The 121,896-nt window shown below is 41.1% G+C and overlaps 8 protein-coding genes, 1 long non-coding RNA gene and 4 other non-coding genes across 33 annotated transcripts; 5 read left to right on the plus strand and 8 right to left on the minus strand.

The window, feature by feature from the left end:
* Nucleotides 1-15,746: 15,746 nt before the first annotated feature.
* Nucleotides 15,747-19,386, minus strand: tmem275a (transmembrane protein 275a). Of its 2 annotated transcripts, none has more exons than XM_080293050.1 (2): nt 18,781-19,386; nt 15,747-18,144 (listed from the first exon to the last, which is right to left on the minus strand). In XM_080293050.1, the coding sequence occupies exon 2, from the start codon at nt 17,975-17,977 to the stop codon at nt 17,357-17,359; it is 621 nt and encodes a 206-aa protein (XP_080149176.1). In that variant the 5' UTR covers nt 17,978-18,144; nt 18,781-19,386; the 3' UTR covers nt 15,747-17,356. The 2 variants fall into 2 exon arrangements, with proteins under 2 accessions (XP_080149176.1, XP_026005646.1); XM_026149861.2 differs by having other exon boundaries at nt 15,747-18,015; nt 18,781-19,383.
* Nucleotides 19,387-20,899: 1,513 nt separating this feature from the next.
* Nucleotides 20,900-26,949, minus strand: kncn (kinocilin). The gene is made up of 5 exons (XM_026148951.2): nt 26,203-26,949; nt 24,095-24,163; nt 23,927-23,998; nt 22,435-22,528; nt 20,900-21,212 (listed from the first exon to the last, which is right to left on the minus strand). The coding sequence occupies exons 1-5, from the start codon at nt 26,348-26,350 to the stop codon at nt 21,143-21,145; spliced, it is 453 nt and encodes a 150-aa protein (XP_026004736.1). The 5' UTR covers nt 26,351-26,949; the 3' UTR covers nt 20,900-21,142.
* Nucleotides 26,950-30,682: 3,733 nt separating this feature from the next.
* Nucleotides 30,683-30,754, minus strand: trnag-ucc (transfer RNA glycine (anticodon UCC)). Its single transcript has one exon. It is a non-coding gene; the product is annotated as a tRNA-Gly (tRNA).
* A 286-nt stretch (nt 30,755-31,040) lies between these two features.
* Nucleotides 31,041-31,114, minus strand: trnai-aau (transfer RNA isoleucine (anticodon AAU)). Its single transcript has one exon. It is a non-coding gene; the product is annotated as a tRNA-Ile (tRNA).
* A 338-nt stretch (nt 31,115-31,452) lies between these two features.
* On the plus strand, nt 31,453-31,524 carry trnaw-cca (transfer RNA tryptophan (anticodon CCA)). Its single transcript has one exon. It is a non-coding gene; the product is annotated as a tRNA-Trp (tRNA).
* A 284-nt stretch (nt 31,525-31,808) lies between these two features.
* On the minus strand, nt 31,809-31,880 carry trnap-agg (transfer RNA proline (anticodon AGG)). The gene has a single exon. It is a non-coding gene; the product is annotated as a tRNA-Pro (tRNA).
* A 1,679-nt stretch (nt 31,881-33,559) lies between these two features.
* gigyf2 (GRB10 interacting GYF protein 2) lies at nt 33,560-54,071 on the plus strand. 13 transcript variants are annotated; one of them, XM_026148944.2, is made up of 29 exons: nt 33,560-33,667; nt 35,503-35,554; nt 35,701-35,866; nt 36,057-36,152; nt 36,341-36,449; nt 39,683-39,788; nt 39,891-39,931; nt 40,030-40,062; nt 40,208-40,384; nt 40,815-41,026; nt 41,173-41,323; nt 42,105-42,344; nt 42,440-42,612; nt 44,092-44,248; nt 44,351-44,517; nt 44,879-44,973; nt 45,735-45,863; nt 45,972-46,102; nt 46,189-46,289; nt 46,455-46,595; nt 47,310-47,468; nt 47,552-47,800; nt 47,884-48,006; nt 49,032-49,271; nt 50,179-50,384; nt 50,536-50,687; nt 50,789-50,991; nt 52,986-53,127; nt 53,212-54,071. In XM_026148944.2, exons 2-29 carry the CDS (start codon nt 35,517-35,519, stop codon nt 53,277-53,279), a joined length of 4,005 nt encoding a protein of 1,334 aa, XP_026004729.2. In that variant the 5' UTR covers nt 33,560-33,667; nt 35,503-35,516; the 3' UTR covers nt 53,280-54,071. The 13 variants fall into 13 exon arrangements, with proteins under 13 accessions (XP_026004729.2, XP_080149177.1, XP_080149181.1 ...); XM_080293051.1 differs by having other exon boundaries at nt 44,351-44,516; nt 44,875-44,973; XM_080293055.1 differs by having other exon boundaries at nt 44,351-44,516; nt 44,875-44,973; nt 50,789-50,986; nt 52,984-53,127.
* A 375-nt stretch (nt 54,072-54,446) lies between these two features.
* LOC145421986 (uncharacterized) lies at nt 54,447-59,346 on the minus strand. Of its 2 annotated transcripts, XR_013903349.1 has the most exons (4): nt 59,208-59,346; nt 56,310-56,428; nt 56,090-56,156; nt 54,447-54,584 (listed from the first exon to the last, which is right to left on the minus strand). It is a non-coding gene; the product is annotated as an uncharacterized LOC145421986 (long non-coding RNA). The 2 variants fall into 2 exon arrangements; XR_013903348.1 differs by lacking the exon at nt 54,447-54,584 and having other exon boundaries at nt 55,468-56,156.
* Nucleotides 58,195-66,971, plus strand: snorc (secondary ossification center associated regulator of chondrocyte maturation). Its single transcript, XM_026150743.2, has 3 exons — nt 58,195-58,437; nt 65,627-65,785; nt 65,927-66,971. Exons 1-3 carry the CDS (start codon nt 58,359-58,361, stop codon nt 66,034-66,036), a joined length of 348 nt encoding a protein of 115 aa, XP_026006528.2. The 5' UTR covers nt 58,195-58,358; the 3' UTR covers nt 66,037-66,971.
* A 4,272-nt stretch (nt 66,972-71,243) lies between these two features.
* On the plus strand, nt 71,244-75,981 carry LOC113010888 (G-protein coupled receptor 55). The gene is made up of 3 exons (XM_026150154.2): nt 71,244-71,373; nt 72,421-73,183; nt 73,898-75,981. The coding sequence occupies exons 1-3, from the start codon at nt 71,369-71,371 to the stop codon at nt 74,120-74,122; spliced, it is 993 nt and encodes a 330-aa protein (XP_026005939.1). The 5' UTR covers nt 71,244-71,368; the 3' UTR covers nt 74,123-75,981.
* A 443-nt stretch (nt 75,982-76,424) lies between these two features.
* Nucleotides 76,425-83,007, minus strand: itm2cb (integral membrane protein 2Cb). Of its 3 annotated transcripts, none has more exons than XM_080293063.1 (7): nt 82,881-83,007; nt 81,100-81,370; nt 79,134-79,271; nt 78,828-79,016; nt 78,621-78,731; nt 78,312-78,462; nt 76,425-77,614 (listed from the first exon to the last, which is right to left on the minus strand). In XM_080293063.1, the coding sequence occupies exons 2-7, from the start codon at nt 81,184-81,186 to the stop codon at nt 77,523-77,525; spliced, it is 768 nt and encodes a 255-aa protein (XP_080149189.1). In that variant the 5' UTR covers nt 81,187-81,370; nt 82,881-83,007; the 3' UTR covers nt 76,425-77,522. The 3 variants fall into 3 exon arrangements, with proteins under 3 accessions (XP_080149189.1, XP_026006344.1, XP_080149188.1); XM_026150559.2 differs by having other exon boundaries at nt 78,828-79,019; nt 82,881-83,002; XM_080293062.1 differs by lacking the exon at nt 82,881-83,007 and having other exon boundaries at nt 78,828-79,019; nt 81,100-81,629.
* Nucleotides 83,008-83,177: 170 nt separating this feature from the next.
* Nucleotides 83,178-84,712, plus strand: hes6 (hes family bHLH transcription factor 6). Its single transcript, XM_026150558.2, has 4 exons — nt 83,178-83,267; nt 83,342-83,428; nt 83,531-83,612; nt 83,935-84,712. Exons 1-4 carry the CDS (start codon nt 83,193-83,195, stop codon nt 84,348-84,350), a joined length of 660 nt encoding a protein of 219 aa, XP_026006343.2. The 5' UTR covers nt 83,178-83,192; the 3' UTR covers nt 84,351-84,712.
* Nucleotides 84,713-86,730: 2,018 nt separating this feature from the next.
* per2 (period circadian clock 2) lies at nt 86,731-121,567 on the minus strand. Of its 5 annotated transcripts, XM_026148677.2 has the most exons (24): nt 121,387-121,567; nt 113,898-114,463; nt 104,317-104,409; nt 103,970-104,124; nt 103,358-103,479; nt 103,036-103,237; nt 102,020-102,071; nt 101,352-101,494; nt 100,792-100,870; nt 100,583-100,689; nt 100,334-100,487; nt 100,074-100,188; nt 99,698-99,838; nt 98,982-99,072; nt 98,668-98,848; nt 96,879-97,003; nt 96,488-96,694; nt 94,945-95,208; nt 93,499-94,391; nt 93,077-93,193; nt 90,990-91,185; nt 90,103-90,229; nt 88,703-88,853; nt 86,731-88,616 (listed from the first exon to the last, which is right to left on the minus strand). In XM_026148677.2, exons 2-24 carry the CDS (start codon nt 114,344-114,346, stop codon nt 88,467-88,469), a joined length of 4,314 nt encoding a protein of 1,437 aa, XP_026004462.2. In that variant the 5' UTR covers nt 114,347-114,463; nt 121,387-121,567; the 3' UTR covers nt 86,731-88,466. The 5 variants fall into 5 exon arrangements, with proteins under 5 accessions (XP_026004462.2, XP_026004464.2, XP_026004463.2 ...); XM_026148679.2 differs by lacking the exon at nt 96,488-96,694; XM_026148678.2 differs by lacking the exon at nt 93,077-93,193.
* Nucleotides 121,568-121,896: the final 329 nt, after the last annotated feature.

Consider the following 121,896-nt stretch of genomic DNA (forward strand, 5'->3'; position numbering starts at 1 on the left):
TAGCACCGCAGAAATGTACAAACAACTGGCTGAGGACTTGTTTCATTTCCACTGACCTGTTAGCAGAGCTTCCATGTGTTGTATGACTCCAAAGAGAAAAGGGCCACACACACAGCTGGGTCATTGTTCTGAATGGAGGGGGCCCAGAGTGTGCAAAGCCTCTTTGGTAGCGTATGGCCATAAGCCTCTTTGACTGTACTCTCTGCACTGGCAGACTGTGAACCAGGTGGAGTACAAGCATCACTGTAACACCATAAACTGCAGGTTTAAACCCTGCAGAAAAAGTTCAGTACACATTCCAGCACAGGCTCAATATACTGTTTTATTTTAAGTTTTATTGTTAAGCTGTGCATGAGAAGCTAATGCACATCCCCAATGATGACATGAAAGGTGATGGGGATTATCTCAGTGAGGAAATTGGACAGGTGCTCTTCCCCTAGCCTGACTTGCTGAGCACACTGCTCTCCCAATTGGCCAATTCCATCCTGTTTTGCTCTGCAGATCATACGGGTTCCCAGTAGAGTCAGCCATGCCAGAAAAGAACATAATCCTCATGCAATGAGCTGCTCTGCAATCACTTTGTTCTTATTATTAGGGTTTCTTTGCACCAACAACGACAATGAAGCTCTGGCAAGCTGAAATGTGCTGGTACATCAAGTCACGTTGTAATGTTTTAGCTTATGGTCTATGACAGGAGCCACGGACGTAGGGGAGAAATGACAGCGGCCATTCATCGCATGCTTCTGTGAATGCAGTGTCTCTTTACGGCTTCTTGATTAAGCTGATCTCACCATCATGCTGGCTGTGTCACATGGCTTGCCATATGCCAATCACCGGGTAAGTGACACGGACACCGGGCACAGTAATCCTGGCAGCCCTCAAAGCCCTTTGAGCTCAGCTGAGAGGGAAAGTGCTCAGCCCCAAGTTATGTGAGAGGCACACACAAGGTTAAGAAAATGTTGAGGGGGATTTATCTACACATTCGGTAAATCGCCTATACACTCTGTTTCAAAGTCACAGTTTAAATCTCATCCATAACTTAACTTTGATTTTTTTTTTATTATAACCCAATGATTGCATTGATTGCACTGGTTAGATTTTCTCTTGATTAGTATTTATATTTTCAGGCTTTTTAGTTTAGCTATCTAGGCTCTGCAGCTCTGCACAGGGTTCCAGTTTACATTCAGTGCTTTGTTCATCCTGCCCCTCCTGTGTCTTGACAACTCCTTTTCATGTGTCTTGTATTTTGTGAATTCCTGTTTTATTTTGTTAGTCTTTGTCTTACGTGCGTTTCTTTAGTTCTGCTTCCCATGTCTTGTCTTCCTTGATTCTTGCCAGCTGTTTCTCAACCTGTTTCCCATGCTTGTTATCCCATATGCGTCTGCATCTCTCTTGGGTTTTTTTTTGTCACGTCCTCCCTCATCTCTGTTAGTGTACTCGCAGTCAGTGTGTTTTTCTTGGGTTTCAGTCCATTTTGTTTAATCCGTGAGCTGCCAGCAAATGAAGCTGAGGGATTTTTCGAATTAGTCCTGTTTTTAGGTCCTAACCTGCCTGCTGCATGACAAAGCATCACATCAGTTGTTTATGATGTATTCAACATTTTTTGGAGCATTGGGGAGAGCAGTTGTTTCCATTCATGTTGCCCTGCTTTCATTTGTGTGGCTCTCTACACATGCGAACAGGTACAATAGGAAGCCAGTGAAGGTTCAGCCTTTCATGAGCCCTACCATCTAGACTGAGATGATGCAATGGAAAAATCATCCATCCTCTTATCAATGAAATGTCACGTGGGTTTGAAATATCCACGTGGAGGATGCTTGAAATTTTAGGGGATCACTGAGCAGCTTCCATTAAAAAAAATAAGAATGTTGCCGCCTCTTCCTGCCTGTGAATACAATACTTACTTGGGTCGTTTCAGACGGAAATGATTGTTTACTTCAAGGGTTTTCTGGGAAAGGTAATTGCTTACTGTGTGCGTACTGTTTACTTTGTTGTGTAATCAGAAGCAGGTAAAACTGCAATTCTTATTTACCGAAGCTTTTATGTAAACGTCTTTATCCTAGCATTTGTGCTTTATATCATATTGAACACTTCATTTCAAATTATATATTTAATAATCAGTGTTGGGAAGGTTACTTTTAAAATATATCCCACCACAGATTACAGAATACATGGACCAAAATGTAGTTTGTAACATATTCTGTTAAGTTACTCAATGAGAGTAACGTATTCTAAATACTCTGGATTACTTGATATATTGTCATGCTTTTTACAACATGAATGTACTATTGCTGCATGATTTATTACCATTACTGAAGGTTACTCCCTACTGAGCTAGCATTGTTAGCTGAGGTCAGTTCATAGACTGCAGACTTGATGGATAGCTTTAACAACCTGCTCGCTGCAAATAATCATGTGCAGTTCTGAAAGATTTACCAACTAGATTTTTAAATCTTAACATAATATGAGTAACAGTAGGGTGGACATTAGGTAATGCTGCACTTTTTGCAGTGATCTTGTACAGAAAACTATTTCTGTATCAGTAATATGTCTTCTTTCTGTCTCCTTTCAGAAAGCACATGATCATTTGCAGCTAGCAGGTTGTAACGCAGCCTTCAGTAATAGTAATAAATCACACAGCAATAGTACATTTAAAATACTGAAGTGGGACATAACCCAGGTAGCTACCACAACTAAAACAAGATAGTTGCAGCAGGGAAATGTTTTTTGTTTTGTTTTTTTAGAAAGAACTCACTTTCAGATGTTTCTTTAGGTTGGAGGTGGAGTCTTTTGACGCTATGTGTATTCCATTACTCCCCAACACTGTCAACAATGTAATTCATTATTATCGTTGTTATATTATGTCCTTAAACTCCCTGAAAAGCCTTCAGTTGATCCAAAGTACTGCAGCAAGAATACTGACAGGGACTATAAAGAGAGAGGATATTTCACCTCTTTTGGCTTCTCTTCATCGGCTCCCTGTTAAATCCAGAATCAAATTCAAAATCCTGCTCCTCACACGTCTTGTATAATCAGGCCCCATCTTATCTTAATGACTTTATAGTATCGTATCACCCCATTAGAGCTCCTCCCTCTCAGACTGTGGGCTTACTTGTGGTTACTAGAATATTTAAAAGTGGAATGATTGTTGGGGTTTTCCTGTGTTTTACATTTATTATTGTGGGGTCTTTACCTTACAATATAAAGCACCTCGAGGCAAAACAATTTTCCTGAGCAGTCAGTGAGGTATGTTGCCTTCATTCTACATTGCAAAAATGAATTCATAAGTAAAGACAAATCCAAAAAGAAAGCATTAGCTTAGACGGGGAAACATGATCACACACAAGAACAATTGGTGATAAGAGACAGGTGGGAAGTCACACACAGGTGAAAGCCATGAATATCAGGTTAAGATAATCAATGAATACAAAGGCCAATAGTAAAAAGAACTTGAAATGAGAGAAAATAGCTTTTAATGTAAAACAGGAAGTAATCAAAAGACAGCTAACTATAGTGTAGTGGTTTACAGATTCGTCTAACAAGTCAAGGATCCCATTTTGATAGAAAACAGAAAAAAGAGAATGATTTAAATCCTAGAATGTCAAGCACTTGCACAGAGAAAAATGTTGATGTTTGTTGGTTGGAACCAAACCAGCAAAGATTAAGAATGTGCTGTTGTTTGCTAACAAATTAGCAAGTATGAGCGCTAAAGGGGCAGAAAGAGGGACCATGGCAGAAATTGAGCATATGCAGCATGAAAAAGCTGCTCATTCTGTAATTAAATGTAAATATAACACTAAACCCTATTCTAAACCCATTGCTCTGAGTCAGTCCTAGCTAACAATAACATTTGAATGCCTATCCTGTAAGACATAAGGTATAGTCTACCACAGCGGTCCCCAACCCCCGGGCCTCGGACCGGTACCGGTCCGTGAGTCGTTTGGTGCCGGGCCGCGAGAGTTGAGGCTCAGGTGTGAAATGTATGGTTTTCAGGGTTTTTATCGGTTTTCAGCGTTATTTTGTTATCGTTTTTGTCGTTAACTTGGTTTTCCTGGGTCTTTTCACGTGTGTTATGAATAAATATTCTTTTTTTCGGTACTGGTACTAGTTTTATTTTGTTGTATTTATCCGCGACACCTTAAAGGCCGGTCCGTGAAAATATTGTCGGGCATAAACCGGTCCGTGGCGCAAAAAAGGTTGGGGACCGCTGGTCTACCAGGTCATCCTCTCATTTGAAGCTGGCTTTCTCGTGCTGATACATTTTTAACAGTACAAACTTGGGAGGCAAAAGTCCGCCACCTCCATTGTCCTAACAGCGTCAGACTTCTAAGTAAGCACTATGTGCACATGCTGAAAGCAGCCTGAATTCATGAGTCAGCTGTGATGATGCCATGAGTCAGGGCAAATGAAGGAAACAGCTGCTTCCCTGTGTCACCCGACTGTTCTTTTTCCCCCACTGTGCAGCAGAAAATTTGACAACCATCTATTGCTCTTGTGAAGCTGTAAGCACTTGAGGTCTGCACTGACTTCATTCACACATGGAAAACCACAAGCTGCATTATTTACAAGACAACTGTTTTTTTCAGTTCTGAAATATGTGCAGGACAAATGCAAGATCAGAATGTTGTTTCCTTGCACAATGTGCAAACAGAATAAATCAACAATAAAATAAAGTGCTATGAGGATATGAGATACAGACACAAAATTAAATATGAGGCATCAAGGAAGATAAATTCATGAAGACAGAAAAAAAGTGGAGTGCTGGGTTTGAACTCTGATGACAGTAGTTTTTTGGGTTTTTTTGGTTCATTGTTTGGACACCTTATAGTGACTGGTTTCTAATTTCATGGGATTTCTTCATCCCTTCATTCCCGCATCTTATACACGTGCTTGTGAATCACAGGTAATCGGAAGAGAGAGGGAAGTTGCTTTGTTTGTTTGTTTTACGTGACTATCTACCACTATCTTGCACTGAAAGCAAATTTGAACAGGGACAGCATTGATTTCACTGCCTGCTGTTCAGGTTTGAACATATTAACTATCAAGGTCATTTCTCCTTCTACTTCATGTTATTTGTGCTCCATTGTGATTGTGGTATTAAAATCTATGCAAAAAAAAAAGTGTCGTTCCAATTTGTGCTTCCTTTTAAGATTCATAACTCTGCACTAACAAAACAACCAGTGTGAGCAAAACATTAGCAAAGCAGTCGCTCTAATTGTGTCTGGATACAAAACTTAATATATTCGGGTAAAAAACATTTGGTAACTGAGAATTTTGGCAGCCAATGATTTTAGCTAGAGTCTAATATTAACTACTAATATGCTCACGGTGACTATGTTATTATCTTGGGCAGATATTGTACTCATAAACCAGTAGCATATGAGGGCAATCAGTGCAGGCAGTGCTTGTCCAAAGAAAACTAAAAATAGTTATCAATTAAAAGAACTCTAGTTAAAGCAATCTCTTTCCTTGTATGTCCAACAGAATTGTCATTAAGCTTCTCATGGTTTTGTGTCCATTCTTTTAATTGCTGCCATCTTTTTGTCACAGTTGCCTTTTGTCTCTGAAAGCAAGCTTAACTCCACTTCCTCTGAAATCTGTAGTTTGCATTGTTTTTAAGGTGTGTCTGAGTCCTGTTGATGAGGTCTGAATCTGGGTAAGCTGAAAAGCCAGCAACTTTGCAATATTAGCAAGTAAACAATGCGTGTGTTATTTTTCTTCTACAAGTTAATTTTCCATTTACTAGTCATCTTAGCCAGCATGTGTGTAGAGGAGTTTTTGTAAGTTCTTTAGCACATTAGTGAGGAAAACCTTGATGATGAAGGAGGACACCAAATCCTAGCATGTGCGGCTTAATGAAACAGGCAAGTTGCACCAGACTGGACCAACAATTTCAGGTTACAATTTATGACCCCTGTAATCTCGTTGACTAGCAACTTGTAAGTCTCACAGTAATTCATATTCTTCTTTATCATCTATTTTAACTCAAAAAGGGATGATAATCTACGAAATAAACATTATGTTGTATTTGCTAAGATACTGGTGATTACCGTTATATAATGATTTCTGTCTCAAGGCTTTTATAGGACGTGCTTAATCTTATTTCGTGCATTAAAAATATTTTTCAGATTTGCCAATTTTTAATGCAGCTGTTCACAATGGCCACATAATTTCACTGGACAATTTTTTTTTTCAACCAAACTCGATTTTTCGCATTCAGATAAAGGGAGCTGACCAATCAGATCACTGCATTTGGCAACAAGCGCACTAATAACTCAAAAAGCTTAACTGGAATTGTACATATGATAATAAAAACAATCTTATTTAACCTCAGACACGCAGCTACACGCTGCTGCACGTCAGTTGGCTCTCTAAAATGACAAAAAGAGCTCAAACTGACCCCGAAATATGTATGTGTGGTTGTGATACTGCTACAACTCGCCGAACCCAGAATATCCATATCTCCCTTTTCTTGTTTAGAAACATGGCGACCAGCACCTCATGGCTTAATGTTGACTTCATTTTTCCCCCACAGTTTTTCAGGATGAATTTGCTGCATAAACGCAACACATTCGGTGTAAATATATTTTTCACGTTATGTTTGCATCCAGAAAATTCTTAATTTAATGTTGTTTTATTCACAAAGTGTTCAGTGTGTAACAGCCTTTTAGAGCAGATCTTTTGAATTGTTTAATCAGGACAAACAGGTGTAAATAATGGCTATTTAATTAGGGTATGCATCATTCATGTTTCTGTGTTTTCATTGTGGCTCAATGACAAGGCTTCATTGAATTACCTGAATTGAACAGTCATTGTTAACGTGATTAGTGACACCTGTGCTTCCCTCGATAAATGCCTCAAAATATCTGCTATAAGGTCTTTCATAGTCACTGCCATTGAGCACCTGTCCACCAGGTGCATGGTCACCTGACACATTTATCTTATCACCTGTTCCAGTTTTCTAATAATCCACACCTGCTTCTCATTATCGCATCAGTCCATTAATGGACCAGCTGCTTTCCTCTTACCCACGTTTGAACCTGAACTTGATCCGTTCTCAGCATGTTGTTGTTTATCATTGTCATTCTGTCTTATTTCTTTTTCGTCTCTAAGTTCAAGGCTGGAGCTGGACTTCTTTTCAGTATGCGTTAGATGTCTTGTCCTGCAATGTCCTGGACACGTCAGCTGTCCATCATAGGTTGTTTTGGATGACAGATTTAAAGGTGACTCACCAGCAGCTTACTTAATGATGTGGCAGATGTAAGGTTGCTTTGTAGCTGTAGGTTGTTTCACTGCAGTGCCCTGCATGTTCTGTGACTCCCCTTGTTTTAAAAGAAAGCTTGCAGAGAGCACATATGTAATAGATTGTAGCAGAGGTGGGACCAAGTCATTGTTTTGCAAGTCTCAAGTAAGTCTCAAGTCTTTATCCTCAAGTCTCAAGTCAAGTCTCAAGTAATGTCAGGCAAGTCCGAGTCGAGTCTCAAGTCACTGGTGTAAAAGTCCGAGTCAAGTCACAAGTCTTAAACTTTGAATTTCAAGTCCTTTCGAGTCTTTAAAAAACCCCGAAAAAAAGCATGTTGCAGTTATGCTAAATGTAAATATTAGACCATGTAATTTTTAAATCTGTGTTTTTCTCAACACATGACAAAATAGTGAACTTAGAAAATATACACAAATTGTGAAATTGCACCTCTTTAAAATGCAGCTCAATTAAACCTAGCTCCAAGAATAATTTTCACCGACAGTTCTGAGATAAGCTGCATGTTATTCTTGGATGCGGTTGTAGGACCGGCTTTAAAATCGCATGACAAAAATATCATACACATTAAAAAAAACTGTATCACCAACGTAGCCTGGACAACATTTGCTAGTTAGATGAAGTCAGCTATCTCATCTTAGCATATTTATATGCATATTTATAATCATACGGTTCTTGGAGTGAGTGCATACACTCATGAAGTTTAGTAACTTCAGGTCACTGCAACAAGCCCAGGTACAGTTTACCGCCGGATGGGTGCAGGACCTTGAAATGCACCGTGTAGAACGAAAGACCATCGTACGTATCATAAGTTTACCAGTCTCACAAATTGTCGTCATAAATACACATTCGTTAACCGTTTATTAATAGGACCTTTGAGCTCAACGGTAATTAATTAGCAGTGGAAATAATTTCTGGTAGCATCACAGAAATGTAGCAGTGACAATAATATTGTATGCTGTAATCGTACTGGGCAATTAGTGATACAAAAAACCTGTTTTATCCTGTGAATAAAAGTATATGTTTTTGTCAATGTACCATAATAACAGAAGCGAAACGCAATATTGTGTCAGGACAATTCACTATTTATGCACAATAAATAAAGGAGCATAGCGCGACAATTTCTGTTCAGCGCCAGACTTGCTTGTAACCTATATCACCAATTATGTTATGAAAATGACGTATTAACTACTAAAAAACACTGACCTTCGTGTAAATGCTTGGAGCAGACTAACCTGTGAGCTGGAGTGTTCTAGGACGTTATATTTGATCTTTGAATGGCTGCAATCCAGTCGCCTCTTTGTTACTTCGGAAACATGGCTCGACGTAATCCGATAACAACCGATCTCTTTACCCGTCGGCTTCCCGTGGCTGTCATGCGACCGGCTATTGCAGTTAATAATACAACAGCTTCTTGACATTTTTGTGTTTCTTTTTATCGCTGTATAACTGATTTTAATTGAAAGCCTGCGTGCGCTTGTACCGCTTGACCGCTTGCCACGAGTTCCCAGAATCCTTTGCGGTTCTACCCGTGAATGACGTCACATTTTCAATCTCTATATAATATGCATGTTAAATTTTATATTTGGGGTAAAATATCAAGTCTTTTCAAGTAAACCGGTTCAAGTCCAATTCAAGTCCCAAGTCATTGGTGTAAAAGTCCAAGTCAAGTCACAAGTCTTAGAACATTTTTTCAAGTCAAGTCTAAAGTCATAAAATTAATGACTCGAGTCTGACTCGAGTCCAAGTCATGTGACTCGAGTCCACACCTCTGGATTGTAGTGCACACAGATACACACCACAAGCTGACCAAGGAGTTACAGCTATGGGGGGAGGGGAGGAGATTATGTTTTATTATACATGCCATCACTAGCTGTAATCCACTTTAACAGGGCTTTGCTTGCTGACATGCTTTAGATAGGGCACACAACTGAAAGACAGAAACTATCCACTCAAAGTCATGCCTAAAATTAACATTGTTAACTTGTTAAACTTTAGCCCATGCGTCAGTTATGACCACACAAAAATGACCATGTGGATTTTGAAGCTGAATCATCAACAGTGTAACTATGGGAATGAACAAACGAGAAGTAAAACAGTTTAACAGAAGCAGAAAAACCTCTCTTTCTCCAACCACTTACTCTCTGTCCTTTTAATCAGCCAGTGACTAATCTTACTGACTTTTTATTACAATGATAATAATGATAAGGGGTTGAACTCCCAAAGTTGGAATCTTAGGTACATCTTAGGCCTCTGCAGGGTTCTTGTCTATATCAGATGTTGAGATGTTATACAACTAACTAGCAGTGAGCTAAAAGGACACATTCTTTGGATTTATCCACTTGTATCACCTTATAAAAGCATCATATTGTGTTTGATTTCATGACAGTAGCATTTTATTTATATTAGCAAACGCTGAATTATGCATGACACATACTGATCGCTTCACATTGCTTAGCAACCACCTAACCATGGGGTAACATGGCCTGTTTTTTAACTTTCATGCATCTATAACACCTTATAACTTCTATAGTTTTAATTTCAGAGCAAAAACATCTCATTTATGGATGAAAAAAATGTAATGTACATTTCTATCAGCCACTTAGTTACAATATGAACCACATCTTTTCTCAGCAGTGTAGGAACTGGGCATGCAGTATTCGTACTAATATATCAGTGTTTCAGAGTGTCAGGAGGGTTTTGCATAATTATGGGAAATATGTGACGAGATCAGCATAATCGCTGTCAACAGACTCATGTTTTAATAGTTTAAAAATACCTGTTTATGCTATTTTCATTAAGTCCCTGGAGAAATGAACCAAGACTGCATAACTTCACACATCTCAGTGGCTACGTAACTGGCTTTGAAAACAACTGTGATCTTGTGAAGCTGACATGTGAATTCTGTTGAAGTAACTATGGTTGACATTAGTTTACCGTTCCCACTTACAGTCAATATTCATAGTCTGTTCGCAGTGTTATACTATCAGTATCACGCTCTTGGTAATCAGTTGCTTTGTCAACAGTCAGTTCCAATAAAACAGAACAGCATTTTTTGGAAGGACAGAGTGGTCGCGTGAGCAAAGGAAGCCACGTAAATCATATTTACTTTTACAAACTTGCCAAGTAAAGATCCAAATGAGGCCAAGTACCTGGTAAAAGACTGTAATTAAATTAAAACTGAGAACACACTGATGCCTCAAATATTTGCTTTAAAGTGGCCGGCCACCAGCTGCTTGGTTGGAACAAGTAGATGCACAAACCTTAGTCTGGGTTGTGAGGGTATCTCAACAAGATCTTGTGATAGATCCAGAGGAACAACCGAATGGAGGGAGGGCAGTAGGGACAATACTGAGGCTGTCCCCTGTAGGCCTCATACCAGATAAAGATCTGATTATTCCCTCCTTTTGGCTGGCTTTGCAGAGCGGACAGACAGTGGACTCTGTATTTTTTTTTCTCTGTTGAGCAGTGTGGACTCTCCTCCAGCCAGTGCCCAGCAATTTAAGGGAAGCTGTTGTTTTGGAGAGCCACTGTGGGAAAGTCATTAAAGTGTAAAGCATCTCTCTTTTATTTCTTTCTAAAGGAGTCCTGGAAGAGGCTTCCACTAAGGCGGTGGATGTTAATGAGTGCTGACACAGATCGGCCACCCCCACAGTGCCGTGTGTGCCGATAGCCGCTGCCATGGCAAACGGATTCTCTGCAAGAAAAACCAGCCTGCCGGACGCTCACTGAAAATGGCTTCAACTCCTCCACAGGTGGCCAGTGTCTACATATACCAGCAAGCTACTAAATCAGGCCTTTTGTTCCTTCAGGAAAGTGTCTTTGACTCGCTGAGGTGGTGGTTGTTGGTCAGTACTGTGCCATGTGCTCCAAAGATCAGCTTGTCAGTATTTATTTACAGATGATCAAGAGAATATCTGATACCCAAAATATGACTCTAATTTATAATTTAAACAAGGATGATTCCCCCCCCCCCTCCCCCAAACAAAAAGTGTCCTCTCACTAATCATGTCATCATTATTTCATGCAATATATAATTAAGTGGCACAGTAGACATTGCACAGGTAATCAGAAAAATACCTCTCATCCTTTCTCCGGTGAAATGACCCTCATTAACAAAGCATTACAAAGCCACAAAACAGACCTAACAACATGCTGCGATCAATGTACAAGTAGCAGTTTGCACTGACTCTAAGGCCAGAAGATTGCCTGTACTGCAGAAAGCCATGAGGGCAGTTCCCTTTTATGCAACCTTAACTGCTGCGTATAAAACAATAAGATGTGGCAAACACTGAAAAAATAAGCTGACATCAGTCTAATGTTGATTTCTGGAGTTTGACAGTGACACTCAAATGTAGAGCAGAGAAACCGGTCTAAAGCAGTCTGCTGGGGAGAGTGGTGTTTTTCATCGTCTGCATTTCTTTTAAAAAGAGGGGCCTCTGCTGGAAACAAGCGGTACCACATGTTGTTTACCAGCCATTTTTTTTGCACCCCAGGACATCCCAATACAGTATTCACTTGGCCCATTCTGTTCTGTAACCAGAGCATGTTAGCTGTCTCATTAAACATAATCCTTAAATACAGACTGTATTCTCACGTGACACCGGGGGTGCAGTGCTCGCAGAGCTCTAGACAGCACGTGAATATCACCACAGTGTGTTATTTGGACTTGCATGACCCATGAGTTGAATATTTGCAGAGTAATCAGCCTTAAATATCAGCATGCACACACAGCACTGTTCTATTTTCAGTTTGTCTATTGATCTGCTTGGTTAAACAGTCGATCGCAGGCTAAAGGATAACATTCACAGAACAGTTCAAAGACCCATACCGGAGGTAAAGAGACACTGTCCAAGCTGTGTGCATACCTTGGACAGTGAGTGTGTGAATGGGTGGATGATTGTGTATAGTGTAAAGCGCTTTGGGGTCCTTAGGACCAAGTAAAGCGCTATACAAATACAGACCATTTACCATTTTACCATAGCAGCCAAGCATTACTGAAGCAAGTGAAAGCAGCATTGATTGGCTTTGTTAATGGCTGGATATAGGAGAGAATGATTGATTTGACTGCTTCTGCACTGATGCTTTTCACGCGCGTTCTGCTCATCACTAGAGTTGCTGTGCTTTGTTTTGTTCTTCTTCCCAGTACTGCGCCGTGCTCCTACTACTGTGTACGTTTCCTTTTTGCCAGGGCCCACGTAGATTTGTGAAAAGCCAGGTTATGTAACAGCCCCGGCCACTTGAATATGCTGCCATTTACTGAGGGGTGAATGGAGGAGTTAAGAACAGCAATGGAGCCATTGTCAGGGTCATTGGTATGCAGAACACTGCGGCATTACTATTAGGACCCTCGTCAGTTTTGATGAAAATCTGCTGTATCTTTGCCCCCTGATCTGTGAGGCGCTTTCTTCTCCGTGTCGCCCTCGGACTATTCCTGTTGGAGACCAACTGAAACAGCCAGGCAGTCACGAGGCCCGCCCATACAACGCACTTGGAGAACCAAAACAACCTTATCCTATCAGCACCGAGAATAAAGTCAACTTTGATATGTTTTCACGTTAAATCACATGCTGAAAGGTACTCAGTGCACAATCTTCAGTAAACACTTGACTTGCAAGGTTGCACAAGGCCTGAAGTATTTTCTCAAGTGGACTAACTGAACCTTTGAAGGTGGCCAGCAGCAAAAGTCATCATTTTCTCCTGCATTAAACCTGATTGCTTTATATTCTGAAAGAGCAGTCTGTGATATCATTATTGACATGGAGAATAATAAGAATTCAACATGCATTTTCATCCTTATGAAAATAACCACCCTCCTGGTTCATTTTAGTCTAAACACAAGGGTTCACCCAGCTCCTCCATCTTCCCTCTCCTCCCTCCCTGTCTGTCTTTTGGAAGCGGAGCGAACTGGGTTAGGGTTATATAACCGATGTCTGTTCTCATAGATCCTCAGCAGCTCGTCTTCCCCTAATCTTTTCAGCTTGATTACACCCTCCTTTCCCTCTCCTCTGCCGACTCATTCAACTGAGAGCCTTCCCATGCACAAGCACATCCACGCGGGAGCGCACGAGCAGTGCATCAGGATCCGCCACGCTCCGGTTTGGAGCGGATGGGACGCTTGTGTTTTGCAGGTGTGAGCACGAGTGTGTGCAAAAGCTGTTTTGTCGCTGTGCCACATCTTGTCATGATGAGGAAGAAGACGAAGGCTTCGTCTGAGGTCAGCTGTGTATGCTCAGCAGTCCTGCCTCGTTTTAGCATCACTAACAATCAGTATTGGTCTGGTTGATGTTTGTGAGGGGAAACAGTTAAATTTTTACTGTGCACGCTTAATATCTGACATACCAACACACAGCGGAGCTGAAAGAAAGCAGCTGGCAATGGATGTGTTCTCACAGTTTATCACAGTGGAAACAAAGCAATGTTTCACAATGTGTCAACATTTACTACCACTTGTTTACTGTGTGCCTCTGCTTCTATGAATGTTCTTTCACTTCAGCTTTCTGACAGACTTTAGACATACTGCTTTATTCTGATAAAGCAAAAGTCAGCAGTCACAAGGTACACATGCAGGATGGAAAAAAAGAAGAAGAAAGAAATCCAGGTCACAGGCTGAAGGCGGTGTGTCTGCTAAGGGTGTTTATCATTACCCCTAATCTGGTACGAAGCACTGATGCAAAATCTGTCCAAGAATTATATCTTGATTTCAGCAATAAGGAAGACTTCCTTCTTGTACTGTGGAGCTGTAAAACCACTATCTGGCTGGTGATGAAAACCCCAAACGAAAATGATCCACTTTTTATAGCCTCCCCATATTACAGTGGACATTGACTATGTTGAGGAAATCACGGCTTTAATCACTATAAAAATGACTTTAAAAGCAGTCTGTGTGGACACAGGTGACTTCAAGGGTCAAAGGGCGATATCCATTTGTTTTTTTCATGGCATGTAAGCTGAACTAGTGCAGTTAACGTGACCGTCCCATTCCTGAACTTTGCCCCCACAGGCCATAAAAATGTGAATATTTCTACTCAGCCTGCAGCTTTGCCACAAACCCATTCACCTTCAAAAGGTGGTAAATCTTCCAGCCTTCAGGTGGATAAAGGTTTAACGTGTTATACAAGTCTCTTCACTCCAGGCCAAGAGGCAGAAGATGCTGGGAACATGTTTGACAGAGGTCCGAGGGAAATGTTTGGGACAACATAAACCTGGAGTGGTTTTCATGTTTTTGCAATATACCAACTGTTCTGCCGCAGGTTTAATCACAGAATCCCATTATACGCAGTCGATGCATGACTGACACGACGTCTTGGCCGAAGTCCTCGTCTGGTTCATCCAGTAACTGTGACCAGCCTCAACCAAGCATCTGCTGCTTCAAACTCTTTCCAGCACTTTACTTCACTGTCACTGTAAACGTATGTGTCGGTGCATCATTCGAAATGCATTTATTAGAAAACCAAAGTATAATGAGATTTTTTTTATTTTTGCTACATACTAATGCCTCAAAATCTCTTTAGGGTTTCATTAGTGGTGCTGACAACCCAAGACTCACTGTATCAGGAATTTAGCAGAGGTATTGAGTCGCTTTTGGAGTCTGAGGAAAACATCCTGGGTCTATTTTGTCATCTGTGAGCTTCCACGGAAAGTAGAGCACCCCAGATTTGTGCCTTGATCATCCTGTATGTACAAAACGGGAGTGGGGGCAAGCGATGGTCTGCTACCCTGATTAGAGGTGATTATCAGGTGAGATTGCCAAAAACAGTTTCTTGTCACATTTTCATACTCTTTCTAGGAATATGATGGAGACTGCAGACATTTGTGACAGCTTCCTCTACTGATCTTTGAATGCCAGTAATTTTTATGTGGATTCAAATTCACTTAAATATAACCCACTATAAGACTGGTTAGTGTGATTTCCACAGGAGAGGCTTGTTATGAGCGACTGACATCTCTTGGCTTGTTGTAAAATGACAGCCGCTTTTCCGTAACCTCACTGAAACGCACACATGTGGTTGTAGCGACCTCCAGTGGTAGCAGCTTTGAGCGCATACGCAAACACTTAGCAGAAGAGCCAGATGGACCTCATATGGAGTTCTTCACTCAAGGCCATCTTGATCTAATGTGTTCGGGTAGATGCAACATTTCTGGTTCTTCACAGCAGATTTTCAGCCAGGCTGCCTGACTGAAACACTCAGTTATTCAATCAATTAGTCAACTGACAGAATTTAACCACAAAAAAAGGTAAATAACGCAAAAGCTTGCAGATTTGACCCCCTGTTCTTTACCAGCGTAATTTGGGTGTCTTCAGGCTTTGCACTGCTGCTGGGAAAAATAAAACAAGCAAGGAAACTGGGGTGGACACTCACCTCTATTTTCAAATGTGCCATAAACTTTAAAAAAAAACCCCAATTGTTATAATTACTATATTAACAGTAATGCAGGTCATTTTTAGTGGAAGAAGACTACACAAGAAATATAAACTTGAAAAGTATTTTTTACAGAAAGAGCCTTTTTATTTATGCCTTTTAAAGAAATCACATTGGGTTAGGGTCCTTTAAATTAGAGTCTTGACAAAAATATTCTATCCTTTACATGTTTTTTTTGTTTCACATTTTCTATAGGTGCTACACAATTTAAAACACACAGACAACATTAATCATTCACATCAGGGTGTTTGCATTCCCGTAACCCATTTTCTGAGCATGCAAAATTAAGCTTGACACTCTAATTTAGCATCAGAGGCGAACTCTGAAGGAACACCAACTGGCTTTTTTTTAAAAATGTCAAACAGTGTCTGTTTGTCTGTATGTATGCAACTGCTACCTCATACAGACTTCTGAGCACATCCTGCATGCATTTATAACACAAAAAAACACAAAATCACTGAGTCTTTCTTATCAATGCTGAATAGAAATCTGGAGCCAAACAAAGGCTTTCCGCAGAAAACTGCTGTTGTGCACTTTTTTATAGCCCTCATTAGTTTGATCCTGATATCTCAGTCTAAGGCAACTTTTCCTTTCAAAGGAAATCAGGGGTTGAATGTCTACTAGGCAGATTTAAACTGACATGAAGCCATCACAGTGACGGGGAACAGATGCATTTTATATAATTGGAATATCTAAACTTCTTGGCTTTCCAGTGCTGTCAATGTTAGGTCCATAGGAGGAAAACATCTCCTGTGAAATTCCTTTGTTCACATTTAGAAAAGATGCTCTTATAGCACTCTAAAAAAGTAATGAAATGCACGCTGAGTAAGAGGAGAAAGAAATCCTTGCTCCGACTGCATTAGGAACTACCGAGTAAAGCTCTGATCAACATGACCTTAAACTGATGGGGTTGCCTTCGATTAAAAGTTTAACATGTTATAAACCGCCAGATGAAAAGAGAGAAACATAATATTCACAGCATTGATGATGGTATTCGTTACATCAAACTACAGAAATAATGACTTCGAACGACACTGTATATAGTTACACCTGTATACATTGCAATTGGCTATTGTGTGGTGCAATCCCTTTGCATTTCAAGGGAATATTGCTTTGGCACATGTATGACCTATAATAGCTTACACCCCCAAAACAAGCTGAGCACTGAGCATGGCACACAAAATGCCAAATGTCATTAAATGCGTTTCCGTCCAGTTTAGCTACTGACCTTTCACGTGTAAAGTTTTCAGAAGAAATAAATAATCAGATGTTTAGTCTTTTTTGTTAGTTAGCCCTCTAAAGTCACTGCTGAGAGTTGAGGTTTCCATTAATCAGAACAAGAGTGAAAAAGAGTGTTTAAGGTTTCAGACTCTTTGACTTCTTCATGAAATCAGTTCATAATGCCCCACGTTAAAAACAAAGACCTGTAAGAAAACGACACAAGAGAGGTAGGAATTTGAATTCCGAAACCTTTGATCCACAAATACTTGCATGCTATTTACCAGTTGGCACGGCAAGAAAGTAAATAAATGAATAAATAAAAGTGTAACTTTTGACACCTTTTCACAACTAGAAATATGGCAGTACGTAAACTAGAGAATACAATCACACCCAGCAGCCCCTCTGCCCAGAAGGATATTTACACTACTAGCATAGACTAAGAGTTTCTGCCCTGCTAGATGACCACTTCTTCACGTGGTAGGTTGAGCTTCACCTCCCCTCCTGCTGCTGCGGAGGTTGAGTAGACTGCGGTGGCAGAAACACAAGACGGGCCGTTTGTCTCCATGGTGAAGAGCTTGCAAGGTCCCGGCAGGGCTGCATCAGCATCAGGAGCCTCTTTTTCTGAGCTGGATGCCTGGGATGATGCAGGGGAGGATGTGGGGCTCAGCTGCACAGCTGTAGTGTCCTGCAGCGTGTGCTCGCTGGTCTCTATTTCAAACGCTGCCCCGCCAGCCTGCCCGCCGTGTCCCATCAAGCCAGCCCCTCTGCCCCCAACCTTGGACCTTCGTGAGCTGTGTGGAGGCGGGAGTCGACTGCACACGCAACACGCTCCGAAAAAGGAAAAGGCCACCAGCAGCAGGATAGGTCCGATGATGATTGGGGGGTTGGCAGAAGGCATCAGTGTGCTGAAGGCGAATGCTCCCACCAGGGTGATGTTGAGTCCAGCCAGCATGATGCATAGGCCACAAGCACAGCAGAGTGCCGGAGAGGGCAGGCCATGAGGGCGAGACTTCCTTTTCTTCTGGGGCTCCTTTTTAGGCACAGGGGTGCCGGTGTTTCTATCAGCGATGACCATGGTTTCCCCTCCAGGCTCTCTGGCTTTCTATCTTCTATCTTTTTGTAGATACACAAAATAAAGGAAAATAAGCTTTTTTAAGTCATTACAATGGCACTGGTGTGCACATGTAGAAAAGCTCTGTCAATCAGTGAGCTTTGATCTGTCACCTCATTGCGCTGCTACACCTACAGAATACAGACATGAGAACAGATTGTAAAAAGTTGAGTGAGCAGCACTCAGGTAGTGGTCATCTATTGGTGACACCTGCATAACATGTGAAGACAGCTGGCCACTGAAATCTTCCTAAATCAATTACACTGTTTAAAAAAACAAAAAAGGATCTAAACAGCACCTGTACAACAGCCGCATGGACGGGCAATTCACTCTAGATGGCCTAAAATAAGCTCCGTAAAAAAAAAGGGAAGCATGAGCCCATTAAGAAAAATCCTCAGTGGTACTTAATAACATGTCTTTAAGATGGCATCTCTATTTATTTTCTCTTAAACTGTGTACAGTCACCGTGCAGCTGCTTCATTCATGCCACCCAAGCCACTAGAGGAAAGGCTGTGAGTGTTTAGTTGCAATCAAATGAGCCCTTTCATTCCAGCATGCACCCATTCAAGAGCAGACAGGAGACCTAAGCAGAGGGGATGTGTGAAAAATATATTTTTGTAAATATGTGTCTGTAAATGTGTGATATATCGCAGTTGGCACGTTTATAAAACGGGTTTTGCTTGAGAGGCGTTTAAATGCGCCTTTACTTCCACTGATGTTGCATTTCTGCAAAAATTAAACCATGAAAGAAGGGGCGAGACACTCACCCTTTAGGTTGATGCACTGAAGGTCTTTCCATTGTTTGATCAGCAGATTTTCACCGCGGTTACCGGTCTTCTAATTAAGGGGCGAAATAACTGAGACGCTGAAAGGGCGAATCAGCACCAAACGAACGATTTTCATCCTGTTCTCGTGGCTTCACAGTCCTGAGGGCACAAGTCATGAAAGCCCTTCAATCACTGGCTCAAGCAAACACGCACAGACACACATACACGCGCACACACGATTCAAGGCGACCGACAAGATAAAATCCGAGAGTGGAAAAAAAGAAGAAGAAGAAACAGGCAGAAGATCACTTAGGTGAAATGGCATTTCTTAGGAGCAGACACACCGCGCGCTGCTGCTCCAGATGTGGACCGAGCAGCACGTAACACCTGACAGGTCAGCCCGAACCGGAAATGGTGTTCCAGACATCTCTGTCTGTGTGAAGCTGTCATATTTTCATTCATTCATATCTGAACTGAGCATATTCCCTCCGTCGCCGGACCGCTGGATGCGAAGCTCGTTCCCGAGCCACCCCTGTGTGCGCGAGCGAGTGTGCAAGTGGAGGAGGGAGTGATGAAGGTGAAAGCTGTTGCTCTCTGCCTTCAGCCCACACCGCAATGTTGCTGATTCTTGAAAAAGGCAAAGGATTTTAATTTATTCCACAGCTCTCTCGAATATAAAAATGTTTTATCTAAAATTATTATTTATTTATGCTGTGTATTATTTTATAATATAATTCAATATGAATATTTTTCTGTTAAAATATTTATTTATTTAATATTATAATTTAATAGAATAGAATTTAATATTATAATTTAATAGAAAAATAGAAAAAATATTATATTCATTCATTTTGTATTATTTTATGTAGCTATTTATTATTTTACTATAATTCAATAAGAATATTTTTCTATTAAAATATTTATTTATTTGTTTATCTATTATTTTATATTATAATTTAATAGGCAAAAATATTGTATTTCTTTACGTGACTATTTGTTATTGTATATTATTTATATGAATATTTTCTATTAAAATATTTACTTGTTTATTCATTTTGATCTTTTTTTGATCATGTAGCTCATGATGATGATAATGATCCAGTGTCTACATTGTTGGCTATCAGCTAAATTAACTGGTAATAAATCGAGGATAGCTATTATTAGACCAACTTTTGGCTTGCTGTGGTAAAAGATGAGTCATCAAAACTCAAAAGGGTCACGACCTTTGCAGTAAGTCAGCTAGTTTGCAGCTACTGAATCTATACATGACCGCAAAAGTGTGTTAGTAACAAAACAGTCCTTTAAATGTTTTAAAAGGGTTTAAACCTTCTTGTTGCCACCCAGGTTATTTACTTATCTTGTAAAATATGGACTATATTTGTATATGCAGTTCATTACGTGCTCCTCCACTGTCTAACTCCCAGACACAGGGGGATTGTGGTGTTGTGATTTGAGGTTTGACAATCAAGCTGCACCGCAGACTCCTCGGGGCTCCTGTTGTGCACAGCTCATGAACACAGCTCGGCATTATTCAGCCTCACAGCACGTTACACTTTTTTTGTTGCGCTTTCTGCCGGTGCTGTCCTGAATATCAATGTATTACGTTTCACTGCGGAGGGGGTGGGTGGGTCGCAGGTCACTGTGTGCACGCCATGGATGTTGCCACGTGTGTGTATGTGCATTCATTTATTTGTGTGTGTGCTACTCATGGAAATCACATGCAGGGGAATTGAATAATATCCAAAACCCATCATCGCTTAATGACTGTCATAATTTTATAATTGGTGGCATAGAGCATTGTACCATGATTAGAGGAGCTGCACAGGAGTTGGACTATTGGGCCTAATTTGCTTCACTCAGTGTCAGGATGTAAAATAGAAAAAAAACTCCACTAATGATCACAATCTCTGGATGTTTATTAGATGACATGCTGTTTATATATATATATATATATATATATATATATATATATATATATATATATATATATATATATATATATATATATATATATATATATATATATATATATCTATATATATATCTATATATATATATATATATATATATATATCTATATATCTATATATATATATATATATCTATATATATATATATATATATATATATATATATATATAATGAGGTGATCTCAGCTAACATGATGAGCTGATATCACATATGAACAGGAAAACGAGATTTATAAAGATCTACACAGCAGAGAGATTTACACAGCAGTACTTTTTTGTACTAAGTGTGAAGGAAGATCAATACAGAAAAATTAAACTTCTTCTGCAGAAGTTGCAACCTTCTGCATCCGGCTTCCTTCACATGGAGCGGCCAGTCTTGCTACGTGATGACCTCATGGCAGATCTTGATCTGAAGGCTTTAGTTTCCGTCTCGATAAGACATCCGGCATGTCCGCAGAAGTCCTGCAAAAGACAGACGGATCAGTCATGAGGGAGGCTTGCGTTGTGTTCGCTGAACTAAAACCTTTTCCTTGATATAACTGAGATTTTAGATGATCTGCACTACGTAATTCCTCATCTGTTAAATAACTGAGCCAAACAGTGCATCAGTGTGTTATCTGGTTTGTTTTTCTTGTTTAAATGAGACTATAGTGCTGAAGTGTGACTTCAGTTGTCTGTCTTTCAAGATGCTACACATTGAAAAGTACTCTCTTTCACAAATGTCAGTGAAGACCTGAAAAACTGCTTCGTTTTGAAGGTCAGTGCAGACTCTGCTGTCTGTTTGTTGTCACACAGGACAGCGCATGAAATGCATGATGACATGATTGAAATATATGTGGTAGCGCCATTGCCATAGTAACAAAATTAAAAGTGAGTGACTTTGAAAAGGAGGTGATACTTGGTAATGTTCACTTTCAAAAGCCCCCCATTCTCCTCTAAATTGCTTGTAGTCAGCCAACAAAAAGCCCCACGTCATTATGTAAGGCGTTTTGTTGATTCTTTTCTTGACAGTTTGGCTATGGTTTAAAAAAAAATGTCTTTAACTCTCAGAAATAATAAAGGTAACCCTTACCTGTCTGGATAAACCTAGTTAGAAAGTCATTCAAATGGAAAAGTAGAGACTGAAGTGCTGAAAGGAAGTCAACATTCTCTAAGTAGCGCATGTCATCAGTGAGACTGTCACATAGTAACATTTCAGTGTTTTTTCTCGATCTTACTTTAACACCTTAGTGTTTATATTATAATTTTTAAAAATAGCAAACAGTTAATTAATATAAGGCATAAAGAGCAACAAGAACTACCAATCGGGCGACACAGCAGATCTGTACATATCAAGATTCTGAGTAAAGCCCACGATAGTACTGCATGTGAGATATACTGCACTACTATGGAGCTGCTGGCTTGTGTATTATCACAGCTCTCAAAGGTTTTTGTAGTTTTTCCAAGATCCATTCATGCCCAGATTAGATTCTTATAAGTCTATCAACATGCTGACTAGTTTCTGCAAAATGTGATTCATACTGCAAAGCTTAGGAAATTAAAAGTACTCTTATATCCAGGAAACATAGCATTACAGTCACAGGAACTATATTACAGATAAGGTATATTGAAATGCCTTTCTGCTGTACTGTGGTACCATTCACATCCCTATTTTGATCATGTATAATTATCAAAGGAGACAGACCCCTCATCCGGGTTGGCTTCAGCTATTGTTCCAGCCTCCACAAAGGTTCCCATACGACTCTTAGACCGTTCCAGATTAATCTGACTGTGAGTCCCTGGCAAGACAACAAGAGAGCATGGAAGCATTAAGTGTAACAGTACATGTTTAACTAGCATGTGAAACAATGAGCACTAGATCATACTGAGAAGGGTTATACAGAGGGGAAAACACTTATTTGGATTGTATAGTCACATATATGTATATAACATGGGCCTTAACAATTAAGGCAGATAGTTTTAAATGAACGCTTAGCTTAAACTAAAAAGATAATAACAGATACAGGTGTGGTTAAAAGTTTACATACAATCATTCATTCCTCATGGGCATGAATATCATGGTAGTTTGGGCTTTTAATGATTTCTTTGAATTGTTCTTTTTCCAGATTGGAATGATTGTACAGCGTACATGTACTTTTCCGTCGAGCTTGAAGTTGACGATTTTGGACCCGGGGCTTCTTTCTTGGTCACCACTCTCTCAGTCCATGTTCTCGTAACACTCACTTCACTGAACAGTAACACTGGTGTTCCAGCAGTTTCCAGTTCCAATGTTGACACATCCGAATAACTTGCATTTATGAAAATTGCTTGAACTGATTATGTTGGAATCTGTGGTTGTCTAGAAATCACTCCAAGAGACCTTTTCAACTTGTGTAAATCTACAATTCTCCTTCTTAGATCTTCACGGAGTCCTTTGGACTTTGGAGTGAGTGCTATCAAACAAAAAAATTTTAAGCTGGCAAAGATGATCGTGATCGCGATGACTACTGAGAAGTAAACGGACCTTGGCCTTGTCAAGTTAAAAGACAGTGCGCATGTAAACCTATGATCATAAGCGTAGGTATAAGCAGCTCATCTAAGTGCAAGAATATAGCTTCAGAGAGGGAATTTTAGGACGGGAATGCAGGCACTCCTGAATATTTCTGTGATTTTGACCTTCACATATGATTTCAATAAGTTTTAATATGCAACATTTAACTCAAACTGATAAAACGAAACAAAAACACATAATTTGCAAATGTTTCACTCAGTCTGGTAATAGTTTCCATGTTTGAAGTCAGCATGTCAAAAACATGAACCTACTTTCACTGGAGCACAAACATGCACAGATGCACAGTTGGCTGCACAGCGCAAAAACTGTATGCAGACAAATGTTTCCCCTGGCTCATATTTGTTAACAATTAAGTGAAAAAAAAGCAGTTAGGAAAGAAGGAAATTATATTATTTTTTTTAAGCGCACTCAGTGAGACATTAGACAGATGGCTGAAGCGCTCTCTCTGATAACAGCCTGAGCACAACATCTGCCTCGCTGCTGTCAACTGCAGTGTTTCTACAGGTGTCTGAGTTTTTATCAAACAAATAAGGCGCATAGACTCAATGCAGATCAGTATCAAGTGCCTTTGAGTGTTATACGATAGCATTATTAACTCACTGGCTCGCTCCTTCATTTCACCCACCTTCTCGTCTCAGTGTCTCAACTGGCTGATCAGGAGCAGGATTGGCAGGCGCGGGGTGCACTCTGAAGTTCGCTGAGGATTTTAGCCAAAATGCCTTTTATTGTTATCGTGAACACACTTACAAATAATAGCATCGAAAAATATACAGGTATATATCAAACTGCTTACCAAAGGATGGAAGGATGTGGTTGACGTTCAGCCAAGCTTTTATGAAGGGGTAGATTGCTATTAGCAGGCCTGGAAAGCATAACAGTCCAATAAATTTATTAATTAAGGCCTGGCTTTACTCTAGTTCCCTTATGGTTGAAAAGCAGCAGATTTACTGCAGTGTTAGTGCAGATAACTGTCACCACGAGAGAGGAAAGCATTTGGTGCTGCAGATGCAATGAGAAGCCTCATTAAAAATGGGCATAAATTGTAATAGTGTATTAAAAAATACAAATTCAATCACCTGCATGGACTAATTCACACCAATCAGTGTAATTTATTTTGTTCAGTTGTTTGAAATGCAATCTCACTGCCTCCTGCTCCCGTGAGCCTTAACGGCTCATAAAAATAACAGTTTTTAATAGAAGTTTCCATACTTGGAGACTTTGCGGAGAAACAATAAGGCTGTTTGATGAAATATCTATTCCCAAACTGAAATCCACTCGACAAAGCCTTCAGATTATTCTCAGTGCAGCAGCTACAGTGTGCGATGTTTCGTTCAGTTCGACTCAAAGTACAAAGTAATATCTGAACCGCTGGGCTCGTGTGCCTCTCTGTGGCACTGTGCTTCAATTCAAACGTTATTGATTTCCCTCTATAAGCCAGAAGATCTGGCATTACACCCCCGGCAAGTCCTGAGGGTGGCTGTGATGCATGTTTGTGCTTAAAATGTCATGAAACTGCGGAAGGAGTAAAAACAATCTGCTGAGAACACTCTGTTCATACTCATTAGTCAGCCTATGTGTTGGAGGCAGCATCGCAGCACACAAGCCCCAAAACACATAATTAGATGCTACTCAGCTGCACAAATGCTGCCAAAGCGAATGTTTCTGTCAAGCGGCTGTGCGCAGTGTTGATTTGTCAGATTCTTAGTGCACATTACAAAGTCAAATTAGTTACTGAAAGATGATCAACTCATCAGAGAGGATGTTTTTTGCATTAACTATGCATGCACTCTGATGCCATCGTCCTGTGATTGAAAACCCTGCCCTTTTGCTCCTTCTCTCCAGGAAACTGGTAAAGACACTCCTTTATCTTGGCAGCCCAGTTCCTCTGGCTATCAGCTGGCTCCAGTTACAGCGCTGTATCAAATGAATGAGGGATGGAAAACTGACACTGACCGCTGATCTTTCACCTGAGTTTTTGACATTTCATTTAAAATAGATATTCCAGCGAGATATAAATGTGCGCTCCCTCACTTTTTTGGCCTTCTTGAATTGGATTTTTAGTGAATTAACAAATTAACTCACTCACAAAGAAATGCACTGTGTAATAATCTCTCCGGTGACGCACCATAATGTTTAGATACAACTATTACCTAAAACCTTCTGTTTAACCTCTTAATATACAACGTATCACTGGTAAACCCTCCGGGGCCAGGGTTGAATTTTATTTTAGCTACATGCTACATGTTAAATCAGAAAAGTGTCTGAAATGTTGCATTTTAAATTTTGGCACTACAGTTTTTCTTTTAACGGCTTTTCCCACTTGAGCCTCTTGGCCAATATATCGATTGGACTCTACCCCTAACACCACATGGGTCACCAGATGACCAGGTGGCTGTTAAAAGGTTAAAAAAAATGTGAAAGCCACAGAAATAGAGCATAATAAAATACACTGTGTGGTAATAGCAGAAGTTTTAGCATCAAAAACTGCTTAAAGTACCTGAAGTAAAACTACTAATTTTGCAAAACCTTAGCCAATATTATTGTATTAATAATGTGTATTAATATGTATCAAATGATGTGTATAATATGTTATTCTGGGGGGCACAGAGAAGGCCAAACATATCATATGGGCTCTCTCAAAAGTGTGTAGTTGGACATCACACGGACTTTGTACTCAGTTATAAATTTCTTGCATGAACCTCTGTTGTATGAAAGTTCAGGGCTGCAGTGCATGAGAGACAACAGATCTGTCATGACCTCCTGAAAAATGTCATAAGTTAAAAGTTACACACAGCAATAGCAAAAAGCAGGTTTAATAAACAAATGTAATCCAAATATCCAGAATCGGCTTATTACCCTCCCTATAACTGCATCACCTATAAAATCTTAAGACACACTCACCGAGGCCCCCCGCTCCCAGGAAGATACCTCCGACTGCATCAGCATCGCATTCCCTGGATACCCCAATGATGATGCAGCCCGCCACAATGCTGAGCAGGGCTGAGCCTACCCGTAGCCCGTGGTACTCTCCGGTGCTGACAGGGTTCATTCAGCACGTGGATGCTCCCCGCCTGCTCCCCCCACCACATGCACTGTGGAGCCCCGACACTGTGCTCTGCTTTAACTTGGGCCCTCAACTTTAATGTCCCCGAGCCTCACCCCGCTTCGTCTTTCACTCTCAATGATGCAGAAACACTTTCTCTAGTTAAGCCTCAGTCACTATATTCTGTTTCTTAAGATACCTCATGCATCTTTAAAGATAGAGCTCTGGTTTCCATTGACATAGAAAATTAGAAAACTAGTGGCTCTGACTCTTTTGACTGTGAAACCCATGCTACAAATCTGATCATAGTCCTCCGGCATCAAGTATCAGGGCTGCAGCAAATACCCTAATTGCAATTCTCAAACTGTTAACAAGTCTTGTAGAGTTGCAATATGCTGAAACTTAAAGGCGAGGTATGGCAGCATGACTACAAAGGCAGCACAGAGGAAACTGTGACAGAGAGACAGTTAGATTACGCTACTTTTCTGATTTGCCTGTGAGCTTGAAGGGAATGTGTAATGAAAGGTTCAGAGAGTTCTCCATGTGGTGGGGGCCTGAAGCCATCCACAAAGGCATGCAGTTGCCATAGGAATAGCATATCCATGGCAACGGGGGAGGAAGGGTGGGTAGGGGGTTAGAAGGATTAACACCGGTGAGTAGGGTAACAAATGAGCATACTGGGTGGAAGAGAAACTGTGACACATTTACTGTTAAGAAAGTAAACTCCATCTTTTCTGGATGATTGCATGTATTTTTAATCAATGCTGGTAATGCGGGTCCTATGTGTGTGTGTGTGTGTGTGTGTGTTAGTGACACAGCAATTAATGGCTGACAATAATGACTCTTGACAGCCTTTGTGGCATGTCAACCTTTAAAATCAAGCTAACTTGCAAGGGGCTGCAAATCCCCAGGAGTGAACCAGCCTTCCAAAGAGATTTATCAAGTCCTTTGGGGTCATCCGTCCCCCAGCAGACCAGAACATAAAAATGCCACATTACACCAGAGACTCATGAAACATCCCCATCATGGTGTCGCAGAAAGTGAAGGAGCAGTTCTGAAGGACAGAGATGTAGTTTCTGCTCAAGGTATTTGTTTTTTCTTGCTGTCCCCCAGCAGAAAGAGAAGCACTAGAAGTCCTGAACCTCCTGATGTTTACAGATTCTGATGGGCTAACAAACTGAATAATAATACAGAGTCCTGTATACATCTGATCATTCATTAGGGAAAATAACCACAATTGTCCATGTATTTCTTTTCTGATTATACAATTCACAGAGAGGTTGGAGTCAACTGAGCTCTTAGAGGGTGCAAGGCCATACACTATGGACAGTGCTGGGGAGTAACGGAATACATGTACCACCGTTACGTATTTAAAATACAAAATATGAGTAACTGTATTCCGTTACAGTTACAGTTTAAAAAGGTGGTGTTCAGAATACAGTTACTTTGTTGAAATAAAGGGATTACATGGTGGTCTTTTCCTGTTTCATATGTCAGGCTATGCCCTCGCTATTTTTTGTAATTCCATGCTGGCAGTGTTGGGAAGGTTACTTTTAAAATGTATTCCATTACAGAATACAGAATACATGCCCTAAAATGTATTCTGTAACGTATTCCGTTACGTTACTCAATGAGAGTAACGTATTCTGAATACTTTTGATTACTTAACATATTATCATGCATTTTACAACTACGTGAATGTACTATTGTTGTGTGATTTATTACTATTACTGAAGGTCCGCGGCTCCGAACTAGTAAAGGGACCTCTGACTAATACAGTTCCATGTCGGGCTCGTAGCCGAAAAATTGTTTTACTTTGTTGTGTGGGTCAACTCTGCTTGCGAGAGACAGAGAGAGGCATTGAAAGGCTGCTCCAACGGAACTTATTGTTTCAGAGGAAAACACCAACAAAGCAAGTTTTAATAGCTTACTTACAACTGGGCTTGTCAGGCACTCTTCTTGGCTGCAGTGGTTATTATTATATACAATTTTCCAGCTCCCGTTTTTGCTCGATGACAACTTGTACTTTTCGACTCTCCTTTTTCTCCCTCCCTCGCTCACAGACACATAACCAGTCCATTCTCCCTGCAGCACGGACTACACTGCCCATGAAGCTACATTCTGCATTCTGCCTATTAGCTTAGCACAACAACAACAACAACAAAAAAGCGCTCTCTCACCCAGGAAACACGCAGAGCGTCGCCCTGTAACCACGGCAACCGTAATGCTGCCGCCTGGAACAACAGAACGTAGCTGTCAAACAAAACCGAAACAGTCCTGACCCGCCACAATATGAAACAGGAAAGTACCGCCGTGTAATCCACAAAGTAACTGTATTCTAAATACCACCTTTTTAAACGGTACCTGTAACAGAATACAGTTACTCATATTTTGTATTTTAAATACTTAACGGCGGTACATGTATTCCGTTACTCCCCAACACTGCATGCTGGTGGAAACCCAAACAAAACACGCATTAAGAGGCTCAAATGCCAGGCACTCTTTTTGGCTGCAGTGGTTATTATTATATTTACATGCTTCCAGCTCCCGTTTCTGCTCGTTGACAGCTTGTACTTTTCCACTCTCCTTTTTCTCCCTCCCTCAGGCTCACAGACACATAACGGGTATGGCAGTCCATTGCGGGTGACCGTGGCTCAGGGGGTTGGGAAGCGTATCTGTAACCGGAAGGTCGCCAGTTCGATCACCGGGCTCTCTGTCCTAGTCGTTGTGTCCTTGGGCAAGACACTTTACCCTACCGCCTACTGGTGTTGGCCAGAGGGGCCGATGACGTGATATGGCAGCCTCGCTTCTGTCAGTCTGCCCCAAGCTACAACCATAGCTTGCCTCCACCAGTGTGTGAGAGTGAATGAATAGTGGCATTGTAAAGCGCTCTGGGTGCCTTGAAAAGCGCTATATAAATCCAATCCATCGTTCTACACTGCCCATGAGGCTACATTCTTTAAGGCGATGCCTGTAACACTCTGCCTGTTGCCTTCATATTAAATCATTTTAAAAAATATTTCTTCACGTCATTATGAGACACGAGATTGAGACACAGGCATTTGAGCCTCTTAATGTGTGTTTTGTTTGGGTTTCCACCAGCATGCAGTGTTGGGGAGTAACGGAATACATGTACCGCCGTTACGTATTTAAAATACATAATATGAGTAACTGTATTCTGTTACAGGTACCGTTTAAAAAGGTGGTATTTAGAATACAGTTACTTTGTGGATTACACGGCGGTACTTTCCTGTTTCATATTGTGGCGGGTCAGGACTGTTTCGGTTTTGTTTGACAGCTACATTCTGTAGTTCCAGGCGGCAGCGTTGCGGTTGCCATGGTTACAGGGTGACGCTCTCGCTCTGCGTGTTTCCTGGGTGAGAGAGCGCGTTATGTTATGTGTCTGTGAGCGCGAGGAGGGAGAAAAAGGAGAGTCGAAAAGTACAAGTTGTCATCGAGCAAAAACGGGAGCTGGAAACATGTAAATATAATAATAACCACTGCAGCCAAGAAGAGTGCCTGACGAGCCCATTTGTAAGTAAGCTATTAAAACTCGACTGTACGCTGTGTTCCTGTTTTCCTCCGAAACAATAAGTTCCGCTGGAGCAGCCTTTCAACTCCTCTCTCTGTCTCTTGCTAGCAAAGTTGACCGTATTAGCCAGAGGTGTCTTTACTACGGTTCTGAGCCTCGGAATAATTTTCTATATGAGATCGTTGCAAAAAGCGCAGCCTTACCTATTGTCCACCCTACTGTTACTCATTTTATATTAAGATTTAAAAATGTAGTTGGTATTGGTATGGCGAGTAACCTTCAGTAATAGTAATAAATCACGCAGCAATAGTACATTCATGTAGTTGTAAAGAAGCATGATAATATATTAAGTAATCCAAAGTATTCAGAATATGTCACTCTCATTGAGTAACGTAACGGAATACGTTACAAAATACATTTTGGGGCATGTATTCTGTAGTGGAATACATTTTAAAAGTAACCTTCCCAACACTGACCATGAACAATGTTGCCCTTTTATCTATCACAGGGCTAACACAGGGAGACAGATAAACCATTCATGGTCATATTGACACGTCAGCTAACCTAACCCATGCACTGTGGGAGGAAACCGGAGTAAATCCACACAAGCTTTCACACAAGAGAGCATGCAAACTCCACACAGAAAGGAACAGCCAGCTAGATGAGTCACACCCAGACTGTCATATGTGTTATATGAATGTTAACATATGCACATGCAGTAACAACATTACGATAACAGTTTCAACTACTGTATTTTTATGGATTTGGAAGAAATTTATTTTTTAAAAAAAAGAAAGAAAATAGCCTGCGTTGGCCGGGAATCGAACCCGGGTCAACTGCTTGGAAGGCAGCTATGCTAACCACTATACCACCAACGCCTCCTTAGAGGAAGGCTACTCAAATTCACTTCAATCCATATCGATTTATATGAACTATATGTATGTTTATATTTTATATGTACTGCATATTATGGCTTTTCGTAGTCTGTCTACAAATATTTGCCGTTCTAGAAGTGTCTATATTTGGCCATAACATGGGGCTATTTTATTCTATTTTTTCGCCGAACCAAATACATCCATACTGCTGACACGGCTTGTTTTCACACCGTAATAAAATCGAGCAGCAAAATAATTTTCCCAAAGAAGGGAGAAAAAAACGCAAATGTGGCCCGTACGGGGATCGAACCCGCGACCTTGGCGTTATTAGCACCACGCTCTAACCAACTGAGCTAACCGGCCACTTACCAAGGATACAGTGGTACACTATATATACTATATACAAATGACTAATGGCTGGGCCCACAATACAATACCAGTGTGGACAGCCAGCCCCAAGGTTTTTACTGTCTTACTTAAAAACAGGCCTTCTGATTAGGACTTATTACGGAAGAGGATTAGGGCCACTGGAAAAAAAAGTGGGCACTCTTTCTTTTCCAGAATTCTGAGATTAAAGTCAGAATTTTCACATTTCGACGTTTTTCATAAAATATCACTTAGTGACACAAGCTAAAGACCATATGTAGCCACAGCACAGCATGCCCACCTTTATGATAGGCATATACAAGGCTTTTGCCACAGACCTCGTGGCGCAACGGTAGCGCGTCTGACTCCAGATCAGAAGGTTGCGTGTTCAAATCACGTCGGGGTCAAACATTTTTTTGTTCCACAGTAAAACGCACGCTTAAATTGTAATTTTCTGTCTTACAAGTTGCTACTTACCGCGTTTGCACGCGTGGTAAATATGAATACAGTTTTTTTTTATCGACATTAGATTGAGTGCTGCAGCGGTGAAGATTCTCACTCTGAAGAAGCTTTGTCTTATAATCCTAAATATCATCGCATTTGCATTTAATTACGTATCTGCGAAAGCGATATTGGCAACGTTAACAAGGAGAATTATTAATAGCAATTCAAAATAACAAAGTAAAACGGTGGGCTCGTCCGGGATTTGAACCCGGGACCTCTCGCACCCTAAGCGAGAATCATACCCCTAGACCAACGAGCCAGCTCGAAATGCAACATCGTCGTAATCCAACAAAACCAACAACAGGTCCTGAGCTCACAATTAGTAGTAGTTTAAAAATTACAAATCTTTATGTTACGTGTAACTGCAGTTGTTTTTGTTAGCTATAGATCTCTACATGAGTTGGTAAAAATAAAGCAAACAAACAAATAACAAACTGTCGTTATTGTTCGGCCGACTGGCTAGTAAAAATGGATACAGAAAGTGTAATGCTAGGGCCACGGGAGGATTCATCTCAATACAGATAAGTAAGGCTCATTAAAAAGTGTTTACCAGTCCGACTAACTTTACCTGATTTATTTTACCTCGAAGTTTGCCCGGGGGCTTGGCTTTTGCAAGCAGCTGGCTCATACTCTTACATAAACTTTATAATTACTCAGCACCACATGCATTTCGGGTCTTGGGGTGGAGAAATCCGTGCATTGAATCCAAAAAGGAAAATCACATACCTAAATCCACCATGCTATTTTGCCCTGCAGGGTCGACAGCGCCAATATTAACACTCACTGGTCTCACTTGGCTAAGCACTAGCCTGCATTAACCAGTGACCAGGCCTACTGGTATAACCTGTTAGTTAAGCATTATGTAAGAGTGACACATCAATGCTGAACTGAATGTAAGTGAACTGAATTGTTTATTGTCTAAGGAGTCTTGGATACCATATTCAGCCTTACACTGTAAAATGTGGTAGTTCTCAAAGCTGACCAAAAAAAGGAACCTTGTCTGGCTGTGTCACCTTTGTCATGACTGTGTTACAACTCTGAGTTGGAGGACCACAAAGCAAATTTGGCCTTTACTGAACCCCTCATTTCACTCTCTCTAGCTCTCTGTTTAGAGTGTCAACTCCAAATTTTTGAGAAGTACCTTTTTATACATGGGGATACAATTAAACACAAGTTACCTCAAGCAGCCAACAATAATAACATATTTTAACACAGCTGTATATAGCAAGATGTGCCTTCTCTCTTATTGTGCTTTAGTGGTGCCTTTCCAAAAACAAAACAATGAAAAGTTTGTTTGTTTTGTTGTGTTAACTAATTATTGTGGAAGGTAACACAAGCAGGTATTTAATAGGCATTAAAATGTTTGATTATATTCAGTGCTGCCATCTTCGATTGCTAAATTGGTTTATCTGCTTCTCTGACTTTCGAAATCAGATAAAAATTCCAACTGCGAACTCGGAAAAACTCGAAATTTCTGACTAACTAACCGACCTAACGTGTCGGTAGTGATATCAGTAATACTGGGCCTGTACTTACTTAATATGGGATCATATCAAAAACAGCGCTATTTTCCTATCATTCTACAAATTAATAAAGAAAACAGAAATCAAAATGTTAAGGGCTGTTTTAATGGCATTTATAGTATTCCAGTACAGTTGTATTTATTTATGGCAGTAGTCTATACAATTATTGCTGTACAGTGAGCCATTTATACATGTTTCGTATATGGTGTTACATATGCAAAGTTTGCATTATACTGAGTTTACTGGCTTATTGCGGAGAGGCCCGTGTCACGTCCTTTTCTCAAGGTTTTTAAGGGATAAATACAAAGTTCACTTTATTTAAAATTAACATTATGAGCCAGAACATTACCACAGGCTGCTACTGTGTGTAGCAGTCAGCAAATCTGTCCTCGGCATTCGGGTTTATATATCTGCTGTCATGTGACCTGCGCTCAGCCATCTTGTGGAAAACGAAGAGAGAGAGAGAGCCCAGAGAGAGCCACACAGCTCGTATACAAACCTTGTGCTGTCAGAACAAGCGGAGGTAAGACAGCCAAAGTTTGACACACTAGCGAGGAAAAAATCATTCGCGTTAGGTAGCCGCCACGTCAGGGGGGCAAATTGCGAGGATCTGGGGCGCTTGGGGTTGTTGGTTCTACCACCATGTTTACTTGGCCTTGCAGCACCGGGCCCCAGTGCCTCCGTGTGCGGGCCGTTTTGACAAGGAAAGGTAGTCGTCGATCCAGGCTGCTCGGGAGGCCGCGTGGAGCTAGTTGGCTAACCCGTTAGCATGCTAGCTATAAGCATTGGTGATTGGATGGGAGGGGGGGATTAACTTATTCCGGAGCAGTGTTACACAGTTTATGTGAATTATAAGCTTTACCTACTCTCTTGTGATAAACTAAAACAGTGTCAGTACACGCGTCTGCCTTTACTTGTCACACATATACGATAGCTAGGTTGGGATTAAACGTTGCTGGCTAATTAGTTAGCTAGCACGCTGGGATAACCACCGTTGGCCATCGTCTTTCTGGATAGCAAAAAATACTCTGCACCAGGCAGTAAAGCGCTTCTTTAACTACAATTCTGCCGCCACCTTTCCGCACGTCTATAACCCCACTATGAGCATTTAACAGTCGCAAAACATGCTGGATAATGACAGTCACGAATGTGCAGTGAATGCTTTAAATATCCACGTTAGGTGTTTACAGGACTTGCTAGTTTGCTGCGTTGGCTAACGCAGTGCTGGCAGCTGAGGGTGATTTGCTGAACCTTCCTCAGTGACCATCACAGCGAGCATTGCAAAGCCAGCTTTAACATTATTCAGCAACATTAACTTCACTTAGTACGTAATCAAGGCTGGAGGTTGACTACTGTAGTTTTGTTAGGAGTTAAACGATGGACTCGGTGACTTTCCCGAAAACTTTACAGGAGTTTAACGCTCACTCGTATTTTGTACCATTTAAGCTGCTTAACAAAATTGTAACGGTACATTGACTTCATAAAACTGATAAGTTATATTGCTGTGTACAGATTACGCGTTAATAATTTCAAACACGCCGTATCGTTATATAAAGCCGGCCAATCAAAGGTCTAGCTTTAAAGTGTGCCTAAACTCACAGAAGAGACACCACAAATATCGCAAGCCCCCCTCCGGTTGCTGTATTTATTGCTGTAACTACCAACTTACACGTGGCTTATTCAGGCTTCCATATGGTCAAGGCTATTGTAAGTCTGCTGTCGCCTTTTGTGCCTGATGTTTGAGGAAGGCCTGTGCCTTAGATCTGTGCTTCCAGGTTAAGGGTGAAGGGAACGTCTTGGTAGTAGGGACACTAGCATAAACAAACAACTAATGATGCTGGCATAACATGATTATTTTGGGGAGAGTTGTTTTTGCTGAAAGAAAGTCCATCTCAGTCGTCAATTACAGGTGTCTGCCACAGCCTCCTTGCGGGCTGAGAGATGTCCTAAAATAGCTTTAGCACATTGAAATTGTACACTGGTTGTGTGCTTGTGGGATGGGCTACATAGCCTGAGGAGTTGAAATGCATTAAAGCCAGGGACAAACCCCTAATGTGTTTGACATGCCTGAGTTTTAGTTTTCAAGATTTTCAGCAATTAAAGTAAAAACTGTATATACAGGTGCAGACCAGTACTGCAGTTCCCCTGTCTGTTTATGCCACATGCAATTTTGGAATACCCATTTATATTTCCAAGTCAAGACATGCACACATCCAATTTTGAATGGATGCAGTAACACTTATAAGCAGTATTAGGCTGCATGACTGTCTATGTGTTCTTTTTTGCTGTTGTTTTTTTGGGGGGCGGGGATGGCAGATGTTTGGCACTAATCCTTTACCTCCATTTCCACATTTGCAGAACTTCAAGGGAGAATGGCCGAAACCCAGACACTTAACTTTGGACCAGAATGGTAATTGAACTGGCGTGATTTAATAATTGGTGTGGATGAAGTGATTTTTAGGTTGTGAAACTGGTTTTCTCGTTCATGTTGAGACCTGTTGCTTGATTGATGTTTCTCTGTCCGTTATGTTTTTACTGCTTTGTCTCTGTCTGCAGGCTGCGTGCCCTGTCTGGAGGAGGAGGCAGCAGTGGTGGTGGTGGTGGTGGAAGCAGCAATGCTATTGCCTCTCCACCCCTCTCACCTGCATTGCCAAAGTATAAACTTGCAGAATATCGCTACGGGAGAGAAGAAATGTTAGCACTTTATGTAAAGGATAACAAGGTGGGTACGTCCGTAACGTCAGCGTTAGATGTTGACGCAAGATCGTAGCCATTGGGATTTTCATACAAAGTGTGTGACTGCCAAGATTGAATTTCATCCCCCATATTTTGTTGTGCTATAATAGTCTTTGAAAATTGAATGAAATGTATCTTAATTGTGAAAACTCGTACTGTGCGTTTGTGTTGTCCAGATCCCTATAGACCTACACGATAAGGAGTTTCTGCCCATATTGCAAGAGGAGCCCCTGCCACCTCTGGCACTCGTGTCTTTTACAGAGGAGGAACAGGTATCAACCAGATCAGAACAATGACATTAATGTCAAGCTGGCGTGAGGCCAATTGCAATATTATTATTTTAATGGCATATGCATTGTATTTACTAATTTAGCTTTATAATACAGAGCGGATACAAAGACAAGAGCTCAGACTTGGCTTCCCCTCCGTTTGCTCCCCTCCCTTCTGTTTGTATTTGCAGAGAAATTTTTCCATGTCTGTAAACAGTGCAGCTGTACTTCGGCTCACAGGGCGTGGAGGTGGGCTGATAGCAGGGGCACCAAGAGGCCGAAGTACTTCAAGGGGTAGAGGTAAGAATGTATCTAAGCTCATGAATACATGAGTAAGTTGTGTTTCCTTTTATAATTTCAAGGAGAAGTAATATGTTGGATCTAATCTCTAGACAGACAGGTTTAATTCTTTGTTGGAGAAATGAGGCTGTGTTCTTCCAACAAGAGTGTTTTGAGCTACCACTGCTTTGTTACCAAATGCAGTGGTCTAGGGCTGCTCAATTAATCGAATTTTAATCACGATTACGATCTGGGCTTTCAACGATCATTAAAAATGACTGAGCCGATTATTAGCCCCTCCCTAATTTATCCGCGACACCTTAAAGGCCGGTCCGTGAAAATATTGTCGGGCATAAACCGGTCCGTGGCGCAAAAAAGGTTGGAGACTGCTGATTAAGAGGACCCGAGGGAAGCTCGGAAAGCTAAGCAGAAGTTATTTGGAGAGGAGAGTGACTGCCGTTGGTTGAAAAGAGAGTTTAAAAAAAAAAAAACTTCAGTGGTGTTGCACACTATTTTATATTATTTTTTTAAAGTCATTGTTAACCCTTTAAAGCCGGTCAGAGCAGCACGCTCCGTTTTGCGTAACTATTTTTAAATCCCTGTAGAACCTGAACCGTGTAAGCTAGCGCAATAATTTGTTTTGCATATGAAACCGGAGGAGTTGTACTTACATCTGATGCCATCAGCTTGTCCTCGGTCACGGTTTCGTTCCACATATAGCTTTGCAAAAATTGCATAAAAAGCGCTTGCAGGAACAAAAACATAATATTCCAGAAACACGCTTTGCCGTTCCTATCAGCTGTTCGTAACACTTCCCACAGTGAAATGATGCACCTGCTGTTTTCTTTGCAAATTTGCATCATAGGATTGTTTTTTGTTTTTCCTGCAGTATATAAAAATTGCTGTATCTCCAAAATAAAACTATGAAGACACTCAAAATAAATTTCCTGTGGTGGGAAACTATTTTTTGCAACTTTATTGTATTTAAAGTTTTGAGGGATAAACCTCTTAAATTTCTCCAAGTAGAAATATATGTAAACAAAACAAAAGCGATTTTCAATTTTTTTGTAGTTTATTGCACTTTTTTGCAATTTATGTAATTACTATGGACTTAATGCATACATATTATTAAAATATGGGCTATAACAGTTGTATTGATGTATAGCAACTTGAAATGCTCCCACAAATGGCACTACAGCATGTAAAAAAAATAATATAAGCTCTGGTGGACTTGGTTCTATAGTAGGTCTTAAAGGGTTAAATAAATATCGTCAAATAATCGTGATCTCAATTTCAGTGAAAATAATCGTGATTATCATTTTTGCCATAATCGAGCAGCCCTACAGTGGTCTGATTGGTCAGATCGGTTTATTTGGAGCTGAAAAACTGAGCTTGGTTCAAAAAATAAATCCTGCAAATTTGTCCAGGGAAGTTAAAGGCCTTTAGATGCCAGTCCAGAAGCTCCCACACGTTTAATCAGTGAATCAGTATAGAAATGTTTTGTCACAAGATAAAAGTGATCCCTCTTGACAACTTTTTATTTGATTTCCCTCTATAAAATAAAGGAAGTAACAGAACCAAGTGCCCCCACAGTATAACAGACACATCTGTGTGTAGTTGATGTGTGTATGCAGTTTCAGGAAAGTCATGACAACTGGATACAGTTAAAGTGCCTTTAAAACAGCCTGGCAGTGTGTCCAGAGTTTGAGACAGTATAGTGTAATACTAGTATCCCGTAGGTGATGTGCTTACTCAGCAAAATGTTGCCTCGCACTGATGTGCCCTAAAGGTGGAAGATTGTCTCTGAAAGCAGACGGACGTTTGTTTAGGCGTAGTCACGATGCAGATCTATTAAAAAAATGAGTATTTTCTCACACCAGAGTAAAATAAATTACTGTTAGTCAGCCTTGGAGCAAAGGATATACATTCTGCCAGCATAAAGTGTTCATCTGTGAATCCCAGATTATTCCAAAGGAAATTTGTAAAATTTCCTGGTGTAAACCGTTGACTGGAGAGGTGGGTGTTGCTGGTAATTCTCAGCTTTCCATCTACATGGCTTTTCACAAAATCAGTCTACCTCTTCTTTCGCTCATCATTCTTGGAAATTGTAAATAATAAGATGAGGCATTTACATAATGATGGCATGGCTTGCTTGCAAACTGTAGGCTGCAATAAGGATCGGTGTAATATTTCAAGATTCTTGCATGCTAATGCACTCCAGTAAAGTTGCAGTGTTAGACAGAGGTCATGTTAAGTGTGTGGCAACAGTATGTCACTATGATTTCACATTGACCTTTGACTTAGTTCAAAGACGTAACCTTTTATCTGTAATAATTTTCTAAAATATAACGTGTTAAGAAACAAACGTCTTTTATAGAAACTGCTATGTTACCAGCTACCAGAGTTTGGTCTTGAAATTCAGATTATTTATTTACATATTTTTTTTAAACAATTTAAGGCCCTGATGTCTGGACTGTTGATCTTTTGCTGTCGACATGTTCAGTTTTACATACACAGTGTGGGCGAGGTTAAATATTAATCATAAATAGCTATTAATATTCATAAACAAAAGAACTGTTTTTACTGGCATTGGTCATGTCAGGTATACTTTTCCTGAACTAATACTTTAAAGTTTGATCAAGAGGTCACGCTATAGCTATATAGATAGGCAGTTTAATTATAAATAGAAAGTTAGTCAGTGACACAAAAAAGTCTGAAAGTAAGTTATTGTTCTTCACTAGAAGCAGTCAGTGCGCCCCAGGGTGGCTGTGGCTACAATGTAGCTTGCCATCACCAGTGTGTGAATGGGTGGATGACTGGTTGTGTAAAGCGCTTTGGGGTCCGTAGGGACTAGTAAAGCGCTATACAAATACAGGCCATTTACTATGGCAGTAAAACATTGCAGAATACTTCATCAGCCAAACTGATTTGTCCTTGTTCAAGGGTGTTGTCTGTGAGTCATGAGAGAAAAGATTCAATTAAAAATCTCAGGAGCTGCTTTCTTGTACACCTCTGGATAAAAATGTGAATGGAGAGTACACCATCATGATTCAGCAGATTTGGGTTTATGGACCATGGTAGAACTCCTGCTGATGAATATAATGCTGAATGCAAATAATTTGCAAGAGGAGTTGCTGGAGTATCTTAGCGGCATTTGTTCCTTTATAACCGTGTTAAATATCCCAACCAAAGGAAAGCCTGTGGAATATGATTATGAGCAACTGAATCTCATTAGTGTTTGTGATTGTTTTCAGGTCGGGGCAGAGGAGATGGAGGGTTTTACCAAAGAAGTTTTGACGATGTGGAAGGTTTTGGTCGTGGAGTAAGGGAGATGCATCGCTCCCAAAGCTGGGAAGAAAGGTATTAAAATGTTCATCTTTTTCTGTCAAAGCTTGACGTTTTTTTTCTTCCTTTTGGCATAACAGTCATAACTTTATATAATGACTTTCTTTCTATCAATAGGGGAGATAGAAGGTTTGAAAAACCAGGTCGAAAAGACCCAGGTTGGTGTCACATTTTGCTCCTCAAATAATCAATATGTGGTGATCTTTTGGGGCGAATGAACTTAGCTTATCTATTTGTTGCTTTGTTTTTGTGACAGATGCTGCTCCAGGACATTTTCAGATCAATCACAGTAAGTGTGTTTATGCAAGTTGAACTTTTGACCAATAGGAAGTTGAGATTTTTGAAGAATGTCGATGAGGCATGAGTTTGGTAACACAAATTATGATCTCATTGTCAATATAATCGTTATTTACCTTTCACTCCATCGTTTTCAGTGCGAGGTAATTATGAGGACGGTGGAGCAGGACTCCCGAGGAAGCACGACTTCACGCGTTCAGAAAGTGAGAACTGGCGTACTTCTCGTGATGATCAGAATGGTGAGGATGATGAGGGGGGTTGGCGCCCGGCAGGTTCTCGGCGGGACAATGACCGGTGGTGCCCCCCAAGCCCAGGTGGGCACTGCACAGTCCACGTTACCGATACATTTATCAGAGATAAATGTATTTGTGGTGACTGCCACTGCCTGTTTGAGAAAAAAGTTTTTTGTTTCACAGCCAAACTGCTGGTTGGTTTTTGGTATTCATGATAGCGCACAAAGTTGAATTCAGTTGAATTCTCCAGCTCCACCTCTTTCTGTATCATGGGCGTTTTGTTAGCTTGGCTGTCAGTAATTTACTGCTTCTATAAAGTACCAGCCAACAAAGCGTGCTAAGAGTGAGATGAGTGATTCTTCACCATTGATTCTTTATTTTAAACTGCATTTCACTTGCACAGGCAAATGTATTACTGCTGAACATCTGCATGAAGTTAAAGTATATCATGAGTAAAATGGTTTTCTCATTATTTTCCAATGTTTTTTTTGTATTTATTTTGTCTCTCCAGATGGGCCTCGGTCAGCAGGGTGGCGGGAACACCCAGACCAGCGTCGCCGTTTCCCATTTGATGCAAGAGAAGACGAGCGTGGCTACAGGAGGCCAAGGTCAGGCAGTGGCAGCCTTGAAGATGAGAGGGACAGCCTGCCAGAGTGGTGTCTGGAGGATGCAGACGAGGAGGCGGGCACCTTTGACTCATCGGGGGCATTTCTCTCACTCAAGGTGATTTCAGGCAGAAACCATTATACTGATAAATGGAAAGACTTGACTATCCTGAACTGGCTTCAAAACGCTGATGGCTTTAAGGGATATGTGTGCCAAATTTTCAAAAGTGTTTTTTTTTTTTTTTTCTTTTCCCTTCATAATAGCAGAAAGCCTCCAAGGAGCCGATCTTGGAAGAGGCAGAGATTGAATTCAAACCCTTGGAAGTGTGTGAAGAGGGCCTGGAGGACGAAGACTGCCAACCCAAGGAGACCAAAGAGACAGAAACCGAGGCCAAAAGAGAAGCTGACCGAAAAGGTCAGTCACGGTTTTTACATAGAAGTACATCTAAATAGACTGTAAGACTCACAGTTTTGTAAGCACTTTGGAAATGAAAGTCTTTTTTATGAAGCGCACAAAAAGACTGGGCTGTTTCACTTTTGGGAAATGGCATTCCCCGAAGCCAAGCTCAGCCTTCAGGGTGATGGCGGTCTCTTACTGTATGAACTTCAATGTACAGAAGGGGGGAAAAAAAATCTCTTATAGTTCGAACATTTTGTCTGCAGTTTCCAGAACCAGATTTTAGTGTGAGTGCTGCAGTATGACCAGTAACATAAGATTCCAGAAAAATACTTGTCATCAGTCAGATTTCAGTGATTTATAAGGTCTTGCAGTATGAGCCTAGCATTAGTGGACGAGCATGTTGACTGGAAACTGGTTGAGATGTACTAATGCAAAAATTTCATATACATCCCAGCAGTTGCTTAGATTAATATACTTTCAGTCAAAGTATTGTCTGTAAGGAGAAATTGTGGGAGTCTTTCAGCCACAGTCTCAAGGACACTAAAAAACACAATGGATTGCGCTGCAGATGCTGGCCTGTTTTGTGCTTCAACCATTTTTCTAAAATAAAATGATGGCTGTTTAAAGGCGTGATTCAAACATGACAAAAGAATGTGGAAAATTATGTGGATGTGATACAATATCAACTAATCACTGTTGACACAACGCACACATTTTAATACACATTTTTTAATATTACAAAACCTAATTATTATTTATGACAATTTCATATTGTGATTTGTAATTTTTACTTTAGAGTTGGCTAGAGTACCAGAGGAGGCCCCACCTGTTCCTCCAACTGTCTCAGAGCCCCATTCTCCTGCTCAGTCTTTGTCCCCAAACCTGCCTAGCAGGACAGAAGACCCTGAGAGGCCAGCTGAGCGACAGCCACCCCTGGAACTCCCCCCAGAGCCCTGCAAAGTCCCTGTGCATGTCCCCATGTCTAATAGCATACTGGAATCTCTTCCTATGACCCACATTTCTACCACCCTTACAGGTGGGACTTTTATGCAGTTTCACTGTAAATATTACTTATTTTTTCTGCATGTGCCAAAAATACAAACATTTTGTTTTTTGTTTTTTTCCATACAGAAGTTTCTGCTCCATCACCTACTCTCCATATACCACAGCAAAAGCCCATAGAGGTTTCTGTGCCAATGAACAATCCTTTACCATTTCCTTCAAATATAATGTCACCTTTTGGCAGGCCCAACACTGTGTCACATGACACTGATGAAGACGAGGGATTAAAACACTTTGAACAGGTAATTATGTAAACTTTTATCATGAAGGTGTGTCAGCAGGACTGTGGTCATCAACCAGAAATCCACAGTCATGAGATCAGTTATAATCTTGTTGCTAAAGGAGAAACTATATCAAGAATATTATAATACCAGACATTTGACTAATTTCATTAACCCTCTGGGGTCTATGGACGCGCCGGTGCGTCAAATTCACATAACCAATTTAAGACGACGCAGCAACCCAAAGTCTCCATTTCAACTTGGGTCAAAAGTGTGGACTTCAAACTATATACCAGTTTTTAAATTGTGTCGATGGGCCACGTAGAACCAGAGTTATGAAGAGTTTTTTTCTGAACAAAACAGTGGTGTTTACGGCAGGAAGAAACGGTAAAAACAGCGTTTTCTAAGGACAGCGCTACCAAACACGCTCCGCTTGTGAGTGAAAAAAGAAAAATCACCCCTTCCCTATTGGTGTTAAAGCGTACCATGCTAGTCAATCAAAAAAAAAAAGATATGGTAACATGTGGCACTTGGTTATTTAGGAAGAGAGGGAAGTTTTAGGAGTGTCACTGGCAAGAGAAAGCGGGTGAGCGAAAGAAAGAGACAGAGCAAGTTTTCATATGTGAGACATTAGTGACGTTAATAGTGTTTGGAGGCTATAGTTAGTGTGTTGTGTAGTCATTGTTTTGTTTTGTGTGTCAGTTATACTGCTAAATGTCACAGTTGATCCAAAGAAGCCACAAATGGCAGATTCCAGTGTAAATGCTGTCTCCACATGGAAGAGAGGACTGATACCCCTCCTGTTGTCAGACCTGCAGGGTTTAGGCCTGTGGAATTCTGTCTTATAGTGGATAGAAACTTTGGAGTTGCATAAATAATTTGCGTGCCTTCTTATTTGATGTTGCACACCTGATTGTTCTGTAAATAGTTTTAAATGGTTATAAGATAAGATAAGATAACCTTTATTAGTCCCACACGTGGGAAATTTGTTATATAAAAAACACCTGAGACCTTGGCTGCATTTTTAGGTAAATAGTACCATATAACTTTGTCGTTTGCAGAACTTGTGCATAATTTTTAGAAATTTGCCATTTCTATTTGCATTTCAAGTTATGAAAATGATTCGTTAAGCATATTTGTGGTTTGTACAGTAAAAAATAACTTTTTTCTATTCAGATAATTAATTTTTTTGTCTTGATTTAGATCAATTGTACTAATATAGTATGTCAAAATATTGATACCAAACAATGCAAGATAAAAGGTTTTTGAAGGCGAAATATAGGTAAAATCAAAAGTAATCAAAAACGGCCAATTATTCCCTGGACCCAAGAGGGATAATGATCAGGTTTTTAAAAGCAACTCTTTGCTCAGAAAGAAGCTGTTATGTTTTGGGTTTTTTTTAATCATCTGAGACAAGGCAGTCTTTTGTGTCAGTTTTGATTTGGCTTAGGAGTAATTTTAATGCCTTTCTTTAAAAAAAACAAAAAAAATCCTTTCCAGGAGGCGGAAAAGATGGTAGCGTACCTACAGGACAGTGGGGTGGATGATGACAGACTTGCAGCAAAGACTTCAGAGAAGCCCAAGCCTGCAGGCCTGCCCCTGACCCATGAAGCTGCTCTCAAGTGGTTTTACAAAGACCCCCAGGGGGAGATACAGGGTAAGCCTGGACTTCATCTGGTCAGAGTGTAGCTTAGATTGTAGTTTTGTCTTAAAAAACAGACTCCTGAATGTTTTCTGCTGTCTTTTTGTGCTCCTTTAGGTCCATTCAGTAACCATGAGATGACAGAGTGGTTTCAGGCTGGGTACTTCACAATGAACCTTTTGGTCAAAAGAGGGTGTGATGAAGTATTTCAGCCTCTGGGAGAGATCGTGAAGATCTGGGGCAGGGTACCATTTACTCCAGGTTCTGCACCTCCACCTCTACAGGTAAGGATCCTGCAAAGTGTTCTCCATTTGATTCTTAAATGTGGAGGGACTGTTTTTCAAATCAGAAGTAGAATCAGTACTACCTTTTATCCTGTAGGTGGTGTAGTAGTCCCTTTTTAAAATAGAAGGGTGTGTATAGAAACGCAAGGAAACCTCCTTGTATTATCTTTTAAAGCACAATATAACATGAACTCTTTTCGCCTCTCACCTAGTGAGAGGCAACAGTTCAAGCCTCCCTGTGATGCTGAATTAGATGGGCAGCTAGAAAGAGAGATCGGAAGCTTTTTAATGCTTTGCTTTTTCTCCAACTTGATTTAAAAACATGATTTTTATTGTAATTCTTTTTTCTTATGTTTTGAAGGGAGATGGGGATCAAGAGAGGTTGAAGAGGCACCAGGAGCTCACTGCTCTTAACCTTTACCAGTTACAGCAGTTCCAATATCAATACCTCCTCAGGTATGCCAGGCTCAGATTTAACACTACATCAGCAAATTCACACAGCTCACTTTGAAGCAACAAATTGGCAAATTGGTTTACATATGAAGTATTACTGCCCAAGACCTGCAGACAGACTGTGGTGTGTAAAACTGGTAGAGTTCCCGTTTAAGTTGAGACATTATTGCTTATTTATTCTTGCTTTCTGTGCAACAATAACTTATTTCGATTAAAAATACTAGTTTTATTGACTCAACACTTCATCAAACATTGAGTTGGTTTAAAAAAAAGTTCCACTTTAGCTAGTGAGGACAAGAAGATTTATGGCTGCAGTGAAGGACATGAGAGGGTGTGGTGTGACAGAAGAGGATGCTAAAGATAGGGTCAGATGATCTGCTGCGGCGACCCCTAAAGGGAGCAGCTGAAAGAAGAAGCAGCTGGTCCAATATTGATTTGACACAATGCATAAATATCAGCATCTGACTTTGTTGAATGTCATCTTATTTATCAATAACTGCCTTGCTTGATGGAACTGTGAACTGTCCACATTATTTGTGGTTTTATTTACCAAAAAAAGGTTTATGGAATGCTTTTAATGCCAAGAGAAACAGGAGCTCCCAGACAAAACCTGCAACACAGCAGGGAGAACAGGCAAACTCCACATGAAAGGGTTGAAAGTGTTCAAACCCATGCTGCTTTTGCTTTGATTCCACACTACGAAACCCCCAGCCACTATACTGCTTTTTTTCCTAATCACTATCTACCCATCTTCCTCCATTTAGGCAGCAGTATGCTCAGGCCCTGGCCCAGCAGAAAGCTGCAGCTCTTAGCTCAGCTCCTCTTCAGCAGCAGCAGCAGCACCAACAGCAGATCAACCTGCTTCAACAGCAATACCAGGCTCTTAAGATAAGGTTGATAGCATCATTATTATCATAAGTATTTCAGTGTTTAAAAATGTTACCTCTAGAGACATCAAGGGAAACTGAATCCATTAATGTGTTTGCTTTATATTACTGTAGAGCATCTGAGAGCCTCCTACCTCCTGTTACCCGATCTCTGTCTGTACAAGACTCTGGTTCTGTGTGGGAAATGCAGAACCCGTCTACTCAGGCTTCCTGCACAACTAACCTCCAACAAGCTTCTCAGAGCAGTGAGTTTCTTACTTTAGTATCTTGAAGTGATGGAAATGTGTTTTTGTGGCAAGTGTAATGTATAAAATTGAATCATTTTCAACAGCGTGGGATAGCAGCAGTGTATGGGATTTACCCATAGACTCCATGGCACAGGCTCCAACTATTGAGCAGATGCAACAGTTTGAGAAGGCAAAGAATGCAAAGGTGATTAAAAATCTTGGTCTACGAGTGTTTTACAGTGTCTCTACTAACCTCTAAAGATCTCAGAAGTTTGGAATACAGCAATAGAAGTCTGAAATGTCCGACTATTATTTTGAGATCACGTTTCTGTGAACAATGCCTTAAGTTCATTATTTTCCTTTCTGTCAGCTGGAGCTTGAGAGGCGTGAGGCAGAAATGAGAGCTAAAAGGGAGGAAGAGGAAAGGAAACGGTTGGAGGATGCCCTGAGAGCTCGACAGGAGGAGGAACGGAAACGTTTGGAAGAAGAGGAGCTTGCACGGCAGAAACAGGTGGAACGCTTTCATAGAAGCACTTAAAAATGGAATGAGTACATGTCTTAGTGGCACTGGGCAAAAGACAATCTTTGAGGTTTTCTTATTCACACAGTGTAAGAGGGGGCAGACTCTTCTGCACCTCCGGCCTCTCATTTCTGTCTTTTAAATAAATTCTAACCAATGAAGGGAGTCTTAGGTCAGTACTGTAAAGAGTGAAAAATTCACATGGGCAGCAAAATTCAATGTTAAAGTGGGTTGAGCAGACTTTTTACCCATGAAGCTAGAAATGCGGAATTGACTTTTACTGTATAGAGGGAAAGACGTTTTCCCTCTAGATTTCTGCCTGTTGAAGCTGTAAAGTAGAACCCATTTCCTGATCGTTTTTTTGTAGTAGAGACAAAAAACAAAACAAAGGGCAGTATTGATGTATCAGGTGCTTTATACAGATACAGTATGTCAGAGTTGCATTGTAACGTAAAAAAGGTGGCACCAGCTAGTTTGTAAGCAGTGTCGCTTGGAATTTGCTAAGCATTCATTGCTTAGCAAATTCTTAGTAATATTGTTTACAGACTAGCTGTAATCAGGCTTTATTCATGTTGCGTTCCAATGACAACAACCACTGGGTAGTCAAAAAAAAAGATATCAGTTGGGTTTTTATGTTTTGGAGTCACCCTTTGATTTGTTCATTTGGTGTGAGGCTTGAACTGACACAACATTGTGAATTTTAAGGAGGAGGCACTAAGACGGCAAAGGGAACAGGAAGAAGCACATCGGAGACAAAAGGAGGAAGAGGAAAGAATGGCACAGGAGGAAGCTCTTCGAAGATTAGAAGAACGGCGGAGGGAAGAGGAGGAGAGAAAGAAGCGAGAAGAGTTCCTACGCAAACAGGTAAGGGTACAAAATCGTGTCTAATAATTCCTCTTCTTGAACCCAGCACTGAGCTTATTGAGTTTTTGTATCTGCTTCACCAGGAAGAGGAGCGCAGAAAGCAGGAGGAACTGGAAGCATTGCGGAGGCGTGAGGAAGAGAAGCGAGCAGAGGAAGAGGTGGCAGCTGCTGCAGTGGCAGCTGCCCTGGCCCAACAACAGGAAGAGCAAAAGAGGAGAGACCAGGAGGCCCAAAGACAGCAGGAGCTGCAGAGACAGAGACAACAGCAACAAGAGGCCCTCAGGAGGCTGCAACAACAGCAGCAGCAACAGCAGCAGCTTGCACAAATGAAGGTATAAACATAACCCTTATTTATTAAAAATACAGAGTACGAGATGACTTTAAAGTTTACAAAATGCCTTATCCTGGTCCACAGCTTCCATCCTCATCAAAGTGGGGCCAGCAGTCACCAAACACTATAAACCAGACTCAGAATGCCCTGTCATTGGCTGAGATCCAGAAATTGGAGGAAGAGAGAGAACGACAGGCGCGGGACGAGGTAAGAAGAGTGGACCAGTTTAATTTTCAGTGAACTGCTGCTGTTATGTGCTTTTCAAAAGTGTAACCTGTCTGTATACACTATATTAATTTTTTCATACACTGAATTGCCAAAAGTATTCACTCACCCATCCAAATCATTGAATTAACATGTTCCAGTCATTTCTATGGCCTCAGGTGTATAAAATCAGGCACCTAGGCATCACCAAGTGCAAGGCAAAGCATCAGATGTAGTGGTGTAAAGCATGCTGTCACTGGACTAGAGCAGTGGAGATGTGTTCTCTGGAGTGATGAATCCCGCTTCTCCATCTTTCAATCTGATGGATGAGTCTGGGTTTGGTGGTTGCTATGAGAACGATGCTTATCTGACTACATTGTGCCAAGTGTAAAATTAGTGGAGGGGGATTATGGTGTGGGGTTGTTTTTCAGGGTTGGGCTTGGCCACTTAGTTGCAGTGAAAGGAACTTTGAATGCTTCAGCATACCAAGACATTTTGGGCAACTTCATGCTTGCAACTTTGTGAGAACACTTTGTGGATGACCCCTTCCTGTTCCGACAAGACCTTCCACCAGTGCAAAAAGTAAAGGTCCATAAAGACATGGATAAGCAACTTTGGCGTCGAAGAACTTCACTGGCCTGCACAGAATTCTGACCTCAACCCAAGAGAGAACACCTTTGGGATGAATTCGAGCAGAGTTTGCAAGCCAGGCCCTCTCATCCAACAAGCCAGTCTGACATCACCAATGCTCTTCCGAAAAAAAAAATGGTGCAAAATTCCCATAAACACTGCTAAACTTGTGGAATATCTTGCCAGAAGAGTTGAAGCTGTTTTACCTACAAAGGGTGGGCCAACATCATATCAAACCATATGAATTAAGAATGGGACATCGCTCAAGTTTGTACGTGTGTGAATACTTTTAGCAATAATGGTCTGTCATCAGTACTTTGTTTCTTGTTATTGAGATGCTGTTTCTATATATGTGTGTATGTGTTTATATGTATATTAATACTGTGTTCACTTCACAGCATCGACGTCAGCAGCAAGAGATCCTTAAGCTACAGCAACAGCAGGCCCTGCAGCAGGCTCAGCAGCCTCATGCCAAGTTGTCAGGTTGGGGTAACATGGCCAAACAGCCAGTTGCCACCAAGTCTTTGCTGGAGATTCAGAGGGAGGAAGCCCAGCAGATGAAACAGCGGAAGGAGCAGCAGCAACAGCAGCAACAACATCCTATTGTTGCCCCACAAACGCGCACTCAAAACAGAACTGTATGTGACACAAACAATAACAAAAGATATTGTTGACTGAAACAGAATAAGAGCTTCGTAGAAAAGCAGAGCTGTTTATGAGTCGTTAGTGGAGTCAGCATTTTAAGGCAGAATATCATTAATAACATCCAAAATATTGACAAATGAAATTTTCGTTTAAATCCCAGGAGGAGTTCACAAAATTGTGATTTGATTGTTTTTTTTGTTTTTAAATTAGTGATTTTACAAATCTGCTGTTTTATGCCTCTGCACGAGCAACAGCTGTTTCTTCAGATTTGGCACAGATGTTTACTTGAAACCAGAGATGAACTGATTAAAAATTGATGGTCGGTTTAAGCAACAGCTGAAGAATTCAGAAGCCAGTCGGGTGAAACTTTAATTCGTTCTTTTGACTAATGTGTTCAATCATCTGTGGCATCATTATGATCTGCAGAAACACTTTCCTGGCTGTAATGTAGAATGTCTTTCTTTGTCCCTCCCTCCCTCCCTATTCGAGGCACTTTAACCACAAGGCAGTAATTGTTGTTCTTCTGGTTTTACGTTTCACTTCTGCTAAAAGGAATTCCAGCAACTACACCAGTTATGATGAATCGGCAAATCCGCAGATTTTCAGAATCAGCAGATCTTCGCATAATCTGTTTGTTTTCTTACTTTGTAACCAAATATTTGCAACTCATCCTTGTTCTGACTTTAAAGTTGTGAAGTTTTACACTTTTATTTCTTAAGAAATCAATCTGTTTGGGTTCTTGAACTGATAGATGGACAAAACTATCACATCAGTCAATTTCTTTGGAAACTTTAAGTTGTCTTTTACCATTTTTAGGCATTTTATATACCAACTAATGTACTGATATCTCATGAATGTAATGGGCCAATTAACCTGAGACGTGTCTGGCTCTCTTCACAGACTTCTCTGAGTAACTCTGTGTGGGGGTCTGTTAACACCAGCAGCAGCAGCAGTAACTGGAGCTCAGACTCCAGCAGCATCTGGGGTGACACCCACAACTCAAATATGGGTTTCTGGGATGAGGCTGTGAAAGAAGTTGTCCAGCAACCTCAACAGACCCGAAAAGGCAACGCGCAGAAGAACAATAAAGGCAACGCCAACCTCAGGTATTTATTTAGAGTGACAAAACTTTACAAACCCTCTTAGTCACGGGCTGTGATGAATAGCATGATTTGCAGCGTGAGGGATATGATGAGTAACACGCAGATCTTAGTGACTTACTTTGTCTTCCTCTTTCATTTGTTTGTGCACATGAAGTAACTCTTTGAGTGGGCGAGCCAATAAGAAGGTGGAGGAGGAGGAGAAGCTGCTAAAGTTGTTTCAAGGTGTCAACAAGAGTCAACAGGACACGTTCATGCAATGGTGTGAGCAGACTCTGCACACCCTCAACACGGCCAACAACCTGGATGGTGAGTCTTTAAATATGATTTACTAAGTCATCCCACCAGGAACTATTAATGGGCCCTTTCTGGAAGCCAAACACAAATATTCTCCTCCTCCTCTCTGCCAGTTCCTACGTTTGCATCTTTCCTCAAAGAAGTGGACTCTCCGTACGAGGTGCACGACTACATCAGGGCCTACCTGGGGGACACTCCCGAGGCCAAGGACTTTGCCAAGCAGTTCCTAGAACGTCGTGCCAAACAGAACGCTAACCAACAGAAACAGGCACCACAGAAACAACAGCAAGCCCTCAAGCAGCAGCAGCAGCAGCAGGTGAGCAGGACTTACAAGAACAAGGGTTGTTACACCAATTGTCACTTCCTTATATGACTTGTAATGAGGTGAAAGTGATGTTTCACTTCACTATGTGGCTTTTCTGGCTGTATGCAAAAACTAAAACTGTTGCATCACCCTTTAGATGACCCCAGAAAGATGCCATCTATAACAATGTTTTTTTTTTTAATCAGCTAATTTATAAATCTTAAGTCATAGCAAGTGCCGACATGGCACTTCTTTTTTCTTTCTTTTTTTAGCCTGCTCTTTTTAAATAATAGAAAAAGAGATTGTCGAAAAGGTGAATTTTATCACTACATCAATGTTATGAAGGATTAATCCATGTTGCTTTTACTAAAACATGAAGGCCACCTTTCGTCTATGTTGTCTGTAGTCAGAGCAGCACTGCACCTTTTGTTTGTATAAAACCTGACACGCGAATGAAAATCATTTTTGTTTATTGGAAGAATAATCTGAGTGTAGTGGTTTCTTTGAACTGTAAACACAGTGGGCACTCTCACATTGTTTTCCACCACATTACCACAAATGAGGGAGGCAGAATATTAGGAACACTTTTAAATGCAATGCAGTCCAGAACACCAACACCTCCCAATGTCACATCAATATTGCGCATTAATAGTGTTGTTTACAATGGCACTAAAAACTCAGTGTCATAATTTTGTAAAAGTGGAATTTATGTCAAAGTGCTTGATCATATTAACAGGTTTGGTTCTTCTACCATCAGGGTTGGGCTGATTTTAGTAAGTTGAGTTTTTTATTAAAATGTAAAATACAATTTAGTTTATCAAATAGCCAAAACATCAGAGAATTCAGTTAAATATGTGAAGCCTTGACTGTATGATCATGCTTACATACAGTCACTCCTCCAAAGCAAACTCCCATTAATTGAAAAGTTTGATAGCTCATATTTATATAAAAAATATATATATTTGTGGATTAAAGTGGACTGAGTGTAGTATATCATAGTTTTACTTTTAAGATGTTATTTTTGAGCATCCAGGATTTTAATCATACTATAATCTGTAAAATTACACTTATGAAGCTCATGCAACACTATGTTGTGGTGACAGATGTGTTACTTTGACACCTTTGTCTGTTTAACACACCTTTGAGCTGGCCTCTTTCTAAGTAGTGAAGAAAAGTGGGGCATCCATTCAGTGAACACATGTCTTTTGGCTATATTTAGAAAATGCAAGGCTTTCAGTGAACTTTTTAAAGCTAACTGAACAATCATCAGGTGTCTGGCTTGTCCCAGCTGTGCAGTCAGATTGTCTGTCGGTAATGTTGCTTTCAATTTTCTTGATATTTATTTATAATCACATCTGTCAACCCTGGATATTTATTATTTGGTGATTTGTATATATTGTGCTATTCCTTATATCTTAACATATTGTATTGTTAAATAGTCTAGTGTGTTTTTGTTAATGTTACTGTACTGGAGCAACTGTAACCTACATAATTTCCTTAGGGATTAATAAAGTATGCTGATTCTGATGATAAAAGTAGTTGGGGTAGAATTACAGGAGTAGTTTGTTCCTTGATCAGAAGGTGGCGCTGATGGAAACAATTATATGTAACAAAGGGCAAACTGAGCTGTACATGACACCATTACACCTTCCGTCACCCAAGTTTATTGTTTCAATTACAGTAGGTTGCATCAGTAGCCTCGTGTGTTTAATGTCTTCAGGTGGAAACTTTGACATGAGGAAAAAAATAAATAAAAGGTGCATTTTTTTTTTTTTTTTTTTTTTAGGCTCTGCTATTTAGCACCTCAGTTCGTTTGTGACAGTTTTAACGCTGTCACTGGTGGCAGTTCCTATTATTTCACACTTCATTTCCCTCCACAGTGAATTCGAAGCATTAATGTTAGCTCTGGTTTCATCATTATGTTCAGCGATATCTAGTGGGACTGCGTTGAGCCTTTTCTCTGAGAGCTGAGCCGTCTTTTAAGTGCAAGTTTCTCTCTTTCCAAGGATTCTGTCTGGGGTGGAACAGGATCTTCATCAGTTTACCAGTCCAACCATACGAGTGGGCAGCAGCAGCGCTTTGAGACAGTCACCTCAGGGAAGAAGAAAAAGAAGCAGAAGATGGTCCGGGCAGACCCCAGCCTACTAGGTTAGGACAAACATCCATCTGAAAAATGATTACTTTTTTTTATGTTTCATGTGCTAATTGAGTTGTTTCTTTTTACATTTTCAGGTTTTTCTGTGAATGCGTCATCTGAGAGATTGAATATGGGAGAGATTGAAACTTTGGAGGACTTTTAAGGGACTGCAGCCAAGCAAACCCCCCCACCCCCACTGACTGTATCCAATTTGAACAGCAGCTGCTTTACCCAAACCCCCAACTGCTTCCTCGACTTTCACCCTTTATTTTTCTGTTTCCCTTTTATCAGGAGTACACTGGCCATTGAGGCAGAGCGTATTTTTCTGGTGCAAATGGACCTTTGATCTAAAAGTTTAACCCTAAAGAGAAACAGACTGGAGCAAACAGTCGAGGGATACCCCCAACCAAGTGAGCAAGGAAGTCAAACTAATGGAGAGTCTGCTGATTTGCTGACATCTCTTCAGCTGCTTCATCCAAAATTAACAAATTTAAAATTTGGCCTAAACTGTATCTCATTGTTTTGTTTTGTTTTCTATATATATTTTGAAGTGTGGATACATGAATGGGGTAGCTTGGGAAAGATTGGAGATTATATCCATTGTTTTTTGTTTTTATTTATTGAGTTCCCCCCTACACTTTAGTTCCCCACCCCCCTTCCTCCCCTCCTCCCTCTTTTTGGCTGGGTGTTCATGGATAATGACAGCAAAGTAGAGCCCAAGGATTCGTGCCCACTTATGTCCTGTTTTAAGGACAAGTTCAAAAGTTCCAAGTAGTTATCTATTTCTTGTAAAATACTAGGCTGTTTAAAGAATAAACTTTCAATTCTGCATCTGTATTATAATATATGAAAATGATCTGCTGGAGTCATACTTTTTTATTGCAGTATGAAATAATAAAACAGTCTGTGTGGGCTGTTCACACCTGTGTCTGAACCATTCAGAAAAACTGCAAAATATGTGTGTAACTGATTTTTTACGATTAACCCGGTCACACTGCAGGAAACCACATTTTAGACATCCTGTTCGTGAAAAGCTCGAAATGTGTGCATGGAAATTTCATCAGTGCCAGGTGATTAAGAGGGTCTATTAATGAAATTAAATTTAGGAACCATGGGACAAGTTAATTATCTATGCATTTAGCCATGTAGACAAGGCCAAGATGACCTGCTGGTGTTTAAGTATAAGAAGGGAGAAGAAAGATGACTACGCGCCAGAGAGAGAAAATAACAGCTGAGGCTGTAGCATACACTGACTTGCCACAGTGTTTGGTACAGTTGTTCAACTGTTCATTAATACAATCACATATACCACATGGACAAGGTCAAGATGATGGGGAATTAGTGTGACTTGCACAACTGTGAACATGACACGATTGTTGATGCAGACAGGCCGGTCTAAGTATTTCAGAAACTACTGATCATCTGGGATTTTCCCATACATCCATCTCTGGGATTAACTGGGAATGATCTGAAAAAGACAAAAGAAAGCGTGACTTCGGTAACTCAAACAACCAAGAAGAGCATGCACAAAATAACCTTGAAGGAGATGGGCTACAGGTTGGATGTTTCGAGCAGCAGAAGACCACACCAGGTGGCGTTACAAAAGCAGATATGAAGATATGAGGCTCTCAAATCTGCAGCAACTGTGTGATGCTGTCATATGAGGAATGTTTCCAGCACCTTGTTGAATCTACTAATCTAACTGAAGACAGTTCTGAAAGCAGATGGGAGTTCAACCCAGTACCAGTAAGGTTTAGCTAATAAAGAGTCCATTTAATGTATTTTGCGTGCAGTAAACCAGACTTTTGCTCCTTTATTTCTTTCAATTTTTTCCCACATAAGCAGTTTGTTTTGTTTTTTTAAATCAAAACTAACACTTAAGCCTCGAAAGTACAGTATCAAAAACAGCTTACTGATATTGAGGAAGTAAAACTGCATTTTCCCACAGTGCTGGCGCTAGTGTTAGTTACATGGTCAAGTCATATTTTTAAATCCACAAAGGGGAAATTAAAAATTCTCCCATAAACAACAAAACATTTTTTAGCACGTGCTCTGGAGAATCAACATGTGATGAGGAATGGGCTTCCCAAGAATGACTTATCAAAACACCACCGACTTATAGTGATCAGCCACAACACTAAAACTATGGCTGAAAAGAATAACAATCATCTTGTTCCAATGAAATGTTTTGCAGAAGTTACTTTGGCTGTGAATCTCTCGGCTACATATTACCACAGACCAAGATACACCTAAAGCACCTGCCACAACACAAAAACTGCACAAGAGACTTGACAAACAACCCAAGGTGTTGAACTGTCTTTACCTCCCCAGACTCAAGTTAGGTGCTCTGGTACAAGTTCAATCAAAATCAAAATTTATTTATATAGCACATATTAAAACAACAATGTTGACCACAGTGCTTCACAGTCAGTACTGTTCACAACATACATGATGTCCCACAAGCCCCAAAGGATCTGCTACCAAAACCTTGTTCAAGACACCACAGGACAGCCCTAGAGAGTTTTATTTTTCTGTTCGCAAGGAGATGACTAAGATTTTAACATAAACACAAAATCTTTGAACATAAACATTTTTAAAGTTAATGTAAGTGTAAGTTTGCAGACAGGAAATACCGGAAAACTTGCAGTCAGCTCCAGCTTCCTCACGAGCAGCTGCAATGTTGAAGGGGAACTCTTTTGTTAATGGGCCTAAAATCTAGTTTACAAGCGACACAGGCTAAACACTCCAGTGACAAGAGCTTATTTAGGTAATGCAAATGCTGAGCGCCAGACTTCCCATGCTGTGAGCTTTGCTACACCTACATGGCCCTGATACCCAGCCTAGAAGCAGTTCCGCATACTTTCACCACAAGATTGGTGAACCTGAAGTCAGAATTACTGAGAGCACTGATGATAGGAAAGAAGCTGATTGGACAGTGATTGGAAGATACATCCCAATGTCAGCCATTAGTACCAGATAATAATCTGTGGTCGAACCAGTGGAAATGTAGGCCGGTTCTCAAATGACACTCAGGAGCCTGCTGGTGAGAAAGAGGAAAATGACCCCATCAGTACAGTTTGGGTTGTTAAACTGGTTCTGTTCTGAAAATGTGAAAATAGTTCCCTTGGTAATACTTAATAATTTAAGCACTTAGCATCTAATATTTAATTCAACGGTATTAAATGAGATATACCTGCTGACGATGTCATCATAGTTTGTGCTTTCTATGATAATCTGATTTTGTAGTTCCCAGAGGAAGCACCTGTCAGGTTTGCATCCAGCCAGAAACTGATCTGTGTTGTGAAAAAGCCCCTAAAACGACAGAGATGTGCAGTGATTAGGCTTGTTGTGTTGTTCTCAGTGACAAAATCAAATCAATCTTCAAAAGGGTAAATAGGAACTGAAATGTCCTCATGCTACGTTGCCAGATTGTTGGCTACACCCATGAGTCATGGTCAGAAATTTATATGTGCTCATCATTGCCATGCGTGTCAAGATAATTTTGGCCTTTTCTTGATTTCTTTGAACTATTCTTTTTCCAGGGCAGAATGATTGGACAACATACATCTTTAGTGACTTTACAAAACAAGAATCGGGTGGGCAAGTTTGAATTTGTTTTGTATTTTCTCTAATCCTCACAGAGTCAAAGTATATATACAGGCTTAAATATATCTTCTGCTTGTGCTGTGTTAGTGTCTGCATATCATTGGATGATGGTAATCTTCCTGCCCCTGGCTATCATGAGTCTTGGTGAGACGGGTTTCCATGCCAACAGCGCCCTTGTAGCCTCTGGCGCCAACAGTAGCGCAAGTCCTTGGGTGTGATTGTGGTCCGCATCTTCGTGCCCGGAGTAGATTATGGTTTCACCTGAAGACGGTCTGGTCTGGCCGCTTCCGATCCATCGGGTCTCACATAGTCTGAGAACCTTGATGCTGTATCTTCTCATCTCATTGGCCACCTGCGCTGACTTCCCACTTTCGTTCAGGGTTCTGATGTTACAGGTCCCTATCCTGGTCTTGGCATTGGTCGTAAGAAGACTTGTCGGCGAGCTTGCTTTCACCGGCACGCATCATGGGCCCCACTGAAGAGGAGTCTTCCTGTCCAGGCAGTTGTCGGGATGTACTTGTTGTTGCAGTTTCTGTAGCATGGCTTTTTTTTAGAGGATGGGCTTGCTAGCCCCACACCCAACCCTCCTCTTTTCTCATCCTGGATTTGGGACCAGGCAATGGCGGAGTTGGCTCTTATATATATATATTCTCTCAAATCTTTTAAGAAGTGTGCTGAAGGTTCTACAAAATCTCTTAACTTGACAAGGCCAAGGCGTATTTACAGAAATTGAGCTATTTGGCTACAATGACCAGAGGTGGGTTTGGAGGGGTAAAGGTGAGGCTTTCAAATATAATAACACTTTACCAGCTCTCCAGCATGGTGGTGATGCTCTGGGGTTGTTTCGCTGCCAGTTGTATTGGTATATTGCACAAAGTGGATGAAATAATAAAAGAGGACTACCTCCATATTCTTCACCTTCACCTCAAACCAACAGCTAGACGGGTGTTGGGGCTTCCAACAGGACAATGATCCCTAATACACATGAAAACTGTTTTTTGTAAATGATAGAGCAGACCACAAGTAAACCGACAGAAATAAAAAAATGACCTCACTGGTAGGTCGCCTAAGCAATTCCTGCAGCAGGTGACTTAACAGGAACGGAATAAAAATATCACTGGGCCATCCGCCTGAGCGTACATGTAGAAGCTGGTATTTTATGAAGAGTCCGCCAACTCTTTGAAAGTGCCAGTTTGCTGAAGCACCCCTTTAAAATACTGTCCACATATTTGAAGCAGTATCAACAAAGATACTGTCTTTAGATTTTCTCAGTACGTAGTTTATCACTGACATCCTCCAGTTTGCAGTCAGATATTTCCTTTAAGAATTGAATGTCCAATAGAGGCCTGCGTGATGTGACCAGGCCCGAATGTTTACCTCTCACCCCAACTATGTGACTGGAGTTGTGGAGTGGGTGGGCCCCCGTGATGATGTGTTCACAAGGTCCACACTGTCCAGAAAATCCTGTGCACACCTAGTTCCACCCACCATCCCTCTCTCTCCTGCTTGCTTTCCCCTCACCTTTCTCCCTTCTGTGCTCCCCCGTACTCTTCTCCTGCTCCCCTCACAGACTCAGCTATTCGTTAAGAGACTCTGCTTGAGGAGTTTTTGGAGACGCTCGTCGCTTGCAGCCGCCATGGTTCATAACAGCAGCAGCATCTGCAGAGTTGCCCTGCTGGTACTCTTCAGCCTCCTGGTAGCCTTCGTCCATGCAGGTAAAACCTCTAGTTCTGAGTAACATATATATATATATGTATGTATATTTGTGGAATACATTTGTGGAATACACAATAAAGATCACCTGGTTGCACAGAAGTTAATGGAGGTGGAAATGTTTCAGAACGAAACATGCAAAACCGCAAAGAAAGCATCAGCCTGTCGCATTTTAAATGTGGGCAAATTAATTTCTTACATTTTTTTAAGTAGGTCGAGGTGATTTCTTTACAGACACTGAGATAATTTCATAATCTCCATAAAGAAGAAAGTATTTTCTTTTATTATAGCTGAGCTTTTCTTATATATGAGTACATTTTTAGGGTTTTTAGACAATGTTGCCTGCGTTTCTCACAGCTCTCAAACAAAAAACTTTGTGTATTCATGTCATTTTTCCCACAAAGGCACACTGAGGGCCTGATGTGTGTGTCGGCGGCTTGATGTAAATGATGCAGTTGTGAGAACTGAGAGAGCTGTGAAAGCTGCTCTTTGACGAACAGGATGACTCAGTTGCTTTGCCTGATGTTCGTATGAAACTCAAACCCGCCGCCCTCTCACTCGAGCTAAGCTGAAGTGATTCAGCGTAGTGCTGGTTTGGATTTTGGTACCTCTGGAGTGCATTTTATGTGCGTGAAGAGAATTTAGAGATGGTAAGAAGAACATTTCACACAAAAACTGTTGGTTTTCTGAATAAGGGCTATTTTGGATTGACAATCTGAAATAGCCCTTGACAGATTGCCACATCACTGCTCTTTCTTTCACTTTCTCTTACCTCTGCCAGTGTTTCCTTGGAATATATCTCAGATTCACTCGAGAAAACCTCGGGAGACTGTAGACTGGCTCTCAGGCCTAGAGGTCAGAGTAGCAGTCAAGAGGGCAATGGGGCAACAAGGTCCTCCCTGTCTTGTATGGGAAAGAGGCAAAGAAAAATGTGTGACCTGTCACCGATTACACAACACCTACATATATTGTGAAAGACAAGTCTGCAGGAGTTATGACTTGCCTACAGCTTTTTACATTTTGTGGGCTGTTCTAACTTTGGAGGGTGCAGTTGCAAGGTGAAAGCATGTCTTCTATGCCTGCCAACACTGACGAATGAATGCTTTGTTGGATCACAGAGCAAAAAAAAAACTCCCGCCAGGAGAAGTGCTAATAAGGCCAAGTCGTCATGGCTACAGGTTGCATCTCTGCTGACTTCATATATAAATTTGCAGTGGCACGACTGCATTGTCATACAGCAGTGTCGTCAATTGTTGTCACAAGTCTTGACCACAACATCATCCAAGATGAGCGTGACAGGCAGCTTCATTGGTTGACTCAGCATAGGAAACACACAGAGAAATGTCAAATAAGAAGTTTAAGCAAAAACAGTGTGATAATTACTCACATACACTCAGTGTTAAAAATCGTAGCCTTGACAGTGGTGTAGTTGTGTAATGTGAAAATGGAAAACAAAGTCTCTTCAGGCTGTCCTTGTTTCAGAGTAAAATCCAAAACACACACCAATTGTTTTTCAAATATTTTACTGTGGAAAATGTGTCCACCTACTGTGGTATTTTAAGATGGCGAAGCGAGGGCACACAACACCACCGGTGTCATGTCTGGGCTGCATTACTTGTGGTTTTCGATGCTCTGCCAGGTTGCTTTACACATGCATTCGTCTGCGTGCTTTGTCACCTGTCTGACTTGTGTGAAATCCTGAGCAAGGAGGCCAGGGGCCCCAACAAATGGGCCTCTGTGCTTTTTAGTGTCTGAAATCAGCCCTGCCCACAGCCTGCCAAACGCGTAGCGAGTCTGTGCTATATAAGAAGAAAGGCTAACGTCTGGAGTTGTGTATCTTTAAAAAGAGAGAAACAAGCAAAGATTTTTTTCCACCCTGAAAAACGCGATGTACACATATGCACGCAGTGAGCGCTACTACTGTGAGCAGGAAACTGCACGTAAATGACAGATGCAGCAAATATGTTACAAATTAAAATTCATATATGTAATTTCATTTGATTTGTTAGAAGGTTCAAAAAACAAAATATCTTTTCCTGGTTCACACTTCACATGGTTAAATCGGACAGACAAAACTGTCATTTTATATATATAGCACACATGTTAACACAACTCAAGGCCGCTGTTGCTGTTTGTTGCTCTGAATGCTCTGTGGGCTTAAAATGAAAATAACTTCTTTCTAAAACTCATTTTTATTTTTAGAAATGAAAACTCCTCATAGCACTGGTGCGTGCTGCTACTTTCAGAAAACAGTGCGAACTTGCTCTAACAAAAAGGTGAACAACAAATAAGATGTCCAACGTCAGAACTGTTTCACAGGCACTTCATTATATATATATCAAAATGAACTGTGCTGGTTTTTTAATGGGAGTAGTACAAACTGTGCCATGATGTGCCATTGCAAAATGCAGCTCTGTGAGACTCTGTAGGTATACCTTAAAAATCATAAATGCTTTATAATGAATTATTCCATTAACTATGAACTAATTATGCACTCGTGTATTGCAGTTTAACAGCTAAATGTTGTGCATGAATGGTTACAATATCAAAAACTCTAATAATATAAATCCAAACTTGACTAATTATCACAATAACAATCACCACGTTAATAGAGATTATAATCCATTTATAAGAAAACCATTGGAGTGGTCATGTGAAAGAACTGTGAGTCCAAACATGCTGAGGCACAGACAGTAGATAATATTTTTTTTCTCTAGTGGCTCCCTGACTAGATTCAAACCCTACCTCATGGAAACAAACCCAACGGAAAACATGTTATTATTTTTTTAACCTTCTTATTAAATCATTCTGTCCAGAAGGTGCAGCCTTTCACACATAGAGAATATTTAATAAACAAGTTTGTTTGACATCCAGTGCCCAGCCACTGGCTGGCTAGAGCCTGTCCGGTTGTTACTGGTTGCAGCCTGCTGCCCTGCGTGACCGCACAAGCTGCCTTTTGTGCCCTCGGCTGAAGGCCTCATTGATGCCTGAGCTGGCCACAGGCCCGGGCCTCCAAACCTTCAGCCAGCTACAGGACAGGAAGCTGCACACAACTCTGAGTCAATACTGACATCAGGCTGCGTATCAGAATTTCAGAGATACTGCCGCTAACAAGACATGATATGATGTGCACTAGTTTCAGTAATTTTGTCGTGTTTTCCCTTCTGTTAGCAACTAAATAAGGTGCATTTGAGCCTGAAATAAGGATGAAGGAGCTTCCTGAGGGCATCAAAGGCCACAAAGTAAATATGTAGGGTCAAATAGCTGAGTGTAAATATGTTTGCATTACGGTTTTTTGGTATGCGCAGAGTTGAGGACAGAATAATTGAATCTGTGAGGGTCTGAATGGGTGGGCTTGTCTACATCGAGCTTATTTTTTAAGCAGAGATGATGATCAGTTTTTCCCCCTCTAACTTCTAAAAAACATCTGTACAGCTGTTCGATTGCCAAAGCTGTTACCAAGCCGTTAAAGTGGTTTAAACTCTCCAAGTGAGCATTTCCTAAACTCTAAAAATTGGTTAGGAAACACAAAAAATTAAGTCCAGAGAGACATCGTGTTTTTCTGGCTACTGCAGCAGTGTGAAAAGTCTCAGGGTGACTACATGCTCAGAGCAGAGGAATGCCAGACAAAGAAGATTTGGGATGGAAGGAGAAGAGACGACTGAAGTTGAGAGCAGAGTCGGCAAATCACTTCATCTCCTACAGGATGTTTGTTTGTTTGTTCTGTTTAAGATTGGCTGAACCCTTTTGGGGGAAAAGAAACATGTTGAGAGACTCTACCTGGACCTCAAACGGATAAAATGTTCATCTTCTACAAAGAGATCTTTATACCCAGACCTGAGCTGTTAACCCAGTGAGACAAGAGAGACGCTGTTGGAGTCCTTACAGAAAGCCCCATGCATGCAGTTTTGCATCCCAACTAACACAAAGACAAGCAGGTCCGTTAGCAAACCTGGCGCCTCGTCAGTGAAAGACTCCATCCATCCATCTTCATCCGCTTTATCCGAGGCCGGGTCGCGGGGGCAGCAGCCTAAGCAAAGAGGCCCAGACCTCCCTCTCCCCAGCCACCTCCTCCAGCTTATCCGGGGGAATACCAAGGCGTTCCCAGGCCAGCCGAGAGATATAATCTCTCCAGCGTGTCCTGGGTCTGCCCCGGGGCCTCCTCCCGGTGGGACATGCCTGGAACACCTCACCCAGGAGGCGCCCAGGGGGCATCCTTGTCAGATGCCCGAACCACCTCAGCTGGCTCCTTTCGATGTGGAGCAGCAGCTGCTCTACTCTGAGCCCCTCCCGGATGGCCGAACGTCTCACCCTATCTCTAAGGGAGAGGCCAGCCACCCTTCAGAGGAAGCTCATTTCTGCCGCTTGTATCCGCGATCTCGTTCTTTCGGTCACTACCCACAGCTCGTGGCCATAGGTGAGGGTAGGGACGTAGATCGACCGGTAAATTGAGAGCTTCGCTTTTACACTCAGCTCCCTCTTCACCACGACGGACCGGTGCAGCGTCCGCATTACTGCAGCTGCAGCCCCAATCCGTCTGTCGATCTCCGGCTCCCTTCTCCCATCACTCGCGAACAAGACCCCAAGATACTTGAACTCCTCCACTTGGGGCAGGAACTATTCCCCGACCCGGAGTGGGCACTCCACCCTTTTCCGGCTGAGAACCATGGCCTCAGATTTGGAGGTGCTGATCCTCATTCCTGCTGCTTCACACTCGGCTGCGAACCGTTCCAGTGCGAGCTGGAAGCCCTCACCCGATGAAGCCAACAGAACCACATCATCCGCAAAAATCAGAGATGAGATTCTGAGGCCACCAAAGCGAAAGCCCTCCGCCACTTGGCTGCGCCTAGAAATCCTGTCCATAAAAATTATGAACAGAACCGGAGACAAAGGGCAGCCCTGGCGGAGCCCATCACCCACCGGGAACGAGTCCGACTTATTGCCGGCAATGCGAACCAAGCTCTTACAACGGTTGTATAGGGATCGAATGGCCCGTAGCAATGGGCCAGACACCCCATACTCCCGCAACACCTCCCACAGGACACCCCGAGGGACACGGTCGAATGCCTTCTCCAAGTCCACAAAACACATGTAGACTGGTTGGGCAAACTCCCATGCACCCTCAAGTATCCTGGAGAGGATAAAGAGCTGGTCCAGTGTTCCGCGACCAGGACGAAAACCGCATTGTTCTTCCTGTATCCGAGGTTCGACTAGCGGACGAACTCTCCTTTCCAGCACCCTGGCATAGACTTTCCCAGGGAGGCTGAGGAGTGTGATCCCCCTGTAGTTGGAACACACCCTCCGGTCCCCCTTCTTAAAGATGGGAACCACCACCCCGGTCTGCCAGTCCACAGGTACTGCCCCTGATCTCCACGCAACATTGCAGAGGCGTGTCAACCAGGACAGCCCTACAACGTCCAGAGCCTTCAGGAACTCGGGGCGGACCTCATCAACACCAGGGGCTCTACCACCAAGGAGTTGTTTAACTGCCTCAGTGACCTCGCCCCCGGAAATTGGCGGGTCATTCCCCTCATCCCCAGACTCTGCTTCCTCCTCGGAAGACGTGTCAGTGGGATTAAGGAGGTCCTCGAAGTATTCCTTCCACCGCCTGACAATTTTCTCAGTCGACGTCAGCAGCGCTCCGCCAGCACTATACACAGTGCAGGTAGAGCACCGCTTTCCCCTCCTGAGACACCTGACGGTTTGCCAGAATCTCTTTGAGGCAGTCCGAAAGTCTTTTTCCATGGCCTCTCCGAACTCCTCCCACACCCGAGTTTTTGCTTCAGCCACTGCCCGAGCCGCATTCCGCTTGGCCTGTCGATATCTGTCGGCTGCCTCCGGAGTCGCACAGGCTAACCAAGCCCGATAGGACTCCTTCTTCAGCCTGGTGGCTCTCTTCACCTCTGGTGTCCACCATTTGGTTCGGGGATTACCACCACGGCAGGCACCAACCACCTTGCAGCAGCTTCGGCAATGGAGACGCTGAACATGGTCCATTCGGACTCAATGTCCCCAGTCTCCCTCGGAATGCTGTTGAAGCTCTGCCGGAGGTGTGCGTTGAAGAGCTCGCGGACTGGGGCCTCTGCTAGACGTTCCCAGCACACCCTCACTAGGCGTTGTAGTGCCACGTGCACTTATGGACACTCTTATGTTCGAACAGGGTGTTCGCTATGGCCAAACTGTGATTAGCACAGAAGTCCAATAACAAAGCACCGCTCGGGTTCAGATCAGGGAGGCCGTTCCTCCCAATCACGCCCCTCCAGGTCTCGCTGTCGTTACCCACGTGAGCATTGAAGTCTCCCAGCAGGACAACAGAGTCTCCAGGTGGAGCACCTTCCAGCACCCCCCCCCCCCCCCCCCCCCCCCCAAGGGACTCTAAGAAGGCTGGGTACTCCGAACTGCCACTCGGCGCATAAGCGCAGATGACAGTCAGGACCCGTTCCCTGACCCTAAGGCGCAGGGAACAAACCCTCTCGTCCACCGGGAAAAACCCCAACGTACCGGCAGCAAGCCGAGGAGATATTAGAATACCCACCCCAGCCCGCCGCCTCTCACCAGGGGCAACTCCAGACTGAGACAGAGTCCAGCCCCTCTCCAGGAGACTGGTTCCAGAGCCCAAGCCATGCGTAGAGGTGAGCCCGACTATATCTAGCCGGTACCTCTCAACCTCACGCACTAACTCAGGCTCCTTCCCCACCAGAGAGGTGACATTCCATGTCCCCATTGCCAGTCTTGGCAGCCGGGGGTCAGTCCGCCAGGGCCTCCGCTCCTGGCCGCCACCCGGCACACAATGCACCCGACCCCTATGGCGCCTCCTGCGGGTGGTGGGCCTGCGGGAGGATGGGCCCATGTCTCCTCTTCGGGCTGTGCCCGGCTGGGCCCCATGGACTAAGGCCCGGCCACAGACGCTCGCCCTCGGGCACCCTCCCCGGGCCTGGCTCCAGGGCGGGGCCCCGGTAACCCTATTTGCCATGGGAGACCCTACCAGGGGGCAAAAGCCCCCAGACAACATAGCCCCTGGGATCCCTGGGACACACAAACCCCTCCACCACGATAAGGTAGCGATTCAAGGAGGAGCAGTGAAAGACTTCAGTAAGAAAACATGCAATCATAGCTGATGCAGCACATCAGCCATGTCTTTTCTTTTTTTTTTTTTAAATAAAAGCTATCCTTGTTGTCCTTTTTCTGCAGACACTGTTTTAGACACTGCCCCAGCAACTAGGGACAACCAAGACACCGTGTCTGGAGATGAGCCACCCAGCGACACCACCCCCAAAACCCACTACTTAACAGACCATCCCTCCACCATCGACTATGATGATGCCACAGAAGTTTTCAACGAAGAGGAAGGTAAAGTTGTCCCATTTTTGACTGATCAACATGCACACAACCACCAAATAAATTTTCTTTCCTAATTGTGTGTGTGTATATATATATATATATATATATATATATACATATAAATAAATAAATATATATGCCTGTGTGCAGGGGCCATGGGGCCAGGGGCCATCACAGCCATAGTTATAGCAGTCTTCCTGGGAGCATCTGTCCTCCTCGCTCTCATCGTCATCACACTCAGGAAGTTCACCGCCTCCTAGAGGAAACACATATGGTTTATGTGTGTGTGTGTGTGTGTGTGTGTGTGTGTGTGTGTGTGTGTGTGTGTGTGTGTGCGTGCGTGTGTGTGTGTGTGTGTGTGTTGGTAAACCATGACTGTTTGTGTGCCTGTGTTTCTCTGTTGCTTCTCAGTTCCATCTTTGAACTCCAGGCTCGACCTTTGTGTAAAACGTGTCTTTTGCTTTGCTGAAAATTGTGGCAGGGTCCTTAACTGACTATTTGCAGGTTTCCTAAATACTCAAATTGTTGCTCAAACACGTCCACTTGTTGCTGAAGGAACCATCTTAGAAACTGGCTGGCTCTTCCAGTGCAATGCTGTAGCACATTTGTCACTTGTGGGTTGTTGTTTTTTTTTTTAAACATGTTGTTTTCCAGTCATTTCAATGTTTCGCCTTTCTTCAATACATGATTTTGCTTCTATGTTAGCAGGAAGTGTTTGTGGTTATGTTTGTCTGCGTCTTACTTTTCCAATCAGTGAGAAATATATTTGAATTTTTTTTAGCCGTACATGGAAGGTTTTTATTGGTCTTTCTCAGTAATTGTACCTGAGTAATTTTCAAAAATATTTCCAAGGTGTCACCGTGCAAAAGTTTTCAAGTTTGTATTAAACCATTAACAAACATTTGTAGAGTCAAATTAAGAATAGAACATCTTTAAAAGGGGCTTTTTCAATGAAAGTAAACAGACGTGTTGTTTGTACCTGCAGAGCAAATATGCAGTTAGTGCTTGGATGAATGTGCCTTTTGTCTTTGCATGTTTGTGTGGGGTTTTTTGTCTCTCTTTTTTTGCAGGAGGAAAATTAGTATAGTATATTATGAGATATTTTTCTGTACAACCCAGAGTCCTCAGTCATACAGCTGGATGCTGCCATTTTATCATCAAGTCAAAAATTATTAAATCATATTTTAATAGTTTAGTGTGTGTGTGTGATTGCACATGATTACTGAATTAACTGTAATTTTTTTTCTTTTAGACATTATACATTTTCGTGTACAGTTACAGACTGTATATAAAAGATGCGCATTTGGGTTTGAAAATTGAAGCCAATTCATTTGGGCTTTAAAGCTGTTTTCTTTATATTGGCCAACAGGGCGCCATGTATCTGATTGCTAAGATGAAGTCAAATTATTTGGGTTTATAAGGAAGGGACCCCACTGGTCCCTCTGTGTTTGACTTCAGTAAACACTTTCCTGATCGGTTTGTACTTAGCTTTTGCTCATATTTACCAAAACATTCACTTTGTAAATTATGGTACCATTTAGATATATAAGCATGATGAAACATGGTATAATCCGTGGCACCTTGTGACTAAAAAGTCATAAGTACCATATGGGCAAGCAATGTCCTTCAGTTCTTATTCACTGCTTGCTCATCACATTTAGTTTCAAAAACTAAACAAGGCAACTGGAAAAAACCTCCTTGCTCAATGCTTTTCATAAAACCAGACAGTGACTCACATCAGAAATTATTCAATTTTAACTTTTACTATAGAACTAATACTGTTATTTCTTCTTAATTCAGAATATTAATTTTAAAATGTGATATGTGTCTTTAGTAGTTAGTAGTCATCCTGTACTATAGTATATCGTCTTTCACTTCTGATGTTTAAAAAAAAAATCGGGTCAGATGAACAAATAATAAACAAATAATAAATGAATTAAGACACACATCATGTCTTAATTTATTTAAACTAAACAAAGCCAAAATTCAGAGGTACTTTGTGAAAAAATCAATACTGAGTTAACAGAGTAAGTAGATAACAGGTGCTGCAACTCAAATACACTTTCAAACTGATCAAATTAACTCATCAGCTGGTGTGTGCTAACTCAGTGACAAGAATTAAGGACATTTTAGGAAGCAATGATTTTAGGAAAACAGCTGTTGCTTTCCATCAATCTTGAAAGATTTATGAGGCCATTTTCAAACAATTTGAAATTCACCTTTCCAAGGAGAAAACATTAAAGACAGTTGCCAGTCTTCCTCACAGTGGACACCCTGGCAAATTCACCCAAGCCCAGACCGTGCAGTGCTCAGAGAAACTGCAAAAAACTACATGCCTCAGTTAGCATGTTAAATGTTAAAAAGTCCATTAAAGCAGAATCAGTGAAAGACTGAAGAAGCGTTGCCTGTTTAGACGGGATGCCAAGAGAACCTTTCTCTAAAAAGAACATGGCAGCACAGTTCAGAACAGCATGGCAACGTTGCAAACTCAGCATATCAGCAGAAACAGTTCATACCAGCTATGAAGCACGGCAGTGGAGGGGTGATGATTTGGGTTTATATTGTAGCCACAGGCACCTGTAGCCACTGAGTCCTCAATGAACTCCTCTGTGTACCAAAGTATTCTGGAATCAAACGTGTGGCTATATTTCCAACATCTAAGGCTTGGATGAAACTGGACCAGGCAACAAAGCAAATATCCTGAGGAGAAAAGAAAGAAAAGATTCACGGAGTTGTAATAAGCCCAGTCAAAGTCCCAACCTCAACTCAAATGAAATGATGAGGCGAGGCTTTTAGAGCGCGTAAACAAATGCCCACAAACCTCAACGAACTGAAGCAAGACTAAAGAAGAGTGGGCCAAAATTTCTCCACAACAATGTGAGAGGCTAAGAAAGTCATACTGAAAACACCTACTTCAGGTTATTGCTTCCAAAGGTGATTCTTGAAGCTACTGAATCAGGGGGCGTACTTAGTTTTTCCCACACCGTATCTGCATTCTATCTTAGCTTGTGTTGAATAAAGACACGGTGTAGTATGTTATCCGCTGTTGTTCATTTGTGGTTGTATTTTCTTAAGAACTTGGCAATGACCGGATGACTTTTTATGTCCTGAAAACATTAGAACTGGAAGAGGGCATACTTTTTTCACATGACTGCATACAAAGAAACACATTTACAGAAACAAAAAAGTGTCATATGCTTTCCCCAAAAGTGAAAGCATTTTTTTTCCCCAGTTTAAAACTGAAAGCACAATTCGATCTCTTCTCACGTACTTGAATTTAACTATATTTCTCTGGTGACTGATGACGGTAACTTCGAGCTGTGAAGTGTAGCTGTGGGCACATTCTCACACTTTAAATTCAGTTAAGTCATCTCAGTACATGAAACCAGGAAACTCTTAAACATAATCACAGTCTAAATCTGCTTCTGCAGCTTCTCACAGACTTAAAAGGAAAAGGGCTTTGAAAGCAGTGTTCAGAAATTTTCTTTCACATAGGACAACTCATAGCGGTACGTTTACTAATAACAGCACTACTACTGAAATCACAGTATTGGAGGCATCTTGCTTTATTAATAGTGACTGCTGAGAGACTGTAAACAAACTAGTTGTTGACCTAAAAAAAAGAAAAACCATGCAGGGAAGTCACATGGACAAGGCCTGGTCTTTATATTCAGCATTAAAGTATTATATTTAATTTTGATCAAATGTTACATCTTATATTATATAAATCTACATTCACATTATATTCATATCTCTTACGATTCATGCAAATCAATTTGTAAATAATGATGGAAATTCCAGTTTGAGGAAACAAACCGCAAGAGAATGAAAAAAACTTGTGGTATTAGGCAAGATTTTTTATCAATAACAGTTTCCTCAGCTTGATTCATTTTCAGCAGCCTGTGTCTACATCTGATATGTGTTCTACCTTGTAGCGTATCCTTTGCTAAGACTGCAGAACTTAAGATGGTAAAGTTGGTCTGCTGGTCACTAGGTTGGCTTACCACTTTGGTTCAACTTAAAATTTCTCAACAGCTGTTGGATTTCTCCAGTGTGTCCTACTAGCTCACTGCTACTATTTTAGTGAAATATATCAAACAACGAGGATGGATTTCTTTAAAAAGCCACAGATGTTCAGATTTTACTAAGGATAAATAACAATAACACTTCATCTTGACGTCAAGAAATTTGTGACTTCTCTCACGATCCGACTAGGAAATCTTTCACTTGTTGAGCAAATGTGCAAGTACTACAATATTTACCATATTAGGTTTTAATTTTTAGGCGATAAATATTATGTCCCCTAGCCACACAAGGGCTGGTCTGGAGTAGGGATAAATGGAGAGGGTTGCATTAGAAAGGACGCCCGTCATAAAATCCTTGCCAAATCAAACATGCAGATCAAGACTAAAACAATAAATACCAAGAAGGCCACACATTTTAGTTAGGTTCTGGCAACAAAACCATTTATTTTGATTTAGGGAAAGGTCACACTTTGGGTTCTGGTCACAGGCAGGATAAAAGGTGGATGTAGCTGACATGATGCCACCCATTGGTTTCTTAAGTCCCATTTTGAGCAACATTGCCATCTTGGTTGCAACCCCCCCTCCCCCCAGATGTGATGAGGAAAGGGTGGGTCTGACTGAAACCGTCTCTCCCTGGGTCATGACTTGTTATTCGCAAGTGGTTAGCTAATGACTTTGCAGTTTCATATCACTGACAATCCTCCATTTTAAAACTAGGAATGACCAAGATTTTCAAATGAAACTTCATCTTCTATTCAGTATGACCCAAAATGAGTGACTGAGATCATAATAGTCATGTGCCCATGTTTTTATACTGTCTAAATTTTTTATATAACCTTTCAAGAGCTTTAACCAAGCCTTCAGGAGCATATCTGAACCAATAACAGGTACCTCTTGTTATCTCTCACAGCGTAAACCAACCCAAACCTAAAACTGAAAGTATTACAAGACAAAATAAACTTTTCTGATTTAAAGCACCAAAGCCACACTTCTTAAAGTAGCTACTGGCATAGATTAGCTCATAATGCAAATTAGCTAGTAGTCTGTGTTGCGTAATTCTAACCTTAAAGGCACATTTACCTTAAATTGCAATGTGGTGCAGTGGATTTGTAATATCATAGGCCAGTCATGTAGCCTTACAGGCCTACAACTACTCAAATCAAACATCAACATGTAACGGCTAAGTCACAGCACGTAGATTTTATCTTTTGTCCAACCCAGTCAAAGTAAAAAAAAAAAAAGAAAGTCCATTATGATAGAGAGGGGTAAGCAGCCTATCAGGATAACGCCCACAGTCATTTTAGGAAAATATCTTGCCACTTAAACATAAACATAATCATCGTGAGTGCTGCTGCTAGTTTCTTCAGATGTTTACACAAAAATAGAGTTCCAGCAGACGTGCAGGGCAGGTTCATGTTACTTTGATTTTAAACAGCTATAATGCATATTTGAACACATGCATGATGTGTGGCACAGTCAGGAAGTGGTGATGAAACAACAAAGGTTTGAAAAGGAGAAGTGCGTCTGGCACCGCGCAGACAGTCAGACACACTGAAACTTGACTGGCATGAGGTAAGAACACAACTAGATTTCACATTTTCCACTACATGTTAGCTGGTCGCAAAAGAACGCCAGGTTAGATGTTAAAAGTGCTGCAGTTACATGTAGATGATGAGTCAAACGTGAGGAACTTAAATTACAAGACATATTTCATTTATTTATCTATTTTTAAATTTTATTTACTTATTTACTTCTAATTAATGCTTACGTTAAAAGTCAGGTTTCATTGTATATATAATGTGCTTTTTTTATCTTCATGCAAATTATTTTGATCTGAGTGCAAAGGGCCTTCAGCTTGCTCGCTGTAAGGAGGGACTCTGCAGCCAGCGACACGTAGTACACGCAGTCAAAACCTGCCTGTTTTTTTACATTAGGTTTATTTCAGTCGAGTGTCAACTCGATGCACAGACACTCATGTCAGAGATGTATTTGGGATTTTCCTGTAAAACCATGGCTTCACTCAAAATAGAACAGGTGTCAGGTTTGTCCATCACAACCTGACACCAACGCAATGAAGAGTAGAACATGTGACGAACCACCTGTTCATTTGTTTTCAACTGATATTAAATCAGTAAACACTCCGAGGTAAATGGGAATATTGTTAGTGTCCAAACAAATAACCTCAAATAGAGAACCACTTAACTGTGCTGTCGCAGATTGCAAAACTAATACAATAACAGAAAGTCATTTCCTTTGAAATCTTGATCATAATCTATTCACAATTTGTTTCTAAATGTCGAAGTAAAATGAAAGTTACTCCGGCCTGTACTTTACTAAGACGACCATTGCTACTACTTTCATGAGAATCAGGAGGCTAAAGGTTAATAATGTTCACGGTGCTCCTGTTTGCTATGTTGTTTATACCAGAAACAAAAAAACAAGTTCACAGTTCCTGTACCCACACAGCTGAGAGGTTTCTAGTGGCTTGGTATAGTGGCGTATCATACTGCCGTTTCTATGTGGGAACGAGTAACAAAAACAGGAAAGACAACTTAAACTGTTCTTTGAAATCCTGGCAGAGATGTTGAGATAAAATTGAATCCAACTGTTATATTGCAGTGACATCATGACCAACAACATGTCAGTGAACTGCAGTAAAGAGTTCGACCACGTGGATGAAGTGATGAAAGTTTTGGAGCTGGTCTTCTATATTCCTATATTTGTCGTCGGTCTGATTCTCAATATTGCAGCGCTGGCGGTGTTCTGCGGCCTTCTGCGAAAAAAGACTGAATCTGCTATTTCTGCTATCTACATGATAAACTTGGCTTTGATGGACTTGGTTCTCCTGTTGATTCTTCCCTTCAAAATGCATGCCACTAATCACAAGTGGCCCGCCAGCTTCCACGGACTGTGTTCAATTTTGGAAGGGCTTTATTTTTATGGGATATATGGAAGCATATACATCATTATGTGTATAGCTGTAGATAGATGGGTGGCTATCTGTCATCCGTTTAAATCCAAGCAGTTGCGTTCACCCAAAGCAGCTATGGCAACTTGTATAGCCGTGTGGATGCTTGTGTCTGCATCAGTCATTCCAGTCATCTGTAACTTCAGGAAAAGCAAGAGCAACACATTTCATTGTTTCCACGAGTTTTCACCGGAAGGCTGGAAACCTCCCATCATCATCAGTGTGCAGGTGTTTGGGTTCATTGTGCCTGCACTGGTGGTGGTTTTCTGTTCAGTTCAGATCATCTGGACACTTCAGCAGTCTGGTCAGCACAGCCCACAGAGCCGGGCCTGTGTGAAGATCATCTACAGCGGGCTGTGCGCGTTCCTGGTGCCTTTCACTCCGAGCCACCTAGCCATCTTCCTGCAATTTCTGGTGAGAAACTCAAGGCTCATTTTATGCTCATTTTAAGTGTAAAGAAACTGAAACAACAGTCCAAAGCATATCACCTTAGGGTCCATTTAGTAGCTGTCCTTTATCACATTTATTTCAGCAGGTAAACATTTAAAATTTTGATGTTTAAAGTCTCGAACTCCTTATAATCCACTGGGTAGCCTGAATCAGAAAAATATAATGTGTACTGAACCTATTTTATAAAGAAAAAAAAAGCTTATTAATATTTCAGTTAAAAACATTTAACTTTCTGCAGCTTTTTTACTTTGATTTGAGATTTATGTTGAGTAATCATCAGAAAAATTCAGGGGGGGGGAGGATGCTGCAAATGTTATGACTCAGCAGCGCTTTTTATGTCAGTAGCACATATGATATGACAAAACAAGCCTAAATGGTTGTAACCACTGGGGTATTTGTTGAGGGGTACTTGTGTTTAATTTTGATACTTGCAATAAAATTCTTCTTCAAAAGTTAACGTTATTAGAAATTATTAGAAATTAATTATCAAACTGGAGAGTATGGCAAGTGCGTAAGCATGTGTAAGTACTGCAGATATGCACAGAGAGGATCTTCATAGGAAAATTCACAGATAGGACCTGCGCTTCACACTGCAATGCTACCTCTGCTACAAACCAAAAGTGTCACACATGATTCTTTGATGGTAAACTAATGTTTCCTTAACACACATACTTGCAGGTGCATCAAGGAGCATTTCAGGACTGTGGCACCAAGGCCAATCTCAGCCTGTTCATACAGATTGCTATGTGCCTGTCAAACATCACCTGCTGTCTGGACGCCATGTGCTACTACTTTATTGCCCATGAAGTGAGGAACACCAGACACAGCTTAAGGATGTCAATACTGAGCCAAAGGAGAGCCACCAACAGCACTTCTGAACGGGAGAGAGGCGAGTCAAGTTGAGACAAAAACTGTCCCTAGAGGATCACTGATGTGATGTTATGTTGTGTTAATATAGCAAAACGAGGCTAAAACCTTGTTTTGTATCAGAGCAGTAAAGCTGGAGACAAGTCAATAGTGGACCCAATAGCTGATAAGCATAGTGTCACGCACTAAAAGTAATTAACCTGCTCGTAAGGAAGCAGGTCAGAGTGTAATCTAAATTAACCACACAGCTGAATGCAAGGCTGTATGATCTGATCCAGCAGCAGGAAGCCAGTAGGCACCTCTCTAACCTCAAAGCGCTCTAATGCGTTAAATGAAGGCTGCAAAACAACCCATGAACTAAAAAGCCACAGTCTGACATGCTTTAAAAAATCATTAAAAGCATGAAAAGGTCACTCAAACCTGCAAACCAACAATGAGTGAGAAAGTGACAGGGACAGGCAGCATGACTCATTTTAAAGAACTAAAAACTGATACTGGCGGGCAGTTCAAAAATGCCTTTGTGATATTATCTAGGACTGAAATCAAACATGCACAAAGACGGCTCTTATTAGTCAGAATTCTCATCAAAGACAAAATAGATTAATTGTTTCAGACTAAACGAATTTAACAGATGCATAATTATTTTTTTTATATTCAAAAAAGGTAGCTAACCGTAATAATAAGCATATTTTAGTCGTGAATCTCTAATCTATGAAATGCAGATTTACATAAAAAGTAAACAAAACGAAATTATGCCAATATATCTAATTAATTACAATTCAAATATGCATATTTCCTTGATGAGTACACAGATGAATCAGGGTTTATAAATCACATCCACAGGTATAGCTTTAAACATATGAAACTAAAAACGAAACATTAGCAATAATTTCAGTGGTTCATTTCATTTTTTAAAACATTAAATAATACAATGGATCCTAAATGGTTGTAAAAAATTCTCACTGCAAAATAAGTAACAATATCATCTATATTTATTAAATAATAATTAAATGTAAATGTTTAATCAGAAATACAGCAACAGTCAAATATAGAAATAAACACGGCCTGAGGAAGAGTAGAGAGGATTTTTTTGTGCGTTGTTAATAGATTTTGCATTCATTTTCTGTCTTTTAAATCTCATAAATTATACTAAAAAAATATAATATAAAAAAAATATTAAAAGTGACATTATTATAAGAGAGGACTAAAGCATTTATGATTATTGCATTAAGTGATCTGTTTATAGTTTTGCAGATGAAAAGATACTTCGTATGCTTTTTTTGCTTTGTTTATAAACTGATATTGTTAGCTGTAGCATTTCATATTTAGCTGTACTGAACTTTGTATTTTATTTTTAGATTGCAACCTTAGGTGCATAATAGTTTTATTGAAATGTTTAAAAACCGTAAGTATGTAGTCCCGGCCATGCGTAGGTCACTGCTGAAAGAACTGTTTTCATATTACTGTTTGGGTTTATGTGAATGCTGTCACATGAAAAGTCAAATGGAAAGCTGCTTATGAAGCACACAGAGCTGTCGCTGACCATATGTTGCCGATGTTGAAGGGTCATTTTGTGTTTTATGACAGCGTGCCTCACTTGTGGCTTAACCGTACCATAATGTTGTATTTAATGTATATATCTTTCATAAAAATGTGTGAAAAGCTCTCTTTGAAACCATCATATGCTGGTTTCATTGCATTACCTGCATATTGAAACTTTATTTTATTATAATTTAAGTTTCTGCATTTTGTACTCAATTGTATTTTTACTTGTAAAATACTTTTGTGATCCCTGCATCTTGAGCCAACCCACGGAGTTTGTCGGTCTGGGCTGTTTTCCTTTTCTTCATAAGTTTAAAGTCAAAATAAAAACAATGTGAAGACAAAAACAAAAAGGATTTATGAGTGAATATTATGAATATTTATCCTAAATATTTAATTAATGAAATGCAGCCGGAAACTAAACTTTTACCTAAATATTGCATTTTTGCAACTATAGTAACTGCTGAATATTTAAAAATGTACACTATTAAATGAGACATTGTAAAGTAGGCTGATCAAATCACAAAAGTATTACTCATCAGTTTTGAAGGGAAATAACCTGAACAGATTATGATGTTTAATTGATAACAAAGCTGCAGATGAAAACTTTCAGATATTATCACTGTATTTTTGTTCCATTTCGGTGAGAATGCCACAAAGGCAGTGTAATGCTGTGTTGTTTCTCCTACTTTTATCAGTACTGTTCAGCCAATCTCCAATTGATCTAACCCACAGCCTACACAGTGATTATGAGCCACCGAAACTGTTGGTGAAGAACATTCAAAACATGACCAAGAAAGTTTGATAATTTATTCTCAAAGCAGCAAGATTTTACAAGAAAAATTGACTGTACAGCGAAATACAGTACCCAAGACAGTGAAATATGACAACAGATCACAGATCTCTCTCTCTCAACAGAATCAGATTTACTCCAACTTATACATCAGAAAGACAGCCCAAAATCTTTTCCTTTTTTAAGCTGGGACGAAACATCAGAGAACATTATAATGCCAAGATAGGAAAGATTGGGAAATGGCAAGAGCTGAAGACAACAGGCAAATCTGAGTGAAGAGGAGGAAGAGCAAGACAACGTGAGTTTTTAGCCTTTGATATCATCTACAGTAAGTGATCTAGACTATAAAGCGTTCTTTATAAATAATTCATATGTCCTTAAAACCAAGCTTGTAGCATCCCTGACTGCAGACTTTGGTTCCTTCTGTCCTTCTACAGCACTGCTACTAATTACAGTCTAAAGCCGTTTATATCCAAGGAGTAGGAAAGTGTGAGAAGAACAAAACTAAAAGGCAAACAAGAAAGAAATGATCATCCACAAAACAAGTTGATCTCAGATAAAAATCTATGCATGTAACAATATGAAATTAAGAAGAAAATCAATGTACAGTATATATTGCTTAGTCAAAGTTATATACACCACTCATTATGATATCAACCAGCAAAGTAATATCTTAACTACATGAGGTATGTTTCGCCATCTTCCGACATTCAAAACAACAACAAAAAAAGTAACTAAAAATAACTTAATTGAAAAAATACGAGGACAAGTATAAAAATGAAATGAAATCAAGTCCATTGATGTAAATGTCACAAACTTACATGCACAGGTTAACACGTTCTGCACGACATGACAAGCTACAGATATATCGAAACAAATCTATAACATTATCCAGGAATCCGTTTAAATTAAAAAGACATTAACATAGTACACGGACGTTTCAAAAAAATAAAAGCATAAACAAAAACATTCCAACTGGATCTGAAACTAAAACTACGAGACAAACGCTTGCTCTTAAAGTGCAGTTTAACGCTTAAGGAATTCAAGAGGTATGGTTTAAATTGGCTTCAGTGTTGGATGGCTGTGATTTCCACCTCAGATTTAGAACCGGTCGCAGATCACAGTCTCGACCACAAAAGTGTTCTCAAAGTGGCGGATGCTGTGACAATTCTTGGTCTCACGCCTCTCAATACCTGGAAGAGGAAAACACGACGCATTTAGAAAATCTGTTCAGAATCGAAAGCGGACATTTGTTCACATGCTTTCTCAAGCTACTCTGCCTACAACATCCATTTTGAATCAGCAGAAGCCATCCCCACAAATCACGTCCATATATGTACGCAGGGGGAAGTTTGTTGCATCATTTCTGAAGCTCTAAACCCAATCAAAGGCAGCGACGACACAGATATCACTCATCCGAATCACAAACACCTCCACAGAGTGTGTGGATGTGTCCACTGCACTACAAGTGACTCACATAGCAGGAAGTTCCCAGGCTGAGCCCACACAAACACACACACACACACAATAATATTCAGGCTCACAAGCTGGTACAGCAGCATGTTACACTGCAGACGCACTGTCTCAAGTGTTCAAAGGAAGACCCTATATGGTCCCCGTTGATATTTGCTTTTCTGTCACTCTCTCTTTACTCCTACACACCAACTCTGGACACTGGATTCCCTGTGACTCAGTGGAGGAACATTTTCCTCCTCAGGTACAGAATTTACAGCAAACCAGCACACGTCACTTGACTCAACATCTGACAAGAGCTGGTGTGAAAAAGAGGGTGACGAAAAGCGGAAGCAATCCTGCACATGTCACTACATTATTTAACATTTCATATATACTCCGAACAGACTGGAAAAGGAAGTGAATATGTCAACTCACGTTGGCGCTGGCTGCGGCGTCTGAGGCGGTAAGTTTCTCTGCCGTAACAGAGCCTGTGAATGAAAGGGCCCAGCTGCCTCATGTTCCTCACCCTCCCCGTCACCATCATCTCCTCCTGGATGATGTACGTCTGAGGAAGGTACGTCCCTCTCTGTGGCAAAGAGACAAAAATGAATCACTCGACTGATCGGTCTGTGGGAGGAACGCTGCCAACAGGAAAGTGGGAACACACTGTCCTTCACTCTCAGACAGCCATTTATCTCTTACAACCACAAGTGGCATTAACAGCTAATCCACTGCGTGTCTCACCTTGACATTGACGAGCAGCTCCCACAGGTTGCGTGGTGGCATCACTAAGGTTGTGTTCAGCTCGGTGATGTAGCATTTGTCCAGTGCGATGTCGTGATAAGCTGTAAGGCCCTGGAACAGAGAAAGAGAGAAATCGTGTTATGCCTTAATCAAACGCTTACAAACAAGTGTAATGAGAGGAAAAAACACGCAAAGACAAACACCTACCCTCTGAAAGTCGTGGATGATATCGGCGGGATCGCTGCCACCAAAACGTGGCACGGGTACGCTGATCTGCTCGTAGTTGTCTTCAAGGTAGATGCCGACGTTTTCCTCGAGTTCTTGCCGCCCCCTCAGAGGAGCATACACAGAGTCCTCAAAGATAACCCGACAATGGAACAAACTGTCTTCTGGGATCTGCTAATGGGATGCAACAGAGCTGTGTCAGCATATGACGTTTACTTTCAGCTGTGTGATTTTTACCCACTGTGTTCAGGATGTTATTTAAGAAAAGAGGGGTAATTGCTGACTAACCTGAGGTATATAGTAGTGGCGATAGATAAAGACAGACGCCAACACCAGTCCTATCAAGAAAACTGCCAGGCCCAAGGCAAGGCAGCACAGGCCGGTTGGAAAAGGCTTCTTTGGCCTGACTGGGTGAACCGACTGCCCCTGTAAAAAGAAAAAGCAGACTGGTTAGAGTTCAGATCTTAGATCTTATCCTACATCCTGGTTCTTTTCATAGTAGTGTGTGAAAGTTTTTAAGAGTAGTTTAAATGATGCACTGCAACTCTGAATTTGCTTTGTGCAGTGTGAAATATTTGTATCTAATCCTATCACACTCACACTGCTTTACTTTCATACCCAAAAGCCAAATTTGTAACAGAGTTAATTTTGAAAAGAAGCAAGTGCCAAGTTGAGATCTGGTAGACGTACGATGGACATGAATAAAGCACGCCAGATGCCCACCCACAGTCTCTCAGTCAATCTGCTGCCTCTCCCTACTACTGTTGCTATGGTGAGCGGAAGCATGCTCTGACGAAGATGCTGGCACGTGGCCGTCTGGGTCTATTCTTAGAGGCCTACTTCCACGCTCCATATTTGCAGATATTAAGTCTTAACTCCCTTGGTGGGAGTTAAAAATGAGGACAGTTGCGTAGAGCAGGAGTCCCTCAGAGGCGGGCGTATTAATAGATCTACACACATTGGCTCTGACGCCTAGCCTGCCATAGCAGCCAATGGAAATCCACACAGCCTTTCACATCCTTCTGTTGACGTAACGAGCATTGGTAAAATATGTCTGCAGAAGTGATAGGTGCGTCATCTGTGCAGTGTGCTGGGGGGGGAAAAAAGACGAGAAGCTTTATGTGAACATCCATTATGTGCCAAATATCTAATTATGTTCAACTCTGGGGATGAAGTCCAGAAAGGAGGCTAAGAAAAGCTGGTGACAGATCTGACTTCCCACTCAGCTAACGCAGGTACAAGCCGTTCTGCAAACCCCACTTTACACAAGCAAGGAAAAAAAATCAGTGTTTGAGAAACTACATCTATGTAGTTAAATTACATGTTTGAGAACTGGAGACTGAAAGTGTTGCAGAACTGAAATTGAGACAGAACTAAACTCCTCAATTTTTTTGAAATAAACTCTGAATTTTCCAAGTTTTATCTCCTCTAATATATTCATCGAAAGCAGGAGCTATAAAACAGCTAGGTCAAACCGAGACTGACTTTTTATACTGCTAGTTTCGGGAGGGTTAAGCTGCCTTTACACACACACTTTGCTGCTTGATTACTACCGCTCATTCTCATCTGCTCTCCGGCACTACCTGCAGGACACACGTGGTATAACACCGTGACATTACAGACTAGTGCAGTATCCACATCTGACAGCTCTATTGTTTCCTCACAGCGACAAAAGAATAAACAAGCCCAAGGCTATCTGTACGCTGACAGCGAGAAGCCTGAGATTTTTATCTTATACATGCACACTTTATGAACAACTTGGTAAAATGATGTCCTCTTTCTGCCAATTGCCCACATGTATACAGGACTGCCTCTTCTGCAGTGTGCCTCCTAGCTGTGGCTAAACAAGGTGATGTAATACCAACATCCCATAGGTGGGATTGCATTGCAATGCTGGGGCTGTTCCCTTGTTGTAATATTAATGCACAATAAAACTTTTTTAGGCTCAGAAACACTACCACTGCCTTTATTAACCTTTAAGCTTGTAGATAAGGGTGTAATTATATTTTTTAAGAAAACAAATGCAATATCTAACTTTAAGCAGTCACTGGCTTTTCTTTATAATCATGTTAATCACATAAAATCCAATCCCATTAAATGCCATGATGCATGGACAAGGAAAGCGAAACTAATTATATCAAACTTTATTTTTTTGTAAGCTATAGCCTATGCAGAAGTAAAAATCTACTTATGCTATAACGAGACAAAAGACAAATGCCGCAGCATGAAACAAAGACAAAGTGTGCAAACTCACGTGAGCCTGAGGTATAATGATCTTGTCCTCATCGTTGTCTTTTTCGGGCTTCTGCGCCGACACTGGCTGGAAAGTGATCTTCACCATGTTTGTTTGCTCAGTGTGTGCTTGCTTTGTCTCCTGTCTGATTCAGTGCGCTGGTTTCGTCCACCGGACCGGGAAGATTATATAGCGCCGGACCAGGCTCGCCCCCGGGCCTCGGTGACCTCACAAGAGCGTCTTCTCTGACGAACAAGCAGTGTGTGGGTCTCAGGGAAAAGCCGCCTCGCCGCTGTCAAAATAAGAGCCGCTATCGGTCTTCGACTTTTAGGAAAACGCTAAAAATAACAGACTGTGAGCTTAGTTGCTTCCTGGTGAATATAATTAAACATTTAAAGCGGCTTTAGTGGAAAAAATGCTAAATTTACCTCGATTTTGAGGATATTTGGCTACCAAGTGCCCTTATTTTGAAGACAAGCGCCCAATATGGAAGTGCTTTCCGTATTTTATTTAAAGCTGAATCTTCTATTCTCAATGTTCTCAACACTACCATCCGGAAATATTGTGATGTTTCAAACTGGCTGATCCAGCTACTACACTGCAATAAAGTTATCAATAGGTCAGCACTACTTAGTAGTAAGAGAGATAATGCTGCTCAGATGTCCATAGGCTCATCAATGCATATATAATATTTTACAAGGTGTATTACTTGGTTAATATGCCATATAATCTAATTTATATGAATGTGGTCACAAAATGTACTTTGTAAGACAGATTAAGAATCTATAATACGATTCTAATATACAGTAACAGTTACTAATATATAGTAACATTAAATTATTCATTTCTTTCTAGTGAACATCACAAGAAATATGCTAATCAGTAATATATGCACATTTTTTACAGCCATGGTGTACACACAGCTCTCATCTCCTTGCCTCAGTAATCATTACAGCATCTATGAGTCACTACAGACATAAGACTTGCAGCAATGAATTAGACAATATAGGAAATTTGAGCTGATAGTTAGTGATAGAAGCGTGTCCTTAAAGGGTTACAACCCACACCACAGCAAAGTGAAGTCCTAATGCAATAGGGATGATCTACTCTCCACAGTGTCATCACTGTTTTCTGGTCTTGATAACTTTTAAAGAGGTTCCAGGCGCTTTACACATAAGAGTGGTCCATATTCTCCGGGACCCATCTAGTACTATAGATGGGGTGATGCCTCACAAGCTCCAAAAGACATGAATGTGTGGACTGGCAAACATACGGTCTATAGCCCTAGGAGCTGTGGCTCAAGTGGCAGAGTGAACCCCAAATTGATGCTGATCTGAATGTGTGTAAAATTTTAGAAAAAGCACATACAGAAAAGCATAGTATGGATGTGTATACGTGAGACTGAGTGAATGAGACTTGTAGTAGAAAGCACTATGAGTGCTCAATTTGAGTAAAAAGGTGGCTTTGAGGCGATTGTTATGATTTAGCACTATATAAATAAGTGTTTACTTCTTCCCACTCCCTTTCAACATGTAAATTAATCAGAACGGTAGCAATATTGAAATGTATTGATTTTTTTGTATAGTATTTTTTTTCTCTCTTATTTTCTTTTCTATATGTACCTGTATATTGTTTACATGTTTGAAATAAATGACCAATCAATCAATCAATCAATCAATAAATAAAACTGAATTTAATATAAGTAACATGTTTACCAAAATTGATTGAATGTGGTCAAAAGCTATTGAAACTATTTTCTTTCACCCACTACAAACTAAAACCTTCAGAGTTGTTGACATTACCTTTGCAGCCTCTTTGTCCATATTTTGCACTCTTATGTCTGCATGCTGCTCCATGGTTAAGACATCGTGTGTGACACAATTTAAAGTGACCACATGTGTTGGGGGGTCGTTGCTCGTTCAACAATTCACATGCAAATGAACCCACTGCACACAGTGCATTCCCCACCCCACCCAGTTTCCTCCACTCTGTGCTCACTGCTGCTGGGATCGCCCCGGCCATCTGTCCCACTGACGGCCTCTAACGGCTCTTTGGATTACACACCAACTAACCAACCTCCAGTCTGGTCGGCTCCTGGCAGCGCCTGCAAAAACATGGCCCCCATCAGCAGCAGCACACACGGCCTGGACAGAGTGGATGATTGCGGTGGGGTCAGACCTGACAGAAAGGTAAGATCCCATGTGAGGATTCAGAGCTACTTTGAACTGGGGGGAAAACAACTCAGTTTTCCTTACTGTTGTAGATAAGAAAACCTCTGGTTGAGAAGAAAAGAAGGGCTCGCATCAATGAAAGTTTACAAGAACTCAGAGTCCTTATCGCCGACGAAGACGTAAGTTGCTGTTGTTTATGTAGCGCCATTGCTCAACAGCAATTAAACTGATGAGTGTGTTGTGGCTAAGCTAGCTTGTGTTCCTGATGTTTGTTGCTGCAGTTACAGTCAAAGATGGAGAATGCCGAAGTGCTGGAGATGACAGTGAAACGAGTGGAAGGCACTCTTCAAAGGCGTGCTCAAGGTAAACCGTACATATAAACCTTATTTAACTTTATTTACTTGAGTGTACAGTATTAACCATAAGCTTAATTTAAAAAAAAGAGACATATAAACAGTAATACAATTTACAAATCATTCTTCCGCCAAGTAATATAGTTCTTTATAACTAGTAAAACTACTGATTAATTCATTGCTCTTGGCGGATTAATATTTTAATCAACTGTACTGTGGCCGCCACAGGTGCGCTTCGACCGTGGCGCAGCCAATCAGAGCACAGAGTGTCTGTTAGTAATTACACGTTAGAAACTAAGGTTTAACGGTCGTTTCCATCTGTCTGTCCACAGAAGCAGACGCTGTACACCGGGAGGCCTGTGAGCGTTTCGCTGCCGGATACATCCAGTGTATGCACGACGTTCACACATTTGTGTCCTACTACCCGGGGATTGACCCAACAGTGGCAGCGGAGCTGTTGAAGCACCTTCTGGAGAGTATGCCACTTAACAACAACGAGTACCACCGAGTGATGCTCCCGGACATCGTAGCGGACAGCCCTTGCTATAGCAGCACTTGGTCCCTGTCTGAGAGCATTCACACAGCCCTGGTGTCCCCGGCACCCTCCACCACCTCCAGCGACGACCTCTGCTCTGACCTGGATGAGACCGACTCAGAGCAAAGCCAGGTTTCTTCTTCTGAGGAGGCAGACGGTCAAGAAGCGTTGCCCTGCCTAACTTGCTCTAAAGCTCTGTGGAGACCATGGTAGACAATTTAAGGTGGAATAGGAGTTTGGGTTTTTTTGTCGAAACAATAGCTTGGGTTAGAAATAGGCCAACACTGCCTGAATGGGCATCAGATAAACTCTTCGTAAAGATATTCTAATATATCTTTACAGAGCTTAGTGACCTTGTTTGGGCCTGCTGACTTATGTAAATATGTACTTGTTCAATATAACTGCTGTATAGAAAGTAGACCCCCACCAGAAATGCACTAATATGAGTGTGTGTAAATTATTTCCTAATTAGGATCTGTTGAAAATTCTATTTATACATGTCAGTTGACTGCTAGTAGGCTACCTCATCTAAGTTAAGCTAAAACTTTTAAATAAATATTTTAGGGGAAAAAAAAGACTTGTACTCCATTTGTGCAGCAGACTCTTCAGGAGAAAAAAAAACCTCATTTCACACACAAGAATCCCACTAACCACCCACCCACGGCTGTTTCCAAGATATTTGTTATTACTCTGCAATTGTGGACCATTTGTGTGCACAGGCTCTCCAAGATCCCTTAGCACGTCGTAGGCATTTGTGAGGTGTGAAATGAGTAATCCACTCACTCCCTCCTTATATAGTCCTGGTTGAGAACTTGACAAATGGAATTTATAACTCTGCTCGACTCGTTTTTTAAATAACGTGGGCACATAACCTGCACAGTCATGACTCTGGAATAAGTTTGGCTTTGTATTGCGCTGTGATATCCACAAACAGTCATCTTTTTCTTTCTTTCTTTCTTTTTGCAAGTTTGGAGTGGTGCACAAGCCTGTGGAAGTGAACATAATTTTAGGCCTGTGAAATCTAAGCATGTCATCTCGTAGCAGTGGGTTAGGCTGCCATTGCTGCTGACTTTCACAGCTCGCTTGATGTCAGACATCACTTCTGTGGTCTCAGTGAGAGCCACAGACAGTGTTCTGCATCTGCACCACCTAGCTCCTACTGCTAGGCATGAATAAGAAAAGCCAGCAATCCTAAAACAAGTCTATTCATATGCCACGTGGAGTGTGAGTCACGTCTTTACACCCCACCCCCGACTTAATAGGGGACACTGGTGAAATGAGAAGAAAAGGACTAATACACTGTGCATTGAATAGTGGAGCATTCTCCTATTTAGCAGATAGAGTAGTAATTATACATCGAGGTAATGCAATCAGGTAAGATTTCGATCTGCTTTTGTTGTTCTTTGTAATCCCCCTTGCTAGAAACAAGATCGACACACTGTTATAATAAATATCAAACGGTGTTACCATACGATAAAGTTAGAAGGCCTATATTTTAAACTTTAAGCATTGGTATTTTTATAGTTGTTTATTTATGTAAAAAGGTGATATTTCGTTTTAAACCCAGCTGTGACCACTTAAATTAATAACAAGCTTTCTCGAGTGCAAGAAAGCACAAGTAAATTATCATAATTCAAATTATAAACTACTAAATGACGACCCATACATCCTTGTTTTGGTCCTATTATTTGCTAAACTTGATGTAGTCCGCTGTGTTGTGACCAGACCGTATTAAAATATCACCGTATTAAAATATCACCGAAGGTATAGCTGTCCGGGGGGGGGATGTTCTTTCTTTTTCTTTTTTTTAAGCATGTTCGCACCTCACGCTCAGTTTGAAGTAAGTATGAAGGTGTGAACAAGGGTCGCTTTGATCAGGAGGATCTGCGCAGAAGTCTGTTGTTTCGGTGGTTGGACAGACAGACATTTGCATTGCGAAGGTAAAAGTGACGACAGAGAGAAGCATGAGTCTTTTTACTTTAACATTTAAATATGTATAAGACAGGCGGCAGCAGGGGCGTTCCCAGGATTTTTAAATGGTGTGGCACAAGGGGGAACCCATAATAAGGCAAAGAGGGGAGGGCACAGGTAGTCAGATTATTTAATCAGAGTTAAAAATCAGTGTAGGAATATGCTGTACAAAACATGGGGCATGATTTCCATCCGACTTAAGTAGCTTAACAGTGAAGATATAGTATAACAAAAATATAGTTAACTAAATGTGTTCATTGTGTGGAATGACACTTTGCAGAATTATATTAAAGCCTTACTTATTTTGCAGATAAATCATATGAAGTACAAGACAAAACATTTGTATCCAAAATAAAACTGTACTTTATTCAAGTAAATATATCAGGTTACTTTGCTATCCATATATTCATCCAGGGATTTGGGGCACTAAGATTAACAGAATTGTAATTAAACTGCATTTAGGGCTCTGCAGACACTGTTGAGAAAAACTGTAACAAGCTAAGTTTAAGATGTCGGAACATTCTTTTTTTTTTCTTTTTTTTTTCCAGTCTGCAGAAATCATCCCGTCTCTTCCTTATTCGTCGTTGTTGGACTGGCAAAGAAGGTGCACGACACACTTTGCTTTAAGTTATGCAACATTTTATTTTGAGAAAAGTTAGCAAACATAGTGGAATCATTTCCTTTAAAAAATAAGAAAAACAAAAATAAAAATGTGTATGTCAGTGTCTGTTTGAAGACCACCCCCCCCCCCCCCCAAAAAAACTTGAACAAAAATGTTCAAGTTCCCAAAGAGACTCAAACAACAGCGTAGGCTTCAAAGTGAAAAAACTCTTCAGCCACCTGACGTCCAAGCTGCTTTGTAACAGTGAAATTACCCTAAAGTCAGCCTGAAGTGTTTGTTCTGAACAGTAACGAGCTTCAGTCTGTTCAGGATGTTCCTCTCCTTGTTTATGATTGCAACATCAGACCACGTCGAGCGTCATGCAGCACACTTCAAAACTGGGGAAAACCACAATAATCTCTTTACAATAACCACCCACCCTAAACATGCAGCTCGGTACTTTTCAGTTTGTGATGAGCGGCTTTCCTAGTGTTGATTATGGAATTCACATTTTCAAAATAGAGCTTATAATAAATAATATTAATTCTTTTGGTCCAGTTTGCTTTTTAAACTTTTTTTTTTAATACTATAACTTAAAAACACATTGACTCATTTATAGAGAAACAGTTATCAGTTATTTTATGTAAAAATATAGCCTATACATATGCCTAGAGTCAGAGAGTGTTGCAAACACCAACACAAGCTTTGAAATATATTAAAAAAAAAAAAAAGAAATCTTTAAAGTGAGTGTCACAGCTGAAAAACAAAAATGCTGCATTTCATCAGAAACAGATGAAAGGAAATCTGCTGAATGAAAAAAATAATAATCTAGAGCTGCTTTTAGTGACGTGTCACCAAATGACAGAAGTGTAAAAAGTTTGAAATGAGCTTTTTTTTTTTAAAAGTATGACATTATGTGAATCAGTGTAGCATATGTGCCTCACACCCCCACCCCCAACTCAGTGCAAACTTAAATCAACTCCATCACTTGATCAGCAATGCTTGTACTACATTGGACATCTTTCCCCTCTATGTTTAACAGCTGAGATCCCCCAATTGAATACAGGCATCAGCAGAATGAATATCAGACCCACAGGAGTCTCATTTACATTCTTCTTTATCCAACCCAGTGGGAAGAAATATACAATTTAAGATTCAAAAAGTTACCTTAGTATCAGATTTCTTTCAACTATAAATACTAAACTGCAAAGTGCACTTGTGCTCATTTGGTGTCTGATGTGTATGAATGACAGAAGTGTCGTTGCAACTCGGGGAAACGCCACGAAATACTGAATTCATCAAACACCACAGAGCCACCGAGAGCAGCCCCCAGCTGACTGATGTTTGTTTGACCTCTGTGGTGGTGCCTGGCATGCGAGCACACTTTCTCTTTCCCTTTATTGGGCTCAGCATCTGGTAATCAAGTCTGTATAAAAACCATTAAGAGCCGCACGTGGCAACATGCTACAAAAGGGATGACGCAACAAACAGGCGCAGTCTTAGAGACCAGCAATTCCTCAAGCAACAACACAGTGAACAATTAAAAAGTAGATTAAAATATAATGTAATGAATCTACTACACATGTTCACATTCTACAAAAATCTGGACTGTTTTATCCAGTTTTCTTGCTGGCACCTACACAAGAAGAACTCACAGAACAGCAAGAGAGAAACAGTAAGAGCACATTTAAAACTGGTCCCTCTTCAAAGGCTGTAAGCCAGTGGCTAACAAAGTCACTCTGGACACTTTGAGAAGCTTATTGTGCCGCCGTCTGTGTTTGACAGTCGGAGGCCGAAGGAGAGCCGTGGCAGGATATTCCGGCGGTCTCAGATTCATCGAGGTCTTGGTACGGCTGATCCTGTACCGCCATCACTGCCTCTAAGGCGTCATCACACCAGGAGCACATCTGGAAAAAACATGTTCAGGTGTAAATGAGGCATTATGTTTACATTAACAGTGGATATCTGAACTGGAAGGGGTATTCAATTCTACCTTGATATCTATGGCTTTGGGTAAACCTCCCTTCTTGATCCAGGGGTGAACCTCGATCAGCTCCTTCTTCTGCTCTTCAGAGAAGCGCGGTTGGCTCTTCTGCAGCTGCCTCAGTTTCTCTTTGTCTTCTCTCAGCACCTTTTCAATATCACTGCAGACACATTGAAACGCACAGACACGGTCACGATTCAGCTCACACGTGTGACAAATGCTCAGATAAACAACACTGGAAGCTTCGATTTGCATGCTTATGTTGCACTTTTGGATAATTTATTACTTTTATGTTCGAACAAAGTTTCGCTGTCAGGCTCCTCACACCCAACACAGCAGATCTCTTTTGTTGTGAGGATTCCATCTAGTGGTCAAAAGTCTTACTACAACCATCAGGGTTGGAGCTTCTGTGTCATGATTACAGATTGCAGTTTCTCTTTTCCTCCACATTTACAAACACTGAACACAAAAAGTTTCCGTGCTCCCTCTTACACAGAGATGATGCAACACAACAGTAAGATGAACATTTGCTACCACAGTTAAGGGAGTGTGTGGTAGATGCATAAAGAGTCTGAGTATATCAAGTGATGCTGCCTGAAAAGGGTTCATTGAAAGTATCGCATCTTCTTTCTCTGGAAGATGTGGTAGTCAGTCAGCATCCCAGTAGAAGCCTTGTAGACTAGCACTAATCTAATCCTATTAGAATAAGGATGCCAGAATTTATATTGAATATTTTCTGGGCAGTGGGCCTTTTCTGTAATTTAACACATTTATTTATTTGTACTGACAGATTTCTTGCATTTAAATGGTAAATGGCCTGTATTTGTATAGCGCTTTACTTAGTCCCTAAGGACCCCAAAGCGCTTTACACTACATTCAGTCATTCACACACACATTCACACACTGGTGATGGCAAGCTACACTGTAGCCACAGCTGCCCTGGAAAAAAAGGAGTCTCACTGTTGACATTGCACTTCTTTTTATATTAAATGGGATTAAATGTGTAGTTAAACATCTATTCAGCCAGTGGTTCACCTGAGATCAAAGCTAGCTAGTGATGAATGTAAAGCAGTTTTACAGGGTGGGTTAAAACTGCGCATACGCTTTCCAATGGTGGGGACTCGGTTAAACATGTTAAACAGTCTTTTAGCAAGCTGTTGCCTTCAGGCATCCCACACCAAGTTTCCTGCACACGCACACAGCCTTATCACTAGTGCATTACTGAGGAACCTTCCATTACAAACAGATGGTGAATAACTACCACACCACAGTGTCTACAGGGCCATTTATCCTACTCCTCACTGGCTGAGCCCCATTCTCCCACTCACTGCGAGGCCAGCTGATAGGTCATCATGACCTTCTCATCTGTGTTAGCCATGAGCAGCCACAGCGGGTCCTGCAGTACATACTTTGTGATATGGTCGCTCTGCTCCATTCTGCCGCGTCTTCCATCTCTGCCGCTCATATGACCTTTGACCTTCTGGCTGTGCAGCGATGAGTCCACACTGCCAAAGTATTTGCTACTGTTGGTGCTTTCTGAGAGGAGCCAAAGAGCAGAGTATTGTTAGAGGCCAAGTAAGTTGATGATCATATGACAAATTATGTAGTTTTAAAAGCTTTCCATTGGCCTACCTAATAACAGGACATTTATCATTGAGGGGACAATGCTTATTTTACACAGGCTAAATATTAATTTCGCAGAGTTTTGGAAACCTTTCACTTCCTACCTCTACCACGCTCACTCTGTACTGTGTGGTTCTCTTTAATGATGAGATTTCTCAGTTCAGTTCTTGACACTTGGCTATACAAAGTCATCACAGCATTTCCATCTCCTGCTCTTTAAACATCAGCGGTTCTTTTTCTCAAGTCTAAACTGATTTAATTTTTTTTTAGCAGGATGCTTTCTCAAGTGACAACTCGAACCCTCGCTGAAGTTTTTATACTGTGTGTAAATTGAAAGAAAACCCTCAGTTTTTAACTTGATTTTGTTAGCTTTGCAAAGTAAGAAGTTAAAGCACATCATTCCACAGCTGTTGTTTACATTATGGATCAATAAAAGGTCAGCTTTTCAGGTGGGCTAATAATACTAACTCTGGTAATTTTTGTCTTTCTTTTGAAATAATTCTGTTATTGTATGCAAACAGAAATAATTTATGCTTTCTAAAGAACGCTACTGCGTTTAGAAATGTTAAACATTGCTTGCTCTGTTAAAAAAAAAAAAAAAAAACTTGGACAAAAACTTCAAATCTGTATAGCAATCACAAGTTAAAACACATGGTTATAACTGTAGGACTACCTGAGACTCTGCTGGCTGACGTCCTGCCCTCAGATGTCCCGCTATTCGAAGTGCCGCTGGCTGACGTTCTGTAGCCCATGGACCCTGAGGTGGCTGAGCCGGTGCCCGAAAAGGAGTCCTCTTGGAGGATAATGTTCAGCATGTCACTGGATGAAGAGTTGGCATCGCTGTTGTTAGCGTCACATTGCGAGCTTGTCTGCAAAAACAAATATTGAAGGAACACCACATCAGAGGAGCAGGATTCAGGTCCTCACACTGAAGCATTCATTACACTCGCAGACGCCGTTTCTCTTGCCGTTTTACATCCTGCCTCAGATTTTAAAGACTCACCTGGGAGCATGTTTCTGCTTAATCATAAAAAACTGTCATTCTCAGCAAACACTCGTTGGTTCACAAGGACCGAGGAGACCAGTGTAGTTGATTTAAATTAGATACATGATCCTGATCCTTTTCCAGCTAATTTAAAGTGAGGGAAGTCAATAATTCATGAATGCAATATGTATATTATAATTAGAAAAGCATTTGCAAAATACAGAAGATGGCTGCAAACCACTTTTCCTTTCTTCATTATATCATCTCGGTACAATACAAACGACAATACCCCCTTCCACATGTTTAATTGTGAATCAGGTTCCCACAGCTGTGGAGGTCATGCTAAAATCAGTGTATGTGCAATGGAAAAAATACGAAGGTGAACCATTTAGAAGTAGCTGCATCAGTTTAAGCGTGGTCTGATCTTCATCAAAGTAACAATTCTGAAAAATGCATTTTTTTTAAAGGACTAACACACAAATTAGTGTATCGTCTTCAGTAATATGAAGCACATAGTTCAAACACCCACAGTATAGTAGACCCATGGGCTACAGGCTTTAAAAACCCCACTGGAGATATCCAATCCAGTAAGTCAAACCACACTGTTGGCATGTGTGAAGAGAGAACTTGACCTCTGCATTGAATCGCACTTGTTATTAATCTCTGTCTCTCTTCCACAGCATGTTTTCTATCCTGTCTTCCTTCTCTCACCCCAACCGGTTGCAGCAGATGCCCGCCCCTCCCTGAGCCCGGTCCTGCGGAGGTTTCTTCCTGTTAAAAGGGAGTTTTTCCTTCCCACTGTCGCCAAAGAGCTTGCTCACAGGGCGTCATATGATTGTTGGGTTTTTCTCTGTATGTATTATTGTAGGGCGACTGTTGTTGTGATTTGGCGCTGTGTAAATAAAATTGAATTGAATTGACTTATTTAAAAAGGTGAGAGATGAAGGATGGGATCTGCAGCAGGACGCCAGCGGAAGCTGATCTTACCGTGTGCCTCGACTTGTCAATATGACACTCTATAATGCTTTTTTTGAACTGAGGAAAGTTAGGTTGAATTGCTTGGGGGAGAACATACACGCTATGTGCGCTGTACGGTAGAAAAAAGATCATGATTTGAGTTTTTCTGGGCCTGGAAATAAACCCACTGCAGAATAACTACAAATAGAGAAAAATCTGTCCAGTATCCAGTCAGACCCCAGAGACACAGTTAAATGAACTCAAGAGAGCACTTCACTTCAGACATCTTGTGAATCTGGCTAAGCTGAGGAAGATAAGTCCAAAATTTGGCAGAAAAATATGCTCTTCAACCCACAGCTACCAAAAACATTTGAAGTTTCTTCTGCCAGAGCATTTCTGACCAGTTAAACATAGCATTTTGGGTTATTTTCCTTCTAGCACAACAAATACTTAATGGCTGTGTTGATTGAAAAACAGAGAAAACTTAAATTGTTCGTGTTTTGGTGTTTGTAATGGTCAGTTAAATAAAGATCAGTTCTCATTTTATAACCAATTATTAAAACTGGATTATTCCAAAGGTGCACATACAGAATACTATCCTGTAATTAACTTCCTCAAGAGGGCACGTGCCTCCAGGTTTTATTATGCTTCTTAGGCGGTTTTCATTGTCATGCTTCAGCTAAAAATCAGCGTCTACTGAACAAGCAATAATAATACTCATAAGTCATGAAAAGGAAAACAGTAACTGGAACAGTTGACATGGAATCGGGAAGAAATGGGATTTGAAAAGTGCGGAGGTTTTACGATGATTTGCCTACCTCGTTGCTGAAAGCACTCAGCCTAGAGCACACTTTATCCCAAGACAAACGCTCACAGAAACAGGCTGTACCCCCGAAATACAACGGTCCTGGAGGACCAAGGAGACTGAGAGATGGCTAAAGGGTGTAAGGAATAATAACATGATTAACACACCCTGGGCCACATTTAATCGGAGGAGTTTTTACAATAGCAAAACAGAAGTTATTTAGTGGAAATAATTTTGGATAAAATCACTGTCATAACGCCATTAAAGCCCACAAACTGAGATGCATATATAGTGAACTTTATGGGGGAACATGCCACAGCCTATAAAGGGAGCCCACGACGTTAAAATTCTTTGACACTGTGGGCTGCTGACAGATTAAGAAGGATCCAGGTGGGAAAAAAACAGGACAAAGGGAAGTTGTATTTCCTTGTTTACCTGATTCAGTTCCCTCTCCTTAGGCTGGCTGGCACTTGCTGTTTGCTCCCTCTCAGCTGCAGTATTTCCTCGTCCTCCAGAGGGGAGCATCGCGCCGTCCTGCCTGTCCACGTTCAGTTCCAGCTCCAGCAGGTTAAGGGGTGAGCTGCAGCGTGACTGGAATAAGCAAGGGGAGGCCTGGCCTTCAGCTCCTCCAGACTGTGGCGTTGAGGACCGAGACTGTCCTTCAACGGAAGGCTTAGGGATTTCCGAGGATGGTGGGAAGCAGAATGATGGAGTTGAGCTGCCTGCTGCTTGAGGAGGAGTGAAATTGGTCTGAACGTTGAACTGAGTCTGACCGCTGAAGGAAGGTGGGAATGGAAAGGCAGCCTGAGCAAAAGGCAATGTTTGGGTGGGGAAGACCCCAGTCTCTGCTTGGTACACTGGCTGCTGTGGTGGAGGACCGGGGCCCATTACAGGGTACAGGTAGTTAGGGAGTACTAGAGCCACAATGGGGGTGACCATGGGGGAGGTGTAGGGAGCAGAATGGATGGATGAGGGGCCAGGAGTGGCTTGAGCACCCTGGCTGTCCCTAAAGTTTTGTGTAGTGGTATCTGTCCGTGGACCTATGGACTCAGCTCTGGGGTAAACCTGGAGAGGGTAGCCTGGCATCACGGTAGGGTAGGCCATGGGAAAAGCCGACTGCGTTGCCTCAGAGGGAGACCAAGATGTCTGGTTAAGGCTGTAGTTTGGAAAAGAAGGCCGCTGCAGCTGTGGTCCTTGATGGGACGCTGTGCTGTCGGAGGACTCGACCTGTTTAGCCCTCTTTGATTTGGTCTTCTTATTCCGCGTGCTTCTCCGTGTGGTTGGCTCTGCAAACGCTCCACCCTGTTTGGGTCGAACAGCAGGTGCAACTAGACGATCAAGGAAATGAAAAACAATATTTTATTTAAAGTTTTCATGAAAATTTTCCTCACGCATTGTCCGAGTGGACAATTTACAGATTCCTCCTATGAATAATAGGATAGGAGAGAGTAAAAAATATTGTTGTAAATATCATAAAAGTTGGAAGCAGGTGATCTAAACCACATAAAAACATCCTTGCTGCACCGAAACAAATATACTGTGCAGTCATAGCTAGTGGAAATATAACAGATTAAGGTTGAAACAGGGAGCCAGTCAGTAAACTGTAGAGAATATTCCTCATAATATTTCTTTGTCACTTTTTTTTTTCTTCAAAATAAAACTCCTCTAGCTTTGGGATTGATTTCAAAGTTAGTTTGTGTCTGTTACTCTATTTCTAGTCTTTTTTAAAGCTGTGTCACCATCTCCGAAGATGTTTAATCAATGGAATGAGTCATAAATTATAAATAGAGATTAAACAGGTTATAAATAGACATGGACGTAAATTGCAGTGAGCCAGAATTATCCTTCCTGTGTCAGTATGGGGTTGGTGTTTAGTTGTACCATCGCTGCCGATCTGTTCTTTCTGACGCTCCAGGTACTCGGAGCAGTTTGCTTCGAGGGGGGAGAGTCTGCGAAGCTCTCTGAAGTGACACAGAAAGGCCTGCTCCTCCTTCTGCGTATGTGCTGCCAAAACCTGCTTGGTCAAGCCCAGCTTCTTGTAGCACTCTCTCTCCTGACTGGGAGGTGAAAATGCACACGGAGGAGCCGCAAGGTTCTGGATGGATTCGGCCACTTCCCCTGCGCCCGGTACGTCCTCTATGATCTCTGCATGAATGACAGCAAGAGAATAACTTTAATAAGCTGTAAAGCAACAGAAGGTGGGGTTTTTAATGCAACACAACATTTTATTATTAAAAGCGACAAAGACAAAAGCAACATAGAGAAAACAATGCAGTAGCCTACACTGGAACATATAATGACACACTGAAAGAAAGGCTCACACAAATTGGGAACCACGTTCAAAGCCAACAGTCTGTAAAGCAACTGCACAGTTAAGACATTGCAGTGAAGTACAACAGTTACAGCCAATGAATATAGAGAAATTGGGCTGAGGTATTAAGATGAAGCGGTGCACAATCAGTGAGAGTTTTGCTGCATTTTTGCATAAATAGCTCAGTTCATTTTCAGTCGATTCACTCAGTACAGCACATAGTATGCGTTGCGATATCCTATACTACACGTGTTGTACCTCAGTCCTCTCCTTCAGAGAACAGAAGCTATAGACATAACTGTTGGTTTTGTTATTCTGAACTAAGGTGGATTATTATGTTACATGTTTGAACTGCAGAGTAGCTTTGCATGGTTTCAGTTTAAGATAATCCTTATTTAATTCATACTGGGCTTTGGTGCAGACAATCGAGCCGTTTTAGCTTTTTGCAGTTTTTCCTACTGATTGGCTCTGTCTAAACTCTCTGTAACTGAGTATATTTATGGCAGTCTAGTGTGTTAAACTGCCATAGTGTGTGTGCATGTGTCTTTGTCCCCCCCCATCATAAACCTTTGCAGTTATTTCAAATAGGACACAAACCCACTTCATACATACTGGACCTTGAACTGAAAATTTGCCATTGTTTTTTTTTCCTGTATTGAAGGTTTTGCTGATAAACTACAGCATCACAAACACACAGACACACATAAATCAGCACGTACACATACAGGCTGCATTTACAGTGCTGTGAGAAGCCATTTTCCTCTGATTTCTTCTATTATTGAATATTTTTCCACACTGAGACGTTTCAGATCTCCAAGAGGCAGAAACGGATTTTTTGCATACATGAAGTAAAAAGCACTAAAATATCCACAGTAATAGGTTTAAAAAAACAATCTGTTGCATCCGTTACAGTCGCCAATATCACTCCAAATCAGTGATTTTTCAGTACTCTGTAGTGCTCTTTAAACAGAAATAAGCTGAAGAGTGTGCGATTCACATCGAACAACATTTTTTTTGTCTTAATAATCAGATACCTGTAGAGTTCCAGTATATTAAATATGCAACAATAGAGGGAATCTGGTTGGAGGTCAGTACTTTTTCACGTCACTGTACCTGACTCGGGTTGAGGTTTCTTGTCCCCAACATGCACTATGGTGCTACTGTAGCTACACTGGCTGGTTATGGACACCACACTTTCTGGTTTGTTTGGTACAGGTAGGGGCCGCGAAGTGCCCACTACCGCTGTGGCTGCGTCAGTGGACTTTTTATCTTGATCGTCCAAAGCAGAGAGACCAGACTGATCCTTCAACAAGGATGATTCTGCCAAAGAGAACAGAGAACAGGAACTACTGACAAGGAAGTGGTATTGTAGAAGAGTCTGATAGAGAAGTTTAAAGGGAAGAGTCTGAAAGCCTTAGAAGGCTGTAACTTTGCATGATAAAAAAAAAAAGGTAAGAGGTTTGTGTTATTCTTATTTTAGATGATCTGAAGTAGTGCCACATACCATTAGACAGCTGCATGCTGCTGGATCCCTTCTGTTTGTCCTCATCAGAGTTTGAGGACGTGGTGTTAGAGAGAGACTGGCATTTCCTTTTCATGGTGATGGGAACATTACAGCTCTCCAAGTACCTACAGGGATTTTTCAATCACAAAATTAGTATTTATGCTGATAATACCCGATTGTAAAAGTCAAAGACAATCAAGAACTTTAGGAACTCTGTAAAGGTTGAATTTTATAGTAACAATTCTTTCCAATTCCTCCCTGGTAAAACCATGAATGTGGACAGTAACAGAGAAATATGATACAGAGAACTTGCTGAACTTTCTTTGTATCCATTATAGAGATGGACCGATCCGATATTAAGTATCGGTATCGGTCCGATACTGACCTAAATTACTGGATCGGATATCGGAGAAAAATAAAAAATGTAATCCGATCCATTAAATATCACGAAAGCACCTCACAAAACTTGCAACACGCCGTAACTCACCTCAGAACGTATGCATCACGTGATAGAGCAGCTGTGGCATGCAGGACCTGTCGGTGGTCTGGATAGCATGTGGAGCTTTGCTAGCAACCTGGCATTTCATCTCCGACAAAGTTATCCCCGAGAGAAGTAAAGCAAGTGTGTAAGTCCATCTCTGAATGTTTGTAAAGCATTCCTGTGTTAAGCTTAACGAGCGACTGCCTCTCGCTCTCCGGCTGCTACTTCAATCGTGAAACTGCTTAAATCAGCTGATCGGCTTTTCTGTTGGAGTCCGTGTCTCTCGTTTGTTTTTGGTCCACTTTGCGCCAGAAAGAGCAAACCAGCGGCTGAACAACAGCAGCACGTTTAAGCTTGATAAGCTGTTGTTAGAATTTATTTAATATTAATTTCTACACCAGGATCTTTTTCTACGTAGCTGACGGCTGGTAACTGTGCAGGGGCGGATCTAGCAAAGTTTAGCCAGGGGGGCCGATAGGGCATTAACTGGGAAAAGGGGGCACAAAGACATACTTTTCTTTCTTATTCTCATTTAAAATGTCTAGCTTTTAATAAATAATTATCTGACACCCAAAGTTTTAATTTGATGTAAAATGAATAGAAGTCAATTACTGTATATAGTGACTATTAAGTCTAATATATATACCCTAGTAAGCTATAGTACTTTTTACTTTGGGAAGGTACCATCTGTGCAGTCTGCAATTTTGTTGAAGAAAGATGTTGAATCTATTTAATATTTCTTGAAAAATAATTGATTTCTGTGCATTTTTTTTCACACTGCATCAAATTAAGGTTGATTACGTCGATTAAGCATCATGAGGTGGCGCGTGAGGGGTGGTTCCCTATTTTTTATTTATTTAATTTTGTTGTTGCTGGGAGTTGGAACCCTATTAGTTAGGTTGCTTAATATTTACGCTAAGTACTCTTTAAAATACCAGAATAGGGAGGATGGTGTAGGTCTAAGTTTATTAGATTGATCAGTATTGCTGAACTATGAAATATTTTTTTTGTATACAGGTATAACAGAATAGCTTTAGTGTAGTTGTTGTTTTAAACTTGAGTATGAACTTATACAAAATGCAGCAAGATATTTAAAAAACAGTTTTGTTGATTAAAAAACACTATATCGGATTCATATCGGTATCGGCAGATATCCAAATTTATGATATCGGTATCGGTATCGGACATAAAAAAGTGGTATCGTGCCATCTCTAATCCATTACGTATTACAGGAACATATAAAGTCCCTCTACATGGGATGGGCAATGCTAATGGCTGGCATTTTCTTCTAATGAGTCATCTCTGTACCTGATAACACTGTCCAGGCAGCTGATCTGCTGGTAGGAGTATACAGTCTGATCATTGAAGGTCAGGTCCTCCTGGAAAGAGGCTCTGCTCTCCTCCATAGGTGATCCCGCCTCCTTCCAGTTAACAGGAGCAGCCAAGTCTTTGGGTCGCACCACGGCTTGGCTCTTCTTCTGTACAGACTCTGCAGCAGACAAATTAGGCATTAGTGTCTAAGATTAATATGAAATCACATCATTGTATCAGCGACTGAACAATTTGCAAAAAATTAGCTCTGCAACCTAGCAAATATGCAGATAATTATTCACTGGACTTACTGGCATTGCTTTTTTTGTTGTCTGGCTTTGCCGTCTGCTGCTCTTCTCTCTTCTGAAGATGAATTCCCTTGCAGATTTCTTGAAAAGTTCGCTGGTAATAGACAAACAAGAGTCAATCATTTACAATCTGCTCAGACTTTTCATTCAAAATAATAATACAAGAATATTAAGACTAAATTCATATTAATCTTGGCTAAATTTGTTTCATAATCCTGAGGCAAAAGTGCTGTTACCCTGACCACATGGGTAAGGATTCACTGCAGTGAGCTGTAACAGTGACCTAATTCCCTTCCTTAGTCACTTCTTCGCCATATAATCAAGTGAATAATTTACTTAGTGGTTAGCAGCAACTTGAGGTTCAAGATTCTGAATAGTTTCACTGCCAACTGTTGAATAATCAGACGTCCATAAAGAGAAAGTGAGCATGACTCACTACTCAGTGCTCTTTAGACTACAAGCCACATTTACCTCGTCACACATACAGTGCTTTTTTTCTATACAACTCGAGAGCTTCATATCCCTTACATGCAGGGTAAGACTTGCCAGTGCACCTAACATGCATGTATTTGGACTGTGTTTGATCTGCGACATGCATGCACACGTGCCTTGTTTTCAAGGCTGCTGAACTCAAACTCGGATGCTAAACTAAAATGTCAAACAATAAATGCAGTGCATGCAGCGTTTAAGAAATAATGCATGTTTGTGGGTTTACTCACAGGTCTGGCTTTGCCCCTCATGTCCTCTTCCTCTTGATGCATCTTGTTGTACGACAGGCTCTCGTTAGAGGAGCCTATTTCAAGAAAGTGGTCGTTGCTGTGCAGACTACCATAGCCGCTGGACCCACTGTTATGAACAGGCTGGTTACATAAAAAACAAGACAAAAGAAAAAGATTAAACAGGAACAAATGAAGAGATTATTTCCAGGGACAGAGAGGACATTGCACCTGCAATAACAGTAACTGTTAATCTCCTTCCCTCGATCAATCCTTAGTCTGTGTAGGGTCTTGAAATGTTGCTCTTTCTTTTACCTTCCAACTGAATTTTTTTCCTTTCAGCTTATAAAATTTATATTAGTTTTGTTTTTTTCCTCACCTGTAGCAGGAGCCGATGGATCTGCTCAGTAATCTCCTGGACGTCAGAGTCCATGGTCTTCACCTCTTTGACGCCTGAGACTGGGCCCATAAAACTGTCTTCATTCACGGGGCCCCTGGTAAACAAGCACATCTTACGTGAAGCAGTTTTGTCATCCAATTAAGAACTTGTTTCTATAATGTCACATATGCCGTGGTCAAATATTAATCTAATATCGATTTAAATGTATGTATCAACTTGTTTAGGTAATAAATACTTACATGCGGACTTTGTGTCTCCCAATAACAAAGGAGACTTTGCGGCTCCAAGGATTGACAAAACTGGACCAGCTGGTGTCTAAGATGATGTACTCTCCATTTCTTGCACAGAACCTGATGGACGAGTGGTCAAACGGTTGGCCTGCACACTGGAGGACTGCAGAGGAAAATCAAACAGATTGAGACAGGCGCTGATTTCCCCTGCTTACACTGGATGTTGATGTTTCTTCTGTCAATTTTGTGTGGGCTCACTCTTTCTGTGAATAGCCAGCATGATCGGGCGGTCACTGGGATGCAGGTGGCAGAGGACTGGGGTGCCAATCAGGTCCTGTGGGAGGTACCCAAGAAGAGGTACTGCCCTGAAACAAAGTGCAGTGTTAGCAGCCAACATCACCAAATGTTTGCACCTTTTTCAGAGATCACTTAGTTTAAATTCAGCAGTAAAAGCATTCTTGGCTTACCTCTCATCCACATCCTGGAACACACAGCTTGGAGAGTGAGTGGTGGTGAAGATCTGCTTGTCTGTTGGAATTCTGGGTGCTTAAGGATAAAAAAATATATACAGATACAGTTCACTTTAATTTCTATAGCACCAAAACACAACGACAGTCTTCTTAACACACTTTTTTAAATTGTATGATGAAGACCTTACGGTGTCAGAGAGAAAACCCCAACAATCTTCAAGAAAAAGGGAAGTTTTAAGTCTAATCTTAAAATTAGAGAGGGTGTTAGTCTTCTAAACGCTGGCTGGGAGTCACTTCCACAGGACAGGAGTCTGAAAGCTGAAGGCTCGGCCTCCCATTCTACTTTCAGAAACTGTAGGAACCACAAGTAAGCCTGCAGTTTGATAGCAAAGTGCTCCATTAGGATATTATTGTACTAATAGGGCTTTTAAGATATGACTGATATCTCGAGACCTTTTATAGGAGGAGAAGAAATTTAAATTCAGCTCTGGATTTAATAGGGAGCCGGTAAAGAGAAGCCAAATTAGGAGAAACATATTCATATTCAATATATTTACCATCATAGCCAGAGTGGACCCTCTCAGCCAGAAGGAGGCAGCAGAACTGGTCTTCAGTGTGCACTGTATCCTGGACCTTCATCAGGTAAGGCGTCATGCGGAATGGATAGTACTGCAGGTCACCCTCACACTCCTTACCACTGCTGGATATTAGGCAAAAGAGGTAAAGTGAGCCAAACAAAGATGAGACTGGGTACATGAGTCAAGTATGGACAAATACCCTCTAGTTTAATCGCTTTTGGATTTTAGAATCTGAACACATGGGGGCGCTCTGTGGTCATTTTCCACCCATCAGTAAATAGGAGTGAATGTTTGTGTGCACAACTTTAAATAGCTGTTCTGTTTAAGGTTTTAGATCTCTGATGTGACCCCATAAATCAGACCAATACTCAAAAATATAGTTAAATAAAAGAATTCTTTAAAATAAAAGATTTAAAGAATGCTATAGAAGTCTGTGGAACATCCTAACAAATGCTAAGTGTGTTGTTAATATGTAAATGGTCTTTAACGCTGGCCTGGAAAAAGCAGCTGTTTACAGGTTTTTATGCATATGATGTCACAAACTCATTGAAAAAGCATCTAGCCTGGATAGAAAGTATGAATATGAACTAAGAGCAGGTACGAGCAGCAGATGGCCCGACACTGCATTTGACCCAGCACCCACCCACCTGATACGACAGAAAAAGGACTTCTCCTGCATGCAGTCAGGCGGGGACGACTCTGAAATGGGAAGAGAAACGTTTTAATTCAAAAGCAACACGATCCAGCCAAATGGTGGTGAGAGTCTGGTCTCCTGTAGGTGTCCAATGGTTGATTAATTCCATCAATAAACATCCTTTGGAAGCCCAGCCCTGCACTTACTTTAAATGAATTTAAACATACATGGTACACCAGCCAAAATAATTCCAGGCCTAATTGGGAGAAAGAGTAAATGATTTATGGAGTATATTTAGTCTTATTGAGCACTTTGTGTTACAAGCACCATATTTACCACCACCCTTCTGAGCTATTCCCCACACACAGGGCTCATCTGGGATTTAAATGCAGGACCTCTAAAAGGGTCTTTGTGCGTAAACAAGATTTAAGGCACCACACTGACTGGTGAAGCTGGCCATTATCCGTTACACAGAGTCTCTCTGGGAAAATTAAATGAAGGGTATTCATTATCCGATTTCAAACTGTGTCTTGGACATTTGCACGTTTTGTTCTTTTGTGGACTTTTAAAAGCTTCCCCATTTGGCAACCCATTATAATTTCCAGATTATGCTTTAACGACTGAGACAGCTCGATCTGTTCCATATAGCTGAGTGAAAAGGGGTAAACATCAGCGGTTTTAAATGGATAACTTGAATCCATTGAACATAAACTTAATAAAGTACCTCTAAGCCTCTTCATTATAGACTCTCAGATGTTTTTCTATTTCTGTGAAGTCTTTATATAGTTCTGGTACTTGTAATGGATGGTCTGACATCATCCTCTTATTACTTGTCTGAATTTAACTTAAACGCTCAAAAGCTAAGCCCTCTTGGATAAACCCATATTTGTACTTATTTGGCTTTTCTTTTGCTATACTGTAACTGTTCTTGAAACTATTGTATTGGAAATCTGTCCTTATATTAACGTTGAAATCCCTTCTGGTGGTCCATAAGAACAATTACTTCAGAGTTCTCTGTCGTCACCATACCTGCTCCAGTGCACATGCTCCAGGAGGGCAGGCGATAAGGCGTTGTGAAGCTGTAAAAGACGCTGACATCCTGCGGTGTAAGAAACTCCACAAACTTGGTGTTTCTGAACACATCTCTCTTACAGTTGAGGATGGAGGCAGCCTGGTCAGAAATGTAGACTATCCTTCCAGTGATAAGAGACACGGCAACTGCAAACATATCCTGTTGAAGACATGAAATTGTGGTTTGAGGAAAAAAATAATAATTACAAGACTTTTTCTTTGCATCTTTGTTATTGTTTAAGAGCACAAATCAGTTTTAAAAGCTACTTCAAGATCTTACATTGTTTTTGAGAGTGTACTCAGAGGTGATGCTATCGATCTCCTCTATTGTGTATGAAGACACATCCAGGCCTGAAGGCTGACTGTCATTGGTCATCAGGAGCTGGTAATACTCCTCATTGGCTGAAAGAAGAAATATACACAGAACATTTTTGTCAGAATATGCTCAAAATATAAGCTCAGAGTAGATGAAAACTAGCAAAACTAACAAAATAGTATCAACATAAGACTACCAAGACAGAGCTGATGTAATAGTCTGTAATCCTAAATCTCAGTGCTATGCTGAAATGCGTCGCAAGTAAACATCTGCCCACCCATTAACATCTGCAAGCATTTCAGCAGGAATGAGGTGAGCATTTACAGATCATTACCTGGAAACTGCCTACATAAACATTCCCTCCTGCTCAAAGTTATGCCTTTATTTCTTTTTGGGTTTGGCTTTGAGCAAATTCTGTAAATTGCGCAGAGGACATTCTTGTGGCAGAAATAGGAGTCAAAAGCAAACATTTACACACGAATGTTAAGTGTTTCAATAAAAAAGTAGCTACTAAGAAGGAGGAACAGACCACAGAAACAAGAGGAACTCAGACTGACGCTTTTAGACAGTACACACCTTCCATCTGTTTCACACAGCGAAGTGCATACTTCAGGGTGTTCAGCGTGGTCGACTTGTTATTGTGTCTCTTGTCAGCAGGCAGGTGAAACTTCAGCTCTTTCAGGGTTTTAATCACCTCCTTCTGCGTCTTGGCTTTGGCAGACTCCTCGCTACTGCAAGTTGCACACATACACGCACAGCGGCGAGTCAGACAAGGAGAACAGTCCCTCAGAAAGCGATTAAATAACAGGCACAATAGCTGGTTGTGTTATTATGTAAGGTGTTCTTGTGGCCCAAAGAGTGAGAATGTCCCGTGAAGTGACAAGAAGCTTCTTCAGTTATACAGCAACAGGTGGTGGATTTACCTGCAGCCGCTGGTTGAAGGGTTGTCCTGCTCAGAGCTCAGCAGGCTGAAGGCGTTTGAACTGCTCGGTGGAGATGGACTATGGGAGTTCGAACTGTGTGGGAAAAGAGGACAGGGACAGTTTAGTTTAACACTGCAAATGAAAGTCGACATCATCTTTATTATTAGAGTGCTGGTGTATATGCTTTAAGTGATCTTTTTGTACTGTAAAGGTGGGCCAAACCAACTCATAATTAAATAACTAAACAACAGGAAACTAACTGTAAAAGAGGTGACTTTCTGTGCATATGTTTTATATTTTATATGCACTTCTTGTCAGGGCTCTGTGGGCGGGCAGGTGAAGATGTGGATCCAAGTGCAGGACTCGGAGACGGAAATGTAACTGAAAACCACAGCTTTATTGCTGGCATCAAACAAAACATAAAGTGACCACTGAGACCAAAAACACACAGGCATAATCCGAGGGTACCACGTGACACTGAGCACAGGAAAACAGAGGAAAACACAGGGCTAATATACACAGGGTGGTAATCAGGCAATGGGCAACAGGAGGGAGACACAGCTGGGAGAAATTGGACTAACGAGACAATTTCGTTAACAGAACTGAACACACTCACATGAGACACAGACCTTCACAATAAAACAGGAAACAAGAAACCACTAAACAAAGACGCAGACAGACACATGCAACTCAAACAATTCATGAAACAACAAATCCTTAAACACAGATAAACAGAAACATGAAACTAATAATCATCATCACCACAAGCACTACAAGAGAATAAGAAAACAATCCATAATGCACAAACACACCAAAACTTAACAACTCAAAATACTGGGTCAAACACTTCTAGAGTGATTACATGACCCAAAAGAATATTGGATATCTAATAATAAAATAATAAGTACTCTATACTCAAGTTACCTAACATAATGACATGTAACTCTTATAATAAAGGAACAAGTATACTCAAACTCACAACAGGGTTTTTATACTTGAGCTAAAGAAAGCTGCTGTTTTCTGCCTTTGTGAATGTGAATCAGTGATCGGTGTCCCAGCAGCAGCTTCAAAATAGCTGGGTTACAAAAGAAGCTCTCTTCAACTGTAAGTATAGTTAAGGTTGGTTTTCCCTCTGTGGTGACCTTACATAAATCTGCATTGGGAGTGCAGCAAAGGGGTTTGGGTCTTTACATTTCTATATGTATTTTAGTCATTGTTCATGTGGTATCCAACTTTGAACTTAAAATATTTTACTCCTGTAGTATATTAGATCAATCTGTCTCATATGGTTAGGCCAGTTTGTTAAATGCTATTTCTGATTAGAGTTCTGTTTTGTTGACCTTTTAATGTCCCCATTTATTTCTTAAAGAGTCTGTTTGAATTATTATGTATTTTTTTGTATTATTTGTGTCTGATTTTTTACTCATGGTTTCCTTGGTGATGAATTTTCTGTTAGCTCTTGAGTTTCTATTGTGACTTTGTTATTCCTGCCTCAGCATGAGTTCATGTGTTTAGTAGTTATCCTTTGGGTTCATTCCCGTTTTGCTCTGATAGTTGGTCATTTCCTGTGCCCACTTTTATTTTTACTTCCCACCTTATCTCATTGGCTTGATTTCATTCAGCTGTGTCTTGTTGCCCTCCTGTTTCCACTTCCCCGATTACCTCGTTATGCATAAATAGTCATGCCTTCCTCTCAGTCTCTGGCTCAACATCTGTTATGCTTCTCAGTGTGCGGTCCTGTGCACAATTCTGTGATTACTCTGGATAAAACGGTGTGCTTTTTTTCCTCGGTCCGTCTTCTGTATCTTGTGTTAGAGCCCTAATTCTGCACAACCTGATGTCGACTGATGCATCTATACTGTACATGTATGACCCAAGGTGTTAACCTACAAGCTTAACACTACACTAATACAATAAAATCAATAGCGCTCGAGGACACTGACTCACTATCACGCAGCTTACTGTATATAACAAGCTTACCTGGCCAAGAATAGAAATAACCTTTACAAATAGCCTCTCCAAGCACAGGTGAGTCTCTAATTCTGCTAAATATAGACTCCAGCACCCACAGCTGGTTTTAGATTGGACAGCTTGAGCATGTATTAGTGTGTGAGACTTAGAAAGTGTTTTTGAAAGCAGGCTAGATTGCAAAGGAGCACTTACTAAGTCTGTGTGCCACTCTCTGAGCACCGCAGTACATAGTTCATTTTAGTTTCCACATAGATGTTGGCAGTAATTAGAACCTGAGCTGTGTCGCAATTTTATTATTATTCTGAGTTAGCTTCAAATCGTGCTCCATGAAGGACTCAAAGGTATCAAATATTTTCAATGAAAAAAGCTGTCTCTTAATTGGGCTAGGTAATATTGCAATTTCAGTCAGTGCTCAAATTTCCATGCCAATGTAAAAAAGTGAAGCTAATTTTGTGGAAAAAGTACTCAAGTACAAGTATCTCAAAGGTGTAATTAGTTATTTTCCAGTGACACAATATTTGAAATAGACAGCATTGGTGTAAATAATTTACCTAATAACATTTTATTCTTTAGACCCTTGGTGGGTTTTTTGTTTTTGTTTTTTTACTACGACATGCACCTATTACACTTTGATGCTGCATATATATGCATTTTTTAAACCCTCTTTTTCTGAATGACCTACATATATATATATATGTGTGTCAGCTGGTATTGGTCTGTCACAGATTAACTGGTATCACACCACAGTGCAGGCAGCAAGTAACAAATTTCCCACGTGTGGGACTAATAAAGGTTATCTTATCTTATCTTAATCAGTCAATCCTACTATATTTGTATAGTACCTCCAAAGCAGGTAAGTGCAGTTCAAAGTACTTCACAGAAGACTGACGTGGAAATTAAGGCAGGACCAGGAGTAATAAAACCTCACAAATATGATGCAATAATAAATTTAAGAGTAAGCTACCAAAAAGTTCATCTCACCATCATTTTCCCATTTGACTATAACTCTATTAGTATATTATATGCATTAATACATACAAACACAGTATTGTTAATGTTAGGGAATGAAAAAGGAAAATATATAATGTAAATATTTAGTATTTCACCACACTAGTATCTTCAAAAGCAACAATATGTTTCTGTGCAATTTGCAGGCACCAGGACACCAAGCTGTACCAAAGAAAAGGATATCAAAAGGCAGCAAAAAATAAAATAAATGTACTCATTGATACTTTTTTGACCAATTTGATTTAAAGATAAGAGCACCTGTTCTGTTGCAACACTACAAAGTCAGAACATAAACAAAGCAGCCAGTCCACTGCACGTATTAGCCAATAAGCTTGTCTAAAGACTATTAACAGCTGTCTGAGAAACTAACTCACCTGAGCTACAACTCAGCAAGCTACTATGAATAACCTCCTTACCTGACTAAGAATAGAAAACATCTTTACGAACAGCCTCTCCAAACACAAATAGGAGTCTAATCCGGTCAAATATAGCCTTCAGTACTCAGAAATACAACAGCTGGTTTTAGACTGTACAGACTGACCATGTATTTGCGTTGAGCAGCCTAATTCACATTGTGGTAGTAAGTCTGTAGGTCGTTTAAACTAGTTACAATAAGAGCGTGCTCAAAGAGGCTAGTCTGCAGCAGGGACACAAGGTGACAATCAGGGCAATGCCATCCTGTTTAATTAGGAACTGCACAATGACTCTGTGGTTTTCTTATGTTTCACAGACATGAATAAGGCCAGCGTAAGTGGGCCTAAAAGCAGGTTTTAAAATGAACAGTTCTTTACGTGAATGAATATAAGTGGAAAACAACCCCAGTTTGGGCTTTCTGGGCCAAACTGAGCCAATCCTGTTTAAGGTTCAGAGTATTAATGGAAAAAGAAGTCACATTTCTGCAGCAGGTGTTAAAACAGATTTATCTGCATGTTTGTTTAAAATGTAACATAATGGTCCAAAACCACAGAACTGTATTTTCTACTATGTGCATACTGGCAAAAGTTAATTCAGATGAAATGTCAATTTTTAATCATTTCACCCTTTTATTACCAAAGAAAAGGATATCAAAAGGCAGCAAAAAAGTAGTTGCTGAATAACTAACAGCCAAACTATTGTCAAAAATGACTAATTTAAATCTGGCCACCGTTAAATTAATTGTTTTAACAGGTCAAAGTCACAAACATAATCAAGTTTAGTGATTACAGATTAGGCAGCTGCAAAGAAGCAACTCACATGTTCTACTAGGTAAACTAACTGCTTGACAACTCAGTCCTGTGGCTTGGAGGAGATCAAAATAATGGCTTCAGTTACCGATCGGAAAGGGCAGCAAGGTAAAGTGATGAAAATATTACAAGTGTGGTGTCCACTTTAATGGATGATCATTTTTCTTTAGGTGGGTCTTTGCTGGGATGCAATGGTAAACACCATGTACTCTTAGTAACAGGTTGTAGTGGGTGGTGTTACCTCATACAGACTTATTTAAAACTACTACTTTCTGTACAGGCTTTGTTCTCCCTACCTTTTATGAGGTTTTCTTCCAGGTGTTCTGACCTCCTCCCACAGGCTAAACATTTTAGGCTAATTTGTGATTGTAAATTGGCTGTAGGTGTGAAAGTGAGCATGTGTGATTGTCTGGATCTCTGTGTTAGACCAGGGGAGTACCATGTCTCATCTCACTCAAAGTGATCTGGGACAGGCTCCAGATGAACACACAGTGAGAGGGAGAGACAGAGCAAACAGTATCCTGGCAAAGGCAGAGAGGAAGAAAGGGACAGAGAGCGAGAGAGGAGAAAGCAACCCAGAGGAAGCAGAGATCGTAACTTGGAGTATGGATCATTAAATTCCACAATTAACTTAAACTTCAACATGTTTATTATTAATTAGTTTTTGGGAGTGATTTAATGCCCACTGCCCATGGGTACAAAGAGACTGATATTAGTTTTCCTACAAACACTGGGGCATATTGGCATTTGTGTGCTAGTTTAGCTCACTGGGTAGAGCAGATGACCTATATTCTGTAAGGCTAACGCAGAGACCTTGGGTTGAATCTGCTATTTGCGGTGTCTTTTCTGGCTCTTTCTTCCAGCTTTTCTGTCCTTTCTCCACAGTCATATCTCAAAGAAGGCTAAAAAGTTCAAGATAAATATGTATAAACTGTCAAATATCAGTGGTGCACTGCACTGTATCCGCTATGCGATACTGACTCACCTGAACTATAACTCGGCAAGCTGCTATGAATAACCTCATCACTTGGCTAAGAATAGAAAACATATTATTTACAAAGAGTCTGTCCAAACACGATTAGAGCCCAATTCTGTCAAACATTGCCTTCGGAAATGCAACAGCTGGTTTTAGACTGTACAGAGTGACCATGCGTTAGTGTCGACACGCTGATTCACAATGTGGCTCTAACTCTGAGTTATTTCAATTAGTTAAAAAAAAAAAGAGGCTCAAAGAGACTTAAATTTTTACACTGTGCACCAGAGACAGGAGGTGATGATCAGGGTGAGGCGGTCTTGTTTAAACTGCAGAGCGACAAGTTTTTATGCGCATTTGAGAGACATAAATAACCCAGGGAAGCCATAACACAGGTAAGTTTACACTGCAGTGCGCTTAAAAACAGTGGCTCATTCTCTACGACGACTATAAAGCTATATGAACTATATGAATAGTGAGAAAAGACAACAAGAAATGTGACTTAAAATTTTTATTTTCTTTTTTAGGGAGTTGATTAAAATAGCAGTGTACGAGTGATATCCAGTTCTGGCACTACATGGTAATTATTTCTACAGAGGAGTATGCAGACGTGACGCACGTACTCCTACACAGAGAGTGATTGTAGGGATGCAATTTTCTATTCAAAGCCTTTTGTCAAACAGTTATTCATTCACTGATAGCTGTGCAGATTCTTTATATAGTTAAACTATTTACTCCAAAGAAATATATTTTAGACCCATTTCTGACTGACTTCCTCTTTGGAGTACTGATGGAAAGTAAATATCTTTACAAACGGAGATTTTTAACCTTTTTATGTCTAAAATCCTGCATACATACATGGAAACACCTGTCCACACTAAGCGATAAATACTTATAAAATATATCTTTTATATCTTTCATATTGGTGCATTTTGATACATGTCCTACACATTTGATGCACTGTGATCCAGAGTTGTTAAAGACTAAAACGTGAACCTGTTTCTTACTTTGGACTTTCCCTTCCTTCAAATCTGCGTGCTGGCTTATCTCTGTATGTCTGGTAGATATAAATCTCGACAGAAATGTTAAAAGCTGAAGAACTGGTGGCAGTCACCCACGCTCGCTAAAATGTGGGGCTGTTAACTGAGTTATATCAGCCGACAAAGATTTACTTTTTCTCAGAAGACATTTTGACTTGTCGCAGGAGAAAAAGGACAGGTGACATAACAGTGGCTCTTCTGGATTTGGCTGTACGAATAATTTCACACCTATGCTTTTAAAGGTCAAATGTCTGCTCCTACTCTAACACATATAACACTATTACTTGAAGTACATTCCCCTCCTTGCTTCACTCTCGAGCATCACAGGTGGATAAAGTGGGATATTAAAGGGGAAAATTGAAGGATACTCCTGCAGGTCTCACAACATGAAACTGTCTAACAGACCAGTGATGGACCTGAGCCTGGAGCTACAGGCTCAGAGAGAGTATAGTGTGTATTTATTCATTAACTGCTTTTACTTTTGTCCCCTTTTCATTAATTTTTTGCTTCAGTGTATTAGAAGCATGATTTGACTTGAGTTCTTACTCTTTACACAAAATATGGGGTGAAATACCAGCCACTTAAGTAGGTGCACATGATAACCTGCCTGTTCGTGCAAATATCTAATCAGCCAATCACCAGTTCAAAGCTTTAGACATGCAGACATGGTCAAGATAATCTGCAGAGGTTCAAAGCAAACATCACAAAGTGGAAAAAAGGTGTTGTAAGTGACTTTAAATGTGGCATGATTGTTAGTTAGGCTGGTCTGAGTATTACAGAAACTGCTGATCAGCTGGGATTTTTCCACACAATCATCTCTAGAGTTTACAGATAATGGTCAAAAAAGAGAAAATAATCAGTGAGCAGCAGATCTCTGAGTGAAAATTGTTGGTTGATGTCAGAGGACGGCTTCAGCAGATAGGAAGGCAACTATAACTCAAATAAGCACTCATTACCAAGGTATGAAGGCGAATGAATGCACAACACGCTGAACTTTGAAGCAGATTGGTTACAGCAGCAGGTTGCACTCCTGTCAGCTAAGAATGAGAAACTGAGACTCAAATTTGCACAAGGTCACCAAAATTGAACAGAAGGAAAACGACTCCCAGTCTGACAAGTCTCCATTTCTGCTGAGACATTCAGATGATTGGGCCATAATTTGGAGTAAACAAGTGAAACATGAAAGCATGGATCCATCCTGCCTTGTATCAGCGAATCAGGCTGCTGACGGTAAATTGTGGGGAATATTTCCTTGGTACACTTTTGGCTGCTTAGCATCAACTGAGTATCATTTAAATACCACAGCCAACCTGAATACACAAAGCTGAAATCATCTCACACTGGTTTCTTGAACATAACAATAAGTTCACTGTACTCAAACGACGTCCACAATCACCAGATCTTAGTGCGATAGAGCACCTTTGGTAAGTTGGTATCCATATCATGGATGTGAGGCTGACAACTCTGCAGCAAATGTGTGATGCCGCCGTGTCACTAAGGACCAAAATGTCCAACCCCCTTTTGTCACTTAAATTTTGCTATTTAAATGAGGAAGGTGAATGAGAAAGAGCAACAGATGCAGGTAGCAAGGTACTAAACACAGAGAAAGACGGAGTATTTTTTAGATGCTGAGGGAAAAAAATAGCAAAAAAACTGGTACAAAAGGTTAAAAGTTCAAATAAAGAGAGCGGCGTGAGTAAGAAGAGGGAGGAAAAAAAAGTAATAGCATTTTTTGAGGGAGGGAGCTATTGCGTGCGAGGCGCATATGGACAGGAAGAGGAGCGGTTTTTAAACAAATAAAAAAAAAAACTCCATAGTGAAAAGATCAAGTGAGGTAAGCCAGTCAAGGCTGAAAGTGAGGCAGTATAACGTCAATGCCTTCCACTTGGCCGGCGCCACCCAGTAAACAAAGACAAACATTTTGTTGCCATAGAAATGTCAAGGAGCTGGCGAGCATGACACAACCCATCTGCTATAAAGAGACAGCCAGCATCCAGTTTTCCTACTGGAAGGAATGATCGTTTTTATTTTTTCCACTGCTGTAGTCATGCCTTGGGCAGGCTGCACTGCGTCTGAACATTTTTTAAATCATGATGAAGTCACGTCTGCACGTTTGTGGAGAGGCAGGGGATTTTAAATTTTTTTCGTACTTTAGTCATTTAAAGTTTTCTTTGAGAAATGCCGTAACCAACAACTCTTCAGATACTAAGGCTGTGATGTGACTGAACATTAAGTTAAACTTTAAGGTGTGCCGTGGACAGTAAGCAAACATTAACTCTCACTCAGAGTGAGAAAAGTGAACATTAGAACACATCTGTAAACATAAATCCAGAAAAACACACAGCATGCTACCCTTTAAATTCTCGTGAGGATCATCTTTAAACATAAAGCTGAAACCACCTCACAATTCATGAAAATAGCCTTTATAATTAAACACTAACCACACAGCATCACAGTACAAGTGTTTGCATTTCAACCTGTTTACTCCAGAACGAACAGAAGCGTGGAGCACATGGACGTATCTTGCCAAAACATGTTTTTTGTGTGTCCTACATAGAAATCAGCTCATGTTTATCAAGTTGGATTCTTTTATAAAAAGTGCAAAAAACAGACACCAACTGCTCCTAGTATGACTCACTTCTATGCAATGTGAGCTGGCAATGAGATCTAGTTTAGGGAGTGAGAACATGTTTGCGGTGACACTAAATAATGTCAAATTAATCCTCATTTGGCAAAAGTCCCAACGTAACATTTTATGACAAACAGGATGTGTACAATTACATTTCAATTGGGCTTCTGGGGCGAAGAGCACGACAGCCATCACTGAAGCCTTGGTTCACTCACTCATCTACATGCATTAGCCAATGGGGGCGGATGCATCAGCTGCTGCTAACTGCATTTATTATGACTGTGACATGTTGATGGTCAATTTTTATGCCGATTGTTGTCACTCATTAGCAAAGGGCAAACGTAACTACGTAAGAGGAAAAAGGAAAAAGGAAAGAGCATAAATAACCCAGCACAGTTTTTCCCATGAGGAAAGCTGGTGTTATCTTCGGATTGGCATTTTTGGCATTTTCTTTTTTATCTAATGGGGTCTTGAAAAAACATTTATCAGCTGCTACGGTAATTTGTAAGCACAGACACAGACTGCTGTGATCATTCTTTTTGTTGAACTACCTGCAGATTCCCAAGATAGCAACCTCGGGTCTTGACCCCATTTATTATCTCCTACTGCTGGCTTGTCAGACCAGCCAAAGACTTGTCAAAGACGCAGTACTTTGGTTGATTGTCTGTATGTGCTACTATGCAAAGACGAAGCGCAACCCTCATAATGGTTTTATCATTCCCACAACCACCACTGACCTCTTATTGCTCTCAGAGGATTCAAGCAGTGCCGAGTCCTTGCTGTTGCCGGTGGAGCTTCCCATCGACTCGTGGCCGTTGCTGTCGTTTCCATGACTTTCATTGCCGTGGCTTTCATTGCCGTGTGATTCGGTCCCACTCCCGCTCGATCCGCTACTCTTCATCTCCACATCCTCCTCGGGTAGTGACCGAGAGCGAGTGTTCTTGCGATGGTTGTCTGGTGAAGCGGGAGGGTCCTGATCGCTGCTGTCGCTGCCCTCAGAAGGGAGGCCCAGGTCAGGCCTACCTTGGCTGAAGGCACCCATACGGTGCAGCTGTGCCATGGAGCTGCACCCTGAGTCCCCCCTTGGGATAGAATTGCATGAAGTGGACGCTCTGCAACTCGAGGCTCCATCCTGATCTTCCAAACCTGGGAAGCAGTAGGGCTTGGAGTCTGAATCTTCTGACATCAGGAGATCTACACAGGCCTTGTTCCAGGTTAGTTTACTAGATGATAAAAAAAAAACCCAATTACCCCATTTTTACAAGGGTAATAGCCGAGGGAAATAAAGAAGAAGTGGACTGATCTGCGGAGAGAAAGAGAGTACACATGTTAGTAATGAAGTAAAACTTGTCCATTCCACATTTTATGACTGCATTATATGTAAATAAATGGGTAATATATGATGGAATGAAGTGATAGTGGAAAAAAAAACCCTGAGTCAACTAAGTTTTGATGTGCTATTATATTATTGTTAATGCCAACAGAAATTGAATTCAATAGATGCCTGGGTGAAGCAAGGTCAGTCAAACACATGCTTGCGAGATTGGTCAGGATTACTCCAAACCATACGCAATTTGCATTTAATTAGTCAAAACATAAAGAACCCACCAGCATTTCATTTGCAGACAACAACAACATATTTTTAGAAAGTCTTTGAGACACAAATCAATGCTGCGCCCATCATTCAAAAAGCTGTCTCGTCGTTGTCTGGTATGAAATCAGAGCACATTGTGCTCTTTGACCCCTGACCTGTGAAGAGCCCTGCAGATTCTTCTCTGATGTACTGTAAAAATGGCTCTGTGGTACAGACAGCGTGGCCTTTAAGAACAGCAGGCCTGTCCCATGTGAGCCCACCAACCCTTTCAAAGGATCTTTCACTCTGAGACACATGAAACGCCAGACAAGCTGAATGCCATCATACACTGCAGGCCAACAGTGAAGGGGCTTTGGCCTGTTTTCTGTGGTTTTTTGACAAACTGTGCAAAATCTGTGCTCTTTTAAATAATGATGCAGTACAAAAGCCAGATTCCCAAATACTGGTGGTTGGAATTACTTCTGGTTACAGTAAGTGACGCAGAGCTCGGTGAGAACATCAACAGTGTCGTGTTTGGAGTAAACAAGAAAAAGGCCATGGTGATGGCTATGATCAGAAGAAGCGGCTAAAAGTTTTTTCCCTCAACAGGCCGTTTCTGGAAATTGATTTATCAGCAGCGAAACTCTTTCTAAAGGGCAGCACTTTGAATCACAGCTAAAGACTGGAAATTTACAAGAGAATTTGCACAGTCAAATCAGTCAGGTGAGAACCTTTGTGAGAGTCACGTGTATGACATGTGCAAGACCAAATGGTATAAAAGGCAGATTAAAAAGGCAGTATGTGCTGCTTCACTCTGTAATGATACAGAATTAAACTAATTACGCACAGTGATGCAGTGTAACCCATGGTTTGTATGATTGCTTTGGTGTGCAAGAACTTTTCACTAAACTAAGTTCAAATATTGTTTTTTTTTTCCTTTTAGTCAAAGAAAGATGAATGTTCCCAAAACATATATTCAAACTTGAGATTTACAGTCATTCAAATAAAATCTTATCAGTCACTCAGTTCTGTTTCTGGGCAGCATGTTGAAGTTAAAGCCACACTGTGCCCGTGTTTAACCTCTAGTCTTGGATGCCTTCCAGGAATAATCTCCCTCGTCACTAGAATGCCTTTCCCCAGCCGTGCAATGGAAAATGTCTATATTCTCCTCAGCCTGAAGACACACGGCAGCTCTATGCCCTCCTTAAGTCACTAAGCCCGGAAGCAGAAGTGGATTTAGCCTCACAGAGTTAGCTTTTCAACGTCAAGCCCATAGAAGTGCAACGACTTTTACGTAGGCAGGTGTTTGGATGTCACTAATGTTTGTTGTCTATTGATCTGGTAATAACCTGTTTGAAAGGTGTGTGTGTGTACAGTATGTGACAAAAAAGTTGCTGGCTTGACAAAAATGTGTTTTTCATGTTGTTTCTGATGGGTTTTTAAAACTGCAGATTTGTCCTACTTTCTACTCACGTTGCACCTGATCGATAAGTTCGACCATCATCTGTTTGTCTTTTACTTAAAATAGAACACAGGTCAAATTAGACAGAATGACTGACAAGAATTGAGCAAGCGCAGAGGGATTTGATACTTTTCTTAAAGCACGATACAACTAAAAACACAAGGACCACACAAGCAGCGCGACTCAGTTTCTCAAATTCACACAAAAATATTATTAAAGATACAAAAAAAAGAAAAGAAAACAGAAAAATTTGGCTCATTGAGCAGTTTAGAGTTCAAGGCGAAGGTTGCAACACTGACCTCTTGACTTTGCATTAAAAACGTTATCACTTACTAAACTTTTATTGCATGTGTGCACGTGATTGTCTGCAAATCGGGCTGGCCCATCGATTGCGCAACATCACACAGTCATCCTTACTTTGTCAAGGGTACTGAGGTATTTGCATTAATAATGAGCAGCTCTGTTGGCCTTTTCAAATGGCAGAAAGCAGTTGGCAGTCAGCAGCCTGCATATCCCTGACATGCTGTGAAGTAGGCATATTCTCTCTGTGAACTGGGTCAACGTACAGCCAAATAATAGGGACAATTAAGGGACAAGTGAGCAACTTGTGTTGTAGTTTTTAGACTGCTTGGCAAGCTTAACTGGAGCAGTGAGTTTGGCAATGACTTGTCATCGCTGCAAAGTGAGATGAGCTTTGTGGCTTTTTTTCAGTCTTTCCTTTCACACAAAAAGTCCATCATGATGCACAGCGGACATTATAAATGAAAGAGTTTGTTAAACCCAACATAGTGTACATACTGAACATTCTTCACTGACCGCTGACCAGTTCGTTTTAGTTAAATGGATGGGGTTTTTTGCAGGCGCTGCTGCAGAAGCAAAAAATGCAAAAGCAAGTCTGGTCCAAAGTTGAAGAGCTGACTGGCAATGTTTCTAACAGTCACAAAGTCCAGGAGTTCGCACTGGTTGCCAACTACCTACCAAACATTGACCTCTATCGCTCATTATCATGCCAGTTGGCTCAATACCAGCAGACAGTCGGTTGAGAAAGATACTAAGAGAGACGGTTACCAAACACGAGCAGGATCAGATACTTAGAAAAGCTAAGAGAGAGAAAGTTCATCCATCCTCAAAAATATTCTCCTTGGACTAGATGGACTGCTTTAACTGTCTGTTCTTCACTTTGTTAGGTATTCAACTGCTTCTTAATGCAAATATCTAATCAGCCAATAACATAAGAGAAGTTCGATGCATACCGGCGTGTCGACATCGTCAAGACAACCTGCTGAAGTTCAAACTGAGCATCAGAATTGGGGAGCAAAGGTGATTTAAGTGACTTTGAGCATAACACATTGTTGGCGCCAGACTGACTGCTCAAGGATTTGCAGATAGTGGTCAAAAAGCAGACAGTTTCCAGTGAGCTGCAGTTATCTGGGTGAAAATACCTTGCTGATGCCAAAGCTCAGAGGGAAATGGCCAGACTGCTTTGAGCTGGTTTGGAAGGCAACAGTAGCTCAAATAACAACTTGTTACAACCAAAGTATACAGAAGAGTAGTCATGAAGTCAATGGGCTACAGCAGCAGAAGAGCACACTGAACACCACTCCTGTCATCTAAGAGCAGAAACTGAGGTGGTGGTGTAAAGAATGTGAAAGCATTTTTGTTTTTGTTTGCTTTTTGGATCAAGGCCCCCATAAAATACACTCCATCAAATTCTTATTTGGATGGAAGGCTAAGAATGTGAACAGAGACCTGTCACATGTCTGAAAGTAGGCTACATAGTACATGATGGTCCAGCAATGACAATCCAAGCTACTCTGGCAACACTGAGAAGTTTATGTAATTTATTGCTCTACACTACACTATTTTGTTTATGGAAGCTGAGGACTTACTCAAAATAGATCCCCCTCTCTAATTTTTATTTGCGTAAAAGACAATTAACAAGAAAGAGTCAATAAACCCATGCAATAAAAGTCATTAACGGTGGTTCATTTTCAGCATTTACTCTTGGCCTACCACCTGTTAATCGTTTCTCAAAAAAGCCCATGGATGTCCGTTTCTTCTCTGTAGTCAAGGTTACCCGAGGCCACTTCAGCATCTTTGATTGTTCCTTTTTTCCTGTCATTAACTGGGTCTTTACCATCCAGTTGAGCTGCCAAGGAAGCAGAGGAGAGAACGAAATGGATTTCCTGTTGCCCATTAAGAAACTAATCATCATTTTTAACTGGGTAAGCTCGCAGGGACCTTGACTCATACTCGTCCCTCACGTGACATTTGTGCAGGGTTATCTTTTGGTTATCTTTCACCAGCTTTGCATAATCAATACACACAGGCAGTGACACTATTAAGCGTGAGTTACAATGCAGTTCTTGTCAAAGGAAGCGGTCAGGAAGCCTTTATATCCTCCACTGAGGTAAGCAGACGAGGTAACAGGTGACAAACAAGGTAAGATCAGAAACATAACGCAATTACAGCCTCTGTATTAGCAAATCTTCGCCAACACTTTCAATCCATTTAATGCAATCAGATTCTTCCGGGAACACGATGCTCACTTGGCCTTTCTGAATCTTCAAGGACAAAATGTCCCATTTAGAGCTTAAAACATTAAAACTAAGGTTGTAATTAAGGTGGCAAATTAAGATTTGATTACATGTGTTCAGCCCCCTGAATCTATTCATCGCTCTAGTCGTCACCGCAGTTTTCCTAGACGGCTGGAAAAACAGACTGTCTGCAACATATTTCCAGATAACCTTGGTCCTTCTTAGAGTTTTTTTCTGTTTTGTTGCTGGTCTTATTCAGAGTTACCAGAAATATTAAAACCTCCTGCTGCTGACTTAAAAAAAACCCCAACAGACTCATTGTTTAAAAAGTCAAAACTCTTCCAACCTGAGATCCTAACAATAAGACTTAATAAGATCCACTATGTTAGGTACAAATGTCACCGTACTGGTAATACACTGTGAGTACCAGCTGACTTCCAGATGTTTTAACTGCTACCTATACAGGAACCTGAGATTATATCATAATAACTCTCACCAAAAAAAACAAACCATATTACCCATTCCTTACTGCATATTGCATGCTAGACTTGAAATTGAATATGAAAAAGTCCATAAGATCAAAAATGCTCTAGCTTTACAAACAGCTCCATATCAAGCTGTAATTTTATTTCATAACATTCATTGATACTCTGTGCCATCTGCTCACTACGTTCCCCTTCGTGTGATTTTTATGTAATTCATCTTTTCTAGGGGAAATAACCAGCACCAGATTACACAACTGTGCCAAGTGAAAGACGTTCTAAGGATTCATTCATAATTAATCTTTACACACCACAACTGCATAATTAATATGTTTATTACACTTTAATTGGACTCAAAACAACTCGTATAACTGCACAGAAGTAGCTGCAGATTTATGTGCATCGTGCAGAAGGAGTCCATTACATTTCCATTATTATCACACAGGCAGTGTTTCTCAAAGTGTTTATGGCACTCTGCCCCCCTCATGATGTCTGAGAACCTCAGATTCATGGGGTTGCCCTTGAAACAATGATGCAATAATGACTTTAGAAGCTTAATATAAAAAATAAACACCACTTCAAGATATTTGTCCAATGATTTGTTTTTGTAGGCAAAGTTCTTACACCATCATTTGTGTTACCACAAAATTTAACTGCATGTTTAAATTAGCAGATGGAGGCTGAAAAGCCTAATTTATAAACTACCTATAAGTACTAAAAGAGAGGCTAAAGGATTTAGTCTCAAGGAGTCTGAAGTCTTATGGATTTAATGTGGGGGTTTCCACCAGTGTGTGAATGGTGTGTCTTGCACACTTTAATATGATGGTATGTTTTTACTTTAGCGTCTCAGTTCTTACATGCATGCAAAAAAGTGCAAAACAATGACTTGTATGCACCATGACTCCACTCACGTGCAGACATGACTGCAGTCGCTCTTTGGGATTATTTCATAATTCCCTGACCTACATCTGTCCTTGATGACAGCTCAAAAACTTGCGGTAAATAAGACTCGCAGTGCGCGCGCGCACACCTGCAGAGACCACCTAAGACTTTCTTTGCTGTAGACCACCAGAGTCCAAGCAGAAAATTCCAACTATTTTCAGCACGACTGCATCAAAACTGCTGCACGTTTGCTTTGGCACCTTTCCCTTAGACTGTCCTACAGCACTGTGTGCTTTAAGATGTTTTTAACTATTTATCATAACAATAAACTCCGAGTGACATATGGTTAAAAAAAAGAGAAAGAAATCTGCAAATTCATCTCCTGCTCCACTGCGATTGTGGGCAGGGAGTGCTGTGCCAAGGCAACCGTTCTTATTGCAACAGTAAAACAAAAATGCATAAATGAGATCTCCACTGAGCCCTATTTGCGTCACTCATCTTTCTCCTCCCTCCTCAGTCACAAAGGGCAAGGTGAATACACCCAAATTAAGCCTTCCACGCAGACACTTCTTCCATTAATTATGATCCACATTTGCATGCCGCATTTTGACTTGTCTTTATCCTCTTTTAGCAAAATTAAAAATCAGCATTTACTTTGTTTTCTCTCCAGTCTCCCTTGTAAGGACTTCTGTTGCTGCTGCTGCTGTTGAAGATGAATGAATGCTTTCATATAAGGATTGTCTCACTGTAGCGAATACCAGCAGCCTGACTCTGCCTATTCAGAAAAGCGTGGCGCACAGCCCAGAGGTTTTCTAATAGGAACTGCGTGTGAACTTCTGCCATGTGCTGCTGCAGTAGCCTCTTTATGTAAGTCGTCAGGAGTTTTCATGTGTCAGTGACACTACAAACAGTGCGCCATATGCGACTCTGCCATCGCTGCCCTATGCATCTCCGCCGCTGTGAAATACCTGCCAGATTAAACCCTTATGTTAAAGGTCCTCTGAGCGCAGGCCACCACCGGTATTTCACCTTAAAGTGCGGCGAGTTTCGTTCCGCTCCCGCTGTTACATAGGCACAGCTGGTGTCCCGTTGGAGTCTCCTGACCCCCACGGCAACACACAGTTATGCAACTTTCACCTCCCGCGATCCCACAGCAGAGCCTTTTTACACATTCAGAGCACAGCTGGATAAAAGTGGAGTCGGCTTCACCCCTACACGTTCTACAACCCGGAGAAGCGCTGCAGCGTCTTACGCACCAAAGAAAGATAGAAAAGAGAAACTCCCACCAACCTGACAGAAGGCTGATCGTCTTTAGCTCCGGGTGTCTCCGGGAAATAAAGGCTGGCCTCTGGTGTAGTTCTGCGGTTGGATCCGTGCTGCGATGATTAGCGGGTCCCGACAGCCCTGCGTTCGTCTCTCAGCGATGCCCTCTACCCCGTCCTGATTCCCACTCACACCGGGACTCTGCCCTGGATCTCCAGCGCTGGCAGTGACCTCATTTCGACAGCCATCCTCCAGCTCCTTCGCTCATTGGCCCACGAACCTGTCGGTCTCTACGTCACGGCGCTCGCATCGAATCAGCGCCAGCCGCCCCCTCACGGGCGGGGCTCCAACCGCCGCTCCGCACTGTGATTGGTCCCCCCTTATGCCACTCCTTTTATATAAGTGTGTCACCGCTTTCACGTGGAAACCCACGGCTACTGCCGGCGTGAGAGAAGCGAGAGCAAATCACTACGATGCAGCTGCCGGTGAATGAAGCAGTGGCGATGGTTGGCTCACAGCGGCTCAGAGCGGCCGACT

Source organism: Astatotilapia calliptera, chromosome 18, assembly GCF_964374335.1.
Source record: "Astatotilapia calliptera chromosome 18, fAstCal68.1, whole genome shotgun sequence".
Classification (NCBI taxonomy): Eukaryota; Metazoa; Chordata; class Actinopteri; order Cichliformes; family Cichlidae; genus Astatotilapia; species Astatotilapia calliptera.

What these genes read in the sequence shown, in the direction of transcription:
- tmem275a (XM_080293050.1), bottom strand. Translation starts at nt 17,977, where the DNA reads ATGGTCATCGCTGATAGAAACACCGGCACCCCTGTGCCTAAAAAGGAG.
- kncn (XM_026148951.2), bottom strand. Translation starts at nt 26,350, where the DNA reads ATGAACCCTGTCAGCACCGGAGAGTACCACGGGCTACGGGTAGGCTCA. An exon ending in TGAGACACTGAGACGAGAAG is followed by an intron (nt 22,529 to 23,926) that starts GTGGGTGAAATG and finishes TTGTCTTGCCAG; the next exon opens with GGACTCACAGTCAGATTAAT. An exon ending in GAAGCCAACCCGGATGAGGG is followed by an intron (nt 21,213 to 22,434) that starts GTCTGTCTCCTT and finishes TGTCTTTTGCAG; the next exon opens with GACTTCTGCGGACATGCCGG.
- gigyf2 (XM_080293051.1), top strand. Translation starts at nt 35,517, where the DNA reads ATGGCCGAAACCCAGACACTTAACTTTGGACCAGAATG. An exon ending in GTGGTGCCCCCCAAGCCCAG is followed by an intron (nt 40,385 to 40,814) that starts GTGGGCACTGCA and finishes TTGTCTCTCCAG; the next exon opens with ATGGGCCTCGGTCAGCAGGG. An exon ending in AGCTTGCACGGCAGAAACAG is followed by an intron (nt 46,596 to 47,309) that starts GTGGAACGCTTT and finishes GTGAATTTTAAG; the next exon opens with GAGGAGGCACTAAGACGGCA.
- snorc (XM_026150743.2), top strand. Translation starts at nt 58,359, where the DNA reads ATGGTTCATAACAGCAGCAGCATCTGCAGAGTTGCCCTGCTGGTACTC. An exon ending in GGTAGCCTTCGTCCATGCAG is followed by an intron (nt 58,438 to 65,626) that starts GTAAAACCTCTA and finishes CTTTTTCTGCAG; the next exon opens with ACACTGTTTTAGACACTGCC. An exon ending in AGTTTTCAACGAAGAGGAAG is followed by an intron (nt 65,786 to 65,926) that starts GTAAAGTTGTCC and finishes GCCTGTGTGCAG; the next exon opens with GGGCCATGGGGCCAGGGGCC.
- LOC113010888 (XM_026150154.2), top strand. An exon ending in CCATCTTCCTGCAATTTCTG is followed by an intron (nt 73,184 to 73,897) that starts GTGAGAAACTCA and finishes ACATACTTGCAG; the next exon opens with GTGCATCAAGGAGCATTTCA.
- itm2cb (XM_026150559.2), bottom strand. Translation starts at nt 81,186, where the DNA reads ATGGTGAAGATCACTTTCCAGCCAGTGTCGGCGCAGAAGCCCGAAAAA. An exon ending in TCATCCACGACTTTCAGAGG is followed by an intron (nt 78,732 to 78,827) that starts GTAGGTGTTTGT and finishes TCTCTGTTCCAG; the next exon opens with GGCCTTACAGCTTATCACGA. An exon ending in ACGCCGCAGCCAGCGCCAAC is followed by an intron (nt 77,615 to 78,311) that starts GTGAGTTGACAT and finishes TTCCTCTTCCAG; the next exon opens with GTATTGAGAGGCGTGAGACC.
- hes6 (XM_026150558.2), top strand. Translation starts at nt 83,193, where the DNA reads ATGGCCCCCATCAGCAGCAGCACACACGGCCTGGACAGAGTGGATGAT. An exon ending in TCCTTATCGCCGACGAAGAC is followed by an intron (nt 83,429 to 83,530) that starts GTAAGTTGCTGT and finishes TTGTTGCTGCAG; the next exon opens with TTACAGTCAAAGATGGAGAA. An exon ending in TCTTCAAAGGCGTGCTCAAG is followed by an intron (nt 83,613 to 83,934) that starts GTAAACCGTACA and finishes GTCTGTCCACAG; the next exon opens with AAGCAGACGCTGTACACCGG.
- per2 (XM_026148677.2), bottom strand. Translation starts at nt 114,346, where the DNA reads ATGTCAGAAGATTCAGACTCCAAGCCCTACTGCTTCCCAGGTTTGGAA. An exon ending in CCTTCAACCAGCGGCTGCAG is followed by an intron (nt 104,125 to 104,316) that starts GTAAATCCACCA and finishes TGCAACTTGCAG; the next exon opens with TAGCGAGGAGTCTGCCAAAG. An exon ending in TCCTTTTTCTGTCGTATCAG is followed by an intron (nt 101,495 to 102,019) that starts GTGGGTGGGTGC and finishes CCTAATATCCAG; the next exon opens with CAGTGGTAAGGAGTGTGAGG.